Source organism: Schistocerca nitens, chromosome 12, assembly GCF_023898315.1.
Source record: "Schistocerca nitens isolate TAMUIC-IGC-003100 chromosome 12, iqSchNite1.1, whole genome shotgun sequence".
Taxonomy (NCBI): domain Eukaryota; kingdom Metazoa; phylum Arthropoda; class Insecta; order Orthoptera; family Acrididae; genus Schistocerca; species Schistocerca nitens.
The window spans coordinates 106,609,618-106,725,792 of NC_064625.1; the positions used below are offsets into that span (position 1 = coordinate 106,609,618).

The 116,175-nt window shown below is 40.7% G+C and overlaps 1 protein-coding gene and 1 long non-coding RNA gene across 2 annotated transcripts; both read right to left on the reverse strand.

Moving 5' to 3' along the window:
• Positions 1 to 3,412: 3,412 nt before the first annotated feature.
• Positions 3,413 to 78,446, reverse strand: LOC126215083 (F-box/LRR-repeat protein 20-like). Its single transcript, XM_049941731.1, has 8 exons — positions 78,278 to 78,446; positions 56,979 to 57,292; positions 38,373 to 38,478; positions 28,619 to 28,839; positions 24,045 to 24,255; positions 18,437 to 18,699; positions 11,037 to 11,285; positions 3,413 to 3,625 (listed from the first exon to the last, which is right to left on the reverse strand). The coding sequence occupies exons 2-7, from the start codon at positions 57,287 to 57,289 to the stop codon at positions 11,048 to 11,050; spliced, it is 1,350 nt and encodes a 449-aa protein (XP_049797688.1). The 5' UTR covers positions 57,290 to 57,292; positions 78,278 to 78,446; the 3' UTR covers positions 3,413 to 3,625; positions 11,037 to 11,047.
• A 10,663-nt stretch (positions 78,447 to 89,109) lies between these two features.
• LOC126215134 (uncharacterized) lies at positions 89,110 to 90,191 on the reverse strand. The gene is made up of 2 exons (XR_007542089.1): positions 89,622 to 90,191; positions 89,110 to 89,413 (listed from the first exon to the last, which is right to left on the reverse strand). It is a non-coding gene; the product is annotated as an uncharacterized LOC126215134 (long non-coding RNA).
• Positions 90,192 to 116,175: the final 25,984 nt, after the last annotated feature.

Below are 116,175 nucleotides of genomic sequence, written 5' to 3' on the forward strand. Positions count from 1 at the left end.
GAATAATTTCTTTTATCTCATCATAGATTTCTTCAATTTCTTCATCATCTGCAGAGCTAGTTGGCATATAAACTTGTACTACTGTAGTAGGTGTGGGCTTCATATCTATCTTGGCCACAATAATGCGTTCACTGTGCTTGGAATGTAGTCGAATTAAGTCGGGTGATGTTGAGGGTATTAGATTAGGAAATGAGACACTTAAAATAGTAAAGGAGTTTTGCTATTTGGGGAGCAAAATAACTGATGATGGTCGAAGTAGAGAGGATATAAAATGTAGACTCGCAATGGCAAGGAAAGCGTTTCTGAAGAAGAGAAATTTGTTAACATCGAGTATAGATTTAAGTGTCAGGAAGTCATTTCTGAAAGTATTTGTATGGAATGTAGCCATGTATGGAAGTAAAATATGGATGGTAAATAGTTTGGACAAGAAGAGAATAGAAGCTTTCGAAATGTGGTGCATGTACACTCCTGGAAATGGAAAAAAGAACACATTGACACCGGTGTGTCAGACCCACCATACTTGCTCCGGACACTGCGAGAGGGCTGTACAAGCAATGATCACACGCACGGCACAGCGGACACACCAGGAACCGCGGTGTTGGCCGTCGAATGGCGCTAGCTGCGCAGCATTTGTGCACCGCCGCCGTCAGTGTCAGCCAGTTTGCCGTGGCATACGGAGCTCCATCGCAGTCTTTAACACTGGTAGCATGCCGCGACAGCGTGGACGTGAACCGTATGTGCAGTTGACGGACTTTGAGCGAGGGCGTATAGTGGGCATGCGGGAGGCCGGGCGGACGTACCGCCGAATTGCTCAACACGTGGGGCGTGAGGTCTCCACAGTACATCGATGTTGTCGCCAGTGGTCGGCGGAAGGTGCACGTGCCCGTCGACCTGGGACCGGACCGCAGCGACGCACGGATGCACGCCAAGACCGTAGGATCCTACGCAGTGCCGTAGGGGACCGCACCGCCACTTCCCAGCAAATTAGGGACACTGTTGCTCCTGGGGTATCGGCGAGGACCATTCGCAACCGTCTCCATGAAGCTGGGCTACGGTCCCGCACACCGTTAGGCCGTCTTCCGCTCACGCCCCAACATCGTGCAGCCCGCCTCCAGTGGTGTTGCGACAGGCGTGAATGGAGGGACGAATGGAGACGTGTCGTCTTCAGCGATGAGAGTCGCTTCTGCCTTGGTGCCAATGATGGTCGTATGCGTGTTTGGCGCCGTGCAGGTGAGCGCCACAATCAGGACTGCATACGACCGAGGCACACAGGGCCAACACCCGGCATCATGGTGTGGGGAGCGATCTCCTACACTGGCCGTACACCACTGGTGATCGTCGAGGGGACACTGAATAGTGCACGGTACATCCAAACCGTCATCGAACCCATCGTTCTACCATTCCTAGACCGGCAAGGGAACTTGCTGTTCCAACAGGACAATGCACGTCCGCATGTATCCCGTGCCACCCAACGTGCTCTAGAAGGTGTAAGTCAACTACCCTGGCCAGCAAGATCTCCGGATCTGTCCCCCATTGAGCATGTTTGGGACTGGATGAAGCGTCGTCTCACGCGGTCTGCACGTCCAGCACGAACGCTGGTCCAACTGAGGCGCCAGGTGGAAATGGCATGGCAAGCCGTTCCACAGGACTACATCCAGCATCTCTACGATCGTCTCCATGGGAGAATAGCAGCCTGCATTGCTGCGAAAGGTGGATATACACTGTACTAGTGCCGACATTGTGCATGCTCTGTTGCCTGTGTCTATGTGCCTGTGGTTCTGTCAGTGTGATCATGTGATGTATCTGACCCCAGGAATGTGTCAATAAAGTTTCCCCTTCCTGGGACAATGAATTCACGGTGTTCTTTTTTCAATTTCCAGGAGTGTAGGTTGCAGTAGGTACTGGGAGATGAAGAAGCTTGCACAGGATAGAGTAGCATGGGGAGCTGCATCAAACCAGTCTCAGGATTGAAGACCACAACAACAACATGCTGTTTGTAGTAGCTTACCCGCACTCCTATTTTTTTATTCATTATTAAACCTACTCCTGCATTACCCCTATTTGATTTTGTATTTACAACCCTGTATTCACCTGACCAAAAGTCTTGTTCCTCCTGCCACCGAACTTCACTAATTCCCATTATATCTAACTTTAACCTATCCATTTCCCTTTTTAAATTTTCTAACCTACCTGTCTGATTAAGGGATTTGACATTCCATGCTCCGATCCATAGAACGCCAGTTTTCTTTCTCCTGATAACGACGTCCTCCTGGGTAGCCCCACCCGGAGATCCGAATGGGGGACTATTTTACCTCCGGAATATTTTACCCAAGAGGATGCCATCATCATTTAATCATACAGTAAAGCTGTATGCCCTAGGCAAAAATTACGGCTGTAGTTTCCCCTTGCTTTCAGCCGTTCGCAGCACCACAACAGCAAGGCCGTTTTGGTTAGCAGTACAAGGCCAGGTCAGTCAATCATCCAGACTGTTGCCCCTGTGACTACTGAAAAGGCTACTGCCCCTCTTCAGGAACCACACGTTTGTCTGGCCTCTCAACAGATACCCGTCCGTTGTGGTTGCACCTACTATCTGTATCGTTGAGGCACGCAAGCCTCCCCACCAACGGCAAGGTCCATGGTTCATAGGGGGAGTGATCTTCTTACGTCAACTATATTATACCTCTCTCAGTATGTTGTGTGATTTATATGAATCTTTTGTCCATACAAATCAGGTTTATGCCCTTTGTACCAAAACCATTATGATTTGTAACACATGCTAACAAAATTGTGAAAGGAGGATAACAGTTTAATATTCTTGATTTGTCAGAAAAGGCATTTTCCTTTACATTTGACTCATAACAGATGGGCCTTTCTCAACTTAAGCCTGAGAAACCTGTTTCCCCTCCATTTTTTTCAAGCTCTCCTTAACTAACCCTCGTTTCCTCCATGGTCGCAGCAACTGTCTAAGTTAACATAGCATGTTAGTGGAGTTGATGTGACTATCAATACTTTCTTCCCCTGATGATTTATGGAAGAAGGAGCCAAGTTTGGAATCATGGTGTAATGTGGCACAACCTGTGAGGTTCATGTAGTTTCTGATAAAGACTACTGTCTTAGGAAAATGATTAATAACATCCAATTTTCTTTTCATTACTCCTTTGAGTTTGGATGCTGTGGTAAAAGCAATAACAGTTAATGATTTCCAATGAAAATCTTAAAAAACTTGGCAAGTTTTTTAAATAATGCCTGTGTTCCCATTTATTTCTCTACAAAAAGTAACAAAAGTGCTGACTGAACAGTCTTCTTGCTCTGATCATTTCCATTAAGTGTTATTAGGTAAGTTCACAACAATACTTTCAATAACAAGGGAAATGCCAACAATGATGAAAATACTATAAAAATGGTAAAAATATTAAAAATATGAAAGTTCCTTGTCGAAAGCTGCATAACACGTATAAAATAATTATGGAAGACCCGTGTATAATTGACTACTACAAGAAAATTCCACAAACTTTTTCTTCAGAACTCTCTGCCGGTAACCTTTTCCCACAGAGTCCTGTTATGATCAAGTGCACTTGCAAGCACCCATCAGTTTCTGTTCCTTACTTGAATACAAGTGCATGACCTAGAAAGAAACAAAGCACACTGAAAATTGTAACTACAGGAACAATTTATTCCTTTAAATATCCAAGAAAGAATGCAACAAGTTGTATACACCTTACTTATTATTACTGCCACATATAACCAATTACTACTACTATTACTAATACTACTATTTGATATCGTAATAAAGCACTGGAAAGTCAGCCTATGACAGATACTGCCTGAGCAGTTAAGCAGAGAGCAGGAGGTGTGCCGTCACATTCTGAGGACTATTAGGTATTCATTAGATTTTTCATTACTACTACTATTACCAATACTACTATCTGATATAGTAATAAAGCACTGGAAAGTTGGCCTATGACAGATATTGCCTGAGCAGTTAAGCAGCGAGCAAGAGGTGTGCCGTCACATTCTGAGGACTATTAGGTATGCGTTAGATTTTTCAGAAGGATTGTTTTCAGTTATGATGGCCAGATCACACAGTCCTTAAGACGAATAGACAAGTGAACTTATCAATCTTATCCTGTCATTTTCTGTACAAACCTTGAAAATCAATGTTATCAAGTTGCCTGTTTACTGGATTCATAATTCTTGGTACAATGTCAGCATATGCACTGAAATGACAATACACTGACTCATTAATCAAATAATGTTTCAAAATTAATATATAATCCAAGGGCTCATGATTAAAAAACAATTTGCTTTTTAATATCTGAGGGGGGAAAAGAATGTTACCAGTGCATTTCACAAGAGAATTGTACCTACACACGCTCTTGTGTATAATGTGTTTGTAACAGTGAGTCATTACAAATTGATAATAGGTATGTAGTACACAACAAAGTGTAATTTTTCTGCCCTGTTTATTTGGATATGAGACAACATTTAATTAAGTGGCTGTTCTTGAGTAACAAACAGAGTAAATAAAGAATACATTCACATCCTGAAAATGAATCTTTGGTGCCCACAGTTCAGTAGCACTGTTTCGTTGCTCAGTGACCAGAGAGAGTCGGCCTATGACAGATATTGCCTGAGCAGTTAAGCAGCTAGCAGGAGGTGTGCCATCACATTCAAAAACAAATGTGATGGTGGAAGTGCATAGGCTTCCATGGTCAGGGTCAGTTTGAATAAAACACTTCTGGGCATTAGGCCACATCATTCTGAAATACTAGACACAACTATGAAACTGATGTTTCGACCACCTTTGCAGTGGTCTTCTATAGGGCGACTAAACTTACTTTAGTCATCCTTAACAGTATTGCTACAAAACAGTACGGATATCAGTTTCACAATTACTTTTATTTCAAAATTAAATGCCCCAAGAGTTTTAGTCAAAATGTGGGTGCGTAATAATCAACAAGTTTGTCGTATTCAATCCAGTGCTTTTCTACACCTACGTCTATACCCTGCAAACCACCACAAAGTGCTTGGCAGAGGATACATTCCATTGTGCCAGTTATTAGGGTTTCTTCTTGTTCCATTCACATATGGAGCAAGGGAAGAATGATTGACTGAATGCCTCTGTGTGTGCTGTAATTTTTCTACTCTTGTCCCCACAATCCCCATGTGAGACCTGTGCAGGGGGTTGTGTCATCATCTAAAGCCAGTTCTTGAAACTTTGTTAGTAAACTTTCTTCGGATAGTTAACGTATATCTTGAAGAATCTGCCAGTTCAATTCTTTCAACATCGCAATGACACTCTCCCACAGGTCAAATGAACCTGTGACCATTTATGCTGCACTTCTCTTAATATGTTCAATATCCCCCAGGTCTCACACACTTGAGAAATATTCTAGACCCAGTCGCACGAGTGACTTGACCCAGTCGCATGAGTGACTTGTAAGCAATCTCCTTTGTAGACTGATTGCACTTCCCCAGTATTCTACCACGTGTACCGCTCGCTTTACACACCACTGAGCCTATGTGATCATTTCATTTCATATTCCTACAAAGTTTCACACTCAGGTATTTGCACAAGTTGAGCAATTCCTACAGTGACTCGTGGATAGTTGCCAGTCTTTGCACCACTTTGAAATCTTATCATGATCTGACTGAAGATTTATGCAGGTTCTTTCAGACAGTATTGTATTACAGGTAAGCACATCATCTGTAAAACATCTGAGGTTACTGTTAATACTCTCTACAAGGTCATTAATATACAACATGAACAGCAAGGGTCCCAATACACTTCCTGAGGCACACTCGAAGTTACTTCCACATCTGATGATGACCCTCCATCCAAGATAATGTGCTGTGCCCTCTCTACCAAAAGATCCTCATTCCAGTCACAAATTTAGATTGATATCCCATATGGTCACACTCATGACAATAAGCGTAGGTGTGGTACTGCGTCAAATACTTTTCATAAATAAAGAAATACTGCATCTACCTTTCTGCCTTGATCCAAAGCTTTCAGTATGTCATGTGAGAAAAGTCTGAGTTAGGTTTTGCATGACCGATATTTTGGAATTCATACTGGTTGGGATGGAGAGGCATTCTGTTCGAGACACCTTACTATTTTTTGAGCTCAGAATATGTTCTAAGATTCTACAACAAGTCGATGTCAAGGATATTGGGCAGTAGTTTTGTGGATCACTTCTACTACCCTTGTAAACGGTTGTGACCTGTGCTTTCTTCCTAATACTGGCAGGTTTTTTTGGTTCGAGGGATCCATGATAGATTATAGTTAATAGAGAGGCTAACTCAGCAACAAATTCAGTATGAAATCTGACAGGGCCCATTGCACCCTGGAGCTTCATTCAGTTTTAATGATTTCAGTTGTTTCTCAGCAACACTGACACTAATAATTATTTAATTCATCTTTTCAGTGATACAAGGATTAAATTGGGACACTTCTTCTGGGTTTTTCTTTTCAAGGGAACGTTTGGAAAGAGAGTTAAGCATTTCATTTCAGCATTTGCTTTGCTACCTCCAATTTCAGTTTTTGTCTCATTTGCTAGGAGCTGGACACTACCTTTGGTGCCACTAACAGCCTTTACATACAATCAGAGTTTCTTTGGGTTTTGTGGAAGATCATTTGATGGTAGTCACTGAAGGCTTCATGATTTGCTCTCTAGACAACCAAACGCGTTTCATTCAGAATCTCTCTATCTATACCTCTATCCTTTATTTTACACCTGTTATGCAGTAATCTCTATTTCTTTAGAGGTTTCTTTACAGTCATTGTATACCATGGGGAGTCCCTCTTATTATGAATTGTTCTACTGGATATGTATCTATCCAATGCATGGTCAAGTACTTGAGCCATAGTTCTTCTACATGTTCCTGCCCCGCTCTGAAAGTCTCAAGTGCACTGCACTGATATATGACACTACTGATTTTTTGTCTAGTTTACTGGACATGTACATCTTTCTACTCGTTTAGTTTTCCTTTGTACTTTGCTAATCATTGTTGCCACAACCGCATTTTATTTTCTATCCGTCATAGCAATATGATACAGGACATTTAATCTTTGGTTCGGGATGTCCGCTGTTTCTACAGCAATTTTGTGGATCTTTCTCCACATTGAAGTCCTTTTTATTAGCTCACTTTCCTTCCGTCAAATTGGCTTGACATATACTCGCTTTTCAAGTTCTTTTACTTCTTGATCATCTAAGGTTATGGCTTGGGCACTTATGGCCTTAGTTGTTTCTGCACCCTCAAACAAATAAAACAAACTGTTTCATGGTCACTGATACCAGTTTTGGTGTGGACATCTTCATAAAGTTCAGGCCCACTTGTTGCCATTACCTCGAATACACTTCCATCATGAGTAAGGTTCCAAACTATCTGTTCTAAGTAGTTTTCAGAGAAAGCATTCAGTAATGTTTCACTGGATGTCTTATCATGCCCACCATAAACAAAACTCTAATTTTCCCCAATTGATTGTTGTATGATTAAAATGTCCACCAATTATTACAATATGATTGAGGAACTTACATACCAGTGAACTGAGGTTTTCTCTTCAAGTTTACAGTTACCTCAAACAATTTCATGTGCAGCTTCAATTTCTATCTTGCTGGATTGCGACAAATACAAAACTCCGGCACTTTGCTGCGAACGCTTTAGCAGTTAACCATTAGGATTTTAACTCACTCTCCTTTGAGAGGAATTTCTTTTGATCTTACACTAATACTTCTGGATCTGCTACAGCTATCATTACCTGGATTCAATGGAGAGTCACCTAATCCAAAAAATTCTTGTGTGCACCCCACAAAGTCAGCTACATATGTAGTGGCCTTTGATGTGCAGCGTGCAACTGGCCCATTTAGGGGGACCCTTCAGTTCTTACCCCTACGTTGAAGTCCAGAAAGTCGCAGCCTAGCTCATTACAGAACCTTCTAAGTCTCTGGTTCAGCCCTCCCACTCAACTCAGAACCAAAGAGCAACAATCAGTTCTGGCGACAATGCTACAAGCTGTAAGCTTCATTGAAACTCCTTGCGCAATGCTGGGATTCTCAACCTTCTCTGCCAGTTGCTGGAATGACCCAAGAGTGACTTCAGAAAGGCATCATTTGTTCAAACATGTGCCACAATCTGCAGTTGTTAACTTTGTCTAGTTTAGTTTTTTAGTTATGAACAAAGAGTGACTTCAGAGGCCAGACGAAAAGCATCATTTGTTCAAACAAGTGCCACAATCTGCAGCTGTTAACTTTTGTCTAGTTTATTTTTTTAGTTATAATTCAATTATATTTTGTACCTTCACATTCTCATGGTGTATTAACTGGTCCATACAACTGCAGGACAAAGTTTGGTTATGACTGATTTCCCAAATTTTATGGATCAGTTCTATTTTCTTTCAACTACGTCTAGTGTAGTGAAGGGTGAAAGTTCAACAGTTGAAGCTAAACAGAGGAAGAACAGCATGATACATAGACAAGCACCAAACTGTTTGTAAAAGGAGAAAAATGATTACTCAGTGAAGGGAATTTTAAATCTTTAAAACATTTGTAAGAAAAAGGACACAAAAATACAATGAACTCTGTGATAACACTGCACGACAAAGATGAAGATACCAGAGAAAAAGCACTTGTAGAATAAGTAAATTGCAACATTGGACAATTTCCAGAAAGATAATATTTGTAATTTTATAGATTACTATCACTGTCAAATAGATGTAGGTAGATCAAGGTTTAGCATCCTGAAGGCAATGAAGACTTTAGAGACAAAGCATGAACTTATGTACGACATGAATGAGGAAGCCATGTACTTTCCAAAAGAACCATCCCAGCATTTGTCTTAATAGATTTAAGGAAACCTAAATAAAGATGGCCCTAATGGTTCTGAAGTCCGTTTCTCTGGAATGCCAATCCGATGCCTTGACCACTGCTACACCTTGCCAATTAACCATTATTGGAAAAATGAACATCTGATACTGTTTTGTGTATTCTGAAAGGTGGCTTCCTCTTTCATTATGGCCTCTGTATGATCTTGTGGAGCACATTCATAGATTGAGATTTCTTCTTCTCCCTCAAAACTTCTTCACACTTTTCTTGTCTTCTCTCACACACTTCTTCTGAGATCTTCAGTATCCTCTTCTCTTGTCTGCTCCACTGGCAACACTCTGCACTTTACTGTCATTGACATCTGGCATATTGGCGGTATGCACTTCCGTCTCCTATTTTGCTTCCCATTCACCTTGATCCTCATCTCTGAGCAATCCTTCCCAAATTTAACAACCCACTAGCACTTGGTTCACGTCTTTCCTATTGTCACTCCAGCCCCCCCCCCCCCCCCTTTCTTGCTCATATGCATCCTGATCACATGTCCCACGTATCTCACCCTTTTCAGTCTTGTTTCTCCTGATATTTTTCCTAGTGGTATGGTACAGTTCTTTGACAGGTCTTTGCATCTGTTGTCAGGCCTCTTTATTTTCCTCAATATTTTTCTCTCTTCTTTCTCTAATTGATCCATGTCCGGTCTTCCTCATGTTACCACCTCATCTACATATGATACAGCCTTACCACCATTGCCTTACAATGTGTGGTCTTTGTTCTGTATGTATTTATTTTACTGTTTGTGTGTGGAGGGGGTGTGGGAGGGAGGCATACAGAAAGCTCGCCCTATCTCCATTATCCTCTCTATTACCACCTCACTGTTCCTGGGAACTCAAATGGGGCTCCCTGGAGGACAGACAATGTTCTTTTCACAAAACACTATTGAGAAAATTTAGAGAACTGGCATTTGCAGCTGGCTTCAGAATGATTGCATTGCCACCAACATACATTTCACATAAGGACTGCTAAGACAAGAGAAGACATATCAGTAATTGTACAGAGTCATATAGTCACTCGTTTTCCCCCCATTCCATTTACAAGCGGAACAGGGAAGGAAACTGACCAGCAGTTGTACACAATCACCTCCACCATGCATCATACTGTGGCTTGTGACATATGTATGTAGATGTATATGTTATATATTCTCATAGGTACATAAATTTGGCCACCTTCTCTATGTTACTTTCAGGACTTATCAAATTGCCAGTGGTACTGTGTTTTTATTTTGCTGCATGCAACCCTTGGCTTTCTAACTTAAGTTACATAGTCGTTGTTTCCCATCTTCTTCCAACTCATTTACTATTGCTATGTGCACTTGGGTTCTAGTGTCCTTTTTGTCTCCCATATGCGTCTTTGGTATTCCTATTTGGTTGTTTATTGCTCTTCGCTGTTTGATTATTTTTTTCCACTGTTATGGTGATCTTGAAAACAGTAAATTTTCTTAGTGACCAGTACTGAAAGACTAAGCTTCAGTATGAGGTTATTCATGCGTGAAAAATATTTCCTGAAAAGACAGAAGTTGTTTTTTATGCACAAAGATAAGAATTAATAGTGGCTACATTAATCTTGGCTCAAGGTCACTCACTCACCACAGACACATCTCGAGTGGAAAATGGCAGTTTGTAAAGTAATGCAGGTATATGACACTTTTGTACAAAATTTTGCATTAATGTTTTGTTCAAAAAACAGAGGTGATTATTACTAACAGATGAACAGCATAACTCTCCCAAAGTGCATTCATCATCTAATAGAAATTCCATTAATTTCCAACCCTGTGGCGTACACTGGTGTTGAAGAACCAAACAGTTTTTCTTTTATTCTATAGGCAGCATTTGTTGCTAACCTATTACAGACTTTTGTACTTTAATATTAGAATGGTTTGTGGCAGCAACATGAAGTCTCTACAAAACTGATTTGATATTTTGTGTCATGATAATTCCAAATTTATGTGAAACTTAATTGATATGCAGTGAAAATGTAAGAGTTGGCGAGAAATGTGTAAAATACCTGTGTATGGTAAGACAGTGGGGATTGAAAAGTGTGTGTGTGAGTGTGTGTGTGTAAGTGTGCGCGTGCACGCACACGTTAAGAGGACAATACTTGAAAAGATGTGGGTGACATAAACATTTCACCAAGCTATATTATTGCAGACAGATTTACCTTTTGTAATTTCACCGATCCTCTGGCCCAACAAGGTCACCTATGACGATCTTCAGCTGGGGCATCAGAGTACGCAACACCCGTAACCCACCTACACCAATTCCCTCACAGAAGGAGAGTTTGAGCATCCTCAGATTGTGGAGGTGTTTCGGGAACAGTCCCAGTGGCAAGACGGACACAATGCTGGAAGTCAAGTCCAGCGTCTCTAACTTTTTAAGTCCTAATAGGTGGCGCAATCCAGGACGTAATCTGTGGAGAAAATGTTTAGTTCAGATAACTGATACACAGCAAAAATTTCTACAGTGTTAATACAAAGATTTTCAGCTGCTCCCTTGGTTAACGCTCGGTCAAACAAGGTGTGGGCTGGTTGAATGCACTACTGCTACATGTCTATGTACATCTCACAACTCACATACTACCAGTGCACTGACACTCTGCTGTGACATACTGGTAATGGCAGGCAGTTGACATGTGATGGTGTGAACCCTTACTAAAGAATCTCAGTTCCAAGTTAGATCTACCTATATTTACTTTGAAGCATTTAACTGAGGCCCCATCAATAATTACCCAAATCCACAACTCTTGTGGATATACCCCTCTTTGTTGATGTCAGTTTAGACAGAGTTATAACTGATTGATGTCAGTTCATCCTGAGTTATAACTGATGGCTTCATTTAATCTTTGAGCTTATATTGTGGTCTAAATAACAGAAAATATTTACAGAATGTTTGAAAATGTACTTGGAGAGATAAAAAATCTACTCACCAAGAGGAGGCAGGAGAACACACACACATAAAAGGTATAACAGTTTGCAAGCTTTCAGGGCTAGTCGCTCCTTCTTCTGGTAGACAAGTTGAAAGTGAAGGAAGAAGAGTGAAGGGAAAGGGCTGGTGAGGTTTACGAAAAGGGGCAGAGTTTGGAAAAGTCACCCAGAACCCCGGGTAAGGGTAGTCTTACTGGACAGGATGAGAAGGGAAGAAAGTTTGTTTATTTTTACCTTACAGCATAAATACACATATCTATTACTCTGATATGAATGTATCTGTATCGCGATCATACACTTCCCCAAAATGAAAACAGATTGTAATATAATGTGACACACAGCACATATAGACTTTCCCTGTTGTGGTAAGCCCACAGCACATACCTTCAGGTGAGGCAGCTTATTTTGTAATGGCAGTTTGTGACACTGTTGCAGCTGTATACCATACTCGGAACATTCTTTTAATTTGTATTACTCTTTACATTAAATAATGCTGCAGGCCAAATTTATACAGGACTAGCGATCCACACTGGCTTTGCAAGGTTAGCACTAAGTGCCTACGGCTGAATGACTTGTCTGATGTTGCAATAATTTTGTTTATAGGGCAGTGCTTAGGGTTATGATTAAAAATCAAAGAACACTGTTAGGTTATGGAAAATTAACTCCAGACTTTAATAATGGTGTTGAACAAAGTTTGTTGAGTTTAGCCTCTAGAAGAAGCCCTTAAAAGCTCACTGTTTACTTTTAACTATGGCCCAGCAGATATTATCTGCATATTTAATATATTTCTTTGTATACAACACTGATCAGGTGCAAAAATGAACATATTACGTAGCGATGTCACACGTGGCAGGGCCATGTACAACTGGCTATATGACAAACACCGCGCACTTAGTTCAATTCCAGCAATGTTCAGTGTCTGGACTTGTACTTTGTTAATTGTTATACCAAGAGTAAGTGTAATGGGGAATTGGAGCCATCCGAACAGGAAAGGTAAGTCTGTGGGTATTATTGTTGTTCCTGGTATCAAAACAGTTTGTCCAGCACTCAATCAAAATATTTTTGACACTGGTTATTCAGTGCTTTGTTCTGCTGGCAAATTGAGATGTGTTCAAATTTCTCAATAAAATAGTAGGTGCACCTACTTTTGGTATTAATGCATGCAGTAGAGGCAGCATCGATTTAAAAATTCAGTAGGGTGATGCACTGTTTCCTCTTTACCTGAGACTAAGTCAACACAGTAATGAATTTGTGATAGGGCCTCAAACTTGGACAGAATGAAATCATTTACTCTACTGACTTGTTCATTTGAATGAAATTGATAATATAAGGCAAAAGGTAATACTGCTGCTTGCCATAAAGATGACACATTGAAATGCAGACAGAAACAACGGAAACACTGTTACACATTTAACTTTGACCCAAAGCCTTTTTCAGACAAGGAAACACTCACACAAGCAAGCACATCTCACACACACGACTGCCATCTCAGTTCAGAATGCAGCTGGGGAATGGATAACAGGATACAGGTGGGGGGAGAGAAGAGTGCTCTCTGGTGGAGCATGAAGGAGGCATGACAAGACTCTTGACAACACTTCTGATCGATTCCTCCCCTACTGGCATTCCCCACCCCAGTACAAAGTGCTAAGCTATATTGCAGATGTAGTTCTTTGCTTGAGCATTGTCCTCAATAATATTTACATAAAACAAAAATATGAGGAAAGACGAGCATTGAATAAAATATTCCCAGAATCGCAGTCACTGTCAAGTGCAACTAAGTGCCGTGCGGTTGCTGGGCCTCTCCCTACATGGGCGTAGTACCGGCTGTGACACCATTGGTGCTCCGTCTGTCACTGTATAAGCCAGTGTTTTCATCATGCATCTGCCTTACCTCTTTAATCTTGGGATGGGCAGCTTGCATACTGTGCTCAGGTGCAAACCGCTGTCTATACTGAAGGTGTTATTGGATATTTTGGTCTCTATAGCTTCTGAAATTAGGATATTTTGGTCTCTACAGCTTCTGTAATTACACTATACTAGGCACCATTGGTCTCCATGATGATAGAGGTGTCACTGAATGTAATTATACAACACATGGCAAAAACAAGCCACTTTTTGTTCTCCTCATTCGTACAGTTCAGCTTGCAGCTATCTCCAGAAAGTGCCCACAACATTTGTTTGTTGCAGCTACTCTCGCACAACACTTTCATGGGCAGTTAAGTTGTGTGAAGTTTTTGGTGTCAGAGATTCAACTGAATGAACCCGGTCCCGGAACAGTCCACTTTTCAGAGTGGTAGTGGTGGTCAAAAGTGTGCAGGTACTGGTATGTATGAGTGTGTTTTCTGCACAGACTGCACTTGAGGCACCTGTATGGTTTTTGGTCAACAAAGATGTCACAGAAGAGCGAGGCACAGTCTTTTCTGACCTCCGTCATGAACTTGAAGGCAGTGTCTTCCCCTACCGTGACACTTTATCCACAAAAACCCTGTGGGTTTCTGAGCTGCAGCATATACAAAACTTGTGCACATAGGCCTGTATCTGCACACTTTCAGCAGCCACCACCATCTGCTCCAAAGGTGAACTTTACACAAGACCTGAACTGCCTGTAAAAAGCCTTTTGCGAGAATAGATGTAACAGACAAATATTTCGCATGCTCTACTGTCATGAGCATCACAGGAAAGTGGTTGAAGGACAGGGCAAATGACAATGGGTGACAAGCTGTTGGATGTCCATACTTAATTCAGAATGTGGGTGTCGACAGCTTGCCTTTTCTGTAAAGCAGCATATCACAGCACACCATTCAGAGCACATCGTTGAATGTGGGGCTGTGCAGCAGATGGCCTATGCGTGTCTCAATGTTGATCCATCAACACTGCCAATTATGATTGCCATGGGCACAGGATCTTCAACACTGGAGCCTGACAGGAAACATCATGTTTCTTGTTACAACAGATTGATAGTCGTGTCTGGTTATGCCATCATCCTGGCAGACAGCTACTTGACCGCTCATTGCACCATGGAGCTGCGATTCCATGGGAACTGTGGCAGTACTCTAAAGGATCATGAAAGTTGTGGACTGCAGTACATTATTATGGACTAACTGTGTCCATTCATGCTCAATGTCTTCCCTGACGGCAATGGTACCTTCTAGCATGATAACTGTCAGTATTACAAGGCCAGAAATGTAGTACAGTGGCTTCAGAAGCATGACAGTGAACTCACATGAATCTCTCAGCCAACAAATTCATTTGATTTGAACCTGACGGACCACATCTGGAATGATATCAGCATGCACATATCATCAGCTCTTAATTTACAGGAATTGTGCGACATGTGTGTATACATCTGTTGCCACGAAACACGGGAAACCTACCGAGGACCTGTAGAATCCGTACCATGCAGAACTGGTGCTGAACTCCATTCCTGGGTGGCCCAGCACACTATTAAATAGGTGGTCATAATTTTTTGGCTCATTTTTATACATCCAATTTAAAAAAAAAAAAGGTTTTTTATCTTGTTGGTACACATATTCTTGATGTAGGTTTGTATTTTCAGCTGTTTTGAATAATTAGTTTGTTGATAGCTAAAAAGGTTATATGTGTTTTCGAATGCCTGATGAATTTTTACTTTTTTAAAAAAAGTAGATCAAAGAATTTGCATTAAATTTTGCTTGAAAAATTGAATTGCCTTGGACACCCTAGCATGTCAATTACTGATGACAATGTGGAGGAAGTAAAGAAAATGTTCTGAAGAGTCACTGAATCACCATCAGAGTGTTTGCTGACGGTTTCTGCATATCCTGCAGCTCATGCGAAGCATTTTGTTTGGATATTTCGGGCATGAAATGTGTATCGGCAAAGTTTGTTCCGAAATACTCGAATTGCAACCAAAAACAACATAATGTAGACATCACTCAGGAATTGCTGACTGAAGTCAACAACAATCCAGAGCTTCTAAACACGGTTACAATAGTTTGTTGCGTCCCAAGCGTGGGTTTTACTTGAGACTGAACAACACAGTTCGTAACAACAAATTAGGTGATTGGCCGTAGTGCAAGGAAGACTTTTGAACTAGCTAAGAAGTTAAAATCTCTGGTGTAAAGGTAAATAGGCTCGGAGATAACAGAAGTAACTCTCCAGAAACATCATTCAACAATCTGCAGATTATTCAGACACAGAATGAAATCCTAACTGCTCTGGCTGAGATGTTTCCAATGAGCAGCCAAGTCTGATACAGAGACTGCAAACAACAGTTATTGTTCTGTCTGCTCTTCACATGTGACCCATATGACTAATCCAGAGTCCCACAGCTGCTGCCTATCTGATCATCAGCACCGGATGCTAACTCTGCAATGAGCCCTGGCTCTCCCTCCAGCTCCTTGCATCAGACCTCTGTCTAGCACTCTTCTACCAATCTTCTGACTACCAATCTCTCTCTCAGAGTGTCTTGCTGACAAGTTTTGTATACTTCTCCCCTTTGATCCTGCTGGCAATTGCCATGACATAATGTGTACTGTTCTTCAGAGGCTGAGAGGAGGGGTATAGATGCCTCTCTTAATAGGGTCACACACTGCATCCTAAGCCCTGTATCGGCTTCTCATGATGTAGTATTGTGCCCATCAAAGACCCTCTCTCTTTCTCCCTCTCAGCACATGCTCTCTCTCTCTCTCACCAAAAGTGCTGTTCGCCTATTAACTTTAGCCCTAATCCTTGCCAAGCACCCTGTTGTCAGAGGTACACAGAGCCCTCTTTGTGCCTATATAGCTTATAGCTTTTAATTCTTTATCAAACTTGGCTGCCCATCAGCCTGGCACCAGCCAGCCAGCCCACTTCCAGGTCTGTCGCTCCTCTCGCCGCGCCTAAATACATTACTGTTGCTTCTTTTGATATTATAGTTTCCCTTTTTGTTATTAACAATGCCTTAACAGTTCCTTGTTTTGTTATTAACAATGCAATTCACGCTTGGCTCCACTCATGGATATAACAAGTTGATGAAACATGGGTATATGTGTATGACATCGAAACCAAGGCCCAATCATCCCAGTGGAAACTATCCGAAGAGCCAAGATCGATCACATGTGGTTCTCCTCACTGTTTTCTTTGATTACAATGGGATCACAACCACTTGTGGGAATTGTGTCATGATAATACCCCCTCTCACACCTCAGTACTTGTTCCTGATTTTTGGGCAAAAAACAGAACTGTTATTTTGCCTCAGCCACTGTGTTCACCAGACAGGAGCCCCTTTGACTTTTTTCTATTCTCATTGCTGAAGAGAACCATGAAAGGACACAATTTTTCCACCATTGAGGAGCTAAAAACAGAATCGCTGAAGGAGCTGAACACTATAATGAAAAGTGCTTCCAAGATTGGAAACAGTGCTGGCATAAGTGTATTATATTTGAAGGGGATTACGTTGGAGGGGACAAAGTTGATGTTGATCAATAAATAAAAACTCTTTAAGAGAAACAAAACATTCCATTACCTTTTATCACCCCTCATATTTGGTATCAAAGGAAAATTCAATTCAGAAAACTAATAAATTACGACAAAGAATTACCTGCAAGTAGTTACCTTCACAAGGTGAAATGCTTACAAGGGAATCTCCCCACCGCACCCCCCTTAGATTTAGTTATAAGTTGGCACAGTGAATAGACCTTGAAAAACTGAACACAGATCTATCGAGAAAAGAGGAAGAAGTTGTGTGTAACTATGAAAAAAGTAGCAAAATATACAAACTGAGTAGTCCATGTGCAAGATATGCAACATCAAGGTGGACGCGAGCTCAGGAGCGTCGTGGTCCCGTGGTTAGCGTGAGCAGTTGCGGAACAAGAGGTCCTGGGTTCAATTCCTCTCTCGAGTGAAGAGTTTATTTTTCTTATTTTTAGACAATTATTATCTGTCCGTCCGATGCGAGGTAACTGCGCCGTAGCATGAGGATGCTACACCTAAACAAACATCGGAACACACGACGTCAGTCAACAACAGCGCACGGAAGAGAGAGTATTCCTGCTAACGAGGCTCCCGGGCCGGCAGTTGACTGTTCGCAACTTTGGACGGGAGTGCATTAAATACGTGAGATGTATTCCGTGGGCAATATGAATCCAGCAAATATAGCTCGCGACTTCAATAACAAGGTCAATGAATATTTTCCGAACTGTAAGTTTGCGGTGTGGTCGCAAAACATAGACACTAAACTTATTACAGTGAACAGAGACGTCAATGAACGAACGGATATATCATAACTTTGCGAAAATAAAGGACGAAAAATTTTCACACGAGGGAAGACGTGAACCAAGGACCTTTCGCTCCGCAGTTGCTCACGCTAACCACGGGACCACGGCGCGCCTTGTTTCAGGTTATCCTCGTTGTTGCATATCTTGCACATGGACTACTCAGTTTGTATATTTTGCTTATTTTTTTCATAGTTCCACACAACTTCTTCCTGTTTTCTCGAATGATCTGTGTTCAGTTTTTCAAGGCCTATCCACTGTGCCAACTTATAACTAAATCTGAGGGGGGTGCGATTGGGAGGTTCCCTTGTTAGTACTCCTGATAGACACATACAAGAAGGAACTATTACACACACACACACACACACACACACACACACACACACACACACACACACACACACCTGGACATGTCCTGGCATTGGAGCTGGAGGTTTCGCAGCCCTGGGCAGCACCTGGCGATGGCCGTGATGGCGCCTCCACCCAGCGAGCAGCAGTTGGACAGGTCCAGTGTCTCCAGCCCATTGCCCAGCAACTGGAGCCCTGCATCTGAGATCTGCCTGCAGCCACCAAGCAGAAGCTCGCACAGCTCCAAGCAAGACCGACAGATTGCCAACAGTGCGTCGTCGTCTACGGCCAGGCCACTGCTGCGCAAGTCCAGCTTCTTCTGAAAACCGATAACTCATTTGCTTACTTCTCGCCGCCTTCTCAAATTAACCTGTTCACTGTTTTCTCCTAGCACCAGTCTGATATGTGCCAAGTGTACAGGACACCAAGTTGTCTGTGAGCAGAATGGAGTAGGTCCTCATGTCAGTGGTGACAGAGATATACAGGGTGGGTCCAGAAACTAATGCATTGCAATTTTTTTTGATTTGACTACATGTTGTAGAGTGGCCAGATCGTTTCTGGGGGACTATTAGCTTTCCAGCAGTAGGTCACTCAATTGCCTTCATGCTCTTGTAGGGTTAGGATGGCTTCTTTCACAAACCTCTATGTAGCAGTTGTGTCAAACTCACAATATAGAAAACTTTAGGCAATGCTATGCAATAAAGCTTCACGAGAAGCTCAACAAGACACCACTGGAAACTTTTGGAATGCTCAAGGAAGCCTTTGGGGATGACTTCCTTTCCAGATCACAGTCAAACAGGTGGCACATGATGTTTAAAGACGTGCGGGGCACACGTCAACATCATGAATGGATGACCCTGCGACTTGTGTGTGCCAGTTACTGAATTCATACCATCGAATGAGTGTTTGCTTGATTTCAGAAATATTGGACTTGCCGAAAACTGTTCTCCATGCGACTGTATTGGTAAACTCAGCCATGTGGAAGATTTGCACAAAACTTGTGCCTAGGCTTTTGACCAATGATCAAAATCAACACCGAGTGGAAGTGTGTGAAGAATTCCAGCAACTCTGTGAAGATGATCCCAATTTCCTCGACAACATGACCACTTGGGGATGTCACGGGTCTTTCAGTATAACTCAGAGTCAAAGCAGCAGAGTGCAGAATGGCACACGGTGTCTTCGCTGCACAAGAAAAGCTTCGCATGAACAAGTCCAGGATGAAGTCCATGCGCATTGTTGTAATTTTTTTTAATGGCTCTGAGCACTATGGGACTTAACATCTGTGGTCATCAGTCCTCTAGAACTTAGAACTACTTAAACCTAACTAACCTAAGAACATCACACACATCCATGCCCAAGGCAGGATTTGAACCTGCGACTGTGGCATTTTTTTAATGCAAAGGAGATAGTACACTATGAGTTGGTACCCCCTGGGCTGAATTTTGTAAGGCAGTGCTCCAGAGGCTGAATCACAGAGTTGCCCACATTCACAAGGAGTTCCATGCATTGTGGAAACTGCACCATGACACATGCTGACTCACACTGCTTTGTTGTTACACTCTACCTAACACATATCAAGCGTGACAAAAGTGCCATAGCTGCCCTACAGTCCCGACATGGCCCTGGGAGACATTTTTTGTTTTTGTTTCTTTGGCCGAAAAGGGACCTCAAAGGAAAGCATCTTTAGTCATGGACAATGTGCACGTTACTTTGACGGCTTCCCTGAAGAGTATCTGATTGAGGTATTCCAGAAAGCTTATGATGCAGAGAAATAATAATGGCAAAAACGTAATGCTGTAGAAGGGTCATGCTTAAACAATTTTAAGTTGTTGAACCTATATGAGCAATACTTTCTGGACAATCCCTGTGAAGTCAATCACATTGAGTCTGTTTATTCTAATGACGTGGTTTACATTGTGACCCTCCAGAAAGCAGTTTTAACCATTCAAGCCAGTAGTTTACATTCTCAAACCTAGGCAGCAGTTTACATGGCTGGCTGGTGCAGGAATTCAGTATTTTAGTTCAATGGTTCCAGCTCAGGAATTATTTGTTGAACCTGCCAATGCTCTTGCCATGTTCAATACACCAGTTCTTGCCTGATCACCAAATTAAGCAATGTTGGGCCCGGTTAGTACTTGGATGGGTGCCTACATGGGAGCACCAGATGCTGTTAGCTCAGGGACACACACATCATCGAAATGGCATGCAACTTAAACACTTGCATGAGGCCTTTAAGCCATATGACATTATTATTATTATTATTATTATCATCATTATCTGTCAAAAGTTAATCAAACCTTCAGGAACTGTTGACAACAGACCTTTAACATGTTTAAAATGTACATGATCGGTGTGATGAACTTTGAAGCACTCTTAGAAACAAAGCCTTACACATAAGTCTCTTCCCATGAGTTTCTGGCAGTTCTGTTCAAAGAAACATCTTGCAATTCGCAGTGCATCTACCTATGTCATTTCAATGGTACAGCAAATGATAAATACATTGTACTGCGAAATATTTAGTAACCTTTTCAATATTTTAACCTACTACTTACAATTTTTTTTCTTTTCCTGGAGGACAGTTTCTAGTTCCTAATTTCTTTTGACTCTCTTTTTCCGATAAAAGATTTACGTGATACATCAGCACATACATATATCTACACTAAACTGATGAAGCAATGTTGCCTGTTGTCTACAGGCAGCAGAGCAATGTGGTTTCCTGTAACAGACCACAGATGGCGAAGATGTGCTTGGGTTACTGCCGATGCAATTGCCCACAGCACCCAAGTACATACTCAGATTACCAGACTAAAAGTTTTAATCTGAACACCTGTCTAATGCACAATAGATGCGAATAGCATAGGTTATGGATATTTGAAAGAAACTGACAATTTACAGTCATGTCAAAATAAACAGAGAGGGAACTGAGGCAGAAAACCTGTCTGCTCTTGAGTAGAATCAAATAACAAGAGAGGCACATGACAGAGCTATACACTGCGAGAGAGAGAGAGAGAGAGAGAGAGAGAGAGAGAGAGAGAGAGAGAGAGAGAGAGAGAGAGAGTGCATGGATCTCAGTGCAGGAAGACACAGGAAGAAGTTGTGTGTCTCCTGAGTGGCTACTGAAAGAATGCTGGACTATGCTGTGAGTCATTAAGGACTCTGTACTGTTCTCCATCTTTGGTCCATCAATTTGGTTCTTATGTAGCCAGCATGTGTGCCTTGCTAGAACAACGGCATACACAATACTATATCTTAAAGAGAAACATAAACAAACAACTTATTCAGTGCTACATCAATGGTAAGAGTAACATATGGCGAAGAAATAATAACTGTGGTAGAAACTTCAAAAATGTTAGGTGCCCATATGGATAAGAATTTTAAACTGGAAAAAACACATTTATAATTCCCAAACAACTTAGTTTAGCCATATTTATGTTTTGATTTATTACAAATCTATCGGAGAGACAAATCCGTAAGTTAACATATTTTTTGTATTTTCACTCAATAATGCAATATGGAGTAATTTTTTGGAGCAACTCATATTTAATACAGAACATCTTCACTGCTCAGAAAAGTGCTGTAAGGATAATGTATGGCACTCATTCACAATCATCTTGTAGACATCTGTTTAGGGAGTCAGTTATTCTGACTACTGCATCACAGTCTATTTACTCCCTCATGAAGTTTATTGTAAATAATCAACTACAGTTCAAAATGAATAACGATATATATAATCACAAAACCAGAAAAAATACTGACATTCATTAATCTACATTATGACTAATTTGACCCGAAAAGCAGCGCAAAATGCTGCAACCAAAATTTTTGATCACATGTCAAATCATACAAACACAAAACTGCCTTTATTACGGTGTATTGATAAGTTATACGTTTCAGAAAATCGTGAATGCTACCTTCCACTGAAGATGCCTTGCAGATAATAAAGGCGGAATGCATATGGCATGAAAATTGTGTTTCATTCAGTTGTAGTCAGATGGTCCAAAAACAATATATGGTGATATTACACGCAACTGAAGAAGACAAGACTACAAAGTTAAACAAAATTGCCTGGCGCAATCACAAGTAAAACCTAATTTCACTATGCTGTAAATGGACTATTATTCAATATATCTGATCTTCTTTCAAAATAATCTGATATTACGCCCTCCCCCTTCCCGCCACCACTGGGTAGGCGTGCAAGCACCGTGGCTGACTAGAGTTTTTCTGCCACATAGTATAAACAGGCTGTTATTATGACAGCAGCGCACGCCAAAGATACTGAGAGGACGAGCTCCATGATGACACATAGATGCTGTTCTTGTTTGGCACTAAATTATTGTTACTTGGTTTTTTAGGTTGATTAGGAAGCTCACCACAATAGCAATAAGTCTTTTGCATTAGCTCAGTTGAGCAAAGTGTAATATAAAATGGAATAATATATTAATCAAACAATGGAAAATCCAAGATGGAATGTATCACTATTATGAAAAGAAAAGTTGCTTCTCACCATATAGCAGAGATGTTGAGTCGCAGATAGGCACAACAAAAAGACTGTCACAAATAAAGCTTTTGGCCATTAAGGTCTTCGTGAATAATAAACAAACACACACACACACACCTCACATACACGACTGCAACATAATATATTAATGGACTAACATATTAATATATATATTAATTACCAGCAAAAAATACTGGACTGCATTTTTAAGTCATAATGATGAAAACAAAAATCATAATTAATTTTTTCTGAGTTAATTGCCTTTTTTCAAATTGAGGCAGCTATCTGAAAGGAAAATCTCAAGAACGGGAACCATTATACTGTCAGACATAAAAGTTAAATTTGAAAACAAACTGAAAACGTTTCTCCTTGACAACTCCACCTATTTCGTAGCAGAATTTATATTTTTTGTAGTCTGTAAAATGTGGTGGGTAGGAATTACTAACTCAAATCTGTATTAAAAAGTAACGCGCCTTGTTAAATGGTCAGAATGTAGCCATATTTACAAATTAATTTTTAATGTGAATGATGACTCATTCCACACCATTACAATTAGTCATACAAATGATCCGTGGAACAACAATTGATCCATGCAACATGAAACTAATTACATCTTGTTTTGTGAAATTTATGTTCTGTTTGTCTCTCATTTGTAACTAACATAAAAAACAGACTTTGAGTTTATGATTAATAACTAGTGTATGATCAAAAGACAGAAGGTATTCAAAGTATGCTATATGAACTTTTCCAAAGATCCAAAATATATAATTTTCTGGAAATAAAAGTGATTATGACATGCTCTGATTACATTCATGCAGTAGGGACACTTTTGCTGTTTATTTTTATTGATTCAAATTCCACATGAAAGTGCACTGTTTATGATTAATAAATGTAATTTTGGTAGGTCAGCTTTTCAAGGCAGATAATATAATAAATCCATCACCATATAAATTAACTTCCTCTTGAACAAAGACATCAGAACTTTTACAACTGATAGGATGTTTTACATCAGGAATGCCATACAGGAGAATAATTCAGTATCTGCCATATGCATAAATTTAAAATGATCTCTTAATAAAATATCGTTTTGTGTCAAATCATTTATTACACATAATATAGTACTTCTATTTCTTAAATTTCTGTTGCCTGTGTTACTTAACACTCACCAGTCTACAGATTGTTGCCCCACTGAACACCTGTGCCAGTATGCCAGGTGGCAGCCCATACGCGTACGGTGCCGCCAACTCCTGCAAGTTTACGAGGTCACGCAACGAGAACAGGGCACTGGCAATCCTGTCGATAGGCACGTCATACCATCCCAAGGTCAGACGTTTCAAACTAGCACCACACAGAGTTGCCACCATTGGCAACACACATCTACAAAAGGAACACAAGATATTTGCTGCAATAAAGTAATTTTATTTCATCTTATTATTATTACTGTGATTGACTCAGAAGTATGTCTAATAGACTGGATCAAAATTTAGTGTACAAGTAAATATGCTCTTCCCACTTCCTCTTCCCATTACTAAAATACATTTTTATCTTTTATTTATGACTTGTGGCTGTATAGTCAGGTGAAGGGATGGTAGCTGCCTCCCACTATAGTGAAAAATTATGTTTGTAAAATGAACTTTCATCCTACCCAAAGACACACAGATGTTATTATTTCAAGGAAGCCAGAACATGGAAAATGACAATGAATGGTAGCAAGTGTGCACAGAGCCAACTGTCAAGAAATCTTTGAACTCTTTTACTATTTGCTGCTAATCTCTTCACAGTGGAAAATACCACACAGTTCTGTCTCCTAAAAACCTTCCAACAGCACTATAAGTTCAATTTGTGGGGTTCTTCTGGTGTTACCAGCAAGTATAAAAAACTGCTAAAATATGTACATTGAAAGCATTGGCAAGTTTCTCTCTGACAGCAAAATTCCATGTGGAAGACTCAATACTCTCCCAGTTAAGTACACTGTAGGTAGTAAGCACCTATTATAAAGTGGTAGCATTAGTATGTTTGCAGTTTAATAAACAGTTTAGGGTTTTATAACAACAATGTAGGAAATTCCTGGATAGGTAATACCTAAAATAAAGGAAAAGCAACCACTCATCTATAGCTGACTGACGTGTGGCACCCAGAAACAGATCACAGAGACAGTATTTTACTACACACCAGTCAGCTGTAGTTTAGAATTTTATTTAGCAATAAATACATCTCCATTTCCTCCACCCCTGCTCCTTTCCCAAAACTAATACAAGCCTCTCTCCACCATCTACACTACTGGCCATTAAAATTGCTACACCAAGAAGAAATGCAGATGATAAACGGGTATTCATTGGGCAAATATATTATACTAGAACAGACATGTGATTACATTTTCACGCAATTTGGGTGCATGGATCCTGAGAAATCAGACCCAGAACAACCACCTCTGGCTGTAATAATGGTCTTGATACACCTGGGCATTGAGTCAAACAGAGCTTGGATGGCGTGTACAGGCACAGCTGCCCATGCAGCTTCAACACGATACCACAGTTCATCAAGAATAGTGACTGGCGTATTGTGATGAGCCAGTTTCTCAGCCACCATTGACCAGACGTTTTCAATTGATGAGAGATCTGGCGAATGTGCTGATCAGGGCAGCAGTCGAACATTTTCTGTATCCAGAAAGGCCCATACAGGACCTGCAACATGCGGTCGTGCAGTATCCTGCTGAAATTTAGGGTTTCGCAGGGATAGAATGAAGGGTGCAGCCACAGGTCGTAACACATCTGAAATGTAACGTCCACTGTTCAAAAAGCCATCAATGTGAACAAGAGGTGACCGAGATGTGTAACCAATGGCACCCCGTACCATCACGCCGGGTGATACGACAGTATGGCAATGACGAATACCCGCTTCCAATGTGCGTTCACCGCGATGTCGCCAAACACGGGATGTGTCCATCATGATTCTGTAAACAGAACCTGGATTCATCTGAAAAAATGATGTTTTGCCATTCGTGCACCCAGGTTCGTCGTTGCGTACACCATCGCAGGCGCTCCTGTCTGTGATGCAGCATAAAGGGTAACCACAGCCATGGTCTCCGAGCTGATAGTCCTTACTGCTGCAAATGTCGTCGAACTGTTCGTGCAGATGGTTGTTGTCTTGCAAATGTCCCCATCTGTTGACTCAGGGATCAAGACGTGGCTGCATGATCCGTTACAGCCATGCAGATAAGATGCCTGTCATCTCGACTGCTAGTGATACGAGGCCGTTAGGATCCAGCACGGCGTTTGGTATTACCCTCCTAACCCACCGATTCCACATTCTGCTAGCAGTCATTGGATCTCGACCAATGCGAGCAACAATGTCACGATACGATAAACTGCAATCGTGATAGGCTACAATCCGACCTTTATCAAAGTCGGAAATGTGATGGTACGCATTTCACCTCCTTACACGAGGCACCACAACAATGTTTCACTGGGCAACGCCCGTCAACTGCTGTTTGTGTATGAGAAATCAGTTGGAAACTTTCCTCATATCAGCACATTGTAGGTGTTGCCATCGGTGCCAACCTTGTGTGAATGCTCTAAAAAGCTAATCATTTGCATATCACAGCATCTTCTTCCTGTCGGTTAAATTTCACGTCTGTAGCACGTCATCTTCATGGTGTAGCAATTTTGATGGCCAGTAGTGTATGTTACCAAATGACTGACGTGCAAGTTGGGCCTCAGTACCAGTTACCACTTTCGAATGACTTCCAGGGGATTTATATTTTTTTCTACATTTCGCTTGATTATTGACTAAATTTAAATGCTGTCATAATCAACTCATTAAAAGGTATAATCTTATATTAAATGTTTAACACAATAAGACAAGTATTACAGTTAGAAATAGTGTGTCTGTCTTGAGGCGGTGTAATTCATGGCCAGCTAATACCCAGACTTTATTCATCCAGTATTTGAGAATGAGAGCACTTAGGGACTTCCTATAACCTTTACATATTATTTCAAACCTTTACAAAACTTTTCCTGACCCCCGCAAAATGATGAAGATACAAAGTTTATTGCTTACATCACTTTCACTATTCTTGCAGTCAAACTTCAGCATTAGGAGTGACTTAGTATTTATTACTTCTCTACTACTGACTCTATTTGCAACACAGTTTACAGGCAGTATCCACATATAAGACTGAATCTACTCGCAAAATTGTACCATTCTAAGACACATAGTTCAGGAGCTATGAGGCCACAAACACTGATATGCATGAAAAACTAGCTTTCCCTTTGTGTGTCCTGGCTTCCCAGAGGAGTTTTACAAGAAAATGCAGAACCTAGTACCACAGGTGTAGGTATCTTTAATTTGTGTGGCTTGTCTTCAACTATCTTAACACTTATACCACTAATGATTAACTAAAGCAATCACACACCAATTGTTGCACACAAATGTACATTGAGCATTGTTTTCACATGTGTTACTTTCCAAAAGACATTCTGGTGTCTTATTATCTTTTACTGGATCTGCAGCTAATGACCACATAGTGTGGGCAACACTGAGATACACAAATTTCTGCTATGTGACATAATTACATTGATGTTCATGGGGAAAACATTTTACTGATGGACCTGGATCTAATCCCTTCACTACTATACTCATGAAATTGTTTCAAAACGGACTTAGCTCTGTTTCGGTTCAAAGATGAGGTTCATTCATCAGCATCTACATCTTAACCACACTGCTGGCTGCTAACAAAAAGACACCTAATCTAGCCACTGGACCAGAAATTGTACATTGATAATAGGCATCATTTAACAGACCAACTGGTTCTTACCAACTTTCTCAGATCTCAAAATATAACTCTCAGAAGAATGGTTATACATACAAGAATCAATATGCCACAAAAAACAACCATGTAAGTTTATTTCAATTTTAACAAATGTGGACAAGTCTGTTTCTTCAACCAAAGCATTCTCTAGTTCACTTTTATCCCCAGCATACAGAGGCTAAAACACATGTTTGGGAGGTTGCTAACCTGGCCACTTCACTCTGCCAAACCTACCAAAACTGAAGTCCAAAACAAGTATAGAGGATTGTTCAACATTCAGACTTCCACATTTATGAACTACCAATGGGTTCCATCCATCCTTTCCTCTTGATGGTACCTTTAATTACTGTTGTCTTCATTCCAATATCCAGAAAAGTTTTAACTGATTTTGTAGAAAACTCTCTGACAATTTAGACCAGCCAAAAACTCTCACAAAGTTTGTCAGTCAGCACTGTGAACCTTCTAAAGTCAACTCCGCTCAGTTTAGAAAATCCATCTATTCACAAAATGACTGTTAGCGTAGGGGAGACAATTACTAATAAAGAGGTACAAAACTTCTATTGCACAAATAGTAGCGCACTAAACATATGCCACAGCTTACACAACTAAAGTAACATCCCTGCAACACACCATATTTAACTTGTTTTTAACCATACCCCAAATTAAAACACAAAGCTCATTACCTAGAGACCTGGAACTGATGTTAAGAGTTTTTACTCAATAAGCAAATATGCATCTTTATCACATATCACTTCCAGGAACTGAAATGTCTTCAGTGCATGTTATCTGTTGGGAAATCATCAAAACTTTCAGCAAAGCGTGTTGCTCTGTTCACAGCACTAGGTAAAACAACACAAATACATCTTTCACATAAATGTCCACAAAGTTTTTCCTGGTGATTGTGCACATTTTGTTAACTTATGTGCTCACCTCCTATCTGACGTCATCCATCGGAGCTCCAGTGCTTCTATCTGTCCAGCCTTAACAGCAAGAAAGTTGTCCAGTTCATCACCAGCACAGAACTGGAGAGGAATCTCCAGACATCGAAGTTTGGGGCAACCATCAGCTAGCTGTTGCAGCCTGAAAGGCTGATACGTCAATGTCCGATACTCAAATCGCAGTGACTTCAGGTTTTCCATCTTGCTAATGAGCTGTAACAGGTGTGACACTTTTATGAATATGATTAGTGTTCAAGAGTAAGAAAAAAAAAAAAAAAACTTTCCTTATATTTAAAGTTAAACAAAAATATATGCAATGAAATTGTGGTTTTTAAAGAAAATACTCCAATGAAATCTCAAAAAAAATAAGCTATCACTGTACTGGTTCCACATTTTATCAATTTTTTTTTTTCTTCATGTTTCATACTCATAGGTAATCTCTGACTTTAGTGAGTAATTTATCTGCGTTCGACTGATGCATTTCGTGTGTGTCATCATCTGTAGGGAACCATTCAAACTTTTTGTTAGTACGAAACTTTGAACCAACTTCAAATTTTGTGTAAATAATAGTGTTTAATTTATTTCTATGTCTGCCAAGCCAGATATTACAAACAGCCTAACACAGTGTAGGAGAGTAACAAGTACAGGTATAGGAGAAAAGATATTAAGCTTGCATTTTAATACTGATACTCAGCTCCTCTTCATAGATTTTAAAAAGGCATATGATAGCATACACTGACCAAACATATTAAATGTATTGTGAGAATTACATTTGCCCTGTAGGATTATGTGACTAGAGAGGATCTTTTAGGACAACCATTCTGGAAAGTTACAACTGGCAGAAGGGAATCTGTTGGAGTTCTTGGGCGAAATCTGGTCCAGGACAAGAATACATGTAATCCAAAGTACTAAGTAAACCTAGTACTAGAAGGAACTGACAGAAAATTCCAAGTGTCAACCAAGAGGAATAAAAGTATGCGGAGTGGATCTACCCCACTATGTCTATGCAAATCCCATCGTCCTAGTAAGTAAAAACACACACCACCTCATTGACATAACCAGTACATACAGAAACATGGTGCTACAGGCAGGGCTCCAAATAAATGAGGAGAAAACAGGAGTATGGTGTCTTCAGTAAAACTGGCAATGGAAAGAAACATCTAGTAGTCAGTGACTGGTCACTGAAACGAACAGACAGCTTTAAATACCTGGGAAATATTTTCAATGAACATAACAGCTATGGAAAGTAAGTTAAGGAAAAAACTGTCGACAGATTAATATAGCACCTCACATACTTCAAGAAACAAATCACTAGGAGGAAGTGAGACTATTCCAATACTCTGGTCAACCAGTAATCCTCTATGTATACACATCATAAACTTCCCAGAATGCAATGGACAGATATTGACAGGTTTTGAACAGTAGAAACTAATAAAAAAAATTGGGCTCTATGGCAGATCCTTAGAAACAAGAGGGAACTAAAAAAAAAAAAAAAAAAAAAAAAAAAAAAAAAAAAAAAAAAACGAAGAACTGATAGATTAGTACTAACATTCCAGAGCTGTGAATTTTTCTGCATATAATATATCAGAAATATCAGTGACTAAATTTGCAAAGCAGATGACATTCGTCAAAAATTGAGCCACACCTAGGGCACTATCATTTGCAAGCATAAGTTCCTGTGAAGTGAAACCCTGAAATTTAAGTGAGGACTTTGCCTTATCAGCACCAGTTCCCAAGTGATTAAGGGGCCTCCAAACACAATACTCCTTGTTGTGGCTGGCCAGAAGATGCCTCACAATTCCACTGAAAAAGTGTTGTCTTGTCTGGATGGAGTTTCAAAAGTTCTGCTGTTTTAAGGAAACTTTTTATTGAATTTATCCTAGACTAGTGATGTGGATGGGGCAAAAGCCCAAAATCTGAGTATTTATAAAAAAAAGTATTTTTTAAAGTTTTTGCTGCTAGAATGTACAATTTACCAATTAAATTAAGGGAATGTTTAGACTGACTTAAGGCTAAGAATATTATAATTTGCATTTATTGCTAAGACTGAACTTCTTTTTTTCATTTTTTATTTTTTTAGCTGGTATTCAAACTTGCTGTACTGAGAAAGGGTGCTTGTTGTTGACAGCTGCTTATAATTTATAATGTCCTTTTTCGTTTAAGGAGTTCTACTCTTCACTCTCTCTCTCTCTCTCTCTCTCTCTCACACACACACCTTGTTGAACAGCTGTGTTGCGATAAGCCGGTATACAAAAACATTGTCCTTAGATCTCTTTATAATCTATGTTGAATCTCTGATTATTACTGATGAATGATTATTAATAACAAAATTATTACTAAATGCATTAAACAACTGGCAAGAGTTTTTTAACGATAAATGTATTCTTAAATGTTTTAGCTGTTTTCAGTGAATAAAAGAAGAGGAAGAAGAAGAGGCTTTACTGTTAGCTATAGTGCAATTTGAGACAATTATACTTTTCTATTCTGCTCCTTTCTTTATCTACTTTCATATGGCTGCATTGCTGCGAAGATAAAATGAGAACATGATTATAAAAAAGATTTAATAGCAAAGATTCGATACCCAAAATGAGGGAATTGTTCATTTCTGATAAGAGTCAATTCCTAGAGAAACAGCAATTCTTGGAATAGTGGAATCAGAGTCTGAAAATGACACATCCCTAATTAAATTCATTATGGATAAACATTTTTTACTCTAATTCCAGTTATATTCAGGTGAAGCTAAGGAGTCAGAATTTCATGATTCTTCAACTTATGAAGTTCAAGAAACTGGTTGAGAACAATTTTTTTTTTACATTACTATAATTAAAAATACTACCAACAGGCTACCCACTTAATGTAAGCTATACTTTATTTGAAAAATTACTTTTCAACTCGAATGTTGTTTCCTCTTCTTCTTCTTCTTCTTCTTCTTTTATGTACTACCCCAAGAACTGACTTCATGAAAGATGCAAAAAGTCATGTTTACAGGCCTGTTTATGTCCTCTAATAAATCTTCCCTAACTCTCAAGAAGCTTTGATAACCCCTAAAGAAGCAGTGTTGCAAAACACCTTTTCCGATACAGGATATCGGATTAATTTTTTTTTTTTTTTTCTCGTAAGCACCACTTACAAATTATCTTTAAATTGCATAAATTACCAGGTATTTATGAATTTGGGACATTTGCCCAGACTTTTATAGTGGGCACTTGCCCCAACTTATTAATGCCCAGTTATTTTACACCACTATCCTAGGCTGAGGTAGTTAATGGCCAAACCAAAGTTCTATGGCTTCAGTCACTCTTGATTGGCAGCAACTTCTCAACAAATATCTGAAGGAGAGATACCAGAAGACAATAAATCTTCCCAACAGGTGCAGGTTTTAAGTACCCTGTAATAGCCTGCAAACTTTGTTTATTGCAGGGTGCACAGTTTTGGCATGAGGTGATTTACACCAAACAGTGGAGGCACACTCCACTGCAGAGTAGCAAAGGGCCAAGGCACTGGTCATAAGAACTTGTTTCTTAGTTCCCGTGTCAGTGGCTCTGAACGTTCTCAACATGTTATTCCAAGTGCTGGTTTTCTGTATGACACTGGAGAAATGTTTTCTGACCGTGGGGCACAGTCCAGTATTGCTCCTCCTAGGTACTTTGAAGTTGGTCAAAATTGGTGCTATTTCAAGACACACTGAATTTTCTTGATGCCTCTCTGTTCCTGAGATGGAAAGCACAGAGTAATAGTATGTACCTATTTCATTAAAAGGTGGTTTAATTGATGATGATACAAGGTAGACTGGAACAGAGAAGTAGTGGACAGCAGCAGCAGCAGCTGTGTGTGTGTGTGTGTGTGTGTGTGTGTGTGTGTGTGTGTACGGGCGCGTGCCTGTCAGCAACTAAACGCCCCTACTGTTAGCTGAGTTGCGACCTTTGTTCCTAAATTCATTACTTTATGACAATTAACATCTTTACAAAGTAGTTCACAATACTTACAGGTCATTAAGCTAAAATTAAAGACTTCTGTAATAATTTTGCTCTTAATTAACTTTTTGCTGCAGCCCCAGAGAACTCAATATTAAATACTTCAGTTTAACTAAAAATATTCTATACTGATTATTATTTTTTGGTACTATTTGAGGTACATCTCCATGGTACTTAAAAGTTTCTTTGCTTGTCTTCCATACTTGTTTTGCTTCTTTTCTTTATGGTGCATCATCAATGCCAATTTTGGGCCCTGCAGAGGTGCAAAGGAAGGATTGTACGAGATTGCCATTTGATGATACTTCGTAAATAAAAGAACGGAAATTAATATGGAAGACAAGCAAAGAGACTTTTACTTGACCTCCAGATACTAAGAAGATTATCATGATTTGTGACAAATACAAGATTTAGTATTTCTACCTATAGAAAAGTTTTACAGCAATATCTATTAAATTTAAAGTCCAAAATCATAAAACGAGCTCCATAAAATGTAAACAAACCAATATACAGATTATTCATAACTACATCTGTGGTTTCAGAAGATGACTGCATGAAAACTTTAAGACACACAGAAAGCTGACACTCATCACTGGATGGAGCATCTCTACAAGCTTTTAACTCACTTTATAGGTGCTCAATACAGACACTATTTGTGAGGCAGCAATCATCAATATAATATTTAAAGTCCTGCCATCTAAAACAAAGTGTGGCCAAGCACTGTCTCAACTGCCACACTGTAATTGTGGCATTAACCATTGCTGCAGCATATCCAGGTACACCGGTCACAGTTTTCTTCACAAAGAAAAATGATCGATATAATTTTGAAGAGGACATGGTATAGAAGACATTAACTTAAGATGAATCAGAAATATGTTCCACATTCTTCAGAATGAAGCTCACTGTCCCAAGCAGTCTGCCCATGTAATAACTGCAGCCAGCCCCATTTTCCACACATTATGTTTGCGTAGAATCCACCAGACAGTTGACTGCGGTATCTGCACATATAGTCGATTTCTTTATGCTCTTGATGAACGATTCTCACACACGTACCATCTTTTTTTGCTGACGGTCCCAGCAGGACTCTTTTCTTCATCACATGAGCAGCCAGCCTCGTGGAATATGCTCGGACCATTTCATTTCTTTGAGCATTTATCTGATATCTGGTATGAAATCATCGCTGTACTGCCACAACTGACTCACAGCTATAACAAAGGAAATGTATGTTTTGCTTTACACTCGTACAACTGTTTCATTGATAGTCTCTATTTGACACACAGTGTGAGGATTTCTTAGATTGTTCTATCCTGATCAAGTATCCTGCCCTGTCTACTGAGATTAATTCTGTCATCTTGTTAATTGTTCTTTCCACTGTCTTCATGTTTCAGATATCTTCCCAAACTGAAAGAGGCAAGTCCTCAAAGTACTAAACCAGAATAAATGAACAGGCATTAGCAGTGTGTGCATGTGAACATCTTCCTGTCCCAAAGAACAAAAGACCAGAATGTCAACGATGACAATTATACGTTTCTGTTCTTGTGCACTACTCATTACGTCATCTTTAAAAGTAAGTGATCCTTTCAATCCTTGTTTCCGGTTCATCCACAACTATGCATTATTGTAATTATAATCCTAGAATAAATTATTTTCAATTACAAGTCTAAATAGTCGGAGCATTATTGGAACATGCTAAGCTTTAGCTTTTAGCTAAGCTTCATTTACTGAAATAGCTTGTCTGTTACAGAATTTTGAATTTATTTTACTTATTTTTGAATCACTGAATTTATACTAATTTTTGAATCATTGAATTTGTGAAATTTGGACCCATTAAGTAATTTACAGATGCACCATACAGCAACATGTTTCATCAACAATACTGCAACATTTTGCATAAGGCTGAGGAGATAATTTCACTTTTTGTATGTTAGATTAATTTTTTGTGAGTGAATTTAGTCTGACACAGCAGTTCTGTTGCTTTTTCTTTTGAGCTATTGCCTCTATTCTTTCCAAATAGGTGAGTGATCCCATAAGAGTGATAATTACAGAAGTCTGTGGTCTCTTTAATATTAACCATGTCATTTAATTTTTTTTGTCAAGTACAGTTTTTAATGATGCATCAGTGAATCAGTTCCAACACTGTCTTTAACTATTTTTCAGAGAGCATGGCCTTAAAATTTACAGCATGACAAGCTAATAGCAAATTTTCAAATTTGTTACATCATCAGACATTTCACTGCAGAATCTAGAATCTACAGAGTATTATTTTTGTAATAAAGGCTACCTTTCTTGGATGTATTTTTTTCCTGCTTTGCTTATGAGAATATAAAATCATACATGGTATCAAAAGAAAGCCAACAATTAACTTTCAGTTTGTGTAAACAAAAACTTTCCAGCAGAATACATTCAAAGCTCGAAGATATTTTGTCTGATACAGTTATTAATAAGGGCTCACACAGCTGCAAAATAATAGTTAAAGACAGGGTGATCAGTTACTCAACAGTTGCACATCTATTTGCCAGCACATCTCCCCAGCTTTTGTTCAGCCGTATCATCTATGGCAGTTGCCTTGGTGCTGGTTTTGGATAGCACCATTTTGCCAAGCATGGTGGCATGTCAAAAGTTTACAAATTCAGCCATTTCAGAAATGCTTCCACCATTGGCCCAAAATCCAATGATCATACCCGTTTGGACGTTAGATAGATCACTTCATTTCCGCATCAGCCAATGACTGCACCATTTTCTGTGTCTACCCAACATATACCCTCCACTTCTAGTGCTGTCCCCTGCTGTGTGTGAGCAGTTATTGTATGTTGTTGCTGAACATAGTTGGTTGTCACATCAATGTGAGTGGTCCATGTACATTACGCCTAGCAAGGAAATAGGAAAGTATTATGAAACTGAGCTCAAGGTCTGTCACAAAAATGACTAGTCCTGTACAATCTTCCTGTTTATAACATTTTTCACTTTCCATTATCAGTGTAAATTTATCCCTCTTTTTACATGTTTTCTTCTTTGTCTCTAGCTTCTTGAATAATTTAAGGAACGTACTATTTTGTACTCTCACAATTATTTTGATTTCCGAATGGTGCACTTATTTTTAGACCCAGTTGTAATGCTCACATCACCTGTCAGTACACAGGAAAGATATAATACTGGTAAGAGCTAGAGCTAAGTAAAGAAATACTTATAGGAACCCAAAAAAGCAGGCAAAGTGTGAAATTGCAAAGTTAGACACATATCTTGCTACTAAATAATTTAATGTTATGTCCATGCAAAACACTGGCCATCAACACTCCAACTGCAGCATCCATGAATTGGAGGTTACATTCCTGAGTTTGCACTACTTCCCATGCCACAGGTGCTGATTAGTTCTGATGTAATCATCAACTTTTCTCAACTTCTTTTTCCCCCTAGCCTTAGACAGATAAGGGGAGAGTTAGCAGTATTATGTAGACACTTTAATGTGACAACTGGCTGTGAGTGTAAACAGGGCACAGGGCACTTTGCATGCCATGGAAGTTCTCTACATTCAAAGGGTTAATTCTCAACATATAGTCCTGTCACACAGTCAACTAAGGTCGATTCATTCTGGATGTCAGAGGAATGGAAGGTAGTGCCATAATCAAATGGAGGTGTCGTCACACTAGACAGTATATCAATATGTCACATCAATTAGCCCAATATCGAATGACTGACTGACTTTTTTTTTCTTCTTCTTTTGGTCCACACTACAACCTCTCAAAATATGGGAAGAAAAGGGCTTGCAGCAGTAGAGACTTATTTCACAGTATTTAAGATGAAGAAATGCTTATAGCTGTTAAGGTATGCACTTTGGAGCCCAAGTTTACTACATTATTTTGCCTCAAATGACTATTTATGTCACATCTCTGAATACTACCCAATGCTGGGGGTCAACCTGTATATACATAGAAATACATCAAAAATATTTAGATGGGAATATGTAGAAGGTTTTTATGTTATTCATGATGTTTTTGTCGTCTTTCTAAGTACTGAATAATGTCAGAAACAACAGTACAGTTAAAACTTTTATCTATTACTATGTGGAACTTTGCGAATGTGATGAATAAAGGTTTTCAGAAATAAATGCACACAGCTGTCTTTTGCGATGGTACAACACAACTTCTATTTTACCTTGACCAGTTTCAAATCATTCAGCAACTTCTTGTAAGACGGTACCAGTTCTTATCATTGTTTGTGGGATTGTTCTGTATAGTTATTTGCAGCCATAGGAACAATCCTGGGCATAGATCACTTTGGAAAACACAGTGTTGTGCCACAGCTTTGAGAGGAAGCAATGAACTCTTCTTGCATCAAACAGAATGACATCACAGAGAGGGGAGCAGCTGTTGGCCTGATGACAAGGTGCCGTTTGCTAAGAGAGCATATTCAGGACCAAAAACCACGCATTCAGTAAGCTAACACCACAAACTATGCTAACCAGTATAACTCAGCCAGTTCGGATTCCAGGATGGAGGCGTTGCTGTTGGAGATATACTACTCAGCAACTCTCATGTATACCCTCCCTCCCCCCCCCCCCCCACCCAAAAAATCAGACCATCATTCTCAGATGTTCTTTGTACTTAGCAGTAACCATGTACATACTGTGTGATGCAATCTACACCGGTCAATAACTACGAGACAGACAGCATTTGCAGTAGTACAAGATGGAGCAGCCATCTGCCACCCACAGACTTTGCCACCTGTAGGTGCAGGCTTCTGCCACCATGCTGTTGCCAGAAACTGTGGCTTCCCACACACACTGCCTGCCGTTTGGATGAAATGCTAACGCAGGCATGTTGTTTGCCCATGGTCACCTACATCACCAGGCCTCCATCCTGATTTGTGGAAAATGACATTCCATCCTGTTTTGCCAGCAGCTAAACACCTGCCACAGTACGAGTCATGTCATGACCCCTACAACAGTTTGTTTAGTTATGTTCATTACATCCAGATAACAACTCCCATATGCTTTACAGGAAGTAACCAAACTATGTTTCCCAAAATGATCTGTGCACCACAATTAATCTCAAAGATGCAAATACCTTTACCCAACGACACCCACAACACTACAGGTGATCACAATCTGACGAGGAGGTGCCTGATAACTTGAGGCCACTCTTGGTAAAATAGAAACTTTACTGTGAAGAGGTGACTTGTTGCAGTTACTTCCAAAAACTAGTTTTCTTGTTCAATACAATTGACGTTTTCATTGTTAAAATTTTTTTTTAATGAAAATGGTGCTATCAATTTACATCCTTATTTACATATAGCGTACACTTTCTCTTTCTCTAGGTATTGTAGAGTGTAAACTAGTTTTCACTTTCACATATTAGACTTCTTTTGTAAAACAACACACACAGAAACACCTTCTCAAAGTGTCACAATGCAAAGCAAACAAAATAAAGATTAAGAAGACAAAAAAAGAGCAAAATTCAGTACTACAGTATGAGTGAGCTCACTGAGAAGAGGTTAAATTTCAATCACAGAGGACAATGCCACCCCCTCCCTTCATCAATTAATGTGCCAATGTCACACTTTCCTTCTGTGGTTCTGGGGAACCCGTGATGTCACCGTCTCGTCCTGACCCCATTCTGTCGACAGACTGTGTAAATGTTGCTATAAGAAATGCATCCTGTTCCACGACATCGAGTGTGAATCGACCTTAAAACTGCTATTATTGCATGCACACAAGAAGAATAATATGCTTTTGTTAGCAGCAAACAGAGCAGCCTCACTCCAGCTGGAGGGCCATACCTCCAGATGCTCAACTGTTGTTCGCTGGCCGGGCACTACGAGCCTCTCTATGTTGGGGCAGTTCTCGACCAGGCAGCTGAGCTCAGAGGGCAACAGCTTGTGTCTCCTGAGGACGGAATACAACAACGACAATGGCTCAAACTACTGTTGCACAATCTGTGTGCAACAACAAAAGTGGCAGTGTACAGTAACATCACAATTTCAATTTCCATAAAAAGAAAACCTTGCAATATGGGCTAACACTGTCCTGGACAGCAACATGATAAAATTATTTATGAGGAAGAATTGCTGGTCAGCAATTACTTTCAGGAGGTGAAATATCAGTACTCCCAATAGGCACATGTAAAAATAACCAATCACAACAAAACTTCCTTATAAAAGAGCAGTATGTTGGGGATGTTTAAAAGGGGGTAGGTAACTCAGCCCCAATGAGAGCGGGGACAAGATGAAATGGGAGGAAGGGGATGGGGTGGGGTGTTGTCAGAAGGAGTAGTTCAAAGTACATTGGTAAGCACAGCTTCCGTCAAAAGAGAGAGAGAGAGAGAGAGAGAGAGAGAGAGAGAGAGAGAGAGAGAGAGGTAGGGAGGGACAGAGGGAGGGTGGGCCGAATGGAGGGGGCCAAAGACAAAAACATAAAGGCTAAAAGAAAGTATAGAAAGTGGTGAGACATAATACATGTAACAAAAAGATGATTATGACAATCTTCTGTCATTATCAACAATGTTAAGAAATTACCTCAACGTAAAACATGACCTGTTCAGTTGCCGACAGGCACAGTGGAAAGAATGCTAAAGACTATAGCTCTTGGCCAAAGCTGCTTTAGGAGGGATTGGAATGATCTTTGTACGATGTCCCTCATTTCAGGGCATTATGATAGATAATGAGACCACTGATGAAGGATGTGGTTCAGCTGTTCCACTTCGGTGTGGTATTAGGTTACAAAGGAGGGCAGTCATTTGCAGTTGGCTATCTTGGGGAAAATGGCACAGGAAATCTGTTTGCGGACTAGATCTGTGGGATAGAGTCTGTCTATGAAGGCCTTGGTGAGATTTTCAGTACACTGGGAAAGGGAGTTCTTGTCACTGCAGATATGCTGTCCCCCGGGTGATCAGGCTGTATGGGAGGGATTTTTTCATGTGGAAGGGATGGCAGCTGTCAAAATGAAGCCACTGTTGGTGGGTTTACTGTAGACAGAGGAGTGGATGGAGCCATCAGAGAGTAAGAGATGCACAAAGGTGCAAAGCTGGGTTGAGGAAGACCAGGGTGTCTTGGCCCTGAGTCCATATCATCAATGAACCTGAACCAGATCAGGAGTTAGGGGTTTTAAGAGGCTAGGAAGGTTTCCTCTAGATGTCCCATACACAAATTGGCATAGGAAGGTGCCATGTGGGTGCCCATGCTTGTGCCACGGACCTGTCTGTACACCTTCCCTTCATAGAAGAAGTAGTTATGTGTTACGGTAAAGTTAGTTAGTTGTATGAAGAATTAGGCAGTGGGTTCAGAGTAGGGCTGTTGATAAAATATTGATATATTGTTTTACAAAAAAACATCGATACATATCGGCAATATTTTTTCACCAATATATCAATATCAAAATGGCAATATCAGGTGTCAATATTTTTATTTTATATTTTGTTGCAATTTTCGGTAAATATTGAAATTGTTCTTTTGAAATTGTAGTAGAACATAATTTTGCTTTCCCTGTGTGAAAGCGTCTAACCATTTTTTGAGCTTTTATCATGTCCATTCTTTCTCTTTGACTGTGTGAAGCAAGCACAGATGTCACTGGCGGGTGGCCATGTGAATGGAATAACCAGGTATCCAATGTGAAGAAAGCTTACTTGTTCAGCTGTCTTTTGTTGTGCCGGCCTGCAACTTAACATCTCCGCTATATGGAAAATAGCTATCTGTCCTTTTCATAATATTGTATTATTCGAGCTTGGATTTTCCACTGTTCGATTTGGCCCAAAATGGAATGTACAATGATTGCAATTTGACAATTGCAAATGAGCTCGGAATCACGCTTGATGGAGCATACAAAAATTTTCAAAATCTTCGTTTATGCCTAATGTGAGGCAAAAATGATGTATATGAAAAGTGGAAGGTGGCTCGTCATCCACATGGTTTGTATTTGATGCCACGAGTTTCACAATATCTCGAGATCTGTCTGAGCATGAACTGATTATGTAAACTGTGGTGTATGTCATTGAATAAATTTAAATATGATTAAAAATTGTATTTTAATTTCAAACTTACCTTTATGAAGTTCTTCAGTCCTTCTACCAAAGCACTGCATAGTTCTGATACCAATACTTATTGATAAATAGTGCACTTTAAAAAGTACACTAAGCTTCTATACAAATTGTCAATAGCTAAAAATTAAGAGTGATTTCCAACTTGGTTGTAACTAGTATACAGTCTTCTCATGTTTGAATCACCTTTAGCAATTCTTTGACCGATTGCTTTTATGAGATTTTTGAAGTTGTGCTTTGACATTCTGGTAAAATTCTGGACGAGGTTTGTACCCAGCATTAGTTCACGAGTTAAATTTTCTGAAGCATTCCACTTACTTAAAAAAGAATGCACCCACAAAGCCCAATTTCTCTTGTTATTTGTAGCTTTATGCCTCATGTTTAGATTAGATTAGATTAGTACTTGTTCCATAGATCATGAATATGACACTTCGTAATGATGTGGAACGTGTCAGGATAATAAAAGGTGTCTATACAAGATATTACATTAGACAAAATATTACATGACACTCAATATTTTTATTTATTTATTTATTTTGTGGGGGTTGGGAAATTATCCACCTACTATATCCAAAAATTCATCTAATGGGTAGAAGGAGTTGCCATTAAGAAATTCTTTTAATTTCCTTTTAAATGCTAATGGCTATCTGTCAGACTTTTGCTGCTATTAAGTAAGTGACCAAAGACTTTTGTGGCAGCATAATTTACCCCCTTCTGAGCCAAAGTTAGATTTAAATGAGTAGTGAAGATCATCCTTTCTCCTAGTGTTGTAGCCACGTACAGTGCTATTACTTTTGAATTCGTTCAGACTGTTAATAACAAATTTCGTAAGTGAATATGTATATTGTGAGGCTACAGTGAAGATTTCTAGCTCTTTAAATAAGTGTCTGCAGGATGATCTTGGATGAGCTCCAGCAATTATTCTGATTACAAGCTTTTGTGCAATGAACACTCTTTTACTCAATGATGAGTTACCCCAGAATATGATGCCATACGAAAGCAGAGAATGAAAAGAGGTGTGGTAAGCTCATTTACTCTGATGTATAGTGCCAAAATTTGCAATGACCCTAATAGCATAAGTAGCTGAACTCAAACGTTTCAGCAGATCCTCAGTGTGTTTTTTCCAGTTCAATCCCCCATCAATGCATACATCTAGAAATTTTGAATAGTCTACCTTAGCTACCAATTTCTGATCGAAGTCTATATTTATTAATGGGGTCATTCCATTTACTGTGTGGAACTATATATACTTAAAAACAAAGATGATGTGACTTACCAAACAAAAGCACTGGCATGTCGATACACACACAAACAAACACAAAATTCAAGCTTTCGTAACCAACGGTTGCTTCACCGGGAAAGATGGAAGGAGAGGGAAAGACGAAAGGTTGTGGGTTTTAAGGGAGAGGGTAAGGAGTCATTCCAATCCCAGGAGCGGAAAGACTTACCTTAGGGGGAAAAAATGACAGGTATACACTCGCACACACACACATATCCATCCGCACATAAACAGACAAATGTCTGCTTGTGTCTGTGTATGTGCGGAGTCAGGGGGACAAACACGTTTTGAAAAACCTTTGATGTGCAGCAACATGTAGGCTGCATATTTTCTTATTACAAAGGTATAAATTCGATTTCCACCTAACACTGCATGTCACTTTCCGAAGCATTGAAATCGAGAATGCGATGCACTTTTGTAAGCCAGTCATAGCTCATGTCACGTTAACTCGCCAACTGATGACAGCATAGGTCACGTGATGTAGTCAGCCAATTGCAACATCACTCTTAAGTAGTGCGAACATACAAATAAGAAAAGTTAATGGTTTAAATTAATATAATAGCATTCACATATAATATTTGTCTCGAAGATTAATAAGTTGGAAGAAAAGCTAAGCTTCCACTTATAATGTTGATCTTTTTAGCGCTTGTTACACTTTAAGATACATCACACAAATGTGCCAGTAAAATTTTTAACAACAGCGTAAATGTCTGATCTTCTGGGCTCGAAATTCTTCTAAATGGTCATCCTCAAAGAGTCGATTTTTAAATGAGAGTCAAACGCTTTGTGATTTAAGAAATTCATCGTACATTCTCGCACATAGCTCATCTTATGTAAAAGGAAATCTGCTTTGAATGTAATGCTTTTGAAACCACTATTCGCAATATTTACCCGTGACCTCTTAGAAACAGGTTCGTTTCAGCAGTTGCAAGAGAGAACCAGATAACAAGCGTCACTGCGCTTGCGCAGTTACGATGATGCAGGAAGCCCGTATCTTCGTACGTGTAAAACATTAAAAGATCTTACATTATGTCATAAAAGTAACAAGACATCATAGGAGACTTCAAGAGCGTCGGAATTTCATGAACCATACTAAAATGCGTAATTCAGCTTAAAATCCACATTCGTATGTCAATTTTGTTGGAGTACCAGTACTTTATATCTCACGTTTGGTTCTTTATTATGGCATAATGACATACGTGCGCTTGAAATGCGGCGAACAGTTGAAACTAGCCAATAGCGTGAAATTAAACACTTTGTTTCAAATAAATTAACTGCCTCAACAGAAAAGATTAATAAAAGCCAAATCTCTTTAGCTAAGTGGCAAAAATAGCTTCATTGTTCTGTAAGGCAATTGATGTTTGACTGTTAGAAAGGTGGAAACAAAATCTAAAACTAATAACATATTTTAGCCTTCCATAATTACACAAACGTATTTTAATTCATTTGATAGCTCCCGGCTACAAAAATCTGTTTGGTATCATTTAAAGTGAGAGCAATAAACAAAGAGGAAACAATAAAATCACTGAACGTAAACACAGGTCACGTGGAGACGACCCACCTCCCCACCACAACTCAGACTGCTCTGTCCATCAGCCCCAGATTTACTTATTTCCGAACTGGGGCAACCCAGCCACACTTCTCATACACGACTCAACCGCGCATGCGCAAGAGCCCCCCCCCTCCCCGCAACTGCTCAAACGAATCTAATTTAAACAGTTGTCAAGACACCTTCATCGGAGGCAATTTGTTGTTACAAAGCACTGCATAGACTTCCTAAAGCCTTTGACACACTCTGCTGTTGGCAGTCACTTGTATGAACACTGTTTTGTTGCTGTATACGGCGCATTTTGCTCTGCAATTTAAGTTATTTTCGTTTTTTTACCTCTCGTTCATGTTCTGCTGCAGTATTATTCTGCAGTAGCGGGATACAGTAATATCATTTGTTAGAGTATTGGTTTTTACCAGTCAAAATAACAAAAAATTAATTGAAAACTAGAACAATGAAAAATTCCCGGAATTCTAAACAATTCCCAGGTTTTTCCCGGTTTTCTCCCGGATGAAGAAATTCCCGGGTTTTTCCTGGATCTCCCGGGTTGTATACACCCCGATGAAGAATGAAGAAAGAGAAAGAAGTACTGACCACTGTGAAAGCAACAACCTGCTGAACAACAACAGATACCATCTCCTCCAGACCATCCTGCAAGGAAAAATACCAGGGAAGAGAAGCATTGGCCAAAGAATATCCTGGCTTAACAACATCAGAGTGTGGACCTCTAAAACATCTACAGAACTATTTATAGCTGCAAGTGACAGGAAAAGCACTGACAAGATGGTTGCTAACATCCAGAATGGATAGGAACCAGAAGAAGAAGGAGAAGAAGACCAATAGGAAAAGATCAACGGGTAGATCAAGAAAGAGGTGGAGAGATCAAACACAAACTAACCACGGGCTACAGAGGACCTGAACAAAAGGACATGGCACGCAAATTCAGAACATTTGAAGAAAGAAGAACAATGTAAGAAGCAGAAGAAAGGGGAAGCAGAATGAATATTTGCAAAGCACACCCACAGCTGGCAAATAAACAAATGATTTGGTAATATCAAAAAACAAAAAAGTAAAAATTTCCAGAATTGTTTCGATCCAACTGTTTTTTCTCACTCTCCTTATAGCAGAATTTAATGTTTAAAACATATTCATTAGATGAGACACTTACCAGTATCTGATGAGAAGTGTTTAAGAGAATAACCTAAGACAATATGGCTATATCATGAGTTAAACTATTATACTCTCGCTTAAAAGCTAAAAAAGTTACTAGGTGTGTATCATAGTCTTGTTGACATCATTATGTCAATAACAACAACAATAATAATAATAACAATAATAATTCTTTGTGGCTTCAGCAGCTAGGTGCAAGTTTTGCAATTGTTCACCACTTCGGTGACTGAGGAAACATTTTAATGTGGAATCCAAACCTCCTATCATTCCTGGCGAATCTTCACATGACTAAAAGAGATGAAGGCTAGGTTAAAAGCAGACAGAGATTGTCCACTATCCAACCACAATCCAATCCCATATTTCAGTTACCATGCAAGTTCTTTACCATTAGAAGTGACTACTACTTCCTGAACAATTACCCATCATTAACAGATATGAATTTTTAAAGCTATTTTCAGCAAGGTGGTCTTTAATTATTCAATTACTATATTCACAGCTTAAAATACAGGTAAATTTCACACTTTTTTCTTTTACATTAGTTGACTTATATTTGTCTTAGGAATGTCTTTGCCCACTGATGTCTACAAAGAAAAGGCTCCCCAAAATCACACTACAGATAGTACTTTGCTGATGATACGGTAAAGTGTCAAAGTTGAGTGAGTGTAGGAAGATACAAGATGACTTAGACAAAATTCCCAGTCGGTGTGATGAATGGCAGCTAACCCTAAATGTGGAAAAATGTGTAGTAGGAAGATCAAACCTGAAATGCGATGCACTTTTGTAAGCCAGTCATAGCTCATGTCACGTTAACTCGCCAACTGATTACAGCATAGGTCACGTGATGTAGTCAGCCAATTGCAACATCACTCTTAAGTAGTGCGAACATACAAATAAGAAAAGTTAATGGTTTAAATTAATATAATAGCATTCACATATAATATTTGTCTCGAAGATTAATAAGTTGGAAGAAAAGCTAAGCTTCCACTTATAATGTTGATCTTTTTAGCGCTTGTTACACTTTAAGATACATCACACAAATGTGCCAGTAAAATTTTTAACAACAGCGTAAATGTCTGATCTTCTGGGCTCGAAATTCTTCTAAATGGTCATCCTCAAAGAGTCGATTTTTAAATGAGAGTCAAACGCTTTGTGATTTAAGAAATTCATCGTACATTCTCGCACATAGCTCATCTTATGTAAAAGGAAATCTGCTTTGAATGTAATGCTTTTGAAACCACTATTCGCAATATTTACCCGTGACCTCTTAGAAACAGGTTCGTTTCAGCAGTTGCAAGAGAGAACCAGATAACAAGCGTCACTGCGCTTGCGCAGTTACGATGATGCAGGAAGCCCGTATCTTCGTACGTGTAAAACATTAAAAGATCTTACATTATGTCATAAAAGTAACAAGACATCATAGGAGACTTCAAGAGCGTCGGAATTTCATGAACCATACTAAAATGCGTAATTCAGCTTAAAATCCACATTCGTATGTCAATTTTGTTGGAGTACCAGTACTTTATATCTCACGTTTGGTTCTTTATTATGGCATAATGACATACGTGCGCTTGAAATGCGGCGAACAGTTGAAACTAGCCAATAGCGTGAAATTAAACACTTTGTTTCAAATAAATTAACTGCCTCAACAGAAAAGATTAATAAAAGCCAAATCTCTTTAGCTAAGTGGCAAAAATAGCTTCATTGTTCTGTAAGGCAATTGATGTTTGACTGTTAGAAAGGTGGAAACAAAATCTAAAACTAATAACATATTTTAGCCTTCCATAATTACACAAACGTATTTTAATTCATTTGATAGCTCCCGGCTACAAAAATCTGTTTGGTATCATTTAAAGTGAGAGCAATAAACAAAGAGGAAACAATAAAATCACTGAACGTAAACACAGGTCACGTGGAGACGACCCACCTCCCCACCACAACTCAGACTGCTCTGTCCATCAGCCCCAGATTTACTTATTTCCGAACTGGGGCAACCCAGCCACACTTCTCATACACGACTCAACCGCGCATGCGCAAGAGCCCCCCCCCCCCTCCCCGCAACTGCTCAAACGAATCTAATTTAAACAGTTGTCAAGACACCTTCATCGGAGGCAATTTGTTGTTACAAAGCACTGCATAGACTTCCTAAAGCCTTTGACACACTCTGCTGTTGGCAGTCACTTGTATGAACACTGTTTTGTTGCTGTATACGGCGCATTTTGCTCTGCAATTTAAGTTATTTTCGTTTTTTTACCTCTCGTTCATGTTCTGCTGCAGTATTATTCTGCAGTAGCGGGATACAGTAATATCATTTGTTAGAGTATTGGTTTTTACCAGTCAAAATAACAAAAAATTAATTGAAAACTAGAACAATGAAAAATTCCCGGAATTCTAAACAATTCCCAGGTTTTTCCCGGTTTTCTCCCGGATGAAGAAATTCCCGGGTTTTTCCTGGATCTCCCGGGTTGTATACACCCCGATGAAGAATGAAGAAAGAGAAAGAAGTACTGACCACTGTGAAAGCAACAACCTGCTGAACAACAACAGATACCATCTCCTCCAGACCATCCTGCAAGGAAAAATACCAGGGAAGAGAAGCATTGGCCAAAGAATATCCTGGCTTAACAACATCAGAGTGTGGACCTCTAAAACATCTACAGAACTATTTATAGCTGCAAGTGACAGGAAAAGCACTGACAAGATGGTTGCTAACATCCAGAATGGATAGGAACCAGAAGAAGAAGGAGAAGAAGACCAATAGGAAAAGATCAACGGGTAGATCAAGAAAGAGGTGGAGAGATCAAACACAAACTAACCACGGGCTACAGAGGACCTGAACAAAAGGACATGGCACGCAAATTCAGAACATTTGAAGAAAGAAGAACAATGTAAGAAGCAGAAGAAAGGGGAAGCAGAATGAATATTTGCAAAGCACACCCACAGCTGGCAAATAAACAAATGATTTGGTAATATCAAAAAACAAAAAAGTAAAAATTTCCAGAATTGTTTCGATCCAACTGTTTTTTCTCACTCTCCTTATAGCAGAATTTAATGTTTAAAACATATTCATTAGATGAGACACTTACCAGTATCTGATGAGAAGTGTTTAAGAGAATAACCTAAGACAATATGGCTATATCATGAGTTAAACTATTATACTCTCGCTTAAAAGCTAAAAAAGTTACTAGGTGTGTATCATAGTCTTGTTGACATCATTATGTCAATAACAACAACAATAATAATAATAACAATAATAATTCTTTGTGGCTTCAGCAGCTAGGTGCAAGTTTTGCAATTGTTCACCACTTCGGTGACTGAGGAAACATTTTAATGTGGAATCCAAACCTCCTATCATTCCTGGCGAATCTTCACATGACTGAAAGAGATGAAGGCTAGGTTAAAAGCAGACAGAGATTGTCCACTATCCAACCACAATCCAATCCCATATTTCAGTTACCATGCAAGTTCTTTACCATTAGAAGTGACTACTACTTCCTGAACAATTACCCATCATTAACAGATATGAATTTTTAAAGCTATTTTCAGCAAGGTGGTCTTTAATTATTCAATTACTATATTCACAGCTTAAAATACAGGTAAATTTCACACTTTTTTCTTTTACATTAGTTGACTTATATTTGTCTTAGGAATGTCTTTGCCCACTGATGTCTACAAAGAAAAGGCTCCCCAAAATCACACTACAGATAGTACTTTGCTGATGATACGGTAAAGTGTCAAAGTTGAGTGAGTGTAGGAAGATACAAGATGACTTAGACAAAATTCCCAGTCGGTGTGATGAATGGCAGCTAACCCTAAATGTGGAAAAATGTGTAGTAGGAAGATCAAACCTGAAATGTTTTGATACAGTATTACTAGTGTCCTGCTTGACATAGTCAGTCATTTAAATATCTGCACATAATGCTGCAAAGCAATATGAGGTGGAACGACCATGTGAGAACTGTGATAGGGAAGGCGAATGGTCGATTTGTAATCTTCAGATACAGTACTACTAGTATCCTGCTTGACACAGTCACTTTGTTTAAGTATCTGGGCATAAAGTTGCAAAGTGATATGAGGTGTAACAGCTGCCAACATAAATTGCGCCTAAGGACCACGAAGGTAAGATATGAGAAATTAGGGCTCATACAGAGGCATGTAGACAGTAGTTTATCCCTCATTCTATTTGCCAGTGGAACAGAAAAGGAAAAGATGATTAGTGGTACGGGTGCTGGGACAGATGAAATTAAAGTAAATTAAGGTCAGGTGGGTGGCAAGAACCAAGGATATGTTGTAGTTGTAGTTCCCACCTGTGGAGTTATGAGAAACTGGAGTCCGAGGGGAGAATCGAGATGGCGTGTGCGGCGGCGAAACAAGCACCGAGTACATGACTGTCAGAGCAGCTCTGCAACAGGACATTGTGTGTTGCTGGTATACACCCTCTGCCTATGCCCAGTCATCCCATCTGATAACTTGGTGGATAACGCAGCAAATTTTTATGATTCGCCATCTTGTATCGAAAGTGTAGCTTGCTATGGAGCCAAGAGAAGAGCAGATTTTGGTTCCCACACTAGCATAGCTGACTCTGGCTACTGCGCCAAGCAAGCCATGTTATTTGCCTAAATCTGCATGCAATACATTACACATACTCTCTATGAATATGAAGAAGTACTATTAAATATTAATCGATCCCTTCCGTACATAGTATACCAAAAACTATGAATAACAACCATACTGTTAAAATTTCAAATAAATAACTTCAATACATTTGGATGGATAAATTTGTACAAAAAACACATAATAAACCTGCTGGCATTGTGAAACAGAGTTAGTGATTGTAATACATCCACCTGTACTATCAACTGAAATTACAACCAAGAAGATAGGTTCATATAATCTAATTTTCTGAAACTTTATTTAGTTTAATCACCACAGATTTCTTATGTAATTAAAAGTACTTTGGAAAATTATGTTTCATTATGTTTTGGTTGTGTGAGTGTTTTGGAGAGACTGAGAGAGTGAATGGAGGACATACATGAAGTGAGAATGTGATATTTTATTAAAAATATTTAAATGTGGGTGCAGAAAAATTCTTGTGCAATAGGGGAATTCATGACGTATCTTCAAATGACCTTGATTTTGTAAAAGGCAGCCAGAACAGTCGTTGAGTATTAAATTTATTAGTAATTTATTTGTGGAAAGGAATCATATTTTGTTTTCATTAAATTTCATTCAGTTTTGGAATTACAAAGTTTCTAGTTTAAATTACATGTTGGATTGTGATTGATTGACATTAAAAATACCGTGAATATAGAAGTGCTCCAGATGATCTGATTGGCAGCTTAACATACTAGCCAATAGGAATTTAGAATTTCCCACACATTTGATTATGGCTTTGTGCCTCAGATCCATGAGTTGAGAAAGTTGTTAGGGAGCCGTCTTCTAGTAAACATCTATGTTAAACCGTGCTGATCAAATTTGCACCAAAAATGAAGAAAGTCATGGTTCTTGTGTCATTTTGTGAAAGTTTGAGCTTCACGAGTGATTAAGTGTACGAGATATTCATGTGTGATTATTTCATGTCGTACACGTGTTTTGTGAGGATTATGAGACATTATGGTGAGTTCTTTACAAGAAGCCAACTGAATGTGCTAACTCACAAGTAGTCGTGGGTCAGTGACTGTTTAGGATATTCAAAATACTGGGTCGGACTAACATCTTCTGGCTGCTTTCAGATGTGAAATTGTAACAGAGACAGTCAGTAACATTGCATAACTGATGTCAGGATATTACATAGGAACTTGATAGCCATTTTCCATGTTTTAAAGACAATAAACCAACTTAAAGGAAATTTTAGATGTTTTTTTCAAATGAGTCATGCAAGAATCCTGAACACTCAATATTTTAACTAACTTCCAGCCATTGCCCATGGACTGGAGTTATGTGGCCTTTGCATGGTAGGTATTTAGTCGAAATTTTTTCAATGCTGCTTTTGTCGGCTAAACCAGTATCTACAATCGCAGGGTGAAGGAGCAACAACCTGAAACCTATCCAAGTAGATGGACTGATTGTTTACAGGATAGTGAGAGATCAGCCCGCCCCTCAACAATTCCTATTGCCCAGTATGTTAAGTAGCCAATCAGATCATCTCAAGCACTTCTATACTTGCTGTATCTCTAATGTCAGTCAATCAGATTACCACAAGTAACAGAGACTAGAAATCTCGTAATTCCAAAACTAAATAAAATTTAAAGAAAACAAAATACAATTCCTTTCCACAAAATAAATTACTAATTAACACAGTCAGTCATTCAGTAGGCTTCTTGTAAAGAAATGCTCACCATAATGTCTCGTGATCTGCACGAAACATACCTTGCGGAGTTTATGTACAACATGCAATGTTCACAAGCAAACATCTCCTAAAATAAACCACTCACAAAGCTCAAACTTTTACAAAATACTCAATACTGTAGTCGCTTTTCATCAACGACACGAGAACTGATCAAATGCGTGAATTTCTTCATTTTGGTACAAATCTGATCAGTGTCATGGGTAGTCATGCCAATGTAAAAAGCTGAATAGTGTTAACATAACAGCTGGTATATGGCATGTTCATTTTGCAGGTGGTTCTCCCTTTGATAATATATGTTTTGACAGTTACAGGGCTGGTACAGGTGGTGATAGGAGGGTGCATAGGGCAAGTCTTGCAGCGGGGACCATCACAGGGGTAGAGCCATAGGGTAGGGAGATGGGTGCAGAAGGAGCTTAGGACCTGACGAGGATATTGCAGAGTTTTCGGGGGGTGGGGAGGTGGGGGGTGAAGAAAAGCTATGCTAGCTGCAGTGGCCTAAACCTCACACAGAACGGATCTCATTTCAGGACACGACTTTAGGAAGTCATGGCCTTGTTGAAGTATCTGATTAATACATTCAAGACCAGGATAATACTGACAGACAAGTAGTGTGCTCCGAAGTTGTTGTTTGGGGCGGACCAGGATTGGATGTGAAGGCCCAGGAAATCTGCTTTTGAATTAGGCTGGCAGGGTAATTAAGTTCAGTGAAGCATGAGGCAAGAATGGTGGTATACTGCTGTAACAAGTCCGCATTTGAACAACTATGTTTGCCTCAAATCCCAAGGCTGTGTAGGAGGGAATGTTTGACATGGAAAGGATGGCAACTGTCAAAATCAAAATAAGTACAGCAATAGGGAAACTCACCTGTGAAATGAGACGTCATATACCAGATGTCATGTAAGCACTGTTCAGCCTTTTACATTTGCATGCCTACCACCAGGTTATCAGTTAGGAGAAAGGGGCATATTCAGAGCATGTATTCTGGCAACACAGAATATCCTCTTACAGAGCATGCCTTACAACACAACAGTCATGACCTTGGTGCTTGTTTCACCACATATGCCACCATCAATTCCTCCGGATACCAGTTTCTCAGAGCTCCATAGATGGGAACTCAGCTACTACATGTACTTGGTTCTTGCTACCCACTACTACTTGTGCTTGGTTCTTGCCACCCACCTGGCCTTAATTTACAATTAATTTTTTCTGTCTCAGCATTTCTTCACAGAAACTTTTCCTTTTTTCACTCTGTTTTAGTTTTCTACTACATGACATCTGGTATATGACGTGTCATTTCACAGGTAGTTTTCCCTATTGCTGTACTTATATTTTGACAGTTGCCATACTTTCCATACCAAACGTTCCTGCCTATACAGCCTTGGCATTTGAGGCAGACGTAGCTGTTCAAATGCAAACTCTTTACAGCAGTATACCACCATTCTTGCCTCACTCTTCACTGGACATAATTACCCCGCCAGCCTAATTCAAAAGCAGATTTCCTGGGCCTTCACATCCAACTCTGATCCCCCCCCCCCCCAAAAAAAAAAAAAAAACTTCAGAGCACACTACTTGTCTCTCAGTATTATCCTGGTCTTGAATGTATTAATCAGATACTTCAACAAGGCCATAAATTCCTAAAATCATGTCCTGAAATGAGATCCATTCTGTGTGAGGTTTTAGCCACCACAACTGGAATAGCTTTTCTTCACCCCCCCCCCCCCCCCAATCTCTGCAAAATCCTTAGCTCCTTCTGCACCCATCTTCCTACCCTATGGCTCTACCACTGTGATGGTCCACACTGCAAGACTTGCCCTATGCACCCTCCTAACATGACCTATACCAGCCCTGTAACTGTCAAAACATATATTATCAAAGGGAGAGCCACCTGCAAAACGAACATGTCATATACCAGCTGTTATGTTAACACTATTCAGCTTTTTACATTGGCATGACTACCCATGACGCTGATCAAATTTGTACCAAAATGAAGAAATTCACGTATTTGATCAGTTCTCATGTAGATGAAAAGCGACTACAGTATTGAGTATTTTGTAAAAGTTTGAGCTTTGTGAGTGGTTTATTTTAGGAGATGTTTGCTTGTGAACATTGCATGTTGTACATAAACTCTGCATGGTATGTTTCGCGCAGATCATGAGACATTATGGTGGGCACTTCTTTACAAAAAGCCTACTGAATGAGTGACTGTGTTAATTAGTAATTTATTTACTGATCTATCTATTTTCAGCAGCCTCCTCTCACCTCTATTACATAAAATACATTTAGCTTTTCACTCTTCATTAGTTCATGCACAGAGTTTTAGCCGTAATCTCTCTTGCATGCTACCCTGTCTTCCATCTTTAAGCACTTCAGGTTTTCAAATCCCTTCTGGTTCAGTCCCCAACAAACAGTTTTCTTTCTAATGCCATCTGGTAAGTCTCCCACGACCCAGGTTCCTGGCTGATTTTTCCAAGCTCTATTTCTTTTCCTATACCTCTCCAGTGCCTTTCCCTTCACCCCTCTTCCTTCTCCTTCAACCCTTCTGCCAGAAGGAGCCACTGGCTCCGAAAGCTCGCATTAAATTAAACCATTTTTTATATGTGTGTTCTCCTGTCTTCACTTAGTGAGTAAATTTTTTGTCCATCCAATACCAAACAATGGAAAATCCAAATGGAATGTAACAATATTATGAAAAGGAAAATCGCTACTCACCCTACAGCAGAGATGTTGAGTTGCAGATAGGCACAACAAAAATACTGTCACAAATTAGCTTTCAGCCAGTACAGCCTTCATCAAAAATAGACGACACACACACACACACATACACGACTGCAGTCTCTGGCAACTGAAGCCACACTACTGGCCAAAAACTAATTTGTGACAATCTCTTTTCTGTGCCTATCTGTGACTCAATTACATTATACTGTCATTAGTTCAAAGGAATAACAAGCTGAATTTGCCAACTGTTCTGCATTGTTTTTAACAGTACCAGGGGTATTGGTCAGTCCAATATATAATGCTTGCCAAAAAGGAGGAGACCCAGAAGACATGGTCAGATGTCTATGTAGCTTTGTACACGTACACACCAACAGCAAACATGTAAATGATTACAGAGTTGCAATTCTCTATGACAAGAAGAACAGCCACTAGAGTGCATTAGCAGATTTTATGTTTGGAGTTGCCACAAGGACTGGCAGAGTATATAAGGGATGTAAACAGCATCAGATGTTGAGTGATTATTGTGAAGGATACAGAGATGCAGAGTGTTCATGTGACACACTGTTACCAACACCTGACAGTTTGAGAGAAGCCTCACTGTGGGTCTCCATTTACCTGACTGGTAGAATTGTACAACATCCAGTTTTCTGGGGTATTTGGATGTGACAGTGACCTGATGTCAGGCTGCATGGGAATGTGACTCAGTGTCAGGGTTCTGGTTGACAACAACTGAATACCACGAACTGTTCCTGCTGTCCGACAATCAGCAGTTGACTTCCTGCGGTAAAGTGTTACCCTGCACGACTGGTTGGAGACTAGCAGCAGCAGGACTTGGGTATTCCTGTGGAGTGGTGCCATGACAGGGAAGCATGGACTACCGATGAATGACATCGCATGGTGTTCAGTGATAAATCGTGACACTGCACTACCCCCAATGACCACTGTAGGTGAGTAGCTGGTGAGGTCCCATTCTTCCAATGGTTTGGAGAGACACAGTGGTGTTGCTCTTGACGCCATCATGTGGCGAGCAATTGGGTATGACTGGCCACAGCTGATATTGATTTGAGTGAACTCTGTCAGCACAACAGTATGTCATGCATATCCTACACCCTCATGTGTTGTCTCTCAAGTGACACTACTATGGTGCCATTTTTCATCCACCCATGGCACGTGTCTCTATGAAATGACTGCACGATGTTGAGATACTCCCGTGGGCAAAAAGATCCTCAGATCTGTCCCTGATAGAGTATGTGGGACCAGTTCAGACATGAATTCTGTCCTCGCACCTGTTTCAAGGATATGAAGGGCTAGTTACAACAGTTCTTGCCAGTTTGCCTCAAAACAGTATAAAATGACGTTATGACACCCTTTCCAACTGAATCAGTGCATGCATCCAGGAAACATCATACTGATAAGTGGGCCCAAACTGTCACATACTTTGTAAATTTGACTCAGTTGTCTAATCACTGCAATAACAGCATATACCCTTCCATCCCACAAAGTTTCATTTCATTACCTGGCCTCTTCCGGGTGCTTCACTTTTTTTTGTCAGGCAGTGTAGGTTCCACTTAATGGTTTGCTCAAGTATTTTTGCATCCTTCAGTTCACTTTGTAATTTTTGCAATGTGGGGTATCAGTTTGTTTATTTGTATTTTACAGAGACAAACTTTATGCAATTTACGAATTCATGTGGTTCTGTCATGCACAAGTCATCTTCGGGATACTCTATTTATTTCTGTCATATTTTAGCCTATCTGCAATTAAAAGAATTGTTTTAAATCAAGTGTTGAATTAGAAATGTTTGTAATAATTATATTAACACTGAAAATGTAATTTTGTAAAGAAATTGCATTAAAAATAACAATATTGGTTTTATATGCCTGAAATGCATCATCTTTGTTTATCACACCATCTCTTGTGAACACACGACTTTGCTAGGGCACTGGCGTGGCTTTTGTGGGAGTCAGTTGCAAGGATAGTTCACAATTGAACTAAGTTGTGGTTGGAGAAAATTTACCAACAAGAATAGAAATATTTAATCACCATGATGTGTGTGAATCTTACAAAGAACCTGAGATACCTGTAACTGTTTAACAACTGCCTGCAATTGCCAGCACACAACTGACCCGCCAGTATGGTTTATGTTGATGCTGTGCACACTTTTATCTTGTTTACAGCATGGTGCTGTAGCTATAGTCAATTTAATCAGCTATATCTTGACAATGGGACTTGGCTCTAAGCAATCATTTTGCTTTGCCATGACAGTTTATAAAACAGCCAGTGCGGAAGATTTTATTCATCATGCCAGCAATGAAGTAAATCAGATAAATGAAAATTTTGTTGCACTACTAGTTATCAGTTTTCTTCACAATGTGCAAAATATGCATTATATTGGAATTAAATGTACATGGAATAGATAATTCTTTACAGTTAGGTGAGAATGAGTATGTTACAATTATTGGAAATGAGAGTCTGATCAGTACTTTCCAATTTCTTTGTTATATATATATATATATAATATGTCTGCTTGTGAGATGTCTGCTTGTGTCTGTATATGTGTGGATGGATATTTGTGTGTGTGCGAGTGTATACCCGTCCTTTTTTCCCCCTAAGGTAAGTCTTTCCGCTCCCGGGATTGGAATGACTCCTTACCTTCTCCCTTAAAACCCACATCCTTTCGTCTTTCCCTCTCCTTCCCTCTTTCCTGATGAGGCAACAGTTTGTTGCGAAAGCTTGAATTTTGTGTGTATGTTTGTGTTCGTTTGTGTGTCTGTCGACCTGCCAGCACTTTCATTTGGTATATATATATTTCTTTTTTCTTAAATGATGGAAACTCTAAAATATAAACAAACACACAAAGTAACCAGTCAATGAATTTAAAGTATTGTGAGGCTTTGCTCTATCATCAAATGACATTTCCGGTGTTTATCACATACTTTGCTTCTGAGAAACTAATGGTGTTGAAATATCTGCAATGTTTCAAATCGATCATTTTGAGTGCAGAATGTTTTTGGGGGATTAGTAAGAAGAAATTCTGCAATAAAAGACACTTATTTAAAATATTCTAGATATTTCAAGATGGTCGGTTTACCGAGCAACGCACCTGAGCTAAACAATGGAACTGACATCTGAATATGGACCAAAGCCCCCAGAATGCACTGTAAACACACACACACGTGTTACTTTTTGTTTTTATTTATAATTATTCTGCACTCCTATGTCACTAGCCACCCTGAGTACTTTACAAGAAACATACCGACCTACCAAGCTTTCAATAGTTGACAGCTGGACTTACCAGTGTATCTCGAGCTCGGTGAGGCTGTGGCATGTGCGGAACACGTGCTGCAGCATGCCAGACGGTAGCATGCGCTGCAGCCTGAGCACTCGCAGCTGTGGCATGCTCATCACCAGCGACAGGGCCTCTTCGTCAGTCTGGTTTTCACCGACGACGTAGTCACTGTCGCGCCAGAGTGTGTCATCATTACACACGGCCTGCCATCGCCGGTTCACGTGGCTCGGCCCCGAGGCCAGCTCCTCTCGGGACAGGTATGAGAAGATGTGAAGGAGTATTTCATCCGGGAAGTCACCAATGTAAATGGAGCCCATAGCCTATTTGGAAAGCACATGTGTTAATTACATAGGAATATAAATTTGAATACAATTTCAAGACTTTTGATACCTGTGTATTGAACAAGTGAAACTCAAATAAAAGTAGTGCAAACACATGACAAAAAATTAGTCAATTCACTGGAGACACCACCTTGTAGCACCATGTGCTTAGTCTGGCAAGGAAGGCAGTTGATAGGTTCCTTCAGGTATGCCATATCCAATTTGTAATGTAACAGACTAAGATGTGCTATTGACAAATGACTAACACTGACTACTTACTATTCACTATGTCACTTAAAAGCATAATCAGTATCACCACTACTTAACTATGTTTGCCATATAAACACAGAAATATTACTAGTATTTTCGTAATCCCAAATAGAAGTAAAAGTACAACTCCGTATAACAAAAAGCTTTGAAAAACGTCCATTAGTAACATGTTTGGTAAATTAATTAGGTTTAGTTGCGATGTGAAGACTTCTGACTGGTAAAAACATATATTCCACAAAACAGAATCTAAAAGGGTGTATATTACTCGACTATGACTAGAAAATCTGTGTTTATGTTTTATTCATTATGCCATGACGCATTTCAGTAACTCTATAATCCATTTTTTGTAATTATAATTTAGTTAAAATATAACTGTCAATAATATACACACTGGTTTTGATTGTTAAGAATATACTTACAATTCAGTGGCTGTGCCTGTGAAACCAGTGCAAATTTTGTTCGTGTGAGTGCACAAGATCATGTCAGTAGGCGTGCATCAAAGTTTTGTGGAAATTCAACCAAGGTAGTTTAAAAATCATTACATTAAGTATGTGATTAAATTTATTGCATACATGTTATGATTTGGAGTACCAACCATGCCAAATAACACCTCATGACTATGTTACTAAAGTGAGCAGATATAATCAGCAGTTATCTTCAGCAACAGAACATTCAAGTTCTCAAATAAAACTGTGACTTTTTTGTCTGCCAAGAGTTATTGAAATTATACCAAACTTTGTAATTATGTTTATAATAGAGGGAAACATTCCACCTGGGAAAAATATATATAAAAAAACAAAGATGCTGTAACTTACCAAACGAGAAAAGTGCTGGTAGATAGACACAATAAAAAACACACAAACACACACACAAATTTCAATCTTTCGCAACCCAAGGTTGCTTCATCAGGAAAGATGGAAGAAGAGGGAATGACGAAAGGATGTGGGTTTTAAGGGAGAGGGTAAGGAGTCATTCCAATCCTGGGAGTGGAAAGTCTTTCCGCACCCGGGATTGGAATGACTCCTTACCCTCACCCTTAAAACCCACATCCTTTCGTTGCTTCATCAGGAAAGATGGAAGGAGAGGGAATGACGAAAGGATGTGGGTTTTAAGGGAGAGGGTAAGGAGTCATTCCAATCCTGGGAGCGGAAAGTCTTTAAAGTCTTTCCGCACCCGGGATTGGAATGACTCCTTACCCTCCCCCTTAAAACCCACATCCTTTCGTCATTCCCTCTCCTTCCATCTTTCCTGATGAAGCAACCTTGGGTTGTGAAAGATTGAAATTTGTGTGTGTGTTTGTGTGTTTTTTATTGTGTCTATCTACCAGCGTTTTGTAATTATGTTGATATACACACAATTTAAGTGCATATTTAATCTGAATTACAGCCTGGGGGGATGTTATAGGCTGAAGCCACTCCTCAATAATTAGATCCTACAGAGCTACCAAATTACAGGAATGCTGATTGGTGCATTTCACCTACTGTTCAAAACAGCCACAGACATTTTTCACATGATCTAAGATTGGGGTGCTAAACAGTTCACTTGAGGTGCAATAGGGTGCCTCTGTGTTCATCAAACCAAAAACTTTGTGTGTGCAGACCAGCGAACATGGTTTTTGTCGTCTTGAAAGATGCAAGTCTCCACAGCACACTCGTGATGAATATGTAGAGGGAGACACAAGTAAACCTGAACTAATTCAATGGGTCATAATTTCCCTCTGAAAGCTTGTAGAAATGGGAGAGTTGTTTTAATGATTTCAGTAGCTCTGGGAGAGTCAAAGTACTACCCGTTGTTGGCAAGTTGATTGTTGTTCCTGAGCATAACGTCCTTTGTCTGGTATAATGCCATGCTTGCTTGGGTTGTGTCAGTTAGTTCGTAGCCTCATCCGTCACCGCTTGTGAAGTCTGTGAGTGTGTAGTTCTTACTGCATGAAAATAATGAGCAAATTAGTGATTCATTTGCAGTCTTTAGCTGGTAGAAACATGCAATACACACTTCAAGAGTGGGTTTTTATAGTGAAAACATGATGGAGGGCAGGCTCATTGGTTTCAACAAAATGGCCATTCCAAAGAGAATTCAATGTGTGTGATTCTCTGAAGAGTATCCAATGTGTGTGATTCTCCAAGAAAAGCAACAATTTTATTAATTGTTATGAAAGCTGGAGATAACTGGTGTACTAAACAGTGAAGTGGTAAACAAACACCATCACTGAGTGCAGAGGTTATTGATAATGTTCGAAAATGCTTGGAAAACTCTCCAAGGAAATTGTTGTGTTGATTAAGCCAGGAGACAGGCATTTCAATCGCATATTGCATATGCCAGAAAGCTGCAAAGAAATCGGCATTGCTACCATACAGAGTGTAACGATGCAAGCATTGCAAGAAACACATCATGAGAAAAGAATGTGTTACTGTCAATAGTTTCAGGGATTCCTTATTGAACGTCAATGCATTAACTTAGTTTACAGATGATGCAGATTCCACCTGTCAGGTTACATTGACAGATAAAATAGCAAATACTGAGCTGGTGTAAGCCCCTGTATCATCCACAAACTGCCACTGCATGATGAAAAGGTTGGAGTGTGGTATGCAGTGTCAGTTTCCAGGATTGTTGACCGTAATGTGTCACATGTCTAATGTTTCCATGCAACTTGTAACCAGTTTCAAAAAATCTGCCCTCCCTCCCATCACATGACCTAAGCCACCCAGATTTTTTCTTGTGGGGGTATCTTAAAAGCTGAGTGTATGAGATTAGACCATGGACTACCACAGAACTCCATAAGGCCATTACACACGAAATAAGCAACACTGGTGAGGATTTACTTCACAGAATGTCACAGAACATGATGAAATGAGTACTGTTATGCATTGATGCTGGGGGGGGGGGGGGGGGGCACTTCCAACATTTGCTAAGAGGACTTCATCTCCCAAGACTGCCATTGTGTCCTATTATTGCTACTGCTATTATTGGTTACAAAATTATGACTCATTAAACTAGTTCAAGTTTATTTGGATCACACTGTCGAAGAAACGGCAACACTTGCTTGTCAAGAATTTTGAAATAAATATCCCAGTTCATGTTCACTGTAACCTGAATGAGTGTGCACAAATCATGGTGTGAAAGGCAACCCTGAAACATACACTCATAACACACTGAGGGTTAAACATCTCATTTGGCGGTCAGTGCAATAAATGCCTTGCATCAATTGAAAGAGAGATGAAAAAGTAACTCATTGGATCACACTACATGCCTTATCTCAGCTACTGTCCACTTTCTGTGTTGTTCGGCCCTCAAAGTGCAGTTTCATGTGCTGCTGTGAGCAATGGCCATTAGAAAGGTACCTCATTCCTAATGCCTACTGCATGCAGTTCCATTCAGGATGTGCACTTGGTTGGGTTGGCCTTGCATTCACTGACTCACTGGATTACATGAAACAAATCCAGTCAGCTACTGTTCACTTTTTGTGTGAAAGAAGGTGCTGCTGTGAGTAATGGGCATCAGAGAGGCACCTCATTCCTAATGTCTACTGCAAGCAGTTCCCTTTGAAATATTCATTTGAGATGGAGCTAAGTCGCTGGACTTAAAACCGATTCTCACCGATGATCTGTGACATTAGTCTGTGTTCTTTGTTGGTTAGGTTCTTTTTACAACCACCGTTCTTACATTGAATTACATAGCAACAAGAAGTACACTTTTCACGTAGACTCATCGGGTAGGCTGCATTAATACGCCAACAAATTGGCCAAATTCATACATGGTGCAGTTAAGGACACATCCAAATTCAACAGCTCCATTCTTCTGCATATGTACACAGACCCATCTTACTGCTCTGATTTCACACAACTGACTGGGGTATATCACTTCACTGATATGACATGTCAATGGTCCAGGGTCATGTGAGTGCCTGGTACTAGTACTACATCACCTCACTATTCCAAAGTGACCAAGAGTAGGTGACCAATATTTTGACCACTAAGTGTATATTTACAGTCTTGGAAGTTATGAAGGAAAGGGGAACTAGCTGTAGCACATAACACGGGCAAATAATAAAATGAGTTAAACACACTCACTTTCACAATCAAGCTCGCCATACCAATTAAATCTAAATCTATACTCACAAGCCTCTATAAATTGTATGTACCAGAGGTACATTTCCTCCATTTGTATTCTGCACGCAGATCCTACATGGGAAGAGAGGTTGTTGGTATCACTCCATATGAGCATAAATTTCTCTACATTTAGCACTGCAGTCATTACACAAATCGTGTGTTAAAGAAAATATGTTTCACAAGTCATTGTTGAATGTGAGTTCTCTAAATTTGGTGAATAATGCTCTCTATGAAGCTCGACATTTTTCTTGGAAAGTCTCCCACTGCTGTTTGTAAAAAAAATTCTGTGACACTCTCGTGCTGGCTAAACAAATCCCAGACAAATCACGAACCTCGTTTTTTGTTTTCTCTACCTTCCATTAATCTAAGACTAACAGACTCTACTGAAGAACTGACCAAACAAGTTTCACTTTTCTTTCAATAAATATGAATCTGGTACCTGCTTTCCCCATGGCTAAATTTATGTGGTTTTCTGTAGTATTACAAATACAGTAGAACCATGATGATCCAACCTCCGATTAACCAACTCCTCGGATTATCCAACCATGCGTCCGATCATCCACCTGTGCTTTGCGCCGAACAGTGTGCCAGTGTTATCGATCGAGTTTACCAACTCAGTGGGATTGTATTTCCAGGCAAGTGCTAAGCTACCCCTCTGAGTCTGAGCTCCAACAAAGCTGAATAAAAGCCAACAAAGTTGCATAAAAGCTATGTTTTTGCCCCCCTTCCCCGTAACAAATGGACCTGGATGTTACTGGGTGGTTAGAACAATGTTACATGAGGAAATCCACCAGTGCTTTGTTAGAGACAACAGAAGAAAGTTGTGATCTTTTTGAAGCAATTAGAAGCCTCAACATAAAATATGCAGTTCACTACATGGCTGCCAAAGCTTGGGAAGAACTCAGAAAAACCATTCCACAGAAATAATGGAAGAAAGGTTTCCCTAGCTTAAACTAAAAGCAAAAGCCTCCAGAAATAATGTCAGACACTGCAGATTGGGTTGCTGGTTTATAAACTCTTCAGAATGATATCCATCGTGCTAACATAGAGGAATGGATAGAAGAAAGTGACGTTGATACTATTACAAATGAAGAACTTGAAGATGATCAGATCCTTGATGTTGTTTTGCAACAGTATAGTGGTAAGCAAGAGCAGTCAAATAGTGAAAAGAAGGAAGGAGATGAAAAGATTAGCTACTGTGCAGCGATGGATGTGTTTGAGACTGCCCTCAAATATTTTGAACAACACAGCCAATCACTACAGTTATGGACATATTGTGTACATTGAAGTGGGTTGACGTAGCCACAAAGTCAAGCTAAACAAACACACACACACACACTCTCTCTCTCTCTCTCTTTTTAAAATAGATTTACAGTGTCCAATATTTTCTGTTTTTCTTGCTGTTTATTAGAAATGTAATATTTTTGCCTTAAATGTGATTTACTAAAGTGTTCTGAACTCTGTAAATGAGTTGCCTTATTCTCCTCTGATTATCCGACCTTTTTACTGCTCTGACCACCACCTGGTCCCAAAAGTGATGGTTAATGGAAGGTCTACTATACTTCTGGTAGTACTTCTGTGTTTCCCGTCTGAGCAACATCAGGTTTGCATCTGTAATTTTATACTTGAGAGTATTTACATCACCTGTATTGCCAAGATATTCACACAATTATTTTTTTGTTTAAGGTGGAGTTTTCAAGATCCCGATAATGTGATATTGTCTTTGTCAACTGACACAAAAATTTGTAGCGAGGGGAGCCACACTGTCGAGAGCCTTGTTGCTTTTCATTGTGAAAAATAAAGACCAAAAGGAAATGTGAAAGCATTGTAAATACATAATCGGTATCACGAAATGAGTCAATTCTCACTTGTCTGGCAAAAGGAAACAGTTTGTGAATGTATCATAGTGTATTAATCTTGTCAAGGGTATTATCTGTAGTAAGAAGATAAATAAATGGTGAGCATTAAGAAAGTTATTTTGCAGCCGAGAAGAATTTTATTTATTCTGCAAAAGAATGGGAAGCAAGTAAGGAAGAAATATGTAGAATTTAATATCCCATGAAATGAAGTCATTTAGAGACAGAGCTCAGGCTTGGGGTAGGGAAGAGGGGGATGGAAATCAGCCGTGCCTTTTACAAAGAAATCATTCCATCATTTGCCAGCAGTGATTTAGGGAAATCACAGAAAACCTAAATCTGGACGGCCTGATGGGGATTTGGATTATCTTCCTCCCAAACTAGGAGGGCATTTCTGCTAGAAAGAGCAGATAGGCAGTTGTTAGTATCCCACTTAAGACAATGAATTTACATCATTTAGTTCCAGTACAATAGGCATAGAGAAATATTGGGTTAAGTTTAAACAGATTGTAAATCATATTTGTGGTTAACAGAAATTCGTAAATCTGTAAAATGATTGATGTGTGAAGATTACAACAATTATCATCAACATACCTTAGCAATAGATCTTGCTGAGAACCTCAGAAAATTCTAGTCCTATGTTAAATCACTTAGTTGGTCTAAGACTTTGATCCAGTCATTCAGTCAGTCTGGTGTGGCAGCAGATGACAGCAGAAGTAAAGCCAAAGTTTTACATTTCACATTTAAGAAATCGTTCACGCCGGAGAATCGTACAATTATACCATCATTTGACCATCGCCATAGACTCCTGTATGGAGGACTTAGTAATAAGCATCCATCGTGTAGACAATCAATTGAAAGAGATGTTGTTGTTGTGGTCTTCAGTCCTGAGACTGGTTTGATGCAGCTCTCCATGCTACTCTATCCTGTGCAAGCTTCTTCATCTCCCAGTACCTACTGCAACCTACATCCTTCTGAATCTGCTTAGTGTATTGATATCTTGGTCTCCCTCTACGATTTTTACCCTCCACACTGCCCTCCAATGCTAAATTTGTGATCCCTTGATGCCTCAAAACATGTCCTACCAACCGATCCCTTCTTCTAGTTAAGTTGTGCCACAAACTTCTCTTCTCCCCAATCCTATTCAATACCTCCTCATTAGTTACGTGATCTACCCACCTTATCTTCAGCATTCTTCTGTAGCACCACATTTCGAAAGCTTCTATTCTCTTCTTGTCCAAACTGGTTATCGTCCATGTTTCACTTCCATACATGGCTACACTCCATACAAATACTTTCAGAAACGACTTCCTGACACTTAAATCTATACTCGATGTTAACAAATTTCTCTTCTTCAGAAACGCTTTCCTTGCCATTGCCAGTCTACATTTTATATCCTCTCTACTTCGACCATCATCAGTTATTTTACTCCCTAAATAGCAAAACTCCTTTACTACTTTAAGTGTCTCATTTCCTAATCTAATCCCCTCAGCATCACCCGATTTAATTTGACTACATTCCATTATCCTCGTTTTGTTTTTGTTGATGTTCATCTTATATCCTCCTTTCAAGACACTGTCCATTCCGTTCAACTGCTCTTCCAAGTCCTTTGCTGTCTGTGACAGAATTACAATGTCATCGGCGAACCTCAAAGTTTTTACTTCTTCTCCATGAATTTTAATACCTACTCCGAATTTTTCTTTTGTTTCCTTTACTGCTTGCTCAATATACAGATTGAATAACATCGGGGAGAGGCTACAACCCTGTCTCACTCCTTTCCCAACCACTGCTTCCCTTTCATGCCCCTCGACTCTTATAACTGCCATCTGGTTTCTGTACAAATTGTAAATAGCCTTTCGCTCCCTGTATTTTACCCCTGCCACCTTCAGAATTTGAAAGAGAGTATTCCAGTTAACGTTGTCAAAAGCTTTCTCTAAGTCTACAAATGCTAGAAACGTAGGTTTGCCTTTTCTTGATCTTTCTTCTAAGATAAGTCGTACGGTTAGTATTGCCTCACGTGTTCCAACATTTCTACGGAATCCAAACTGATCTTCCCCGAGGTCCGCTTCTACCAGTTTTTCCATTCGTCTGTAAAGAATTCGCGTTAGTATTTTGCAGCTGTGACTTATTAAACTGATAGTTCGGTAATTTTCACATCTGTCAACACCTGCTTTCTTTGGTATTGGAATTATTATATTCTTCTTGAAGTCTGTGGGTATTTCGCCTGTCTCATACATCTTGCTCACCAGATGGTAGAGTTTTGTCATGACTGGCTCTCCCAAGGCCATCAGTAGTTCTAATGGAATGTTGTCTACTCCCGTGGCCTTGTTTCGACTCAGGTCTTTCAGTGCTCTGTCAAACTCTTCACGCAGTATCTTATCTCCTATTTCATCTTCATCTACATCCTCTTTCAATTCCATAATACTGTCCTCAAGTACATCGCCCTTGTATAAACCCTCTATATACTCCTTCCACCTTTCTGCCTTCCCTTCTTTGCTTAGAACTGGGTTGCCATCTGAGCTCTTGATATTCATACAAGTGGTTCTCTTCTCTCCAAAGGTCTCTTTAATTTTTCTGTAGGCAGTATCTATCTTACCCCTAGTGAGACAAGCCTCTACATCCTTACATTTGTCCTCTAGCCATCCCTGCTTAGCCATTTTGCACTTTCTGTCGATCTCATTTTTGAGACGTTTGTATTCCCTTTTGCCTGCTTCATTTACTGCATTTTTATATTTTCTCCTTTCATCAATTAAATTCAATATTTCTTCTGTTACCCAAGGATTTCTATTAGCCCTCGTCTTTTTACCTACTTGATCCTCTGCTGCCTTCACTACTTCATCCCTCAGAGCTACCCATTCTTCTTCTACTGTATTTCTTTCCCCCATTCCTGTCAATTGTTCCCTTATGCTCTGCCTGAAACTCTGTACAACCTCTGGTTCTTTCAGTTTATCCAGGTCCCATCTCCTTAAATTCACACCTTTTTGCAGTTTCTTCAGTTTCAATCTGCAGTTCATAACCAATAGTTTGTGGTCAGAATCCACATCTGCCCCTGGAAATGTCTTACAATTTAAAACCTGGTTCCTAAATCTCTGTCTTACCATTATATAATCTATCTGATACCTATTAGTATCTCCAGGATTCTTCCACGTATACAACCTTCTTTTATGATTCTTGAACCAAGTGTTAGCTATGATTAAGTTATGCTCTGTGCAAAATTCTACAAGGCGGCTTCCTCTTTCATTTCTTCCCCCCAATCCATATTCACCTACTATGTTTCCTTCTCTCCCTTTTCCTACAGACGAATTCCAGTCACCCATGACTATTAAATTTTCGTCTCCCTTCACTACCTGAATAATTTCTTTTATCTCGTCATACATTTCATCAATTTCTTCATCATCTGCAGAGCTAGTTGGCATATAAACTTGTACTACTGTAGTAGGCATGGGCTTTGTGTCTATCTTGGCCACAATAATGCGTTCACTATGCTGTTTGTAGTAGCTAACCCGCACTCCTATTTTTTTATTCATTATTAATCCTACTCCTGCATTACCCCTATTTGATTTTGTATTTATAACCCTGTAATCACCTGACCAAAAGTCTTGTTCCTCCTGCCACCGAACTTCACTAATTCCCACTATATCTAACTTTAACCTATCCATTTCCCTTTTTAAATTTTCTAACCTACCTGCCCGATTAAGGGATCTGACATTCCACGCTCCGATCCGTAGAATGCCAGTTTTCTTTCTCCTGATAAGAAAGAGATGGAAGCAAGTAAGTCACCAGGTCCTGATGGGATCCCAATTCAGTTTTACAGAGTACTCTACAGCACTGGCCCCTTATTTAGTTTGCATTTATCACAAATCTCTCTCCCAGTGCAAAGTCCCAATGATTACAAAAAAGTGCAGGTGACTCCTGTATATAAGGAGAGTAAAAGAATGGCTCCACAAAAATTACGGCAAATATCTTTAACATTGGTTTGCTGCAGGATCCCTGAACATATTCTCAGCTCGAATACAATACTCTTCCTTGAGAGAGAGAAAAGTGTCTGTCCACATATCAGCACAGCTTTAGAAAGCATCGCTCATACGACACTCAGCTTGCCTTTTTCTCATGATATACTGCAAACTATGAATGTAGGGCAACAAGTGGATTCCATATTCCTGTATTTTCATAAAGTATTTGACACGGTGCCATACTGCCGACTGTTAACAAAGGAACAAGCATACAGAATAGGTTTCCATGTTATGTAGGTTGCTTGAAGATTTCATAAGTAATACAACCCGGTATGACATTCTCAATGGCGAGTGTTCATCAGAGATAAGGGTATTATCAGGAGTGTTCAAGGGAAGTGTGGCAGCACCGCTGTTATTTTCTATATACATAAATAACCTGGCAAACAAAGTAAGCATCAGTCTGCAGCTGTTTGATGATGATGCTGTAACGTATGGGGAGGTGTCGTCGTCAAGTGACTGTAGGAGGATATAAGATGAGTTAAACAAAATTTCTAGTTAGTATGATAAATGGCTCTAAATGAAGAAAAATGTAAGTTAATGCAGATAAGGAAAAACAAACCCATAACATTCAAGCAAAGTACAGGGCTATTACAAATGATTGAAGCGATTTCATAAATTCACTGTAGCTCCATTCATTGACATATGGCCACGACACACTACAGATACGTAGAAAAACTCATAACCTTTTGTTCGGCTGAAGCCGCACTGCAGGTTTCTGCCGCCAGAGCGCTCGAGAGCGCAGTGAGACAAAATGGCGACAGGAGCCGAGAAAGCGTATGTCGTGCTTGAAATGCACTCACATCGGTCAGTCATAACAGTGCAACGACACTTCAGGACGAAGTTCAACAAAGATCCACCAACTGCTAACTCCATTCGGCGATGGTATGCGCAGTTTAAAGCTTCTGGATGCCTCTGTAAGGGGAAATCAATGGGTCGGCCTGCAGTGAGCGAAGAAAAGGTTGAACGCGTGCGGGCAAGTTTCACGCGTAGTCCGCGGAAGTCGACAAATAAAGCAAGCAGGGAGCTAAACGTACCACAGCCGACGGTTTGGAAAATCTTACGGAAAAGGCTAAAGCAGAAGCCTTACCGTTTACAATTGCTACAAGCCCTGACACCCGATGACAAAGTCAAACGCTTTGAATTTTCGGCGCGGTTGCAACAGCTCATGGAAGAGGATGCGTTCAGTGCGAAACTTGTTTTCAGTGACGAAGCAACATTTTTTCTTAATGGTGAAGTGAACAGACACAATGTGCGAATAAGGGCGGTAGAGAATCCTCACGCACTCGTGCAGCAAATTCGCAATTCACCAAAAGTTAACGTGTTTTGTTTTAAAGTTTACGGCCCCTTTTTCTTCTGCGAAAAAAAACGTTACAGGACACTTGCATCTGGACATGCTGGAAAATTGGCTCATGCCACAACTGGAGACCGACAGCGCTGACTTCATCCTTCAACAGGATGGTGCTCCACCGCACTTCCATCATGATGTTCGGCATTTCTTAAACAGGAGACTGGAAAACCGATGGATCGCTCGTGGTGGAGATCATGATCAGCAATTCATGTCATGGCCTCCACGCTCTCCCCGACTTATTAACCCCATGCGATTTCTTCAGTGTTGAAACCTCCTCTACCAAGAAACGTGCCAGAACTGCGAGCTCGCATCAACGATGCTTTCGAACTCATTGATGGGGACATGCTGCGCCGAGTGTGGGAGGAACTTGATTATCAGCTTGATGTCTGCCGAATCACTAAAGGGGCACATATCGAACATTTGTGAATGCCTAAAAAAACTTTTTGAGTTTTTGTATGTGTGTGCAAAGCATTGTGAAAATATCTCAAATAATAAAGTTATTGTAGAGCTGTGAAATCGCTTCAATCATTTGTAATAACCCTGTATCACCAGTGTGTTGCTTGACACAGTCACGTCAATTAAATATGCAGCTATAACACACCAAAGCAATAAAAAGTGGAATGAGCATGTAAGGATTGTACTAGGGAAGGTGAAGGGCCAACTTCGGCTTATTGGGAGAATTTCAAGAAATGTGGTTCATCTGTAAAGGAGATCGCACATAGGACACTAGTGTAACCATTGTTGAGTACTGTTCGAGTGTTTGGGATCTGCACTGGGTCGCATTAAATGAATTCAAGGCACGTTTCAATAAATGGGAAGCAGGGGAGGGAAGGTGATATTATTTTCAAGGAGCACTATTGAGAAGAATTTGAGAACTGCCATTTGAGGCTGACTGCAGAACAATTCTACTGCTGCCAATGTACGGTACATTTCGTGTACGCCACAATGATAAGATTGGACAGATTAGGGCTTGCATGTTTTTTCCTTGCTCTATTTGCAAGTGGAAGAGAAAAGGAAATTACTAGTAGTGGTACAGGATAACTTTCACCACACATCATATAGTGACTTGCGGAATATCGCTGTAGATGTAGAGTCCAGTGTGCTAATCACTGCACTACCACGCTTAGTAAAAAAAGATGAATTGGAAAGCTCAAATAAATAGTATTGACGACTATTGAGACATACACCAATTAAATTACTAAGGGATGGTACTGATTCCCCAAGGTACACAAAACAGGTCAGAACATTATTGCAGAATCAATGAAAAAAGCATGCCAAATTTAAAAGAACACAAAGTCCCCAAGACTGGTGAAGTTTTTTAAAGCTTGAAATTTATCACATACTTCAATGTGAAATCCTTTCAATAGTTTTCACAACGAAACTCTGTCTCAGAATCTGGCAGAAAATCCAAAGAAATTCTGCCAACAGAAAGACACTATCAGTACCTTCACTGTCTGACAACAATGGTGATGTTACTGATGACAGTACCAAGTAAATATTCTAGAATTCAAACCAAGAACAACTGCCAACATGAGTAATTTAGAAGTAAATATCCCTGTTAGAGCACAGCAGCTTAAATTATTTAATAGAGGCAAGGCCTCTGTTCCAGATTGTATACCAGTCAGGTTTCTTTGTGAGTAGGTTCAAACAACAGATCCATACTTAGCGATCATACACAACCGTTTGTTCATTGAAAGACCTGTACCTAAAGACTGGAAGTTGCACAAGTCACACCAACAACCAAGAAAAGAAATACGAGTAACCTGATGAATTACACACCCATTTCGCTAACATCGATTTCCAGTAAGTTCCTGGAACATATACTGTGTTTGAACATTGAGCTACCTCGAAGAAAACGATTTAGATTATTGACAAATAGCCAACACAGATTCGGAAAATATCATTCTTGTGAAAAAGAACTAACTCTTTATTCTTAAGAAGTAATTAGCACTACTGACAGGGGACGTCAAACTGATTCCGCGTTTTTAGATTTAAGGAAGGCTTTTGACACTGTACCACACAAGTGACTTCTAATAAAATTGTGTGTTTATGGACTAGTGTCTCAGTTGTGCAACTGGGTTTGTGATTTTCTGTCAGAAAGATCACAGTCTGAAGTAACCAACAGAAAGTCATAAGTAAAACTTAGGTAATATCTGACATTTCCCAAGGACGCGTTATAGGCCCTCTGTTGTTGCTGATCTATATAAACGATTTAGGAGACAATCTGTTTGCAGATGATGCTGTCATTTGCCATCTTATGAAGACATCAGGTGACTAAAACAAATTGCACAATGATTTAGACAAGACATCTGTATGGTGTGAAAAGTGACAATTAACTCTAAATAATGAAAAGTGTGGTGAGACTAAAAGGAATCAGTAAATTTCGGTGCCACAAAAAACCACACAAATCTAAAGTCTGTAAATTCAACTAAAGACTTACGGGTAAAGCGATCCAAAGACTACGATTTATTGGTGGAACACTTGCAAGATGCAACAGGTCTTTGAAAAAGACTGCCTACTGTGTGCTTGTCAGCCCTCTTCTGGAGTAGTGCTGTGCCATATGGGATCCGCATCAGATAGGAGACCTTTGAAACAGTTCAAAGAAGGGCAGCTCGTTTTGTACTATCATAAAACACGGGAGAGATTGCCACCGATGTGATATGCAAACTGGGATGGCAATCATTAAAACAAAGGCATTTTTCAATGTGGCAGGCTCTTCTCATGAAATTTTAATCTCCAACTTTCTCCTCAGAGTGTGAAAATATTTTGTTGGTGAACTCCTACATAGAAAGGAATGATCATCATAATAAAATAAGACAAACCAGAACTCATACAGAAAAATTTAAGTGTTTGTTCTTCCCATGCACTGTCTGAGACAGCAACAGTAGAGAAATAGGTTGAAGGTGGTTCGATGAACCCTCTGCCAGGCCCTTAATTGATATAGATAAAATTATACATAGTGAACACAAACTCCACTGAAAATTTTTTGTAAATTGCTCAGTGATATTTTATGAGGGTTTTAGTATGGGGATCCCGTTTCGCCAACAGTTCATTAGAGAGTAACAATATTATAATCATTTATTTGGTTTGTTATCACATTTTCCTTTGTTTTGGTAAAATGCCTTTACAACAATGAAAACGCCTGTTGTATGGAATCACCAAAACGTACATCGCACAACAAAAAGTAACGTACCAACACTCAGATGTTACGTGGTAGCTGTCAATGTGGGAACCGCCCAGCCTAGTGTCTTCATGTTGGTCTTCCATTGCATTCAGTGAAGTGATAGTTGAGGCGTATATCAGCCAACTTTTCATAAATAAACCTATCTGTACTACTGTGCCTTCTTCTTCCTTTCAAGCGTGAAGCCTAACTTTTATGATATAGTCAAGATGTTCTCCTGCCACCTTTACACTGGTTGATCTAGCGAGCTTAGACCAATAGGGTGATAGTGTAGCACAAATTTTGGGATTGCCTTTGAGTTTATTCATTGTAGATGCTTTCTCCAGTTGTTTTGGTAGTTCTGCACATAATGTGTATCACTATTAAGTACAACATGGATGGAATAACAAACACAAGATGGAACAGAACAGTACTGAATGCAAGCTTGAAGGCGAACAGTAAAGTAGGCATTTCTCTGGTCAACAGCAAGTGCCGTGAGTGAAAGGAACAAGTTTTGTTCCAACGAGACACAAGCGCATACTGTCGGTATCCGCATTGTTGTGCACAAATTTTCAGTGCAATACAATGATAAATGGTGGTAAGAAATCAAATCTTTGACTGCATTACTCTTCAACGAGCCACGAGATGCCAAATGTCACTTACGCCAAAATAGTGGTCTTGACAACTGCACCCTCCCTCACTTCTTTTTAAAAAAAATTCTTTTGGCGAAACTGCTTATATTTTTACATATATAAAATACTCAATTTCTCAGCCATACTTTACAGCTGGATGCACAAGCGACTGCCCATGTGGATGGGTTTGTGACCTGATTGCCTACATTGAACATTCACATGTAAAGCTGATCATACTTGCTGTTCACACCATACAATTTGTGAGTTCACTGACACAGTTCTTAGTTCACATTTGGAACCACTATTTGCATTTTTTCTCAATTTTTTCATCATGTTCAATAGATCCCATCAAATAGGAGAACCTTCATGGATGTGGAACAAGTCACAGTATACATCAACATAAGACAATGACATCACAGAAACTTAATATTGTAGTAACAGCGAAGTATTAGTACACTGCTTAATGCTATTTATATTTATCCTCTTCAGTCCCAGTGATAAAATAAGCACAGAAAATATTTTCACTGTTTGTTTTATTATTTTTACACATGATTACATTCTAAATTATACTGTTTTAACTTTTATTTGTATGTGTACTTAAGGTCTTAACTAGTAAAAGAAAAAATATTTTACAACTGCTGTTTATCTGCTATTACTAGCTTTGTATTTACATGGTTACAACAGTACATTTCAAAGAAAACTTTTTTGTCTATAAATACAACACATTCATGAAATTCTAAAAAGCCCTTTTTTTTAGTAGACATAAATATAATTTCATTTCTTGCACACGGTTCTTGTAGTGTAGTACACCTTTCATGTGACATTTATACACACTCTTTAATCGTGTGAGTGCTGCTCCTTTGAAAAACGTTGCTGTCTGCTCGGTTTTACTATACAGCTGCTGTTTATCTGCTATAACTATCTTTGTATTTACATCGCTACAACAGTACATTTCAAAGAAAACATTTTTTTATCTATAAATACTGAGTTCTATTTACAGTAGACTAGTCCCTTCACTGAAGCTTCGCTCGCATAGTGTTTGACTCATTTACACGAACATCTCCTCCTATCCTTCCTTGTCCATCTCCTCCTCCCTCCCTCTGTGTTTTCCACTTCCTCCCCATCTCTCTTGTCCACCTCTTCCGTCTGCCCACACCCTCCTTCCCATTCCCTCTCTCTCCTCCTTCCTCTCTTTGTTTGTCTCTTCCACAACTCTCGCTGACCACATCCATCTTCCCCTCCCTCTGTGCATCTCCTTCTTCCCCCTCTCAGCACATCTCCTCTTCCCTCCCTTCTTTCTGTCTGTCCATCACCTTGTCCTGCCCTCTCTCTGTCCCTAACATATCCTCCTGGCTCACCTCACCCCCTATCCATCCCCTTCCTGAACTCTCTCCATCTCCTCCTCTATCCATATCAACCTCTCCCTGAGGTGCAGGCTGGCATGAACAGCAGGTTGATAATATTTTCACACAACACACCTGTCATGCAGGACCTGGTGCTTGAAAAGTGCACATCTGTATCTCTGTAAATATCAGAGCTAGAGCATTATAAACCCCCTTATGCTGGTCCTCTTGAGTAAAGGAGATGTGTGTCACATGTGGAGGACTTTGGTCCAAGGGCCTGAGAGGACCTATAAACAAGTGATTCAAAAAAATTATCCGTGAGGTCAAAACTTTTAAAGCAAGTGCCACTAGAAAGTTTTATACCCCAAGTTCTCTCAAAAAGCTAACTAGGGTGAAGTGGGGTAAGTGTAACCATGGGGTTAGTGTAACCACGGCTTATGGTGCCTTAAAGAAGCTGTATTTTTACCTCTGACCTCACACATATTAATTTACTTGTTTCTTTGTTATATTTAACCATAAGTTGTCAAATCTGACATAAATTGGTAATTAATTTTTGGACTTGAATTGACGTCTACATTTTCACTCTGTGAGTGAGTGACATGTTCAGAATTTGGTAGTCTGTCATTCTTGCAGTTTTAGAGATAACTGCACAATTTTTTGGTTACAAACTAACTTTTGCATGCCAATTTCAAATATGAGATTCATTTTACTCTACTGATAAAGCTCTTGATATGCCAGGCATGGTTACACTTACCCCAACTTTTTCCTATGTGGGGCAAGTGTAACCAACAGGCTGGGGCAAGTGTAACCGGGGGGGGGGTTACACTTGCCCCAAACAAACTTACCGGAACAGATTTATTTATTTAAGCCGTAACCTTGTTTTTGCTATCACACTAGATCAACTAAACTGGCCTTCCTGTACATATGGAGTTTGTGTGAGATATATTTTATTTTTTATTTAAGTCTACTATATTTTTAAACCACGTTTCCTTTTATAAAATATGACACAGTCCGATAGTGTAGTCCCACTGGTAAAACGAAGGAAAGAATTGCACCAGGAGCTGAAGTTATCACTTTTCAAGATGCCATCTATAAAGAAAAAGATTTCAAAGGAAACAAAATTAATAAGGAGACAGCAAAACGAAAGAGCATTATCGACATAAAAACGGGCTTGGTAATGAAAAGTAAATCTTCCAAACAAAGTGCTGTTACTTTATCCGAAATGGCATTTGGGAATGTTGTGGGAAAAAATCCCTGATTGCTCATGGGGATAACAAGAAAAAAAAAGACTGGGAGTTGAATCAACAAGTGAAGAAAGTGAAACTGAAGGAGGCCTATCTTTAATAAGTGGTGATGAAGAAAATGGGACCATAATAACACTGGACGATCTCAGGAAAGAAATGATAAACTGTGAAGAAGAAAAAGAGGCAAACTTTTTTGAAGCCAAAGATAAAATTACAGTTGGAAACTGTGTTCTGGTAGCTTTTGCAACAAAATGTAAGAAGGTTCGTTTTATTGGCCATGTTACCAAAATTAGTGATTTAGGAGATCCAGAAGTGATTTTCCTCAGATGCAAAAATAAGACAAAGCATGGCACCACATTCTACTGGCCTGATAGAAGAGATGAGACAGAAGTTCCATCCTCTGACGTCATTCCAGTGCAGCCTGAGCCTACTTTGAGTCGCAGGGGAGACCTGACATTTGGTGTTACATTTTATTCATACAAGATTCAGTGACTAAATAACAGTTAGGGCCTAAGTGTGAATATAATATGTTGAATTAGGGCAGTTTAGCGTTAAACACAAATTGCCAACAACTTGAGTTCAATTACCATGAAAAATAATAGAAAGTGAACTTATAAAGTGAATTTTTCTTTTCTCTTGATACTAGATATTTTATTATTTTTGTTAAATTGCCTACTAAAGAAAAAAATATTACTTTTGTAGAATTTAAACTAATAAATTACTGGCCTAAAACAAAAATAAATCATCTATGAAGCAATCTGTTTCAGTGTTTTATGGTTTAGGCTAACACTTATTTTTTAGTTTAGCTAACATTTTCTGCGTATTTCATAATATACAAAGAGGCGTGTGCAAAAAAGTTCATATCTTGAGTAAAATTTAAGATATTTTAATAATTTAAAAATCCTCAAGTTCAGTAAAAATTGGATAATCAGGTCACTTACCCCAAGTCTCTTTTACAATGCTCTGTATGGGTACAACACTGCGGGGTTACACTTGCCCCGAACCATGGCGCAAGTGTAACCTCGCAACAGAAAATTTTGAAAACAATTAATTGACCATATAATTTCTTTTTTCAAAAACAAAATGTAGATTGTTTAAAAGTCAATAAGTTAAACTTTAAGCATGAAAAATTTCAAAACCATATCTTCAATAACAAGTTGGCAATTTGGTGTCAAAGTTGAACTATGCCAAAACGTGGTTACACTTACCCCACTTCACCCTATACCATAAAAAAACAGTAAAACACAAATTACTATCTGAAAAATAAAATCGTTAATGTTTACTAGGTAATTGTGACAACAAATCACAAAATGGAAAAAGCAGTTCTATTACTATTATTATTGTGTTTAGCCCCTTAAAGAACATGTTTTACTCAGTGTTCTTATCGTCCCAAAACTTCCATCATCCCCTCACTAAGGGTCTGCTGTATTTCAACTGTATGGAAAGTTAGTGGAGGATTTCTTTTGCATTAACTTTGTATTAAATCTTTTACTTGTAAAATAATTACATACACAATGAAAGTTAGAACTAGCTGCAATTTGTTAACAAATGATGTCACTAAAATGCGATGTATATGATGGAAGTGAGTCCTGCAAATCACTGCTACTGATAATTCCAATGGTTTGACAACAACTTGTAAAAACCACACTGGTGGCAGGAATATTTACTGAAGTTGTAGCAGCACTGACATCACATATTGTGTGTATGACAGTTTTATTTCTCCCATTTCCATTATGAAAGAGCTAATAGGCAATGTTTACAATGTGATATGTACATCATCTTCACAGCTACATCTTTCCAAATATGACAAGTCCTCCTACAACATTTTTGGGTTTCTTGAGGTGACCTGTTATAGCCCCTAGTAACAAATCAATAAGATTGCAGGTTTGTTTATATGTAGGAGATCTGACTGGTGATTTCTTCACAGTTTGCTGGATAGACTATCCTGCACAAGGCTTACGCGTGATCTATACATGCCTAGAATGTGTACCTCCAACTCTTCTATAGGGCCAAAAATAGTGTTCATGTGTGTGAGGTGTAGCTGCTTGCGTGAATCTGTTTGTTTTCCTTTCTTTTCTGATGAAAGCTTCGCCCACAAGCTTAGTGTGTAACAGTCCACTGTGTCCGTCTGCAACTTAACATGTTAACTTTATGGTGCTCAGCAATCCATCCTTTCCATTATGGCTAGTTTTCTTTTACAAGGTGTATATTTTACACTTCTCATGCTTCACTTTGCTGATTTAACAATAGTTCACTGTAATAATTATTGCTATTGTAACTGCCAAATTAAAATTTTACATTATTTTTATTCATTTTCTACGTTCTTGAAAAAGAATGCAACTAGTCCACAATAGTGAAAGACATGGAAACGAGGAGAGAATTTTCCACACACTATAGGGTACATTAATGGGAAATCAGCAGATGCAAATGACAGAGTTATTCTAGACCCAATTTCGCCACATATGGCAAAGCATCAGATGTAGGTGTTCTTCAGATACAGAGATTAGGTTACTTGTTACAATGAATTACGGTTGATTGATTCCAGTGTAACATTTGATTAACAATGAAATCTTCTGTAGGACATACTACCGTAACTAGCGTCAACACAAACATTAAAGGTAAACGCTCATGTAGTGCTGGTTCCGCAATAGGATATGTAACATTCCTAAATGCCCGGTACATATTGGTAGCTGGCTATCAGGATATGATTACTTTGTGATTTTCTAATAACTCTTTATATAGTTTTTTAATTGTGCTAGGCCTTGTAAATGTCCCATTATCGGCACTGATATTACAAAACAACAAAATGGGTATTACCAGTATATCTACTTGGGCACTGTGGAAAGATTGTTCAGCTGGTTTATCCCTTCACTCCACTTACATTATCCTTACAACTATCAGCTACGCACATGCCGCAACACACAACACAATACTGAAGTGGATCCTTTAACAATAACTAACATACAATTATTGGTTTACAACACTCAACAAACTACGCAGTTATAATTACCTCTCGTATTTCAACGTACTATGCGAAGAATAATAGTCATACGACTATTGGATGACAAAAGTAATTATTTGCTATCGACGGTAACTACTCGAATAATTGTCAAACGCTGAGAACAAACCGATAAAATCATAACATCCCTGAACACTTTTTTGTTGCGCGCTTCTGAAATTTCTTCGTATCGATAGTGGTAATTATCGATTTGTTTAAAGTCGATTAATAAGAGGCGTGAGATCGCGTTAGACGGAGGTGAAAACATTTATTTACATTTTAGTTGTGTATCAGATTAGCGAACATTTATTTCCAACATTTTGAAAGCAATCTGATAATCAGTTCATAGCATCATAAAGACTGTACGTACATAATACACACAAATTATGAAAGTTCGTAAGTATGTGTGACTACTCCGAACACGTACAGCATGTGTTCGATAGGTTTAGCTCACTGCTGTGCGGTGGCCGTTTTGAATTCATAACTTGTATTCTGTTGCTAGTTTATATTTTTACCACACTCCGTTGGTACGTCAGACATCTCCGGAACTATCCATTTTTACAGAAATTTATATTTCTAAGGCTGCCGCCAGTGATTTGACAACTCGTTTACAATTTCTATCGTACTAACAGACCATTAGTCATGGGGGAGCAGAGGCAAAAAGAAGGCTCAGTAATCATTCAAGTTTAAATCATATTTGACCTATGCTCATCTAAAGTTTACTGAAAAATTTGAGTCTAGTTTTACCGTAAAACAAATAAGGTCAAAAACGAACAGAAGCAATGGTAATAAGTGGATAACTCCTGGGATTAAAGTGTCATGTGTTAGGAAGTGACAGCGCTTACTAAGTCAGAGAACAAACAGAAGTCAATATTTGAAACTTCATTGTAATCGGTATTGTAAAATCCTCTAGTCTGCCATTAAAAATGCAAGAATCATGTAATATGCTCAACGAATAAAGCCCTCCAAGAATAAGACAAAAACTTTCAGGAATATTACAAAAAATAAAAGAGACAACATAGTGACGCAAATTAAATTGAGTCCACAGAATGCAGGTCTGTCAGAAATGGCGACAACTTCAAATCATTGGACACCAAATGCAATGATTACTTCCTCACAGTGACAGCAAACACTGTACCCGCTAATAAACAACAAAATATAGATAACATTAGATTTACTTGTGCAGACAGTCATGCACCACCAAGGGACATTAGTTTCAAAAATACAACACTTAAAAATATAAAATTTGTCAGGTCACTAAAAGGTAGTAGTTTTGCTGGCTATTATGGTGCTTCCAGTAGAATATGAAAATCTTATGCTGAACTAATATGATTATCCTTCAGCTATCTTTGTGATGAATAACTTATTCAGTGCATATTTCATGATATACTTCTGCTGTGGTATCACCCATCTACAAAACTGGAGATAAGAAAACCACCTTTAATCACAGGCCTATATCACTCCTTCCAGTCTTTTCCAAAATGTTTGAGAAGGTGGTGTATGACACAATACGGACTCATTCCAAAGAGCAGAATTTGTTAACTGCCCCTCAGTTAGGTTTTCATAAACCTGACATTGAACCCTGCCTTGAGTAGTTCCGACCACAATCCTAACTTGATCCACCACTACCTCAGGATAATCCCTTACAAGCCTTCCAAGAATTCTTCACATTCAGCATTGCTTCACAACCTTTCCTCAGGTCCCTACAACATGACCCTAACCTTCCTCTGCAGAAACCCAGGCTCTGCGTTTCCGAAAAGCTGATGACTCCATCATTATCCTCCCAGAATACAAAGGACCGACCACTGTGGTACTTGACTGAAAGGAATGTGTGAAGGTCTACGCCAGCTATCTGACACTTCTATGTACTCCCATCCCTCTTATTCAAACTGACCTGCACACCTCCTTAAAACCTCAGGGCACTCAACAATTAACACCTCAATCTATAGAACTTACCTCATCCAAACCATGTACTCCAATCTTTTACCTTCTTCCCAAGATCCACAAACCCAATCATCCTGGCCATCCTACAGTTGCTAGCTTCAAAGCACCCACCAAACATATATATGCCTTAGTTTATTAGCAAATGCAACCCATAGTACAGACTTCTATTTATCGCTTACACCTTGGTCCCGCACTGTGCGCGGTGTTGGCGTGGTTAAACCAGATTTGGCATGTTAATGTGAAGGGGTGGCCGGATGCCCTTCCTGCCGCCACCCCATACCCTCCTGGGACGGAATCAGAGTACCCCATCTGTCTGCATCTAGTGTAACGCATGGAAAAGCGCGGATGTGTGTCAAATGTCTGAGAGTCGTGTAACTGAGGCGGGACATGGGGACCAGCCCGGTATTCACCTAGAAGGATGTGGAAAACTGCCTAAAACCAACATCCAGGCTGGCCGGCACACTGGCCCTCGTTGTTAATCCGGTGGGCGGATTCAGTCCGGGGCCGGCGTGCCTACCCGAGTCCAGGAAGCAGTGCATTAGCGCTCTCGGCTAACCTGGCGGGTTCCATAGTCCAGACTTCTCTCCTATGTCAAAGACACCAACCATTACCTAGATCATTTGAAATCCCTGCCCGTCCCACTCCCACCACACATCTCGCTTGTCACCATTGATGCCATCTCCCTCTACACCTACATCCCCCACGTACATGGTCTGCCTGCTCTGAACATTTCCTCAGTCAGTGTTCACCTGATTCCAAACCTATGAAATCCTTCCTGCTCACCTGAACCAGCTTTACACGTACCAACAACTACTTCAACTTTGAGGGGCAGACATACAAACAGATCAGGGGTACAGCCACGGGAACAAGGATGGCAGTGGAGGCTTTTCTAGGATACAGTCTTCAGGCCCTAGTTTGGTTTAGATACGTTGATGTCCTGTTTGCTATATGGACTCACAGTGAGGCTGACCTGTTAAAATTCCTGGAATCTCTGAATACCTTCCTCCAATGAAATTTCACATTGTCCTATTCCAAATCCCGTGCCACCTTCTTTGATATTGATCTTGTCCTCAATGAAGGCCAACTGCTCACTTCTGTTCGCATTAAACCTATGAACAGATAACAGTGCTTACATTTTAACAGTTGTCATCCTTTCCATGTCCAATGTTCCCTCCCATACAGCCTTGGCATTTGAGCCAACACATTTGCTTAGATGCAGACTCTTTGCAGCAATACACCACCATTCTCACTTCAGCCTTCACTGGTCATAATTACCCCACCAGCATAGTTCATAGAGAGCCATCGTCAGATGTCAAAGTAACTTCAGGTGTGCCCCATGGAAGTCTGTTGGGGCCCTTGCTATTCATGTTGTATTTAATGACCTTGTGAACAATATTAATAGTGACCTAATACATTTTGCAGATGATGCAGTTGTCTATGGTGAAGTACTGTCTGAAAGAAGCTGCAGTTAGATCTCGATAGGATTTCAAAGTGGTGCAAAGTTTGGCAACTTTCTTTAAATGTTAAAAAATGTAGAATTGTGTACATCATAAAATGAGAAAAATGTAGTATCCTGTGACTATTGCAAATACCTGGGCGTAGCACCCTGTAGAGATATGAAATGATCTCACAGGCTGTCAATGGTAGACTTAGGTTTATTGGTAGAATACAGGGGAAGTGAAACCAGTCTACAAGGGAGATTGCTTACAAATCACTCATGTTGCTGTTTCTAAAATACTGCTCAAATGTGTGGAACCCAAACCAAATAGGACTAACAGGGGATCCTGAACACATACAGAGAAGGGCAGTGTGAGTGGTCGCAGGTTTGTTTGATCCTTGGGAGAGTATAGCAAAGGTAACGACTAAAATAATCTGACACTCTTGAAGATAGATGTAAACTATCCCATGAAAGTTTAGTAACAAATTTTCAAGAACCAGCTTTGAATGACGACTCTGCGAATATACTACACCCAATACATATCGCTCACATAGCAATCATGAGGGCAACATTAGAATGATTTCAGCAGGCACAGAGAAATTCGAGGAACAATTCTTCATGCGCTCCATACATGAAAGGAATGGGAAGAAACCCTAATAACCGGTACGATGGGACATAACTTCCATGTACTTCATGGTGTTTGCAGAGTATGGATGAGTATGATCACAGACATCATGAGTGTATTGCAGTTCAAAGAAACAGGGGGTTGCTGTCAAATTTAGAGGAAGGTAAGATATTTTGCACTTTAGGAGAGAAATGCATCAACATGTTAAATGAGTAGAGAGAAGTGTCCAAGACATTTCTGGGCACACTTTAGCAATGTCCTATTCAAGGGGGAGCCACCAATTTATTCTACATAGCAGTGTTAAGTTTAAATGTGTCCTGCTGGCAATTACATACAGGTGTACACATTGCAACATAAATGTTGTGGTGGGTTTTAGGTGTTGTAAGGACTTGACATACTGCTCAAAGATTTCACAGTAGAAAGTAGTATCATTGGGTGGCAGTGATATGTATATTACAGGATAGTACTATCTTTGTAAGTGAAGGTGGCTGTCTTCAGTTAACAACTGAGATTTATGAGAGAATTCTGCACCAACATGATATGTTTATGATTGAGTTTTGTAACTAACCCCCCCCCCCCCCCCTCCATGAACCATGGACCTTGCCATTGGTGGGAAGGCTTGCATGCCTCAGCGATACAGATAGCTGTACCATAGCTGCAACCACAACGGAGGGGTATCTGTTGAGAGGCCAGACAACAGCCTTTTCAATAGTTGCAGGGGCAACAGTCTGGATCATTGACCTAACCAAAACAGTCTTCCTCTGCTGGTACTGTGAACGGCTGAAAGCAAGGTGAACTACAGCCGTAATTTTTCCTGAGGGCATGCAGCTTTACTGTACGGTTAAATGACGATGGCGTCCTCTTGGGTAAAATATTCCGAAGGTAAAATAGTCCCCCATTCGATCTTCCGGGCAGGGACTACTCAAGAGGACGTCTTTATCAGGAGAAAGAAAACTGGCATTCTACGGATCGGAGTGTGGAATGTCAGATCCCTTAATCGGGCAGGTAGGTTAGAAAATTTGAAAAGGGAAATGGATAGGTTAAAGTTAGATATAGTGGGAATTAGTGAAGTTCGGTGGCAGGAGGAACAAGACTTTTTGTCAGGTGAATACATGGTTATAAATACAAGATCAAATAGGGGTAATGCAGGAGTAGGTTTAATAATGAATAAAAAAATAGGGGTGCAGGTAAGCTACTACAAACAGCATAGTGAAAGCATTATTGTGGCCAAGATAGACATGAAGCCCTCGCCTACTACAGTAGTACAAGTTTATATGCCAACTAGCTCTGCAGATGATGATGAAATTGAAGAAATGTATGATGAAATAAAAGAAATTATTCAGATAGGGAAGGGAGATGAAAATTTAATTGTCATGGGTGACTTGAATTCGGTAGTAGGAAAAGGGAGAGAAGGAAACGTAGTAGATGAATATGGATTGGGGCTAAGAAATGAAAGAGGAAGCTGCCTGATAGAATTTTGCACAGAGCACAACTTAATCATAGCTAACACTTGGTTCAAGAATCATAAAAGAAGGTTATATACATGGAAGAAGCCTGGAGATACTGACAGGTTTCAGATACATTATATAATGGTAAGACAGAGATTTAGGAACCAGGTTTTTAATTGTAAGACTTTTCCAGGGGGAGATGTGGACTGACCACAATCTATTGTTTATGAACTGTAGATTAAAACTGAAGAAACCGCAAAAAGGTGGGAATTTAAGGGGATGGGACCTGGATAAACTGAAAGAACCAGAGGTTGTACAGAGTTTCAGGGAGAATAAGGGGACAATTGACAGGAATGGGGGAAAGAAATACAGTGGAAGGAGAATGGGTAGCTTTGAGAGATGAAATAGTGAATGCAGCAGAGGATAAAGTAGGTAAAAAGACGAGGGCTACTAGAAATCCTTGGGTAACAGAAGAAATATTGAACTTAATTGATGAAAGGAGAAAATATAGAAACCCTGTAAATGAAGCAGGCAAAAAGGAATACTAACGTCTCAAAAATGAGATCGACAGGAAGTGCAAAATGGCTAAGCAGGGATGGTAGAGGACAAACGTAAGTATGTAGAGGCTTGAAACTTCCTGGCAGATTAAAACTGTGTGCCGGACCGAGATTCGAACTTCGGAACTTTGCCTTTCGTGGGCAAGGGCTCTACATACTGAGCTACCCAAGCACAACTCACACCCCGTCCTCACAGCTTTACTTCTGCCAGTGCCTCGCCTCCTACCTTCCGAACTTTACAGAAGCTATCCTGCAAACCCTGCAGAACTAGCACTCCTGAAAGAAAGGATATTGCGGAGACATGGCTTAGCCACAGCCTGGGGGATGTTTCCAGAATGCAGCAGAGTGTGCGCCGATATGAGTGAAAATCTCATTCTGGAAACATCCCCCAGGCTGAGGCTAAGCCATGTCTTTCAGGAGTGCTAGTTCTACAGGGTTCACGGGAGAGCTTCTGTAAAGGCTTCAAAACAAGGCCCCGGGAGCAGACAACATTCCATTAGTACTACTGACAGCCTCGGGAGAGCCAGTCCTGACAAAACTCTACCATTTGGTGAGCAAGATATACGAGACAGGCGAAATACCCTCAGACTTCAAGAAGAATATAATAATTCCAATCCCAAAGAAAGCAGGTGTTGACATATGCGAAAATTACCGAAGTATCAGTTTAATAAGTCGCAGCTGCAAAATACTAACGTGAATTCTTTACAGACGAATGAAAAACTAGTATAAACCAACCTCGGTAGATCAGTTTGGATTCCATAGAAGTATTGTAACACGTGAGGCAACACTGACCCTACAACTTATCTTAGAAGAAAGATTAAGGAAAGGCAAACCCACATTTCTATCATTTGTAGACTTAGAGAAAGCTTTTGACAATGTTGACTGGAATACTCTCTTTCAAATTCTGAAGGTGGCAGGGGTAAAATACAGGGAGCGAAAGGCTATTTACAATTTGTCCAGAAAGCAGATGGCAGTTATAAGAGTCGAGGGACATGAAAGGGAAGCAGTGGTTGGGAAGGGAGTGAGAGACAGGTTTGTAGCCTATCCCCGATGTTATTCACTCTGTATATTGAGCAAGCAGTAAAGGAAACAAAAGAAAAATTTGGAGTAGGTATTAAAATTCAGGGAGAAGAAATAAAAACTTTGAGGTCTGCCAATGACATTGTAGTTCTGTCAGAGACGAGCAAAGGACTTGGAAGAGCAGCTGAACGGAATGGATAGCGTCTTGAAAGGAGAATACAAGATGAACATCAACAAAAGCAAAACGAGGCTAATGGAATGTAGTCGAATTAAGTCGGGCGGTGCTGAGGGAATTAGATTAGGAAATGACACACTTAAAGTAGTAAAATAATATTGCTATTTGGGGAGCTAAATAACTGATTATGGTCGAAATAGAGAGGATATAAAATGTAGAAAGGAAAGAGTTTCTGAAGAAGAGAAATTTTTTAACATCGAGTATAGATTTAAGAGTCAGGAAGTCGTTTCTGAAAGTATTTGTATGGAATGTAGCCATGTATGGAAGTGAAAAATGGACGATAAATAGTATGGACAAGAAGAGAATAGAAGCTTTTGAAATTTGGTGCTGCAGAAGAATGCTGAAGATTAGATGGGTAGATCACGTAACTAATGAGGAGGTATTGAGTAGAATTGGGGAGGAGAGAAGTTTGTGGCACAACTTGACTAGAAGGGATGGGTTGGTAGGACATGTTCTGAGGCATCAAGGGATCACCAATTTACTAATGGAGGGAAGCATGGAGGGTAAAAATCATAGAGGGACATCAAGAGATGAATACACTAAGCAGATTCAGAAGGATGCAGGTTGCAGTAGGTACTGGGAGATGAAGAAGCTTGCACAGGGTAGAGTAGCATGGAGAGCTGCATCAAACCAGTCTCAGTACTGAAGACCACAACAACAACTAACAATGGATGTTTGCAGCTGGCTTTTTGCTTTTGACGTCACTTAATGGCACTGGAGTTTTAAAGGTACATTATACTATAGGAAATATAAATATTTACATGTGTAGAATCACAATTTATTGAATTTTTTCTCATTTTATAGCACTTGATAATGGGGTAACGTACTCCTGAAACATGTTGCGAGTAAATAAATCGCATATTTGCTAACTGGTGCGAAGCATTCTCAGTACTGCAAACAAGCTATGCTGCTACATTTAACGAAAGTTAAACAAGTGTTCGAAGATCATTCAAGACAGAGGAAAATGAAACAGAAAAATAATACTAAAACTGGAAAGAGAAACCTATTTTCAAAAGAACCGAACTTGCCTGGAACAGTGCAAGCTAAAACTAATGATCCTTCAGTTTACTCACACCATGAGGATATTAACGGTCAAAATGAGGCCAAAGAATAAATCGTTAGGCCAGCTACTCAAGACAACTGTTATGTAGGACTCCCTGGCAAGAACAAAGTTCACTGTACCAGTAAGCACAGATGCCTTTAATCCGATATCAATCTAGAAAGTTAATGTTCACTAAATACTGTAAAATAAATTGACATCATTTTCAAAGAATTCCTTTTTCCCATCATGTAATTGTAGCTTGTATTCTGAAGCAGTTGAATAATACAAGTTTTGTCAACACTAACATTTTTTTCATGCTCATTGCAATGTAAGCCACTACATGTTGCACTCTTCCCCATACTGGGGTGAACTGCAACAGTTCAAAAGTATTACGCAAGATTTAAAGTTTCGACACTTATGTGGCTGTCTAATATAAATATAATTATAATTACTGTGTACTGACTAAAGATTAAGAGATGGCCTGAAGGCCTTAATCTTGCCAGGTGAAATCAAGCATTAATCCTTAAAGGCACCCCAAGTTACTTGCTTCAATGTTTCTCAACCACTGTATTTATTGTACCTTGAGCACAAGTATCCTTAAAATTTACAACAGATTAGTCTGATGGAAATCAACCTTTAAGTGCAAAAGTATGGCTGTTTCAAATTTTAGGATGAACACACTGATAACAATAGGAACATAACTGACCTCCAACACTTAAGCACAACACCTTCTGTTCATGGCTAGCTTTCAATACACAACACTCACCTGGATTTTCTGCACTCAGCATCTTGAGGCAAAATCTGGAATTGCTCTTCATTTAGAAATTATATATTCCATGAACCCAAGTAGAGAGGATATGTTGTTAGCTAAACATGTCCAACATCACTTATTATTAAAGCTGTCAATGGTTCAAAGATGTGTAACATGCAGTAACAAAAATTCTTTGATGAAACAAAGTTTGACAGTTAGCAAAGTGTTCCTAAACCTTAACCAAACCTCTGTTAATTACAGTATTATAGGCCTACATTTGGAAAAATAAATAAATTATTTGAAGTACGTCGTGTATGGAAGGCCGTTCAGTAAAAGTTATATACTGGACACCCCTCCGCTCCCCCACCTTCTGTATTTCAATATGGCACCAACATAACCATTGGACTTCACTACCAGTCAATTTGTTACAACAACCAGATTTTCTGCTCTCATATTTGTTGGCTTCCTCAACACATATTTAAATTATCAACTTCCAACCTAACCTAGATCTCGAGCTGAGGAACAGATAATTCTGTCACCACAACGAAGATTCCAGCGAGGGAGAAGGTCAAAAATTTAACTTTAGTCAGTTCTTCTGTACTTCTGCTACTAAATTTTTAACCCTTCTGGTATTATGAAATGTAATAATGGTCAACATGTAACTACACATAAAAATAATACATGCCAATAGTAAGCTATAAAAATAAGTAAATATGGCAGGGAAGTTATGATAAATCGTCTCTACCTTGGCAAAATACTTTTTCTGAACACCAACATGTTTCCATTCTTTTTTGTGCGCCTGTCAACAACTCAAGAGCTCTATTATTAAGTGAGTAAAATTGGCTTTTTTTTTTGTCTGTCACAGCTTTTTTATTATTTCAAACTGGCTGGTTTTGGGCAATGGTGCCCATTTTCAGATCATTTTCTGTAGTTACAGAGTAACTACCATTGGCAGAACAACAAATTTCACTGCCATAATTGTCTGAAACTTATTAGTTTGAAATAAGAAACACTGACTGACAGACATAAAATGATACTATGTTATATAAATCAGGTTACGGACAAGTATGTCCAGTTCTGACGAAGTCAGTGCTGACAGAAATTATGAATGACTGATGGAACATGGAACTAACTAAACTACATATACATATAAATGCTCTAGGACACAATGTTACAGCATTTAATCCAATTCTAGGAACAACTGATCAATATTAACAAGACACCATTCATTAGGCTTATTCTGGTTAGAAAAAACAATGGTATGGTTCAGTGCACCCTTCACAGCATATCAAATTCTAATTCCACATAAAGTCCTGTCATGTTTAGTGTAGTATTCCTGAAGGTCTTGTTGAAAAGCTTACTTCTCAAGTTTACTGCCTCGATCACACTAAAAACTAGCATACAACAACCAATTGTGTTCAGCGTTTCCGATTTCCGTCTTTTCATATTACAGCAATCGAAACAATGCATTATTTTTTCAGGAGTAAGTAATACAGTGTGTTAATACTCTCAACTTCATATCTGTTATGTACCACTCTTTATTAGATATTTGAGTACAAGCTCTTAGTCAAAATGCACTTAAACACAACGCTTCTTATAGTGTCAACCATGTCCAACTGTCAAAATGCTAAGCAATTTTAACACATTCTTAACATTTAAATCAAAGTGCTTACACCACCATTTTGTATTTCATATCATAATACTGTCTAACATCGTCACAGAGGTGTCTGCTGAAATTCTAACTGCATTATTTTAACAAAATTCTGTCAAAAGGAAACGAACACTCCTTATAACATCAATTTATTTCAATTAGAGCACGATATAATTTTAGCATGGAACTACTACATGGAGTCCTTTAATATGTTCGCAATTTCTCACTAGCACGTTATGTTCAATTAACAAACATTACACAAATTCACTACAAAAACACGAACAAAATAAACCAGTGTTCCACTGTTTGCATTCCTTTTCACCTCACTCGACTGCGTCATCAGCAGGCGTACTGCGGCTGTTGCGTTGGAAGCAAATAAAATCTTCTCTTTGTCATTATTCTCTCTCGGGAGTATTTATCCTCTGGTGAAAATCGAGCTGCAAAAAATTTGTGTATCAGTAAATAGCACCAATTGTTTGGATGATTCGTATACTCAATTACAATCAGTAGTAGATGACAAATATAGAGAATACTGAAAATAACATCTATTGCTAAAATCTCTCTTGTGCAGTCTCCTAATATAAGCAAGCCAACCCTAGTTAGCGAATTGTTTCAGTACGTTAGTCCGAGACGAAATGTACTTACCAGGATGAGCTGATGCCGTGGGTCTGCCCTTCGGATCGACTTTCTTCAGAGTATACACTCTGTCACCATTTCCGTCAAAATAATACATTAAATACATCGTGAATGCTTCCAAAAATCGCTATAGAGCGATTAAAGTACCAGCTCTCGTTCCGTCCACTTGTAAACAACAAACGACGGCGCACGTGTTATCCTGTATGCCAGCGATAATCTTTGTTGTATGAAGGTAGCATCCGAGATACAAAACACAAGACAGCGTCAGAGTATACGTTAGGACGTGACCAATCTCAAAGAGTCTAGAGCAAGAGTTGAAGCAACATCTTATTGACTTGTTCAGTTTGTGGAGCTCTTTCTCTTCAATAAATCATCCAGGTTTTCTTTTTAATTTTTGTCATTTGTTTGTCTGCACATGAACACCACATCTACTGATCTGATTTCCGTTCCGCTCAAATAATTCCTCCGGGTTAACTTAGACTGCGCGTTGTACGACAACATTTTGTTCCCCGGTTAGGAATTTCCGGAATAGCGATCCCGGCCAGTTAAGTTGTTAACAACTTTGGAAAACACTGCGTATTTTCGCTTACGTCATTTCATAATTAGTTACTTACTTAAGTTACTTTAATCGTTGATTCGTTGACTGCAGAAGTAGCGGATCCAACGTGAGCGATAAGCGTTCCAGGTCGCAAAATTATTCGTTTGAGGATATTTTGAGGCTGGTTGATACTGTAGAAGAGTTCAAGAGTGTAGCAGAAAACACGAAAACTTCTGCGGTCTCATTCAATGAAAAGTTGAAAACGTTGGTGCAAGACAGTGAACTAAGTTTGCTGGATACTTGCATGTATAAAAGTATAGCGACTTGTCGTAAAATTAGTTAAATGATAAGGTGTGTGTTGTTTGACAAGTAAGAAAACTTTCTAGATTTCTGAATAAAATACGAGAAAAAAACAACTTCACACAGATCAACAGAGCAGCTACAACAGGCCAACGATATCCCCCACGTGCGTGAAGAAAGGAACACATGAATACAATGCCTAGAAAAGGTAACAGCGGTGCCTATACGTGGAATGTGAGTTCCAGGTTGTGTACAATGAAATTTGCGAATTGATAAAGTTGCCAAGGAACACGCCACAGTCAAGTAGGGACATAATATAAAAGCAACTGTGAAATGCTGTCTGATTTGTGAAACAGTGGTTCTTCCCAGAGTCTTCAACTGTGACATCGCAGCCAAAATTGAGATTGATTTGAATGAGAATTCTGAGAGGTTAACTGGCTAACTTGCTGTTGTATTTATGTCTTAGAATGTTTCATTCATTACAGCAGCAAGACTTTCCATAGAAAGTATCTTTGCTGTAGTACTGAACATTGTGCATCCACATCTGCAGTTGTTTGACATTTATAAATCTTGTTTCTATGATGTGATTATTAACAATCATGTTGAGCATGTATATGAAGTATAAGATGCCAACATTTGCAATAAACAACAATAATCTTTTTTATAATCCTGGGGTAGAAATGTATCTATGGAAAATATCGAAATTGGAAGCTATCATCATAACTCCCCGTAAATGTTTCAGGAACAGTAGCTATTTCATACACAATTTTGGCTTTTGCAAACATCTTGAGCTGTCATATTTAATCTGGGAGGGAAGGGGAAGTAGCTGGAGGCATGACACCTTCACTGTGTTCATTTTCTACAGTGATTTTAGCTTAAAACTGTTAGTTTTAGTTTCAGAATAAAAATATCTGTTCTAAAATGTGGCAGAATTAGAGTTCAGGGTGCTGCTTCAAAAGTAGCATGACAAGAACAAGAGACAGGAGGAAGAACTGTATTAGTTAAAAAAACGTTAATTAGGGTCAGAAAATACAAATAAAACAAATGATTTCAGAATAAAAGAATATCATTCTATATAAGTGCATTTATTTTATTTTCCCTTAATTACATGATAGAGCTGAAATAATTAACAAAACTGTCTCTTGTATATGTTCTCCAGTGTCACACAGACCCTTTTCAATAATCCCGCTATCTGTCCCCTTGTCAGAACCAATGAAGTATCCAATGAACAGAAAAAAATCACACAGACAAGGTATTTGAGTGTCAGTAGTAACTGCTTCACTGGTAGAACAGTGTCATTTATGAAAGAAGAAAAAGAGCATGAGACAATTTGTTTGACAATTCTAAAGAAATTTAAAAACATAACTTGCTAGTCACTCCATCCACTTTTATGATATTGTAGATTCAACAGCTAAAGATTCCTGTCAGCTGAATGAGAAGTACCTATGTTCTTATGACACACAGATAACAATTACTTTATGATAAATATGGATGTTGTTGTGTGGGTAGTACTAATAAGTGAGAAAAACAACAACCAAACAGCTTTCTGTTACTTTTACTATATGTTTACAGGAGTAATTCTAGGTGCTGTATAACTTTTGCTCTGAAGCATTCACCAAAAGATGGAGAGTTGTTATTCGAATGGGAGATACGAGTGAAGAATATTTTCTGCTACGGATGTGGCTGAGTGAACTCTAGACATTAGTATACTTTCAAACTTTTTGTCACATTACTCAGTCATAACAAGCCATTAGTTTCAGAAAAATGGTACTTCATAGAAGTGCAATATAAGATATTTCAGTTTAAGTTACCTTCAGCCAGCTACAATCTAAAATAAAGGACACTGACACAAGATTCCTCTTTTGCTCTTATAAGTTGGATATATAGCTATTATTTTATGGTAAATGTGGATTGACTTGTGTGGATAATACTGATAATTGATTGAAATTTGCATGAAAATGCTATTAGATAACGTGGCCATTGGATGCACTTTTAATGTTTACACTATGTCCTGATCAAACTTTTATTTTTCATCAGCCTTACGCGTTTCGACTTTCCGTCATTTTCAAAGACTACAAAAATACAGAATAAAACTGGTATCTGACGATATGAAAATTTGATACATTTCACCATTGTTAAGAGACAGATCCTTGCGCCTCAGTAGAAGGTGATGCACTACAGTTCGCCACTACAAAATATTCTTTTCGCCATAAATGGCATACCATTCTGTATTTTACCCCCAAGACTATGCACCTTTGTGTGACTTCCTCCTTGTTGTGTTTTGCGCACAAAATGAGTAAAACTAACTATTTACTGCATATTTAATGTCATATGCTCGGACTGGTCGTAGGCCGAAAGAGGATTCATAAGTAGGTGCTCAGCGTCTCATGTTGCATGGCACAAGTTGAAAACTGTTGATAAAAGCACTGCTATAGCTGTTTAATATCACATTATTTCATTTAGGCTGTCATTTTATTAACAGTTTGTAGGTACAGTATTACATACAGCAACACATGATTTTTTAATGTGTTAAGACTGATATTGTGTGTAGTGTTGGCAGAAGAGCCAACGCCGTGTTACTAGTGGAGGCCGAAATGCACGCGTTTTAGCTCACGCAGGCTGGCGCGAGGAGGGAAGAACTATACTAACGTGAGGTCTGGAACATAACAAGGAATTAGAATTCAGAAAGCGGGCGTAATTATTTTGATACTTAACTTTAGTCCATTAATGATGAGCGTCGCTCTTGACGGTACATGATTCACAATATTATCTGTTCAGAATAATAACTGAATATGGTGCCTTGCTAGGTCGTAGCAAATGACGCAGCTGAAAGCTATGCTAAACTATCGTCTCGGCAAATGGGAGCGTATGTAGACAGTGAACCATCGCTAGCAAAGTCGGTTGTCCAACTGGGGAGAGTCCTAGGGAGTCTCTCTAGACTAGACCTGCCATGTGGCGTCGCTCGGTCTGCAATCACTGATAGTGGCGACACGCGGGTCCGACTTATACTAACGGACCGCGACCGATTTAAAGGCTACCACTTAGCAAGTGTGGTGTCTGGCGGTGACACCACATTGTGTACCCCTTGACCCTTCCTCGCTTCCCTTAATTGTGACATGACGCTCTACAATGACAATGTTTGTTATTAAGATCTACACTATGCGATCAACAGTATTATGTTACACACCACCATGCTACTATTCGAAGCAGCAGACGGTTGCAGCTTGGGTCAGTGAAGTGGGAATGTTGAGCCAGTAATATATGTGACGTGTAATACCTCAACTGACATATGTATAGCATACTGCCTGCAAAAACAGTGAAACATCTGGAAGGGAAAGGGGAAACGAAATTAAACTACACGAATTGAGAGGAAATGTTATGTTCCTGCAGTGACTACAAAATCGAGTGAAATCTACAAAGAACATGGTAGTAGTGTGGTCACTTGTAAGTATGATGTTGCACCCTCTCTGGCCTGGATGCATGCATTGATTCCATTGGGAAGGGTGTCATAATGGTGGTGTATCTTCTACCAAGGTGGCCCAAAACTTTTGTAATAGGTCCTTGATATCCTGGATTGTACTGTATTGTATGGATGAATTCGCCGAGGCAGATAGAAAACCGCCTAAAAACCGTCCATAGACTGGCCTCCTCACCGAACCTCAACACAAGTCTGCCAGGCGTATTCGTGCCAGGGACCAGGCGCTCCTTCCCGCCTGGAAAGCCATGCGTTAGACCGCACAGCTAAGCGGATATCCTGGATACTGGCACAGAGCTTATGTCCCAGGTGGTCCCACCTATGTTCTATTCTGGAGAGATGTGGGGTCCTCGCCACCCAAAGGATTACCCCAACATCACATAGACAGTTGATAGAGATATGTGCCATATGTAGATGAACATAGTACTGTTGAAAAAGGGCACTACAATACTATGCATGAGAGGTAACACTTGAGGATGCACATGTCTGTCATGTACCATTGAGCCATCAGAGTTCCCTCATTCGCTACCATCGATTACCTGAAGTCATATTCTATGGCTCCCCACAACATAACCACAGGAGCAACACCACTTTGCCTCTATAAAACATTGGAAGAATGCGAACTCTCACTAGGTTGCTGCCATGCTTGCCGACAATCGTCATCCACGGTGGTGCAGATCCCCCACTCATTGCTGAATGCAGTGTAACGCCATTCACCAGCAGTCCACACTTCCACTCCAAAGGCAGACATTTATGTTGCGTTGTTAACAGCAGCCAACACATGGGTCCACAATTCCGTGATTTGGCTGCACTTAGTCTTCACCAAATGATGCAGGATCACACAGAATGTTGGAGGAAGACTATTGTTCTTGGATGGCAGACATAAATATGAATGAGTTACGATGTGGTTGGTGCACAGTACGATGGCCTTCCATTGTGGCGGTCAGATGTTGACTGGGACCTAGATGATGAGTATGCTTGCCATCATATTTCCATGCAGTCAAACATCAGGCAACTATCATCTGAATGTCCTAGAAATCTGAATATTGCACAATTCGACCAGCCAGCCAAATGGAGATCCACAATGAAGCCCCATTGAAAAATCTCTGAAGCGCTGATAATGCTGTCGTTCATGAGTATCTCTGTGTGCTTAGTGATCAGTCAACATCAGAAACTGTTGATGGCTCTTGTATACCCGACCGGGGCTGGTAGCAATACCGTATATGAACAAAGCTAATGTACTCTGGTGGGCGTTCCTCCTGTCACAGAATATTGCAACTGTAATAGTTTACATATCCACCAATGGTAGGTACACGAATGAAGTTACATTGACATCTGACCATTTCTTCTGAGTGTTTCACTTTCTTTGTCTGACAGTGTACACTATGAGATCAAAAGTATCCGGACACTCCCAAAAACATAAGTTTTTCATATTAGGTGCATTGTACTGCCACCTACTGCCATGTACTCCATAGCAGTGACCTCAACAGTCAAAAAAATGGCTCTGAGCCCTATGGGACTCAGAACTACTAGGGGACTAGAACTTAGAACTACTAAAACCTAACTAACATAAAGACATCACACACATCCATGCCTGAGGCAGGATTCGAACCTGCGACCGTAGCGGTCGCGCGGTTCCAGACTGTAGCGCCTAGAACCGCTCGGCCACCCCGGCCGGCCCTTATTCGACATCGTGAGAGAGCAGAATGGGGCGCTCCACGGAACTGACGGACTTCGAACTTGGTCAGGTGACTGCGTGACACTTGTCTCATACGTCTGTACGCGAGATTTCCACACTCCTAAACGTCCCTAGGTCCACTGTTTCCGAGGTGATAATGAAGTGGGAACGTGAAGGGACACATACAGCACGAAATCGTACAGGCCAACCTCGTCTGTTGACTGACAGAGACCACTGACAGTTGAAAAGGGTTGCAATGTGTAATAGACAGACATCTATCCGGACCATCACACAGGAATTCCAAACTGCATCAGGATACACCGCAAGTACTATGACAGTTAGGCGGGAGGTGAGAAAACTTGGATTTCATGGTCGAGCGTCTGCTCATAAACCACATATCACGCCAGTAAATGCCGAACGATGCCTCGCTTGGAGTAAGGAGTGTAACCATTCGACGATTGAACACTGGAAAAACGTTGTGTGGAGTGACGAGTCACGGTACACAATGTGGCTCTCCGATGGCAGGGCCTGGGTATGGCGAATGGGCGGTGAACGTCATCTGCCAGCGTGTGTAGTGCCAACAGCAGAGTTCAGAGGCGGTAGTGTTATGGTGTGATCGAGTTTTTTACGGAGGGGGCTTGCACCTCTTGTTGTTTTGCATGGTACTATCACAGCACAGGCCAACATTCATGTTTTAAACACCTTATTGCGTCCCACTGTTGAAGAGCAATCTGGGAACGACGATTGCACCTTTCGACATGATAAAGCACCTGTTCATAACACACGGCCTGTGGCTGAATGGTTACACGACAGTAATATCCCTGTACTGGACTGGCCTGCACAGAGTCCTGACCTGAGTCCTGTAGAACACCTCTGGGATGTTTTGAAGTGCCGACTTCGTACCAGACCTCACCGACCGATGTTGATACCTTTCCTCAGTGCAGCACTCCGTGAAGAATGGGCTGCCATTCCCCAAGAAACCTTCCAGCACCTGGCTGAACGGATGGCTGCTAGAGGGGAAACTGTTATCAAGGCTAAGGGGGGGGGGGGTGGCAACACCATATTGAATTCCAGCTTGACCAGTGGAGGGCGCCACGAACTTGCAAGTCATTTTCAGCCAAGTGTACGGATATTTTTGATCATATACTGTATATAGTAGTACTGTATTTTTGTCAATAAATGTTTACTGAAGAAAAGTGTTGTGCAAAACCAATAATTACCTAAGGCATAATTGACATGCAGTGAACAGTATTCTCTGTATGACTAAAGCATAGACATTCACACTATCCTTGGTTGATAATTAAAAATCCATACATGTGTATCTCGTTTACAGTGCAATTGATATATAAGTCATATTGTGCATTGTCGAATAGCACGACTATTTTCCCTGGGTCCAGCAATCTTGTTCTTGGAGGTGTGGCACTAGCACCACCAGAGGGCAGTCGTTGTGGCAGATGAAACCACTGTAAGTGACACTGCCGTGGAGCTTGGAGACTGGACAGAGTCATACTGGAGAGACACTGAGGAAAGCAGTTATGTGGGAAGCCTGATCCAAGACCCTAACTGAGTCGGTATGCACATCAACACCAGAGGGTTATGGTCAGCAAGAACGATGCTGGCATGTGGGCAACAACCTTTTGAAGCAGGTGTTGTTTTCTCTGGTTGCACACACGGCATTGCAGGAAAGTGAGGAATGGCTTCAGCATACTGTAAGGAGCACAGCTACAGAGCTTTTGAGTTTTAGAGGGTATAGTGGTGCTCTTGTGCATGAGTCAAAGTGCTATATGTGAAGGTGCATTAAGTGAAGTCTGTTGTATCTCATCTCATCCAAAGTTGTGAGAATACAGTTATGGATTGTCGCAGCTATTACATTTGGGGCCATGCTAAGTACACACTGTGTATAGCACACAGGGTGTGCTGAAGTAAATATTGTGTCTCAAAGCAAACCAGGTTATATCATTACACGCAGTGCATGTGATTGTGCAAAAATTAAATGTAACTTAAAAGCTTGTTACAGCTATGGATCTATTCCTTACTCTGTCATTTTAATATTGATTCATGGACAAGGAGATCAAAGTATGTTAATGGTACACCAATGGATATGAAAAATCGACATCAATAAGGGCAATGCCAATAACGTGATGTGCATGTATATTTCGTGTTTGGGTGTTCTCCTATATTAAATGCACAGCAACAGACTGAATGATACCACAGATTCAAATCATATAATCACCCGTGCGTGACTATTGCACAAATTACGAAATCACTGTGCTGCTTCAACCTCCATACTCTCCAGACCTGGCCCCCTGTGGATTTATTTTTAATTTCCAAAGCTGAAAAACCCGCTGAAAGGACGAAAATTTACAATGACAGACAAAATAAAAGAAAATTCACAAACGGGAAAATTCACAAACTGCGCTTCGTACAGTCCAGCAAGAGGCGTACCAAGACTGCTTCTGGAAGTGGAAACGGCCTTGGGAGTGGTGTATCAGTTGTGGAGGAGAGTGTTTAGATGGAGACCATCCACAATGAGTAAAAGGTAAGCGTAGAAAAATTATGTGGACAAAGTTCCGGAATTGTTTGAACAGACCTCGTACACCGAAAAGTCGCGACGCTAGAAAATTGTAGGGAAATGCAGAAAGAACTGCAGAGTATTGAAGAATGGTGCAGGGAGTTGTAACTGGCCCTCCACGTAAACAGATACGACGTACTGCAAACACACCGAGAGAAATACCCTCTATTGCATGATTACACAATCGCAGAACAATCACTGAAAGGAATTGCTTCAACAAAAAACCCAAAGCATGTGCACCGACCAATCTAAATTGGAATGACCACATAAGTGTGTTTGCCAGCAGCCTGACTGAGATTCACTGAGAGAATCCTCAGGAAAGGTAGTACATGAACAAAGAAGTAGCTTACAAAACACTCATTCGACCAACACTTGAAGATTTCTCGTCAGTATGGGATCAATATCAGATAGGACTGATAGAGGAAACAGATAAGATCCAAAGAAGGGCGGCGTGTTTCGTTACAGCTTCGTTTAGTACGTAAGGAAGCGGCGCAGAGATGATCAACGAACTCCAGTAGCAGCTGCTGCAAGAGAGGCGTTCTGCATCACAGTGTGTTTTACTATTTAAAGTTTTGAGAGCGTACGTTCTTAGAAGACTCAACAAATAATATCTCCTAAGTATATCCCGCGAAAAGACCGTGAATATAAAATCAGATTCGAGCTAATATGGTGGCTTACTGGCAATTATGCTTCCCGTGAACTATACTCATGCTCAACACAAAACTGGCGCTAATAGCATAGGCATATAGGGAACACACACGACACAGATCTGTAAGTCCACGGTATTGGTGATAAGTTGATGAGAAAACCGCCCTGAAACACATGTGCTACAAAACGCCACTGTTTCCAGAGCAAGTACCCCAACGTCAATACGGGATATGATCACCATGCACACGTACACAGGCCGCACAACGGGTTGGCATACCCTGGATCAGGTGGTCGAGCAGCTGCTGGAGTATAGCCTCCCATTCTTGCACCAATGCGTGTCGGAGCTCCTGAAGTGTCCTAGGAGTTTGAAGGCGTGCAGCGATACGTCGACCAAGAGCATCCCAGACGTGCTCGATGGGGTTTAGGTATGGAGAATAGGCAGGCCACTCCATTCGCCTGATATCTTCTGTTTCAAGGTACTCCTCCAGGATGGCAGCACAGTGGGGACGTGCGTTATCATCCATCAGGAGGAAGGTGGGACCCACTGCACCCCTGAAAAGGCGGACATACTGGTGCAAAATGACGGCCCGAAACACCTTACCTGTTACAGTTCCTCTGTCAAAGACATGCAGGGGTGTTCGTGCACCAATCGTAATCTCACCACACACCATCAAACCACGACCCCCATATAGGTCCCTCTCAAGGACATTAAGGGGTTGGTATCTGGTTCCTGGTTCACGCCAGATGAAAACCCGGCGAGAATCATTGTTCAGACTATACGCGGACTCGTCTGTGAACATAACCTGGGACCACTGTTCCAATGACCATGTACTGTGTTCTTGACACCAGGCTTTACGGGCTCTCCTGTGACCAGGGGTCAGCGGAATGCAACTGGCAGGTCTCCGGGCGAATAAACGGTGTCTGTCCAGTCGTCTGTAGACTCTGTGTCTGGAGACAACTGTTCCAGTGGCTGCGGTAAAGTCCCAAGCAAGGCTACTTGCAGTACTCTGTTGCCGTCTGTGGGCACTTGGTGAGATATCGGTCTTCTTGTGGTGTTGTACACTGTAGACGTCCCGTACTGTAGCGCCTGGACACGTTTCCTGTCTACTGGAATCGTCGCCACAATCTTGAGATCACACTTTGTGGCACATGGAGAGCCCGTGCTACGCCCTTCTGTGTTTGACCAGCCTCAAGTCGCCCTAGTATTCTACCCCTCATAACGTCATCAATACGTGTTCTTTGAGCCATTTCCAACACACAGTCACCATTAGCACGTGTGAAAACGTCTGCACACTTATTCGCTGCACCATACTCTGCGTATCTAGACTGCTGCCAGCGCCACCGTGCGACGACCGCAGGTCAAATGCACCGCATGATCATACCCCAAGCTGATTTAAACTCGCAAACAACCCACCAGAGGGTTGTTTCACCACGTATCAGCATTATCCTTAATTTACGAGCATGAGTGTATTTGCGATTGGAACAAGAAAGAATGGAAAGTGACAGTGGGGCACAGAGTACCCTCCGCCACGCTCCGCAAGGTGGATTGTGTAGTGTAGATGTAGATGTAGATGAAAACTGCGGACTCCGTGCGACGGAATAAAGGCTAATAACGGGAACGTTTTCTTCCAGGCGCGTCTCGGGGCGTCATTGTCCCGCTCGTTCCACTGTTGACACAGAGTGGAGATTTGCGGTGTTATCGTGTTTGCAGTGCTTGAACCGCGATGACGCTTGAGATATTCAGTATGTTGCCCAAGATAAGTTCTATACTGGGCAAGCAGTTTGTCCACTTCGTGTTGTGCACAACGAGAATGACGGCGCACACGGGGACATAATAGACACACGTGCTCTGCCGTCCCTCTTAGTCAGTAGTCTCCAATCTGTGGCCCAGGAAGTGAGCACCTAACACACGATCTGTAAGAGATGTAACGTTATGATAAACTGATCCTATTTTTTGCGCAGCGGGTTTGTGCGGCCCAGAAATATCCGTCCTCTAAAGGTTGGATACCCCTGCTCTAAGTCATTCGCACTGCAGTGGCTTACTACAGCTATAACTTCACATTTACGCCGCCAGAAACGATATAGTGCAAAGCGGGGCCACTCTATGACAGTATAAAAGATTTTACGACCTGTTTCGTTTGCGTACTGAGCGAGGGAAAAAGAAGAACCCAATGGGGCATAGGAGACGAAACTTCACAGCTTGGGAGGGTATATGCCCATATTTCAGTGATACAAAGTCCAGGCAAACTGATGAAGAACATGGCAGTATGAGTGAGCTTATGAGTATGACGTTACATTCCCTCTGGGTTTAATTGATACCCTTACCCGGTCGGCAAGGGTTGCAAAGGCGTTGTATCCACTCCTGAGCCACGCTGGCCGACAACTGTTGCAACTCGTCCTTGATGTATGGGGGTACTGGCAAAGTGGGAGATTTGACGTCAGAGATGACACCACACCTTTTCCATTGGGGATAGAGCTGAGGATCCTGCTGGACACTAGTTCCTCAATATCACGCAGACCGTTCACATGGACAAATGCCATGTGTGATTGAACGTTATCCTGTTGAAAAATAGCACAAAACGTAACATGTGAGGACGCAGGATGTTTGTGACGTACTGCTGCGCCATAAGCCTACCTTGAATCACCACCGGCTGTGACCTAAAGTCACACTCGACGACTTTTCATGTCGTAACACCAAGAGTAACACCGTTAAATCTCTCTGAAACATTTGAAAAATGCGACCTCTTTCTAAGTCGACACAATTATTCGCTGAATATGGTCATTTGCATAACCCCAATTGGTCACTGAACACTCACAAGCAATCCATGCTTCCCAGTCACGACAGTAGTCTAATGCAATCGTTTGTGTTGTGCTGTTGATTGCAGCCTCTGTATTGTATGGTAATTTCATTGTCCGACTGTTGCACCTCTCTCGCCATTGGCATGAGACAACTCAGAATGTTGCAGGGAGTCTGCAGACTGAACCGTAATTCCCTAGTCCGACTGCTGCTATTGTCTGGTCAATGATGTGGGATGGCACAGAATGTTGCAGGGAGTCTGCAGACTGAACTGTAATTCCCTAGTCCGACTGCAGTAACTCTCTGACCAACGGTGTGGAATGGAACACAATGTTGCAGGTAGTCTGTGGATTGGTCCGTAACTCCATAGTCCAACTGCTGCTACTCTCTGACCAATAGTGGGGGATGGCAAAGAATGTTATAGGGAAGTTGCAGATTGGACGGTAATTTCCGAGTCCGACAGTTGCTACTGTCTGGCCAATGGGGTGAGATGGCGCAGAATGTTACACGGAGTCTGCGGACTGGACCATAATTCCGTAGTCCAACTGCTGCTTCTCTGACCAATGGTGTGGGATGGCAGAGAATGTTATAGAGAGTTTGCGAATTGGACCGTAATTCCCTAGTCAGACTGCTGCTACTCTCTGACCAATGCTGTGGAATGAGACACAATGTTGCAGGTAGTCTGTGGATTGGACTGCTACTCCATAGTCCAACTGGTGCTACTCTCTGACCAATGGTGTGGGATGACAGAGAATGTTATAGAGAGTCTACGGATTGGACTGTAAGTCCCTAGTCTGACTGCTGCTACGCTCTGACCAATGGTGTGAGATAGCACAGAATGTTACAGGGAGTCTGCAGATTGGACCGTAACTCCCTAGTTGGACTGCCGCTAATCTCTGCCCAATAGTGTGGGATAGCACAGAATGTTATAGGGAATCTGCGGATTGGACCGTAATTCCCTAATCCGACTGCTGCTACTCTCTGACCAATGGAGTGAGATGCCACAGATTGTTGCAGGGAGTCTGCAGATTGGACCATAATTCCTTAGTCTTACTGCTGTTACTCTTTGACAAACGGTGTGAGATGGCACAGAATGTTACAGGGAATCGGCAGATTGGACAGTTATTCCCTAGTGCGACTGCTGCTACTCTCTGACCAATGGCGTGGGATGGCACAGAATGTTGCGGGGAGTCCATCAGTTGTTTTCGAAAGACAGGTGTAGATGTAAAGCAGCTAGGATGTGCTTGGTGCACATTACAGCTCCTTTAAACTTTTGGTAAGCAAATACTTTTGGAAAAGACTGTTGGCAAATGATTTAAGTAATTTCGGCGTGGTTGTACGGAATCAAATCCCTCAGCGGTAGACTTCGTAAAGATTGATTGAAACCAGAAAACTGACAGTGTGAGGAACATGACTGAAAAGGCTTGAAAAGTGACTTTACTGTGAGATGGAATGGGCTTTTGGAAGACTGTGAAACATTATGTTTTGCACGAAAATTTAGTAGCAAGAAAGAGCTCTTCTCTGTGGATTCCATATAAACTGACCGAAGCTCAAAACGCAGGCTCGTGTCAATGAGTGGAATCAAATACACAAAAACTTCGGCCAAAGAAATCCGAAAACCTTATAACAAGTTCGTAACTACTGATGGGAACAAACGAATGTAACTAATCGATTCATTCGGTTGTAGTTTTACGTATCCGAAGAACTGTCATTCGTTCATTTGTTTCGAATGAAACTAGTCTATGAGTCTATATGGGTCTATGGGAGCAATAGAATGAAATCAGTCGACACAGTTCGGCGCATTCAGCTCTAACCGGAACATTCGATCTTTCTGCCTGTTTTCGTCCGTCATCTCTCTTACTACCGTTCCGATATTTTATTTTTATTGTGTGCCATGCAACGTTCTACCAATGTACCAACATCCAATGCTGATGGTCACGTGCCCATTTCAGTCGTAGTTGCCGATGTCGTGGGGTTAACATTGGCATATGTATGGGTCGTCGGTTGCGGAAACCCATCATTAGGAATGTTTGGAGCACTGTGTTGTGGTTGTCAGGAGAGCCAACAACGTGTTACTAGAGGAGGCCGAAAGGCATGCGTTTTAGCTCACGCAGGCTGGCGTGAGCTCTGGAACAGGACAAGGAAATTAGAATTTTAGAAAAACGGACGTAGCTGGTGGAATACTTAACTTTAATCCATTAATGATGAACGTCGTTCTTGACGGTACATGATTCACAATATCAATAGTAACTGAATATGGAGCCTTGCTAGGTCGGAGCAAATGACGTAGCTGAAGGCTATGCTAAACTATCGTCTCGGCAAATGAGAGCGTATTTTGTCAGTGAACCATCGCTAGCAAAGTCGGTTGTACAACTGGGGCGAGTGCTAGTAAGTCTCTCTCGACCTGCCGTGTGGCGGCGCTCGGTCTGCAATCACTGATAGTGGCGACACGCGGGTCCGACGTATACTAACGGACCGCGGCCGATTTAAAGGCTACCACCTAGCAAGTGTGGTGTCTGGCGGTGACACCACACACTGTGTATTTAGACACACTTGTACAGGGCTATTAGAAATGACTGAAGCGATTTCATAAATTGACTGTAGCTCCATTGATTGACGTATGGTCACGACACACTACAGATACGTAGAAAAACTCATAAAGTTTTGTTCGGCTGAAGCCGCACTTCAGGTTTCTGCTGCCAGAGCGCTCGAGAGCGCAGTCAGACAAAATGGCGACAGGAGCCGAGAAAGCGTATGTCGTGCTTGAAATGCACTCACATCAGTCAGTCATAACAGTGCAACGACACTTCAGGACGAAGTTCGACAAAGATCCACCAACTGCTAACTCCATTCGGCGATGGTATGCGCAGTTTAAAGCTTCTGGATGCCTCTGTAAGGGGAAATCAACGGGTCGGCCTGCAGTGAGCGAAGAAACGGTTGAACGCGTGCGGGCAAGTTTCACGCGTAGCCCGCGGAAGTCGACGAATAAAGCGAGCAGGGAGCTAAACGTACCACAGCCGACGGTTTGGAAAATCTTACGGAAAAGGCTAAAGCAGAAGCCTTACCGTTTACAATTGCTACAAGCCCTGACACCCGATGACAATGTCAAACGCTTTGAATTTTCGGCGCGGTTGCAACAGCTCATGGAAGAGGATGCGTTCAGTGCGAAACTTATTTTCAGTGATGAAGCAACATTTTTTCTTAATGGTGAAGTGAACAGACACAATGTGCGAATCTGGGCGGTAGAGAATCGTTACGCATTCGTGCAGCAAATTCGCAATTCACCAAAAGTTAACGTGTTTTGTGCAATCTCACGGTTTAAAGTTTACGGCCCCTTTTTCTTCTGCGAAAAAAATGTTACAGGACACGTGTATCTGGACATGCTGGAAAATTGGCTCCTGCCACAACTGGAGACCGACAGCGCCGACTTCATCTTTCAACAGGATGGTGCTCCACCGCACTTCCATCATGATGTTCGGCATTTCTTAAACAGGAGACTGGAAAACCGATGGATCGGTCGTGGTGGAGACCATGATCAGCAATTCATGTCATGGCCTCCACGCTTTCCCGACTTAACCCCATGCGATTTCTTTCTGTGGGGTTATGTGAAAGATTCAGTGTTTAAACCTCCTCTACCAAGAAACGTGCCAGAACTGCGAGCTCGCATCAACAATGCTTTCGAACTCATTGATGGGGACATGCTGCGCCGAGTGTGGGAGGAACTTGCTTATCGGCTTGATGTCTGCCGAATCACTAAAGGGGCACATATCGAACATTTGTGAATGCCTAAAAAAACTTTTTTAGTTTTTGTATGTGTGTGCAAAGCATTGTGAAAATATCTCAAATAATAAAGTTATTGTAGAGCTGTGAAATCGCTTCAATCATTTGTAATAACCCTGTATTCTGCCCAGCATTAGAGTATGGTGGTAGTCCCGCCACAGTTCGCTGCCTGTCCTGTTTTACCAGTCTGCCCAATATACATCCGACATTTGTAATGAGGGGTGGCCACCCAGCTCCATGACGTCTGGTTGTGGTTTCACAGCGTGTTGAAGACGTTCACCACAGCACTCCTCGAAAACCCGGCAAGTCGTTCATTTTTCGAAGTACTCGTGCCGAGTCTGCGCGCCCTCTCAGTATGTCGTCAGTCAATTTCAGATAAACAGCGCTCCTTCCTGATTCTGCACACGGAGAGCACGCTCGTTGATACTACATGCACCGCACGTGTCTGACTAGCAGTCATTCCTCGCCAGGTGACGCTGCTATTTTTTTTTCTTTTTTCTGTATTGATTTTCAATTCCCCCCCCCCGAAGGGGGAGGGCTGGCAGCAGCTTACTACGCTGCTCTACAGCCTACAGACTTTTTTTAAATAAAGGAAGAAGAAAGAAACAAGGAAAAACAGGCGATAAAATGGTGATTGAAAGTGTAAAATGGCGTAAAACTGCGGAAAGTTAAAACAGAAAGCAAAAGGGATTGGCAATGTAGATAAAATACACAGGAATCAGACAAGTAACATAGTAGACACACAATTAAAAAACATGGCGACAGTCGGGTTTCTGTTCGCAAGAGATAAAAGGCACACCCAGCGACAGTATGATGGCCGTTCGCAACAAGTCCCAAAAAACACAACACGGAACACTCACTGTAAAACACGCACTGTGGAACACTCACTGTAGAACACTGCACGAAAGTGGCAGCACAAAGACGACACTCCCGAGCCAAAGGCAGATGGGGGGGGGGGGGACCTGAAGGAGGGGGAAAAACAAGGAGGGAGGAGAGGAAAAAACGAAAAAGGGGGGGAACCAAGGAGGGAGAGGACTAATAAAGGGGGAGAAGGGCAGACGCGAGAGGGAATGAGAGGAGGCAGAGGAGGGAAATGGAAAAGGACGCGGGGGAGAGAAGGGGGCAAAGAGAGGGGAGGTGGGGAAGAAAGAGGATGGAAGGGGGGGGGGAGAGGGAGCCCAGGAAAAGGACAGAGGAAAGGAGGGAGAGTGAGGATCAGAGTTGATAGGAGGGGTAAATGGAGGGAGAGAGGGCATAATCCGGGAGGGGGAGTTGATGGAAGCCACCTTGGGAAAGGAGATGTAGGGTGTAGAGATGGAGGGTAGGGGGGACGCTGCTATCGCCTGGATGGGTTTATATTGGTAGTAGGAGAGTGGTTATAATGTTCTCGCTGATCAGTGTAAATAACTCCACACTGGAGGTAGAGCGAGAGATGGTTCAAATTTGGTCCCTCAGTGTATCGGACCTCGGTCTAAGGTGACTTTTAACTGTTTGAAAAAGTCGTGCTTCGTTTGGATTTTACGTACAAACGAACACGTTTTTATGGGTGGATTTTAAAGGGCGCCACTTCTCTACTTTGAACTTGTACGAATCGGCTCAAACTTTGCACGAAGGTAGATAAATGGATAAAGCAAAATCTCAAACAGAGATTTTTTTATCCAATAATCTACACTACTGGTCATTAAAATTGCTACACCACGAAGATGACGTGAGATGACGTGCTACAGACGCGAAATTTAACCGACAGGAAGAAGATGCTGTGATATGCAAATGATTAGCTTTTCAGAGCATTCACACAAGGTTGGCGCCGGTGGCGACACCTACAACGTGCTGGCATGAGGAAAGTTTCCAACCGATTTCTCATACACAAACAGCAGTTGACCGGCGTTGCCTGGTGAAACGTTGTTGTGATGCTTCGTGTAAGGAGGAGAAATGCGTACCATCACGTTTCCGACTTTGATAAAGGTCGGATTGTAGCCTATCGCGATTGCAGTTTATCGTATCGCGACATTGCCGCTCACGTTGGTCGAGATCCAGTGACTGTTAGCAGAATATTGAATCGGTGGGTTCAGGAGGGTAATACGGAACGCCGTGTTGGATCCCAATGGCCTCGTATCACTAGCAGTCGAGATGACAGGCATCTTATCAGCATGGCTGTAACGGATCGTGCAGCCACGTCTCGATCCCTGAGTCGACAGATGGGGACGTTTGCAAGACAACAACCATCTGCACGAACAGTTCGACGACGTTCGCAGCAGCATGGACTATCAGCTCGGAGACCACGGCTGCGGTTACTCTTGACGCTGCATCACAGACAGCAGCGCCTGCGACGGTGTACACGACGACGAACTTGGGTGTACGAATGGCAAAACGTCATTTTTTCGGATGAATCCAGGTTCTGTTTACAGCATCATGACGGTCGCATCCGTGTTAGGCGACATCGCGATGGACGCACATTGGAAGCGTGTATTCGTCATCGCCATACTGTCGTATCACCCGGCGTGGTGGTATGGGGTGCCATTGGTTACACGTCTCTGTCACCACTTGTTCGCATTGATGGCACTTTGAACAGTGGACGTTACATTTCAGATGTGTTATGACCCGTGGCTCTACCCTTCATTCGATCCCTGCGAAACCCTACATTTCAGCAGGATAATGCACGAGCGCATGTTGCAGGTCCTGTACGGGCCTTTCTGGATACAGAAAATGTTCGACTGATGCCCTGGAAGCACATTCTCCAGATCTCTTACGAATTGAAAACGTCTGGTCAATGGTGGCAGAGCAACTGGCTCGTCACAATACGCCAGTCACTACTCATGATGAACTGTGGTATCGTGTTGAAGCTGCATGGGCAGCTGTACGCCATCCAAGCTCTGTTTGACTGAATGCCCAGGCGTATCAAGGCCGTTATTACGGCCAGAGGTGGTTGTTCTGGGTACTGATTTCTCGGGATCTATGCACCCAAACTGCGTGAAAATGTAATCACATGTCAATTTTGGTATAATATATTTGTCCAATGAATACTGCATTTCTTCTTGGCGTAGAAATTTTAATGGCCAGTAATGTATATCCGTTGTCGAGATACGATGGTTTAAAGTTGAACTAAATGTAGCATGTAAAAGTCATTCCTACGAGAACTGATTACGAGGAAAAGGTTTAAAGTGAATCAAATAAATAAAAAATGCATTCATACGATAAAACACATTTGTGAGTTTTTAAGCACGCCGCTTCTGTGTTTCAAATACTTTTGCGAATCGCTTAAAATTTGGTACGACGGTAGGCAAATACATGTGATTAACGGCTGTCGTGTTGTTTTACGAAAGCTTTATCCTTTGCCACGATAGAAGCAAAATGTTCCGAAAGACAATTAAAGAAACCTGCACCGGAGAAGTCATCGTCCGAGTCAACAAAAATCAATAACATGGCGGTCTAATGTCAGTATCACGGTAGAGTCAAAGTTTGGAACTAGAATTTCAAAAATGCTCCTGTTGTAGCACGGAATATGTCCTGGATAGAGTTATGGATGTAAAAAAAAAGGGGGGGGGGGAACTAGCTTTTCGAAGCAGGGAAGCTTCGAAGACATTTAAAATCGAAACATCTTGACATACTCGCGCTTTTTCACGACTTAACCTGACTTTTCTAGCGCAATGAGCTCTCGGACCCATCCATTGTTACACGTATGGTGAGGGGTGCAAGAACAAATAGACACAAATTTAGGTGCTTCCAGAGTCCGCCTGCTTAGCTGGGTGTTAACGTGCTTGCCTCTCATACAGTGGGTCCGGGTTCGATCCCCAACGGGTTGGAGAATTTCACCGCTCGTGGTCTGGGTGTTGTGTTGTCCCCCAATGTGGCGCCGACTGAAATAAGACTTGAACTTGGCTGTCGAACCTGAATGGGACCTCCCGGCCAACACTGCCATACGATTATTTCATTTTTTTATGTGCTTCTGGAGAGTGGGATGCTTCTACAATAGGAGGTATTCGAGAGTGCGGGTGTATCTACGAGGGTCACTCCAAAAGAAATGCACACTATTTTTGTAAAAATACAGTTTTTATTTTGCATGTGTGAATATTTTACGGTGTGTAGATACATCCTTCCCGCTTGTTTTCAAACTTAGTTCAACCTGTTCCCGTGAGGCGCCGTCACAGCAAGTCTTCAAGATAGCTGCTACACTTGACGTTCGTCAGAAGCAACGTGCTGTCATAGAATTCCTGTGCTGTGAAAATGAGACAGTGGGAAACATCCACAAGAGGTTGAGAAAGGTGTATGGAGATGCTGCTGTCGATCGCAGTACAGTTAGCCGGTGTGCAAGCAGGTTACGTGATGAAAGCTGGCACGGCAATATTGAGGATTGCCCTCGCAAAGGCACGCCTCGTACTGCGCACACTCCGGACAATGTGCAGAGAGTTAACGAACTGGTGACTGCTGACAGACGCATCACAGTGAAGGAATTATCACGCTACGTTGGGATAGGGGAAGGAAGTGTTTGCAGAATACTGAAAGTGTTGGCGTTAAAAAAGGTTTGTGCCAGGTGGGTTCCCAGGATGTTGACAGTAGCTCACAAAGAAACAAGAAGAACGGTATGCAGCGAACTTTTGGAACAGTACGAGAATGGTGGAGATGAATTTCTTGGAAGAATTGCGACAGGTGATGAAACATGGCTCCATCATTTTTCACCAGCGACGAAGAGGCAATCAGTGGAGTGGCATCATGCTAATTCACACAAGGAAAAAAAATCAAAACCACACCTTCTGCTGGAAAAGTTATGGCTATGGTGTTTTTCGATTCTGGACTCTTGCTTGTGGACATCATGCCAAGTGGAACTACCATACATTCTGATGCATATGTGACGACACTGAAGAAACTTCAAGCTCGACTGAGCCGTGTTCGACCACATCGGCAAAAGCAGGATGTTTTGCTGTTGCACGACAATGCACGGCCACATGTCAGTCAAAAAACCACGGAAGGGATCACAAAACTCGGATGGACAACACTGAAACACCCGCCTTCTGACCTGGCTCCATGTGACTACCATCTCTTTGGGAAACTGAAAGACTCTCTTCGTGGAACAAGGTTTGAAGATGATGACTCCCTTGTGCACGCTGCCAAACAGTGGCTCCAACAGGTTGGTCCAGAATTTTACCGAGCGGGTATAGCCTACAGGCCCTGGTTTCAAGATGGCGTAAGGCAGTTGAGAGGGATGGAAATTATGTGGAGAAATGAAAATATTGTTCCTAAAGGATGTATCTACACACTGTAAAACTTTCAAACATGTAGAATAAAAGATGGTGACCCCCGTATAAAAAAATTCCCCCAGAGTGGAGATGCACGCATTTAAACTTGAATGACACGTTGTGTCATATTGTACATGACAGATGCCATGTTGGGTGACACGATGACATGTGTCACGTTATATATGACATTATGTATCATGTTACTTTGCTTGACACGATGAATTATATTACTTGACATAGCTACTAATATTAACAAGTAAACAAAGGCTAATACACTCCTGGAAATTGAAATAAGAACACCGTGAATTCATTGTCCCAGGAAGGGGAAACTTTATTGACACATTCCTGGGGTCAGATACATCACATGATCACACTGACAGAACCACAGGCACATAGACACAGGCAACAGAGCATGCACAATGTCGGCACTAGTACAGTGTATATCCACCTTTCGCAGCAATGCAGGCTGCTATTCTCCCATGGAGACGATCGTAGAGATGCTGGATGTAGTCCTGTGGAACGGCTTGCCATGCCATTTCCACCTGGCGCCTCAGTTGGACCAGCGTTCGTGCTGGACGTGCAGACCGCGTGAGACGACGCTTCATCCAGTCCCAAACATGCTCAATGGGGGACAGATCCGGAGATCTTGCTGGCCAGGGTAGTTGACTTACACCTTCTAGAGCACGTTGGGTGGCACGGGATACATGCGGACGTGCATTGTCCTGTTGGAACAGCAAGTTCCCTTGCCGGTCTAGGAATGGTAGAACGATGGGTTCGATGACGGTTTGGATGTACCGTGCACTATTCAGTGTCCCCTCGACGATCACCAGTGGTGTACGGCCAGTGTAGGAGATCGCTCCCCACACCATGACGCCGGGTGTTGGCCCTGTGTGCCTCGGTCGTATGCAGTCCTGATTGTGGCGCTCACCTGCACGGCGCCAAACACGCATACGACCATCATTGGCACCAAGGCAGAAGCGACTCTCATCGCTGAAGACGACACGTCTCCATTCGTCCCTCCATTCACGCCTGTCGCGACACCACTGGAGGCGGGCTGCACGATGTTGGGGCGTGAGCGGAAGACGGCCTAACGGTGTGCGGGACCGTAGCCCAGCTTCATGGAGACGGTTGCGAATGGTCCTCGCCGATACCCCAGGAGCAACAGTGTCCCTAATTTGCTGAGAAGTGGCGGTGCGGTCCCCTACGGCACTGCGTAGGATCCTACGGTCTTGGCGTGCATCCGTGCGTCGCTGCGGTCCGGTCCCAGGTCGACGGGCACGGGCACGTGCACCTTCCGCCGACCACTGGCGACAACATCGATGTACTGTGGAGACCTCACGCCCCACGTGTTGAGCAATTCGGCGGTACGTCCACCCGGCCTCCCGCATGCCCACTATACGCCCTCGCTCAAAGTCCGTCAACTGCACATACGGTTCACGTCCACGCTGTCGCGGCATGCTACCAGTGTTAAAGACTGCGATGGAGCTCCGTATGCCACGGCAAACTGGCTGACACTGACGGCGGCGGTGCACAAATGCTGCGCAGCTAGCGCCATTCGACGGCCAACACCGCGGTTCCTGGTGTGTCCGCTGTGCCGTGCGTGTGATCATTGCTTGTACAGCCCTCTCGCAGTGTCCGGAGCAAGTATGGTGGGTCTGACACACCGGTGTCAATGTGTTCTTTTTTCCATTTCCAGGAGTGTATTCCATGTGAGTCACTGGTGTGCACGCGTGTAGGATATGTCAGTTAATTTGTAGCGTATCATATATCGAAGGCCACAAATAAAGCAAAAAAGAAAAACCAATAAACTGTTTGGGTGTTCCCACAGAAATCGAAACAGAGAGAACTGTTTCGTACGCAAAGTTCTCCGAGATAATGTTTCTTTGGTTACATTTGAAATTTTGCGGGAATTGCTTTAAAATAGAAGTTCAAAGAACAGTTAACACTGAGTAGTATATGACAGTAAAGTTCGGCGCAAGTCAAGACTGAAATCAGGAAAAAACGAAAAAAATGTTGCATCATTCTTCACACGACAATGGTAGATCCACAGTCTAATCTCTCACAGAACTTCAAATAATCGATTATTTGACTGATAAAAAGATGGAATTAATGTACCATTGACTGTATTCGCCTGATTTATCGCCTAACGACTTCCTTTTGTTCCCTTAGGTCAAACAAATAATATGCCGACAGAAACATCTCAAGAATCTGTTTTGAGTCCCTCGAAAACCATCAGAGTAGGGATACTGTTTCCATAATTCGTTTGAATGCATGGAGAACTGTATAAATTGAGAAGGAGTGGCGTATACTTTGAGAAACAATAGACAGTTTTATATTTTCAAAAATGGTTTTTTCTTTCGATGTTTCTCGTAAAAGAAAAGGCAACTCTCATATAGCTTCTGACATAAAATTCACTTCCATCTCCTGCTCATTTACGTAACACGGATCGACAGCGATGCTCCACTTGTGTTTTGCTATCTCCCTTATCATACTGAATGACGCAAAGACAGTTAGTCTGACTTAGCAGATTGTGGACTTCAAAACAAGGGCGCGAAGGCGCTGTGTTCTTGATTACTTTAATTTTCCGACATTGTTCTGCGATGTTCAGAGTAGTCTCAAGATTTTCAACGACGCACATCATAAAATGTATTTTTAGTTTTGCAAAAACCACAATTTTGCGCAATATCTGTGTGTCATAATATTGAAACTACCAGTTTTGGTCAAAAACAGGCCATCCCCAGACATAAAAAACGATATTAAGTACAGGACATGTGTGCAGTTGTTATCATTTGTATCTACATCAACGTTTTACATAAACTGCGCAAAAATTATAGAATTCGAGAAAGTACTAGATTTATGCATTCTGCGATACTAGCAACATCTCCAGCCCGAACTCATTAAGGAACCGACCTCACATGTTTAAAACAGTGTCAAACGGCTGATTACTTCACAAGTGAGTTTATGTGTTAAAGTATTTGACGTTGATGGTTGAAGACGCAAAACGCTAATTATGTTGGTTTTATAGTAGTCTGATCCACGAAAGATGGCGGTTTCGCGCATGTCGAGGAACGGACGTGGATTGCATTGTTGCCGATTCCATGCGACAGTTGCAGAACGCGCATGTGGGTGATCTTGCGCTTGATGAAATGAATATGCAAATTGTCTCTCGCTTGCTTATGCAGAATTTGTCACTTGCCATCACCATCTGCGATGACAACTCGCTAAATATGAAACAGAAATTCACTAAACAACTCGCTACGATCACGTTTAATATTTGCTTTCTTGTGATTGTGTTTCTTTAGAATTTTATAACCGTTGTTGGCTGTATTGTCCCTGTAACCCAAAGGCAAAATAAAGGAATAGAAAAAAAAGTTTGCTAAGCTGCGGCATTCGCAGCAGAGCGCTCTGAACAATTCTGTATGCTCATTGGCTGTCGGAGGATGCGGACGTAGGTACGCAGAACAATCCTATACTCGACCGCCATCATTCGTGGCTCCAGCTATAATTTTCGATAATTTTCCCGTGGCCTAATTTCTTAGAAAAGGATTGAAATTAAAGTTTGTTGGAAGTTGCTATGGGTTCTCGTTATCTACATCTACATCTACATCTACATCTACATCTACTTTCATACTCCGCAAGCCACCTCACGATGTGTGGCGGAGGGTACTTTGAGTACCTCTATCGGTTCTCCTTTCTATTCCAATCTCGCATTGTTCGTGGAAAGAAAGATTGTCGGTGTGCCTCTGTGTGGGTTCTAAACCTCATGGTCTCTTCGCGAGATGTACGTAAGAGGGAGCAATATACTGCTCGACTCCTCAGTGAAGGTATGTTCTCCTAACTTCAACAAAAGCCCGTACCGAGCTACTGAGCGTCTCTCCTGCAGTCTTCCACTTGAGTTTATCTATCATTTCCGTAACGCTTTCGGGATTACTAAATGAACCTGTAACGAAGCGCGCTGCTCTCCGTTGGATCTTCTCTATCTCTTCTATCAACCCTATCTGGTACGTATCCCTCACTGGTGAGCAATATTCAAGCAGTGGGCGAACAAGTGTACTGTAACCTACTTCTTTTGTTTTCGGATTGCATTTCCTTAGGATTCCTCCAATGAATCTCAGTCTGGCACCCGCTTTACCGACGATTAATTTTATATGGCCATTCCATTTTAAATCACTCCTAATGCCTACTCCAGATAATTTATGGAATTAACTGCTTCCAGTTGCCGACCTGTTATATTGTAGCTAAATGATAAATGATCTTTCTTTCTTTGTATTCGCAGCACATTACACTTGTCTACAGTGAGATTCAATTGCCATTCCCTGCACCATGCGTCAGTTCGTTGCAGATCCTCCTGCACGTCAGTACAATTTTCCATTGTTACAACCTCTCGATATACTACAGCAAGAGTAAATGTGTAGACTCTTAAAAACTTTTGTTTTATTTAAAAATCCTTAAAAGTTTCTACTTACAAAATTCGGTAGCATTAGTTTCCAACACTCCCTCGTACTACCAACAGCGTAGTGAACACATTATCGTAGCCAAGATCAACATGAAGCCTACACACACACACACACACACACACACACACACACACACACGCGCGCGCGCACACACAGTATTACATGCTTACATGCCAACTAGTCCAATGATGAAGAGATTGAAATGATATATTTTGATAATTAAACAGGAAGGTAAAGGTCCCGAGTTCGAGTCTATGTCCGGCACACAGTTTTAATGTGCCAGAATCATATCAGCTCACACTCCGCTGCAGAGTGAAAATATCATTCTGGGAACATCCCCCATGCTGTGGCTAACCCATGTCTCCGCTATATCCTTTCTTTCAGGAGTGCTTGTTTTGCAAGGTTCGCAGGAGAGTTTCTGTAAAGTTTGGAAGGTAGGAGACGAGGTACTGGCAGAAGAAAAGCTCTGAGAACGGGGCGTGAGTTGTGCTTGGGTTGCTCAGTTGGTAGAGCACTTGCCCGCGAAAGGCAAATGTCCCGAGTTCGAGTCTCGGTCCGGAACACAGTTTTAATCTGCCAGGAAGTTTCATATCAGCGCACACTCCGCTACAGAGTGAAAATCTCATTCAGGATGATTAAAGTCTGGCCGTAGGCAGCTCGTGGTCTTGTGGTAGCGTTCTGGCTTCACGCGCACGGGGTCCCCGGTTCGATTCCCGGCGGGTAAGGGATTTTTCCCTGCCCCGAGATGAGTGGGTGTTGTTGTGTCGTCTTCATCCTCATTACGGTCGGAGGAAGGCAATGGCAAATCACCTCCGCTAGGACCTTGCCTCGTCGGCATCGTCCCCTACGCTCCTCGGAGTATGGGACCTCATCATAGTTTTATGATAAAACTGGTTCTTCACGCATCTCAGTTTTATGACGTCATAACACCTGAGCCGTATGTGTCATTTAATGATATAATTTTATCATAATCCAGTCACAGATATATGTAGATACTGGCTGCAAAATGTGTTGCTAATAGATTTAGTAGTTGTTGTTTTGGTCTTCAGTCCTGAGACCGGTTTGATGCAGCTCTCCATGCTAC

Excerpts from the sequence above, each read along its gene's own strand:
- LOC126215083 (XM_049941731.1), bottom strand. The coding sequence starts at position 57,289 with ATGGGCTCCATTTACATTGGTGACTTCCCGGATGAAATACTCCTTCAC. Across the intron at positions 18,700-24,044 it reads GGGCAACAATCTGTAGACTG|AAGAAGCTGGACTTGCGCAG; the intron begins GTGAGTGTTAAG and ends ATCGGTTTTCAG. Across the intron at positions 11,286-18,436 it reads CAATGCCAGGACATGTCCAG|ATTACGTCCTGGATTGCGCC; the intron begins GTGTGTGTGTGT and ends TTTTCTCCACAG.